Genomic DNA, 144,179 nt, shown 5'->3' with positions numbered 1-144,179 from the left:
GTAGTCAAATATTCATACTTAAGAGCAAAAAAGAAAACAACAGAATTGTACCTTTAATGTTGTATTACCAAGAATTCTAATGCCTAGGTGATCTAGTGACAACTTTATGTAGAAAATGGCAAAGATGTTGTTGCCAGGAAACAAGTACAACATACACAGCTTTCCCTTCTTATTTCCACCTTTAAAGCATAGCCACTGTCTCATGATTAACAACTAGAACATGAGCTTCTGGAGATCATTTTCTGAATGATGGGAATGTAAGGAAAAGGTCACCCTAGGACAATGTGAGTCCTTTTTAAAAGCACAGGCCTGATCCTTTGTTGGTGTAAATCAACATTCTGTTCCAGGAAAACCAATACAGATAAGTTGCTGACCTATTGGTTTCCTCTCAAGATTGTACAAAGAAAAATCTTTACCTGGGTGGTTAGAAGAAAAGCAAGGACATGTTTATGACATTGCAAAAGGTGCTATGGTGAGATAAGAACATTGCAATAAAAGAGGGCCATTGTATTGGTAATTTACTGAGCTCAGGAATTTACATTTTCTTTTGCATTCAAGGTAAATTCTTGCAGCTTGGTCAACTCTTCTTCCCAACAAGTTCCTGGAAATGAAAACACAAATGCTTAAGATATGTGACCATGTTTTCAAGCAGATCTTTGTTTTTCAGTTCTGTTCTTAACACACTGAAAGATGCAAATTGTTTAGCAGTCCTAGAATACTATTGAGAAGTTTTAGGGGATTACCTGTAACTTTGGTGCAGTTTTTCCCTGTTTATTTGACCAATGTGCTATGAAATAACTTATAGGAGGCACCTATTTTCCCCATTCTAAGGACAATTTTGTTCATGTGTGCAAGTATCTGTAGTAAACAGTAAACCAAACAACACTGGTTGTTGTTTTTTAAAATCATCAGTGCAAGAAATAATGGGGGTGGGCAGGGAATCTCTCTTTAGTTCTTTGAGGGGAAATCAGAGTTTGGGGAAGGTCTAATCCTAGGAATAGTGGTGCAAAAAATAAATAAATGTTGAGGTATGACTACAGTCTAGGGCGGTCTCAAAATCTCGTAATAAGTTCCTGAAATATTAAATGACCTATATGCCTACCTCAGTTTAGGGGAGGGACCAAGTGTGAGTGAGTGTGTGTTCATGAAGAAACAGCAAGTTTGCAGTTTGAAAGAGACAAATTCAGGAGCAGGGGGAGCTGCTGGTTGAAGGCACCTTGTTGTGGAAGGATAGGCTTCTATCCTTCTTTGCCTTGAAAATGATTGCAAAGTTGCAAAATGCAGAAATGGAACTGTGGATGCACATATGCAAAAGTGACATAGATTTCAAACTGGTGTGTAGGGGTGTCTTTGTGTTGTGTGGTTTTCCCAGGATCCAAGATTGCAATGTGAACTTGAAGCTCTGATGCTGACAGAAAATAAAAAGACTGACATTCCTAGAAAAAGTGGTGAGATGAAAAAATGTTGAGGTAGGAATACAGGTCATTGACCATACTAAAGTGATTGATTGATTGATTGATTTGAGGTAGGAGCTGAGGGGAATGTTACCTGGGCCTGTATCAAAAAGGAGTGGCTGTTAACAAGCTGTTTCAAGGTGAGGAAAATATTGGACACTAATGAGAAGGGATCGCATTGTGGTTCTAAAGTGGTTATGTCTCCTTCAAAATCCCCAGAACACTTGATTAGGAAAATGGGCCTCTGAGTACTAAAGAGTTTATGAAGCATTTCCAGCAAATTACAACAGAGTTCACCGAGAAGTTTGATAAAGCTTTTAAACCTCTTGAGGAAAAGATTACAGCATTAACCTCCACAGTAGATGAAATAGCTAAAACTGCTAACTCAACTATGAATCTTACAGCTAAACATTAATAACCATTTTTAAATATATATAAACCTTATACATGCTCAGGAAGCCCTTAAACTGGAACATCATGAGAACAATCACAAACAATCTTCCCCTTAGTGTGAGGGAAATGATGGAGTTGAATTGGAGGATTTGAAAGCATCTATTATTAACTAGATCAATCCTCTCCCTCCTGATTTTGAAATTTCCAAGACAGAATTAGAGCGATCCCCTTTGGACTTTACAGCCCTGGCCAAGAGATAAATCTCAAGCCAGAGATATTGTAATTTGTTTTCTTCAAAAGGAAGAATTGATGGGATAACTATGGTGAGTTAAAGACTTTTCACATAATGGCAAACAAATACAAATCCTGAAAGAGATTTCCTCAGATAAGCTCCAATGTCATAGGGAGCTGAGACAAGTTAACAGTGCCCTTCAAGAAAAAAAAGTAAAATACAATTTCCCTTTAGAATCATTTTGAAAAAGGACAATTTCTTTTACGTTGCTACAAATCTCCAAGAAGGGCTGCAAATGCTAATGGTTTGGAGTAAGGAAAGGTGGCATACAAGTATGCAGGCATGCATGTAACGTGTTTAACACATATAAAAGGAGCCCAACTGGATCCTCTAGTAATTTGTCCAATCCTTTTTTAAAGCCATGCGAGGTCGCACACTAGCAGTGCAACATGGCCACTGGTGGACCTTACAGAGAAACATTTCTCGCCTCTAGTAAGTAGAGAGCCCCTTTCATTTTCCAGTGTCATCTGCACTGCTGCAGTATGTAAAGTGACCCAGAACAAAATTTAAAAAGCTTTGAGATAATACCCACGGGGGGTTTCAGGAAAGGTGAAGAGCTATGAGGATAGGCAAGAGGATGGCTGAGTGGGACTTGACAGGCCTGATCACTTGTGTTGCACATTCCTAGAGTGTGAACACTCTTTTTAGCAAAAGGATTAGCTCCCTTGGGGGGGGGGATAACATCCTGTATTTTGACCATCAGTTACTGATCTCAGTTCACATAACTTTTTGAGCCAGTGGATGATGTGATATTTTTCTTTAACTTGAACTGATTTTTTCCCCTTGCAATGTTATAGGGTCAGAAAAGCCATGTGACATCTGGTCACTGCTCCCAAATGCACATTGAGTTCAGTCTGGATCAGGCAATGGTTACAAAGAGCTGTCCCAAGAAAAGCTTAGTGTGCAACAGGCAGCAGTGGTCTGATTTTACATGACCATATGAACACATGACTGCATAAAAAAAGACATTCCAGGCTGACCAAAAGCCACTGCCTACCATGGACTCAAAAGTTTCTGCGAGTCAGCCTGAGAATATGAATTCAGATGATTCTTGAGAACCACCTTGGTTTGTCATTCTTTCAACATGTACACATATTAAAAGTATCTTCTCCCCACCGTCTAGCTGCCTTTGAACTGAATTGACTTTGCTCCCAAGATAATGGATTGCAACTGGAAAAAGTGGTGCATCAAAAAGACTGCTCTCACAACAAAGCTACCTGTCATCTTCAATCTAATTATCACAGAGTAATGAGACAAGCCTAGTGAGCAAGAAGTCACGATTTTGAGAATTTAGCTAGAGGAAGCTGGGAAGACACAATTCCTCTGATCTCTTTAATCTTACAGCATGTGCATCACTGTGTGCTGCTTACCACACAAATAGCTAGCTCTCTGTTGAAACCTGTCCACCATTTTTTCTAAAAGAACTTTCTCAGAATGCTCTAGAATTTCTTTAGCATCTCAGTGAGGTCAGGGTTGAGCTTCCCTTTTTGTTACGAGGTGGCTGTAGGCGGTGGGGCTTTCCCTTTTTGCTACATTGCAGGGATGTTTTTGTCCAAACCATACCTGAGACTCTTACTTTGAAGTGAACATACACAGACTAAGGCTGGAATCCGAAGTCAGTTTACCTGGTCATAAGTCCATGAATTCACTAAGACTTAACTTCTGAGCCAAAAAGGTTGGGATTCTAGCCATTGCTCTTATTTTGTAACATTTCATTATTTCATTTCATAGCACTTAGGGGTTGCTGCTCTGGGAGGGAGGACAGGATATAAATTTATCAAATAAATGAAGTACCTAAGAATTTGAGGTGGTCACTTTCTTGAATACTCCTATAGGAGTTCTAGAGGGAAAGCCTAGATATATGGAAGTATCAATGGCACTTACTTTTGTGCAGACATAGAAATACAATGTAATTGTCCCCCCCTCAAAATTACAAGGGGTTTGCGCCTTGTTTCTGCTTGAGCATCAGGCAGTTGGAGTCTGTGTCCACCACCCACCCCTTAGCGCCCCTGAGAAGAAGAGGGACATCTGTCTTAAGAGCCAATCTGAAAATAAGGCATTAATTACTCATCAGATAGAGGAGACATTTCATGTGGGCTGCACAGGCAGAGGCTTACATTTTGGATAGTGGAGTTATCTGGGTTTAGAGACGGTTTGAATAGGAAATGATTCTATGGGATGTAACTCTAATTTGTGGAACACCTCAGTGATAAAACTCAAGTTCTTTAGTGACAGGCTCCTGCTTAAACACTTCATTTCTTAAGAAAATGCTATTTGGACCCTTTTATGCTGCTGTGTACTTTGATATAACCTAAAGCCACTCTGTAGATGGACAATATCTATTACTTAGCATTTGAGTTTTCATGAGAATCCATTACATATTCCTATTCAGAATCATCAGTAATTTACCTGCATTTTTCAACATGTAGGAATGCTTTAATGGGATATGCAGAGTATTAAATAAAAAAAATACAGGATAATAAGGAAAAAGAGCTATGGCATGCTTTCTGTTTTGATACAGCAAGACTACTTATTATATTAACTGGACTTATGCCTTAAGCAGAGGTGCTGCGGAGGGTGAGGAACAGTCCCTAGGAAGACATCTTATTATTGGGGGGCAGTGCTCTTTTGAGAAGTGCTATGCTTAAATCCACCCTCCAATTCCTCAAAAGTTTCCTCCTGCTTTGAAAGTGGTGTCCATTTTTCTACCTTGTTCTCTTTGCACTTTAGAACTCCTTTATAATTTTGGTGGGTGAAGGGTTTTGAGCTTAGCTTGTCACTGCAAGGTGACCGATCGTGGTGTGTGCTTTTTCCTTTCCAGTTAACATTTATCCAGCACTCCCTGTAGCTTCCCTGTCTGCTCAAGCTTCCAGATCTGAAAAAGCCCCATGGGAGCAGCTACCTCATGATGGTCTTTAATTGAAGCATGGGCATCTATGAAGGCTGTACAGTGCAGGCCGCTGGTGAGACGACTGGAAAGGGAGAACACTCACAAACACAAATACTGCATCCCACCCATGAGAATGTCACTATATCTTCTCTCTTCCCTTCATAATTTTCAAAAACAATTTCTTTTTTCATTGATTTGTGGAGAATGGTTTAAAAAAGAGATGTGGAAGAAAATTTTGAGAAGAACATGCCTGGTAGTTGTGGGTACTTTGCTCAGTAGTGAAGTTAACAATAACAATAGTGAGATTAATAGTAATAATACTGGTGCTGGTAATCATCATCATCATCATGAATTCTGCTCTATCGCCCAAAAAAGCTCAGGGCAAGGTTCAGGGCATTGTTTTATGTAAGCAATGAAATTAGTGATCTTTTGGAGAGCTCTAGAAAATTGCATCTGTGAACCTTTTTAATCTCAAGATGGAATATCGTTTTTCATTGAGTTGTAAAAACACAGCATCAGGAAGGTGTGATCCCAAGAGTATGGAAGAGCTACAGGTTTTGTTAAAAAATGTAAAGCAGTTGTAATATCCTTAAACAGTTAAGACTCAAATATAGTTTGTCTGATGATTATCTTTATAAATATTTATGAAACTGACATTTGGTTGCGTGGTCCCTAGTGAATAAAGGAAGGCTTCTGTTGCCTTTTCTTCCCGTTAGAATTTCTGCTATACACAAACAATTGTTATGAACTGCTCTCCAGGGCTCTATACCTCTATACAACAGTGAATGGTGGTGTGGTCATGCTGAGCTGACCATACTGAGAGCAGGAGGGGCCAGGTGGTGGCAAGGCTGGTGTGGTGCAAACAAGCTGGCGGAGCTGTCCTGGCACATTTGTGCTCCTGCAGGTGCATTTCTACTGCACTGAGCTCTCTGCCTGGTCCATTCCTCTCTCCATCCCAGCATGCAGCTGTGACTCAGTCAGAGAGAGATCAGGTGAGCGTGCAGCTCCATCACCCCATCTGCAACTGACTCCAAGGAGTCAAGGATGGTGAAGCTAAAACTAGCACAGCACCCTGCCAAGGGGAGGAAGGGGGCTGGGCTTTGTTGGTGCCAGCAGCAGCAGTGCTCGAGCGGCTGCCATTTTAAGCAGCCCCTCTCCAGAGCCCTTTTGCATGCTGCTCTATGTCCCGTTGCCACCGCCAGCCCCTGCTGCTTGCAAGACACAGGTAAGTTGCCACTGGGGCTTGTGGTACTCTTGCATCAGTTTCCCCTCCAAAAAAATATAGTCTGGCCCCCCACAAGGTCTGCGGGACAGTGGGCTGACCCCCTGCTGAAAACATTTGCTGACCCCTGCTCTAGGAATTAAGGGCCAGATTCAAATATGTTGTCCTGCTAGCAGAAGCTGGTGCAAGGACTCCTGCTAGTGCAGTGGGGCTTGCCCCTCCTCTCTCCCCTACCCTGTATGACGCTGAATTCCACCTTATATATTTTCCCTATTTAGAGTACAACACCTTTGTTAAAGCATCTACGTAAGTAGCAAATGCTCAATGTCTTTTTTTACCTCAATAGTAGAAACTTTAGGTATGGATAATCCTGTTTGAACCGTCCCTGCATTTATAATAGAAAACCTGTCCTTTTAATTAACAGTTGCTAACAACCTGAACACATTACTGCACAAGATCATAAAGGGTACTCATTCAGATAATGATGCTATGCTGTTTACAAATCACAAATCACCTCTTTGATTTATTGCACCATTATAATGGAACTGTTTCGGAAATGATGGAAGGAATGCACTGATGGAAGGATTTGTTTCACTGGAGAGTTGTTGAGTGGTTGCGTAATAAACAAAAAAACCTTAAACACATAAGAAACTAAATGCATACAGATGTATTGGACCATGTGCCCCCCTCCCCCAAAGTACACAGATACTCACTTGAGAGCATTTTCTGGAGCCAGTAATGAAGATCCTTAAACCCATTTATGGCAATTTAAGGGGAGAAAACAGGGATTAAGAAGTCTTGAACAACTTACTTATGCATTAGGCTGTTAAAAAGAATAGCTGCAATTACCATAGCTATTCATTTTAGCATTTACTAATTCACAAATTTTCTGGGGAATATGTCAATAGTAAGTCTTAATGAAACGTATAGCGATTGTTGGAAAATCACATAAGGCATTTGTAAAAGGCAGGAAAATGGGTCAAGGTCAGTTGCCAAAGGTATGAAGGCCATTATAAAGAAAGAATATGAAAACTAATCAGCTCCGAATTTTATTTCTTGTAATTCAGTTTGGTTCAATAAAATATATTACCTGTAACAATTCTGAGTCTCGGCAATAAATGTACAAGATTCTAAACTGGCAAAACCAACTTTAAGTGAGCTAAATCACAAGTTTTAATTATCTTCTTGCACTTTAGAATCTGTGTGTCTTTCCAGTTAGACATGGGAAAATGTTCTTTTCATTTTAGAATATAGGGCCTTGGTTTTTATTACAAGACTCAGGTTTCATTCTAAGCCTGAATTTAAAGAGAGGCCACCACTCACTCATTCGTTTTATTTTTTAAATAGGGCATATATGTTTTACACGGGGTTGAAAGTACTTCTTGTAGAGGTCACCTGAAATTTCAGGGCTTTCCATAGCCAACCGACACAGGCCCAATTTGCATATCCCAACCATGGCTTAGAATGAACAAGTGTGTAGTTTCTTAGAGTGAAGATTGGAGCTATTGCATTCCTCACGCAGTCCTGCTGCTGTCATGATATCCAGGGCAAAGCAGTGGCGTAGCGTGGGTTGTCAGCACCCGGGGCAAGGCAAGTAATTTGCGCCCCCTAACCCGTGGATTTGCGCCCCCTAACCCTAACCCCCAGATGTTGTGCCTGGTGCGGCCGGCCCCCTTGCACCCCCCACGCTACGCCACTGGGGCAAAGCAATGGTTTAGCAATACATTCAGACCTGAGATGGTTTGTTTGTTTCACTCTGTGAGTGTGTGCTAGCTCAGGCCAAGGCTCCATCTGGTCCAGCATTCTGTTCTCACAGTGGCCAACCAGTTGCCTACATGCAGCCTGCAAACAGGACCTGAGTGTACAGCCACTCTCCCCACTTTTGATTCCCAGCACCTTGTTTGCGACAAGCGCCTCATCCGTGTGTTGCTGCAACAAGTGACACTACTGCTTCCTGCAAAAAGTACAACCTGTAAATAACACATGGTGCATTTCAAGATATCCTGCCAATATTTGGCTGGAAAAAACCTACATCTCTGAAGCTGCTATTGTAGCCTCCCCAAAAGGGTCTATTATTCTGAGTTACCAGACAGCAATATGATAATCTTCTGACACTTTGGGGACTGGGAGTTTGCAAATTGTCTTGTTGACTTGAAAATGCACTGATATATCATTTCACTACTCGCAGCAAGACAGCTAAGTGTGTTGCATGAGGGGAAGTTGGGGGTTATGGTGGTGTTCTGCTTATTATTATAATATGCCTCTTCCCCCCTCGCCCAGTGAAGTCTCTGTAGCTACAGGTTTCATATCTCTAGCTCAAACAATGTTTTGTAATAGTAATAAATAAATAAACATAATTCCCAGTCTTGTCCTCTATGGACGGTGTCACAGGCTCAAGTATTACAGTGTACAGCTGCTGTCAGAAGCTTTTCCTATGAGAAATGAAGAAAAAGAATGAAAAGCAGTTTATTTCCCCAATTTCATTTAGGATTTGAATGATTAAAAAACCCTAGGAAATACATTGCAATGAAGTAGTCCCCCCTCCCCTTTTTGTCTCACCGGACCTCATCATGCTACGAAATCAATTCTCCAGAACAAATATTAAATGTCAACATTGTTTCCATACTGCAAGGGTGGAAAGTAATAAAGGGATAATAGATGATGCATATAGGCGTTTTCCTTTCAGAAGAATGGATTTCTAGCATTCTTTCAGTACTAAGATATTTCCTGTATACTTCAATTCTTGTGAAAAAGTGAGCCCTTACATTAATGTGGAAATAGTTATTTGTGTTGAACATATTTGTACTGTCTGTTTCCTTGGAGACTATTATAATGGTTCCCAAAAAAATTCAAAACCTGATTCAGTAGCAGTTTGGTTTGCATTAAGGAATGAAACTTTTTGGAATCCTGGAAATAGATTTTTGTGCCAAATGGCCTTTGAGAATTAAAATGTGGTTGGTGTGGTAAATGAATATAAAAGAATCAGAGCAAACATAGTAGCAGACAAGACTCTGTTCTCTCAGGCCCTGTCTTAAATGACTTTTAAACACATTTCTGAAAATATAAGAAAAAACATTGAATGTTTGAAATGTATGATGACCTGGTTCAGATGCAAAATTAAATCAATGAGCACTCCTCACTCCAAAGTCCAGGGTTGCACCAGAGGAGGAAATTGGAAGCATCAGATTCTTGTTTTGCACTAACCACGGTTTGTCATGCAATTTTAACTGTGTTTTGTTGAAACTATGGCTTATTGAAACAAGTCAAGATCAAACCATAACTTCCAAAATTGATAAGTTTATTGAACTGTAATTCCTGATTCTGATGTAATAAGAAACTGCAATTTACAAGGAAGTGAATGCTTCCAACCTCCTTCTTTGGTATCTGTTGGAGGAAGAGGGGGAGGGGGGTATCAAAAATGGCTTGTTTCTGGAATGCTAAATTAATGTTTAGAATTACACCTGGACTGGACCTATATGAATGCTAAGTGTTCTTATTATATTCCAGTGGTCCACATTGCTATGCAGACACACTCAAGTTTTGCACTGGATATTGGTTTGTTGCAAGTAGCCCTATTAAACCTATAGACCTATAAATTTGCACTGAAGCAGTCTGTTCTCACGCAAAATGGGCCAGCTCAAGGCCTTCTTTCATTCCATTGCAGTGTGTCGGGGAATGGTCTGAATCAGAGGAGTGGGGAATGCATTCTCAGGCAGATCTGCTCCTTTCTGAAGAAAAGAAGGAGGGAGAAGATTCGCCTCCCCATGTTTCCAGTGGTTTCAGGAGCAGAGAGAGACACAGACACTGAGCAGCTTCGACAGGAGTAGCCTAGTTACAAGATAGTGGAAGGAGAAACAGAAGGGAGGGAACAGCCAGCAGAGACGTCATTAGAGTGTGGGGGACCCTCCCTCCCCAAGAACTAGGAGGTCCGTCCGTATTAGAGAACAAAGAACAGAGAGAAGGAGGGATTTTTGCTTGTAACCAGATGACTGAATAAAAAGAACCATAAAATATAAGCTGCTTGTTAATTCTTGTTTGTAAAGTTACCAAAGAGAGGGGAGGACTCTTCATGCAAGAGACACTGACATCAAATCTATGGGGAAGGTGGCTTACTGTTTCACTATATGTTGCCTCTTGTGGATTCCCAACATTTTCATAACAATTGAGTTCAATAATTCAAATAAGATCAAATCATTACAACATTGTTGTAAGAACAGTGAATTTTGTATGCTGAGTGCTTTAGCTACACAGACCTTTGGGTGGCAGTAGCATGGCATGGTGGGGGGCCATCCAGCCCTGGGTGCATTTTTTTTAGGGGGTGAGACCAGGCACCCCCACAACATGTTCCCTCATGAGAGCCTGGCTCTGGCATGCAAAGGAGCTGCAGAGACAGCTTCCTCATGCGACAGCCCAACGCTGCCAGCTGTAGTTCCACCCCTGGTTGAAGCCTGCCCAGGGGGCAGAAAGAGGCTGTGGCATGTGAGGAAGCTGCCAGATGGTGGCGTTGGCTTATGCTATGCCACTGAGTCTGGGGCTTGAAAAAAATGGAAAGTTCTAGAAAATATGAAAACACTTCACACACTTCCCATTCTGAAAACTGAGACAGAATATCTAAAATATGGGGAGAGGGAATGATAAAGAATAGTATTGTCTATATAGGCCTCTTTCTAGCTAGAAGGGTTTTCAATCCAGTCCCAACTCGCTTTTTAGCAGCTGTAATAGACTTGACATTATTCTTTGTAATGGCACGGGTGCTGATTAATACAGTTGAGATTCAAAGCAGTCTTCTTGCACTGCTTCAGGAATTCAGTTCTAATTCATTAATTTTCAAATAAAATTATTCGTACAGGTTTTTGTTTTGCCTCAAATAGGATAGCAAGAACGGTGCCTCTGGGGAGTGGAGGACAGCTTGTGATTGGCGTTGTGTGGTTTCCCCCTCAGATGCAGCAGTAACCAAATTGGGTTTACTATGAGCAACAGCTTTATTAAAGACAACTTTTCAAAAGCATCTGTGCTGAATGGAATGCTAGGTACAAAAGTATTTCTCTGCAGTATGGCTCCCTATTGATGTAATGTAGAGATGGGAAACCTCAGGACCAGGAGCCAAAGCTGCCCTGAGCCATTCAGTCTGACCCTCAGGATTCTCCCTTTGCCAGTGCTGCTTTGCACCTTCCTTGAATATTTTGGCCTGACCGGAATGAGCCCTTGAACCCTGATAATGCCTTTTGCTTGCTGGGATGGAGAATAGAGACGTATGTGTGAGTGTCTGTAGAAACTAGCCTACTATATGAAGGTAAAAATTACATCTGTTCCTCTGCCCACTGTTCCCACTGTCTTGCTCTGGCATGTGGGCTTCAGGAGGGAACTGGGCTGAGAAAGGGTTCCCCATCAACAGTTAAGGCATTGGCCAATTCCTGCTTATGCCCTACCTCTTTGGTGGGTTGAGACTTCATGCTCAGGGGTCCTGAGTAGTTAATTCTCTCACCTTGGTGAAGTTCTTCTTCTCCTCAAAGGGAGAAGGCCCATTCCTACTGATGGAAAGGGATAGCCCTGACTGTGCTTTTTGTCCCTGCAGCTCTCCCTTGGCTAAAGTGAATGGGGCAGAAATGAATACACTGGTACCTCAGGTTACATATGCTTCAGGTTAGATACGCTTCAGGTTACAGACTCCGCTAACCCAGAAATATTACCTTGGGTTAAGAACTTTGCTTCAGGATGAGAACAGAAATTGTGCTCCGGTGGTTTGGCAGCAGGAGGAGGCCCCATTAGCTAAAGTGGTGCTTCAGGTTAAGAACAGTTTCAGGTTAAGAACGGACCTCCGGAACGAATTAAGTACTTAACCCGAGGTACTACTGTACCTTATATCAGGGGTGGCCAACTTCAAAGACACTGCGATCTACTTACCATGTTCCTTCAGTTGTTCTGACAGTTACTGACCTCTCTCTCTCTCTCTCTCTCTCTCTCTCTCTCTCTCTCTCTCACACACACACACACACACATGTGGCTGCTTGCTCGACATGCAGCCTCCCATTTATTCTAATTTTTGTACCTCTTGGCACCCCAAAGTATCAAGATGGGAATAATTCAATCCTGCTCAATTTTCTCACACAGCTTGGACTTCATAGGGTGTCTGAAAAGGCACCAAATCCAATTTGTTTCTGACAAGATGCAGCCATTATTTATCTTAGTTAGCGCTAATGAATGAGAAGAATTGTTACAGGTGACATCTATTGGTGAATACACAAAGGCAACAGGTTACATGATACAGTGCATTATCTACTTTCACACGCAATAGACAAATGCCTATTTCTTTTCTCTGCTGGTTCACCTCCTGTATCTGTGAAATAGTTCCTTTGAGTTACCTTCTTGGCACCAAAGTTTGGAAAGGGCATCAGTTTTTTCCTTTGTTTAATATGATTTGAAACCAGTCTCATAGTGCTTTTTTTTTTGGCTATATGTTTCATTCCTTTCCTTTATTGAAAGTAAAAAATGCATTTCCATTTATGTTGTTCCTAACTGCATGATAGAAATAGCAAAAGCATAAATTAGACATTATACAAGCTGATCCTGTTATGGAGGAGCTCACAGCAATAACACCCAAGGAAGGTCTTGCTTCCCCCATAGCCACAGCCTTGGATTCCAACAGAAATCAGGCAAGACTCTGTCTCCCAGCTGCCCAATCTTCATCCTGCCAGTTTCTAGCTTCTAGATCAGATAACTCAACTTTCCACTCCGCCTTTGTCCAACTACCAGTGAGTTGAGGGAGGGGCCCCCAGACATTTGGCATCTGGCACAGAACTTCCTTTGTTACCTTAAAGGCCCATACTAAGAGGGCCATTACCTTTTTAGGAAGCTAGCCTGGCTATTCCAGGAATTTGAACCTTACTTAGATTTTAACACTTGCTGGATCCAGGAATTAGAAGGGTCTCAACACACAGCTTATGCCCACCAACCCATAAAACTAAAAAATACTTTTCATTTCTCTTAACAATATAGAAAAGTGGTGCCATAGCTTCTAATTCCCTACTAAGGAGGGCAGCACTGGGTGGTCCATTGCTGGTGCCAGACCAGGAAAGCTCCATAAAATTCTTCCATACAACACAGCTGTGTCATGCAGGGAGAAGGATGGTTGGAAAGGCTGATGTGGCAGTTGTCTCTGTGAGGATTGCAATGAAGTTAAACCTTTGAATAGGATTGATTGGATCTGCCTGAGCTATCATGTCTCAAACACAGCAGGATAATACACAGACAGTGAACCCCATGTGATTTGTGCTACCTTGCTAGATATCTTCACCATTACGCCACTCCTTCTGACAATGCATTTCAGGCAGATGAAAGAGATGCACTGTGTTTAAGTACAGCTGTTTTGCTTTGTTCAAAACTTTTGAGCATGTGCCAGGATCATGAGAATCTGATCAGTCCTCAAATTGCAGCGTTAAAAGCTGTTGTTGTCTGATTTTCCTCTCTCTCCCTCTATTTTTAAATCCCGCAGAGATAGAAAAACAATTAAAAGTAAGGCTAATGAAGGGCACTCCTTGCACTTCACTGTGGCCCCCTGAAACAGGAATTAAATTACACTGAATTTTCACTAGAGAATTGTATCCAACAGATTTTTGAGAACAAGAGAAGATTAATGCTCTTATCCTCAAAGCAGTAACTGCCTGGACGGTTTGATAATAAAAAAATGCAAGCACATTGTTATAAAGCGAATGAAAGCAGAGAAAATAATTGGCTCTAAGAGAACAACAAAACCAAACAAAGCTATCTGTATTTCACCTATTGTGTAATCCTGTTGTTTATTTTGGAGTAAGGAATGGAGAAGCAGTTTTGGAACAGACATGCTGAGCTCAGACTAGCACTCTTTGGATTCAATCCTAAATGCATTTACTAGGAAGGAAGCTCCATTGACCACAGTGGGATTTACTTCTGAGTAAACATGCAGAGGATTGTGCTGCACAGCAACCATTACTCATTGTGGCTTCTAGTGTGCTGTTAGCTTAACCAATTTTATAAACGTCTAATCAGAAGTAAATTCAACTCAGTTCAATGGTATTTACTCCTGGGTAAGCTTGCATAGGATTGTAGCCTAATCCATATTGTTGTTTTTTTTTTTTAAAAAAAACATTTTAGATGGTTCTAGCTGTCCTTTCCAAACCCTTGTGTCATTCTTGCAGATAAAATTCAGCACAAACTCCTGTAGACATCATTTTTAATAAAGTTCAAGAGGTATATTAATCTTAGGTTCAAACATCTTGCTATATGGTATTCTATAATTCCTCTTCTCAGCTGTCCAGGGAGAGCTGCAGGTTTGAGAGGAAGAAGGGTGGTGGGTAAATCTTTTCACCCTTTGGTCATTATTTCAGTCCAGAAATGCTCCCCGGTTGCTTTTTCACCTGCAGGGGAAAAAAATATAGGTCCTTAGGGGGACATTCTGGACTAAAAAAAACAGCTGGGAGAGGAAACTCTCAAGCTCAAAAGGACTTGGGAGGTGATGGAATGATTATTTAGCCACCCTCTCAACATTTTTCTTCTCAGTCTCCTAGCCTGTCCAGGCTGCTTTTGATTTTTTGAAAACTGCTATCAATAAAATATGTTGCCCATATGTTCATAAAGCATATACAAAAATGGAATAAGGTACAAGAGTCTTTGAAGATGAGAGCATTTAGAGAAGTCAAAGCTCCCACTTCCCCCAAAACTGGCAGGGACTGCCCTCACGCTGTCACTGAATTCAGATGAGTTAGAGAGCAGAGCACAAGCTCTCACCCTCTGGAGTTGAGAGACAAAAGGGAAGCAAATGGCTTGTCAATTTAAAATTTCATTGATGAGGATTTATAATCTGCTTAATCATAAATACCTCGGTTTTACATAAAACCTCTTTTTAGCCTGGAGCCTAAAAGTGCCCCCCCCAAAAAAACATGCACCCTCAGACCCCATGCACCTGTACCCTGAGCCCAGCTCTGCCACAGGGTCATTTAAACTACAAGGCGGAAATGGTTGTGTATTCAACTGCACATCCTATTACAGACACACCATCTGGGACCCTAGCCATCATCTGACCCTACTAGGGCTTTTGAAGGCTCAGCTTAGCATTGGACTTTCTTGAATCAGCTCAGGATGTCCCTGGGAGCTCTCCAAGGTCCTGTAGTAACTGAATCTGAAAGCAGCAATTTCAGCCCACTTCTCCGCTCTCCAAAATCTTCTTTTCCACCGCATCCCACTGCCTGCTTCTGGTTGCTCTTAGCTCCAAGTCAATTGCCCCAGACACTGTTCAGCACTCTTCAGATGGTCAGCCTATCAAACACAGCAGTGACACCAGCAGTGGCTATGTGAGCTGGTTTTCCTCAGGATAAAACATAGCAAATTCTGTGTAACAACTGCAGACTTACTGCATTAACAACAGAGTTCTGAAAGTTCCCATATCTTGGCTTGGTATAATACTGTATCCTTTTCCTTTCCCTTTCTCCAGAAACCAATTTCTGCAGCTGGAGTAATGTTTCAGTAGCATCCAGAGCACCCCTATAATTTAAAACAATAAGAACAAAGGCAGTAGATCACATATTTTAGCATGTGTGGGAAGGCTCCCCAGTTCATTATGATTTATTGGTCTCTGAAGATCAAAGATCCAACATATTCTTGAGACTTCATACTGTGGCGAGTCTGCCCATCTTATAAAACTATTAATAATTTAATCTGTTCAGTTTCGGCTAATGTGCTTCTGAGTGATGTGCCAGCTGGGGAAAATGATACATTTATGAACTTTCTTAAACAATGCCATTGATCACATCTGGTGTCAGCTTCTTGAGAGGAGCTAATTCTTCAGCAATTTTGTCCCTGATTAGGTCTGCTCTCAGAAAATCTACTTACTGAATCTGGCACTGGGGGGAAACATTACATTACAAGACAGAAAGCTGGATTTCAAATTTGTTATTGGTTGAAGATGATCAAAAATCATAAATTGTTGAGTGGCATTAATTTGAAATCATCCAAAACTGGCACTGAAAAATTGACATAGATATCACAGATCTGGAATTCCTTGATATTCCTTGAGCTACTGTAACATATAACATAAAACAACTGTGTATCAGCATTTTTTATCTTTGTAGGAGCTGAAATATGAAATACAGCACAATGTGTGCTAATTTATAGGACAGTGTGTGGAGTGAGAGAATATCAAATGAGGTGGGTTTTCCCTTACAATATTAATATAGAAAAATGGATCTCTGAAGTTGCCTCATCTGTTAGGAAGCCCAGACTTTGAATCAGAAACCTGAGGTTGGCTCCTAAGCCTGGCAAGCTGTTAAGGCCCAAAAAGATTTTCAGATGGAGAACAGAAGTGAACTATGTAATATTGGCTCTTACTACCGGAAGGTAATAGGAAGCCGCTGTTGTCCAGGCCTAGTATGCAAACTGTGAGCCAAACCTTCTATCCTTGACCAATCAACAGAGCCTTTTAGGGCCCAGCCACTGACCTCAGAGACTTGGAGAACACACCATTCAGATCAGATTTGGTTATAGCCAGCACACGAATATAGGAAGATTATTACTTGAATCGTGCTTATATTCTGGATTCTTTTAGAGTGCAGTAAACTATAGCCTAGTACAGATGCAATGTTTCCATATTGCCAACCATGGATTGGTGACTAGAAGGGCTCACACACTCCTTCCTCACTCCCTCTTCATCTCTCATTATAGGCACTGTCCTTCTCTTTCAGAGTAGGAAAGAGCTATAGTTATTGTTATACCTGTTCCGATATTTTTGCTAACCATAGTTAGCACAGTCTGCCAACCTGCTTCTGACCATGATAGCAAACTGTGGTTTGGCATTCACTTTGGTTTACAATAGTATAATAAAATAAGATTGGCACAGATGTAAATATAACCACAGATATCTTCAAAACTGAAAGGGAGGAGTAGATGCCTTTATGTGATGATGGGGGAAAAGGAAGAGCACACTGGTGCTTCTGCTTGTCAAACCAGCGTTTGGTGGTGGGGCAGTGTTATGTAAGCATTGGAACAATGTGAAGAATCAGTACTACAATCAGTACTATTGTAAAGGTTGTTGTAAATTCCAGCAACTGTTCATTTTCCCATTAAATACAGCATGAATATTCAACTGTTGGAATGTTAACAGATTCTAAGATATCTATGTATATATTTTCCATGGATTATACCTCCCTCTTTAGTTCATTTTTAATGTTTGTGCTGCATTTTACTGCGCTTCAGAAAAGAAACATAAATATAAAAATCCATAGCAAATAACTGGAAATAACTGGAAATTGCAGAGTATGGAAAAAATGAAGGATAAAGTGCGAGACTGGTTACATTACGCTCAGATTAAAGAAGTTTTTTAAAATGACAAAAAGCTAGGGTTCCAGGTGGAGAAATCGAAGTTGGAAACTGAACTGTTAGAACCTAAGACTAAGGTACTTTCAAGAATGTATAACTTGCTGTTGAAATGGAACACACAAGACGAAATGGTTAAATCGGCTATGATAAAATGGGCACAGGACATTGGGCATAACATTATGTTTGAGGATTGGGAAAGGTTGTGGACCACTGGGCTAAACTTTACTGCATGTAATGCTTTGAAAGAAAATATAATGAAAATGATATACAGATGGTACATGACCCCAGTTAAGCTTGCCAAAATATACCACTCGTCTGACAATAAATGTTGGAAATGTAAAGAAAATGAAGGAACATTCTTTCACCTCTGGTGGACTTGCCCTAAAGTGAAGGCCTTCTGGGAAATGATATATAATGAACTGAAAAAGGTATTTAAGTATACTTTCACTAAGAAACCAGAGGCCTTCCTTCTGGGTATTGTCGGCCAGAAGGTGTCAAAGAAGGACAGAACTTTCTTTATGTATGCAACAACGGCAGCAAGGATACTCATCGCAAAGAACTGGAAAACTCAAGATCTACCCACGCTGGAAGAATGGCAGATGCAGCTGATGGACTATATGCAGCTGGCGGAAATGACTGGCAGAATTCGAGACCTGGGAGAAGAAAGGATTGAAGAAGACTGGAAGAAATTTAAGATTTATTTACAAAATTATTGTAATTTGATGGAATGCTAAGAAGGATGCTTGATTATAAACAATTGGCCATCACTAAATTAGATGAGTATTAATAGACTATATTGTAATGATTGGTTATAAGATTACAAATAAGATGGTAATTTGCTTGAAAAATTTTATGAACAATGTAAGTGCGAGCGGATGACGCGAGGAAGTCCAAAGATGTTATGAAATTTTGTAAAGACACAAACAATGCTGTTTTTCATTTTTGTATCTCTTTTATTAAAAAAAACCTAATAAAAATTTTGAAAAAGAAAAGAAAAGAAAAGGAAGAGCACACTGGTGCTTCTGCTTGTCAAACCAGCGTTTGGTGGTGGGGCAGTGTTATGTATGCATTGGAACAATGTGAAGAATCAGTACTACAATCAGTACTATTGTAAAGGTTGTTGTAAATTCCAGCAACTGTTCATTTTCCCATTAAATACAGCATGAATATTCAACTGTTGGAATGTTAACAGATTCTAAGATATCTATGTATATATTTTCCATGGATTATACCTCCCTCTTTAGTTCATTTTTAATGTTTGTGCTGCATTTTACTGCGCTTCAGAAAAGAAACATAAATATAAAAATCCATAGCAAATGAAAACCTTTTTCATTTCAAGCGCCATTCCCTCCCTCCCTCCCTCTCTTCTACCATATCTATATGGGCTGCATTAAATTAGTCTTGTTGTTGTTTAGTCGTGTCCGACTCTTAGTGACCCCATGGACAAGAGCACGCCAGGCAATTCTGACTTCCACTGCCTCCCGCAGTTTGGTCAAACTCCTGCTGGTAGCTTCGCGAACACTATCCAACCATCTCGTCCTCTCTCGTCCCCTTCTCCTTGTGCCCTCCATCTTTCCCAACATCAGGGTCTTTTCTAGGGAGTCTTCTCTTCGCATGAGGTGGCCAAAGTATTGGAGCCTCAGCTTCAGGATCTGTCCTTCCAGTGAGCACTCAGGGCTGATTTCCTTCAGAATGGAGAGGTTTGATCTTCTTGCAGTCCATGGGACTCTCGAGAGTCTCCTCCAGCACCAAATTAGTCTTAGGGACACATATAACCCATGTGGCCACAGGATGCCCATCCCAGATGGGAAGGGCCTCTCCCCCCAGCTTGCTATTCCTTCAAAACCTCAGTTGATAAAGATTGATATCTATGGCTCTTTTCAATCTCTTTGCCTAACTTTGGTACGTTAGATTTATTTCAGAGGTTAAATGCATTATCATCCTTGTTAGGGGCCTCTGGCTGGGCTTTTGTGAATTAAAATGGATTAGAATGGATGGGGAATACGAGGACATATTTCAAGTTCACCAGCTCCTTGTTGATGTAAAAAAGCACGACTGTATTATTTAGAGAGCAACCTAGCTCATGGAAATGTGAGCTTCTCTTTATAAATATTAATCCACAAATGCATCCTTCTTGTCAGAGAGGGGTTGTGATCAAATCAAACCCCGAAGCTAAAACCGTAGAACAAGATTGTGGTAAAGGATGTCTCCAAGATGTCAAGAAACATCCAGGGCACTATTAAAGAAAAGGTGAATTTGAAAACATTGAGACTATGCTAAGAGGGGAAATAATTCATGAAAGAAGTAGAGAGGGAAGCTGAAGTTCAAGTTGCACTAGTTTTAAAAGTCCTGGGGGTGATAGAGTCCCCATTAAAACCCTTGGCAAGGATACAAGCTGCTTGCTGTGTTGGGTTGTGATGGTGGTGGAATATACGGAGAAAAATCACACCAAACCAGGCTAATGAGTAAACGTTGAATGTTTCTTGAGAAAAGCAGAGGCCAACTTCCCACAAGCAGAGCAGATTCCGAGGGGGATAGACCAGGAATGACCCTTGAATTAATGATAACAGTAGTAGTAGAAATGAAAAGTCAGGGACAACTAATCAAGGGCTCAGTAAAGCCTCAGATCACATCTCTCATCTTAGAAGGCACCTCTGAGTTTTACCATTACTGGAACAGCATAGGAATGGAGCTTATTTGGAGCAAGCATGCGAACGAAGATGGGCTGAAAATGCTTTGGGGACTCTAAAACGAAGAAATCAATTGACAGGCCAGAGTGAAGCGAAGTTGCTGTAGAACCAACTTAATTCTCACTATTGGAGAAACTCCTTCCTGAGACCGAGAGAGAATCAATTCCACAGCCACGCTGTGGTAGATTGGTCCTATTTCAAAGTAATCCAAATAATAATTGTGCCCTAGAGGCAACCTTGTAAAGATCCAGTGCCCCTTCTCCATATACAAACACTCCATTTTCCTTGCCCAGCCACATAGTGAAAGGATTTCTGATTTCCCATACCAATAGCAAATAGGAACAGCATCTGTGTCTGCATAATACTTGGTGGCATTATTGGACTCCAATGTTTTGCCATCTCAGTTGTCAATTACTTATAGCAGTTATCTCAGGAGTTGGTTAAGACTTCATAGGACAGGAATGGAGAACCTGTGACCCATCCAATGTTGCTGGACTCCAGCTCACTTCCACTCCAGTCAACATAGTCAATGATCAGTTGACTATGGGAGTTGAGTCCACCAACATCTGGAAGGCCACAGGTTCTCATCCTTGAGATAGGGCTTCTAAGTGCTCCTCAGATGTTATTTGGGAGGGTTGCTGCACTTTTGTTGGGGTTTATTGGGGATGTGTTTTTTGATATTGAGCTTCAGACCATATTTTGCACTCTCCCCTTTCACCTTCATTAAAAGGTTCTTTCCTCATCACTTTCTGCCATCAAGGTTGTGTCATCTGCATATCTGAGGTTGTTGATATTTCTTCTGGCAATCTTAATTCCGGCTTGGGATTCATCCAGTCCAGCCTTTCGCATAATGAATTATGCATAGAAGTTTACTTCCAGGTAAATGTGTATAGGATTGCAGCTCCCACTGAACTCAGTGATACCTATTTCTAAGTAGACTTGCAATAAAAAGCCCTCTCACTGGCATGCCTAGGATTGTAGAGGAATAACTTCTATCACCAGTATTTTTCCTACTGTTTGTCTTTGAGCATTAATAGAGATACATTTCTGGAGAAAGTAATTTTAACCCTTCCCCCACTGCCTTGACTGAAAAGCTAGTGCTAGGTTTGCAATTCATTGAACTGATCCAAAATAAATGAATGCAATTAATTCCACCTCCATCAAGGAATTGCACTAATTATACTAATTAGCGTAATCCATTCTACTTTCACAGATATAAAAGAAGGAAGTCCCTGAAATGTTGGTCATATTGTTACCTTAAGAGCAAGAAAGATGATTTTGGAGAAAAGAATACGACTAAATAAACAAAGGCAGGAAGGAAGTTAGCAAAAATCTGAAACAAATACAGTACTGGATCTTTCAAACTATTTCTCCTGGCTGGAAACACAAAGAGCAGGTTTTCCCCACTCCCAGGACTCGAAAACTTCACAACGAAAATGAGGAGGAGTAAATGATAAACCGAAAAAGCAATACTATCTATTATTCAGAAATAAGCAGTACATTCCTTGCCAGCTTTGTTCCTGGCACCAGAGTGGAATAATGCTTCACACACACCCTGGGTTCCACAAAAGCAGCTAGACCTCATCCTGGTCTGTCCTAATAAAATGCTACATTTATTTTGTGCAGAATGTGTAACTATGGGATTTCATAGGAGGTTGCTTTAAAGGAGTATATCAGGGCTGTTGCTTTTTAATGCCAGTGGTGTGTTTTTCAAATAAAATAATAACCATGCTGAATCAATATTTCATGTAACTTTTTAAAATACCCATAGTGAGATCCGCATATGAAATCCTGAAATGCATTTCAAACCTGTTCATATTTACCAAACATCCTTTCCAACATTCCTTTCCTCCTGCACATATGTGAATGAGATATGCCAACAGGGCAACAACAGAAACAAACAAAGAAAAATATTGTGGGCATAGGGCTCTCTGTTTATTTATTAATCTGAGTACAAATCCTGCCTTTCTCATTATGCTCAAGGTGGCTAACCTAAGCAAAGAAGCAGCAAATAAAAATTACAGAAACATAGAACTGCATTTCAATAGGAGAGTGAAACACATAGCAAGCTGCCATATACTGGGTTTGACCATTGATCCATCTAGCTCAGCATTGTCTACTTTGACTGGCAGTGGCTCCCCAGGGTTTCAGCCAGGGGTCTCCCATAGCCTTACCAGGGATTGGACCTGGGATCTTCTGCATGCAAAGCAGAAGCTGTGCTATAGAGCTACTTGCCCATCCCTCATGCTTAACTATCTCCCATTGAAATAATGGGTACCACCAAGATGCTTACTTCTGGCTGTATTGTGTGTGGATAGATAGATAGATTACATATCTGGTTCAGTATACACTGAGCAATTATCGATGGTCAGATCTAATGGGGAGGAAATGGGAGCCACCTTGAGAATTCTTTTGGATTCTTTTTACAGCTTGTATTTTCTCCTTTACATCCCAAATAATCAAAATTTATTAATTTCTAGGTTTTAGGAGGGTCCCCTCAAATCCATAACGATATATACCAATGCATTTAAGGTTTTGGTTTTTGTAATTGCAATACAGAAAATAGCATTGGGCATTCTGGCCAGATATCCAGAAACTGAATTTCTTCCTTTTAGAGTATTGAAATGTATTTGTATGAACAGCATCTCAGAAGAATTCACAGCAGAGCTGCCATAATGTGCCCTGCAATAATGGCCTGGAAGAGCTCAAATGGCCAGAATTTTCAATCTGCTGTTTCCTGTTTGGCCTTTTAGGACTTCTATTGATGCAGCGAATGACAGTTGTGACAGGATGGCATCTTTGATTGCATAGCCATTTGTCTTCTAGGTCTTAGAGTGATTTCACAAAGGATCTGAAGTGGCTGTCAAATGCTCCTGCCAATCTGATGTGGCTTGGATGGCTGACCTGGAGATTAAAGAAAACATCTAGGATTCTTCTTTCTCTCTTGACTATAATTCACTTATCTTGACAACCCAGCCAGCTTTCCATTTTTCTGCCTTCCAGCCTTCTTATGACCTCCTTACTCTCTCTTTTGCCTTGTCTAGCCTTCCTTTTAAACTCTCCTTTTTTCATGGTTTCCTGTCTCTCTGAAGGGCATGTATATTTCAAATAATGTGCCCATCTTCAACTAAATGCACACAACAGTCTCCATTTGTGTCTGTTCTGAGGCGGCCGCTTTCTCTTGCTAACTATGGGCAATTTCTCTCCTGTGGACCATCAAACATGTTCTATAAAACCTGTGGATTTTTTTTCAAGGAAACTTGTGTGAAATACTGATACAGAGCTTCAAATGTCAACAAATAGGCTAAAGCTGTATGTGAATTCCTGCAACATTTGGAGTTGGGGGTTGCATGTGGAATTTAAAGATGGATTGCCAGCTATTGGTACTAAGTGCAAATGTTTTTGGTTAAATTCTCTGATTATACATTTCAGAGAAAAAAGCTTCTCTCCTTCACAATTTGTTAGTGTGGGATGTAACTTCTCAGTCCTTTTTTTAAAAAAACCCTAATTCAGTTATGTGTGCATACACAACAGTAGTTTATGGTGTACTTGCAAATGAGGAGTATCTTCCTAGCTTTGCTTTGGGGCTCTGCAGGCACAATTTTGAGACCCAGCAATGGTGCCTCTTAAGGCTTAACAGTAGTGGCTGGTGGGTCAGCAAAGGTGGGGCTGTGCAGATTCCCAACATTGTACACAACTGCCACTTACTGACAGGAGGAGGGGGAGGCAGCCTGGAGCTCACCACAGTGTGGCCAATCTGATGCCTCAGACATTGTGCCTGCACTGTGCTGACCTCCCTGTTACCTCCATGTTACCTTGCCCCTTGCCCTCTCAGTAACCAGCAGTGGTGCCCAACACTGGGAATCCAGGTTAGTAACACATCCCTTCCTGTGCTGCCCCACTGGAAGTGCCCTCCTCAAGCAAGATGCCTTCTGATGGATCTCCTTGAGCATCTGTGGTCCCTGAGTCTGGGCCATTCAATTTCCCCACAATCCTAGAGTGATGCAATGTTAGGAGCATTGCGAGAAATTAAATTTTTTTTTGCCTGGCTTTTCAGGTTCTGACTAAACCTGTAGCTGTGGTACCTGGGCAGTTCATCAAAGGGCAGCACAGTCAAGGAAATGCAAATGCACTAAACCTGGCAGCTGTCTAACAGTTGTGGGGGTTGATTTCTGGCTTGATCTTAGGCATGTGAGCCTTGGGGTGAAGCTTTGAACATACAATCAGTGCATTTGCCCAATTGGGGTGCACATGAATAGCTCCAGGCTTCCCAGACAGTATCCATTTATTTTAAAGTATTCCTTATTTAGCAGGGGATGCATGGACCTAATCCAGCAATTTTCTTTTTGCTGGATTGGAACAGTTCCCTTCAAAGTCATTCTGCTGAAATCAATAGGTCTTTGCCCAAGCAAATGTGTTTAGGATTAGGGTGTAAATTGGTAGCTGCTCAAATATTTTTATAGTAACATGGATGCTTACAACTTGCAAATATGTGGCTTGAATTTTACAAGCCATGCAGTGTAAATTTAAGCTCAGTCATTCGGCAGAAGAAAGGAAGATAGGAGAAGCTCTTGAAAATGCTGTTACATACCTGCTTCGATTCTACTATATAGGGTACTGTATAGTGGTGGTGGGGGGACACATGCTGGTTATTTGAAACATGTTACTGGGTTGTGTGTTTGACAAGACAATATACTGCTATATATTTGCTGCTAATGGCCTACTCTGCTGAGCCAGCAGCTCATAGCAACAGGTGCAAAGGTCCTCCTGCTGAAACGAGATGAATCTGAGAGCCCTAATGTGCAAGCTAGAAAAAGCTCTGGATCATGCAGGGCTCAACACTCCTCTGCAACAGCTGCTGCATCGTACTGGCTAGAGAGGAACCAGAGGAAGGCACATTTCCATGTGCCAAATAAGGGTTGTGTACTGTTACATGGGTCATGTAATCCTGAGATTATGGTTCTGGGTTACATTCAAAATGCTTGCACTAAAAGCCCCATACAGTCTGGGACCAAGATACCATAAGAGCTGCCTCCTTCCAAGCCCTAAGATTGGCACCAGAGATTGCACTTTGTGCCCTATCACCATTAGATGTAAAGCGGCTGGGCCACAAGAGAATAGTAGTGTCTAGGACCACAGCTGAACACAGTTAAAGCAATATTATACTACTTCAAGCAGTCATGGCTTTCCCCAAAGAATTTGTTAAGTGTGTTGAGAGTTTTTTGGATACCCCCTCACTGAGCTCCCCCCCCCCCGAACTTCATTGTGTAGAAGGAATGATTGTTCAGCCATTCTGGGAACTGCAGCTCTGTCCCTTCAATGGACTTACAGCATATGCTCAATTGCTCTTATGCAAACCCGGCATTTTTGGACCCACAATAAACAGTGAAAACCGTAGCTCTCCTTGGCCATAGTGAACCCAATGCAATAGTTGCCTAGCAACTATTAAGGCATCTTGTAACAGCAGCAAGTGTCCCTTAAGAGCCATACCATTGACTCCACTATAACATGCTGTGCAATTTAGAAGAAAACATGCTATAGAATCACTTGTCTAAACTTTGAAATGGACCTCTCAAGGAAAGCATGGAGTATCGCGAGGGAGGAATTTGATTTTTCTCATCATCCTCTCCTTCAGTGTTTTAGCTGGACTAAATGAAGCAATGTGGCAGTTCCCAGCTCTTTCCACCAGTGCAAAATATGGTGCTCAAAAAATGGGTGCTGATTGCGGATGCTTAAGTGGAATAGAATGCCAATCCTCCCATTTTAAATAAGCTGATTGGTTTCATTGAAGTTGCTTCCTGGATGCATTAGAGGAAGGTGTAAGAAGCAGTCACTAATCAAGACTTTGTTTCTAGTGTGAGAGGTGATGAAACTCAAGCATATTTTGCAGGCAGTTGCAACTTCTAATCTGGATGCTATTTCCCCATGTGTGAGGACTTAGGGCTAAGGGAAAGACATTCTCCATTTGCCCAGAGACACTTTTTATGTGTACGTTGCTGGAGTCTAGCAGATTCCAGGGCTCCTTAAATTCTGATTTCACTTACGTGAAAGACAGTATTTTCCAATATCCCCAGAGTTACAGAGAGGTTTTCCCCCTAAAGTATTACTTTTATTTTGAATCCCAGCTGTGATCTCTAACTGTGGAAATAAGGCTTCTGCAGGATAACATTGATTTACTGCCACATTTCAATAAATGTTATCCTACATCAGTGTGCTTTTATTTGTTTTAATTTGCAGCGACTGTTGGGTCTTCATTTGCTGCTTGTCTTAAAGAATCCTTGCAGTCATTTTGTTATCAAACAAACTTCACAGACTTTCCAAGTTACTTTACTAGTATCTGCACCTTTCACATTTCTCTGTATCTTCCTCTTTCCAGCCATCTGTCTTGTGCCCATGAGAGATAATATGGTCTCATGCTTGCCATCCATTATGGATAACTTTGAGCTCTTGAATATGTATTTTCTGCTTGTTTTTTATTGAGTAGAAGGGTTTTTTTTTAAAGGAAATTTAATAGGTGTGTGTGTGTGTGTGTACACACACACACACATATATATGTGTCAGAGCTGCCCCAAGGTCCCAGCTCACAGAGGACCAACGCCAGGTCGTTGTTATATACAAAAGTCTTTATTGAAGTTCAGTCTCTATTTCAAAGCTGTGGCGCGCAGCTCTACATCTTAAACCCTAGACCGCCGAAGCTCCGTCTGAATCTCCTCCCCTCTGACACCAGTTTAAGACTCTAGCCCTGCTCCACCTCTTCCTCTGCTCTCTCCTCCTCTGGGTCCTCCTGTCCACTGGGGCATTCCCCTTTCTGGACTCTTCTGACGCTGAGTCCCCTGACTCCTCCCCCTGCCTCCGGCGGGCTTTAGGACCTGGTTCCCAATCCGGGTTCTCTGCTGTCCTGCGCGCCTGTACATTTGAACTTGGCGCTCGCGCCAACCCAGTGACCTTCCTCCTGACAGTTACACTGCTTCTGTCACTGCTTCCTTCTTCCGGGAGGCTAGCTGGACCTGACCTCCCCTCCGTTCCCTGACTCTCCGATGGAGGCGTGGTCAGCCCTGACTCATCTTCTCTCCCTGCTGGGGGAGACACTGGCCCCGATACCTGGGACTCTTCCCCCCCACTACGCTCTGGTGGGGAAGTTGGTCCTGATCTCCAACTGCTGCTCTGGGAGTCCCCGCTGGCCCCTTGCTTCTGGAGTGTACCCCTTGGGACCCCCCTTGCCCTGGCCACCGGCGCCCCCTTCTGTGAATCTTCTGATTCGCTGGAGAGGCTCATGGAATCTCTCGGGCCAGTGTCATCTTCTCCTACGCTGCCCTCAGATTCTTCCCCTTCGCTCTCCATTTCCTCTCTTCCCTGTGCCTCTGCTCCTGAGCCTCTGACAATATGTATCTGACATGATTGTGCAGTGCAGTCTGGTTCACATAGTTATTTTTAATACATCACTTGGAATTCCATAGTAGAGATACAACTTTTCATTTAATGCTAGTGGCTTTTTTTGGAGAGGTAGGATTGCATGAGCCAGGAATTCAGCCTTGGAGGCTGCACTGTAAGAAAGGGTAACTATCTGCCTTGTATCCTTTTATGCTCCTTATAGGACTAGCCCTCCCAAACAGGCAGGTATCAACTTGATTCTATCCCTATTTACTCACAGATACATCTCTTGGGTTTCAATGGGAGGTATTCTGAAGTATCCTTAGGCTCCCACCCTAGGGTAAATATTGACAACTAGGGCCTTGTAACATCTGCACACTTCCTGTGAAAACACTTGTATGCAAGCCCAAAACAAGAAAAAAGTAGTGAACGATGAGGGAGTAGCAATTGCCAAGAAACGCAACACAGAAACATGCCAACAAGGACAACCTACTGGTGTGGATGAGAAACCCCGGAACACTTATGAAAATCCAACACTTAAAAATGTAGGTAGCAGATAGACAGATGATCCGTAGCCACTGAAATTCATTGATCCTCCATGAATTTGTCTAATCTCCCTGCAACTGCATAGATCATTTCCCTAGCATGCTATACCGGATAGTAGGGATTGTTTCGCAAATGCTCCCACGGTTAAGGATGAAAAGAAATCCTCTGACCCGCAGTGCTGTGACCTTTTTAAAAACCATTTCTCTCTCTTTCTCTTTGCTCTCTACTCCTTTTTTTATAAGTCCAGTTCCAGCTTCAGTAGCACAGAGCCCAATACCATATGCCGTCTTTAAGATTTTAACTCCAGTAGTTTAAAGCCTCTTTCCATTTTGTTCTTTAATTGCTAACATCAGTCATGGTGCTCTGGAATACTGACAGCTAGGTGATGTTAGGGCAGCCGGTACTATCCTGTACTATCATGAAATGATGGTTGTGACCAAACTTCTATTCAGTTGGTGGGGGTCCTCTTTTCATGAAGGGAATGCTGCAAATTCACATGACCTATGCAGGCACACGGTTCCCTTCAAATGACTGCAGTTTTATGCACCTTGGTATTCTTTTGATGCTTCCTTGTACAGTGGTACCTCGGGTTACATACGCTTCAGGTTACATACGCTTCAGGTTACATACTCTGCTAACCCAGAAATAGTGCTTCAGGTTAAGAACTTTGCTTCAGGATGAGAACAGAAATCGTGCTCCGGTGGCGCGGCAGCAGCAAGAGGCCCCATTAGCTAAAGTGGTGCTTCAGGTTAAGAACAGTTTCAGGTTAAGTATGGACCTCCGGAACGAATTAAGTACTTAACCCGAGGTACCACTGTATTGCCATTGGGCATTTCTGTGTAGCATTTTTCACTGGTGATTTTATCTCTCAGTTCTGAGCCTTATTTGTTGAGTTATGGCACAGATGACTGAGCTAGAACTCATGACTCACCTACCTGAAAGCACAAGTATGCACTATATGGCTCTCAGAGTCAGACAAGAATGAATCAACCAAGTTCACAACTACTGTACCCATGAACTGAGGAGCTATACTGAGTTCCTGATACTGAACCTAAGGCTAGTGATCAGCAGCTCGCAGGACCTGAGCTTAACTCTTCACAGATACTTTTCTCTAAACCTAATTCACCTGAAGATCCAAATACCTCCTACTCTACCCTGTCTGTTCAACAGTGCAGGAAATGTGCTAGACAGCAGAAAGAAGGAGGAATGCTCCCTTTCAGGCAGATGATATTTCTCGATCCCCTTAAGCACTTGCCTTTCCCCCCATAATTGAGAGACCAGATGAGTGCAACATCAATTTCTAGCAAAAGTGAGAAGCTCTCAACAGACGCTACAAAACAGAAAAGGAAATATAGGGGAAGGAGGAAATCTGCTGCCTAACTACCATTAAGGGTTAAAAGTCCTTTTCAAGGACAATTCAATTTTTTTCAAGTTTATCCCAAAATAGTGTTGTATTTTGCTATCTCCTACGCTGATGATTTCCTCAATCAGCAACTTGCCTTCCATTTAAGGCTATTGCATATGACAAAATGTGCCCTGGGAAACCCTGGGATGAGCTGCTGTGAGTTCAATTTTATGATGCTTGACAGAACCGTAAAAGTGCCATAAAGCTGATAAACAAGAATGCTGGTGGTCCCCCCCCCTTGTTTTGCAGGAAAGCTTCATTGCTGCTACACAATAAAAATGCTTATTGTGCTCTGAACATATAATACAAAACAAATGACAAATGAACAAAAAAGCACAACCAGGTTCCACTGAAGGAACTTATCTCGACAGCAAGAACATAATGGTGTTACTAAAGCATTATAACTGTGTGCCTTTTTTTTGCGCTCATCAGCCAAAACCCTTCTCGTCGTAACTTCCTGCAGACCATGATAAGCCTGTCCATATGCACCAAAAGATAATGGCTCATATTCCCAAGCCATATGGGCAACAGGTCAGTGGGGATAGCAGTAAAGTCCAAATGCAACCACGTTGCACTGGCGTACCCAAATACCTCCAATTGTGGAATGAGGGATGTTAGTTTGTTTTAAAAAAGATTCAGTGCTATCTTGAGCTACAGAATGATTCAATACATGCAGATCTGTCTACACTGTCATTCCTCATGAGTAAACAGGACAATGACAGGCATAATAGTGATTGAGCAGTCCATAAAAATGGCCTCTTGGACAGATCAAGGGAGCACTGGTGGCAAAAATGATAGATTTTTCCTGGGACTCTTCTCAGCCTCCAAGTCTACCAGGTGCTGTTGGAAATATGTAAGCTTACCATCTAGAGAAAACCCTACAACTCATATAATGGTTTCATTTCATTCTCAGAATGAGCCTCACTGAACCTGATTAGCTACTACAACCGTTACATTTGAGGGATCCCCATTTTTTCATAGAATCATAGAGTTGGAAGGGACCAAGAGGGTCATCTGGTCCAACCCCCTGAAATAAAGGAATCTCAGCACACGGTCCCCCATCCAATCTGAAACCATGTCAGATTCTGTCTAGCTTTGCAAATGTGCTAAACTGCTCTTCTACAAGGGAAGGAGAAATTATCCAACAGCTTTTCAGAGGTGGAGCCCATTATCAATGGCAGTAGCACAATTTCTTTCTCCAATGCTCCCCATTTGTTGTGTTTTTAGAAATATATACGAATCTGGTCACCATTTTGTAGCCTCCACAATTTTGCAGACCCAGCATCACTCAGAGACATTGTGGAGGTTGGAGGAATGGTGGTTAAAAAACACACACATGACAAAGGTGGACAATAGTCAGAGAAAATTCTGTGATGTGATCTTCTTGGTGGGGCAGGAGATGAGAAATAGAAAAACCTCAGACTTTTTTTCCAGCAAAGAGGTATTCTGAGAGACTTTAGCCTAGCTCTAATTTGCTACTTATTTAGATTCATGGATAAAAATCCACATATCTCCTTTAGCCACAGCTTCAGGTCCGAAGCTATAGGTAGTGAAGAAGGTAGCATCTCATTTATTATCGTGGACTGCCTGCCTCTGTTGGACAATCTGCACTAGCTTTTACTGTAGCTCTTTTTTTAAAAAAAATGTGGCAGAATGAGAAAAGAGGAATAGAATTGTGAACTTGAATTTCATTGAACTGCAGGCTTGGCTTTATCCATTCCAAGCAGACATGTTTTCCTAGCAAGAACTGATTAGCTTCCGTGTTTTTCTTACAGCAGAATAATCCTGAGGCCCAAGATTAATGGGTCGCTTTCCTTTTCTTAAATTGTTTTCAGATGTACGGTTCCAATTGGCAAAGAGATAGCTATGCAGATTGACTGTGTTGAACGTTTCTGCTGAGCTGAGTTCTTAACAAGACCTGAAAGCATGAAGAATGTCCTGTCTGTCGCTATTAGAGCTTTGTGAAGTTCCTACATTTGGAAAGTATGTTGTCCAATTTGGTGCTCTGAGGCGGGAGAGGAACTGTCTCCATGTTGTTGTGTGGTTGTGCATGCAACTTTCACAGTAACATCTCTGAGGTTCTTCTGCCCTTCTCAAAGGAGGAAATTGCAGGCACCCTAAAAATAATGGACTGAAAAATGGAATAAAGCATCCAGGAAATTGGAGAAGAGATTTTGGCACTGCCATTCCTACTCTTGACTTGGACGAATTTGCCACAACCCTGCTCCCCTATGAAGAAGCATTGAATGGCTTGTCTTTCCTGAATTTTCTTTGGGTCCCGATGAACCGAATTCTGATCAAACCTTCTTCAAAGTCAATCTTTTTTCTTGACAGCACTGCAAAGTTTACAACCCTGCTGGAGACTTAATCATGAATCTTAATCAAGATCTGCTATTTATGTGCCATGACAGTGCCACAAAGAAACAATAGGTTGTCTCTTGGGGGATTCATTATTATCTCCATCATTCATGTAAACAAGTTCAACTTTTTTTTTTTTAATATTAACCACCTTTATAATGGCATGAATGGTGTATCACAGCAAACATATTGGGATATTTAATGACATAAAGCTTGTGATGGGCTTGAAAAACTGCTGATGGAAAAATGCTACGAAGGTGTTCATTATTCTCTTGCAAGAGCTGATTTGGATGTGCTGTGTTTGTGTAACTTGCAGAAAGGTGAATGATTCATTCTTTGAAAGCCCTGCCTATATGGGATGTCTGAGCTGTTGTTTATAGCAGCCTCACACTTTACAATGCAAATGTGTGTCTTGCAGCAATATTTTATACAGCTAACATACATATTGAGTTCCTTTCCATTAGAGGGAGCACCCCTTCATGAGTGCTCCCAGTGGCGGAAGTGGCAGAAGAGACTTTCACCAATTCCTCATTTCCCTGCAGCCCTTTGTACGCTGAAAACCTTACCATACAATTGGGGGGGCTCTGGATTATTGTGGGGAGCTGCAAAGGGGACACAGGCTGCACAAGGGAGAAGGGGACAGGAAGCTTTCTTTCCATGAATTTCCTTACTTGGGGTCACTAATTTTGGGCGGAACATTTGCAAATGAAAGAAACTGCTGTGGCACCACATATGCATAGCATACGCCTCAGCGTATCCCGTTGTTTGCAAAATAATAATAATAATAATAATAATAATAATAATAATAATAATAATTATTCTTATTTATACCCCGCCCATCTGACTGGGTTTGGCCAGCCACTCTGGGTGGCTTCCAACAAAATATTAAAAACATGATAAAAAATAAACATTCTAAACTTCCCTAAACAGGGCTGCCTTCAGATGTCTTCTAAAAGTCAGATAGTGTTTATTTCCTTGGCATCTGGTGGGAGGGCATTCCACAGGGGGGTGCCACTACCGAGAAGGCCCTCTGCCTGGTTCCCTGTGAGGGAACCACCAGAACTCCCTCAGTGCTGTACCTCAGCATCCGGGCTGGATGATGGGGGTGGAGACGCTCCTTCAGGTATACTGGGCTGAGGCCACTTAGAGCTTTAAAGGTCAGCCCCAACACGTTGAGTTGTGCTCGGAAATGTACTGGAAGCTTCTTTAAAGCCTGTTTTAGAAAGTGGGGGGGAGAGTCTGGTGGGCCCCAGGGAAGACCTTTGTAGGCACATGTGTGCCTGTGGGTGCCACACTGTTGACCCCTGCCTCAAATTTACTTAGGATCCAAACCTTATGTGCCATTCGAAAACAATTAGAACATTACCACTCAAAAGCACAAGGAACATTGCTAGGAAACCGTGAGTGAGGAATATTTCTAGAGTGGTGTGCTTATAGCTTCCGAAACTGCCGGATGTGCATTTTGTAGTTCTTGCCAGTGTATGGAAGGCAAGAAAATCTTTAAGTTTTGACAGGAAATGCTGTGATGTGTTACCATACAAAGCAAAGCAAGCTTTTCGTATCCCTAGCAATTCCTCAATATAATAGTAATAATAATGACATCAAAACAATTTAGTATTGTGGATTCAGTGCATTGCTGAAAAGTGAAGGTATGTAGCTCACTTCAGATGCAGGCAGCCTTCCAAGATAAAAAGTGTAAGCTATTAGCACATTTTAAAGGGAGTAATTAACTCTTCTCTTCTGCCCCTCCAGGTCAAGAGGTATACTGTGAAGAGTCCATTAGAAACACATAGTGGTGTGAGTGTGGTTTCTCTTTTCCTCCAAAGAGGCCATAAAACATTAGAGTCTACACCAAGGTTTCTCATAGCTGAAACCCATGAAGGTTATGAGGCTAGTCAGTTTTGACTAGAAATGTTTGAACCACAGAAAATCATCAGCCTCCTTATTACTGATTTATTCAGTGATAGTCAATGTTAGTCATACCAACATGGAAATCAATCATCAAGTTGAGGTAAATGGGTCTACTCTGAGTTCATATATTTTAATAGGTCTACTCTGATTATGACTAAGTAGACAATTGTCCATTGTGTCCATTGACAGGCAACTCTTGCCCATCTTTGCTGATATTCACAAACTACTACTTCTTCTTCTTCTTCTTCTTCTTCTTCTTCTTCTTCTTCTTCTTCTTCTTCTTCTTCTTCTTCTTCTTCTTTATAGCTCACCTTTAACTCAAGATGGCATACATGGGTCTACCCTTATCATTGAGAATCCAGCCTCCCATCCCTTTCTGAATAGCAGAATTTTACTTTTAAAAAAGAGCTTCATGCATGCATTGTAGCCCCTATTATTATTATTGATTGCCTGCCCTTACCCTATGGTCCCACAACTTAAAATGCAACATTAAAAGCAGTTTAAAAATCTACAGTTATGCACAATGCAGTCACAAAAATCTTATGGATCCTAATCATACACATCTCAGATGTCAAAGTCCAGGTTAAAGAGGTGCATTTGCTGAAAAATGATCTTGCCAGATGTACCTCTGCTGGGAAGAGAAGGATAATTATTATTATTAACCATATAACATTATGAAATAATGGAGCAAATTAAAATACTGTACAGAAACAGCCCAGTCAAACAGACAAAAAGATTAACCTGCTCTCAATCAGCTCTCACTTTATGTTTCCCCAAGCTTTTAGGAACAGCTGATGTTATGATTCTATGATTGCTACAGTATGCCGGGTGATGTTTTCTGTTCCTGTTCTCTCTCTCTCTCTCTCTCTCTCTCTCTCTCTCTCTCTCTCTCTCTTTCTCCCCCGCCCTTTCACACTCAAGCAACAGAGACAGACATGCCTCAACTTATCTCTCTGCCTCAGATATGTGTCTGAGGCTGCCTTTGCTATATATTTCTACCCAAGAACATTTACCTGCATATTCTTATTGTTGTATGAAAGTAGTGCATGATTGTGACATCGGATTTAAGTAAGTAAATCATTTTAAAACTTACTTCAGATTGTGGTCTGTTTCATTGCATGAGGGTTGAAAGTGGGTCAGCTGCCTCAAACATATTAAAAGCTTTTATGACCTGTTCCTATGCTTCATTAATCATCTAGCCTGAGTACAGTGGTACCTCGGGTTACATACACCTCAGGTTACATACGCTTCAGGTTACACACTCCACTAACCTAGAAATAGTGCTTCAGGTTAAGAACTTTGCTTCAGGATAAGAACAGAAATCGGGCTCTGGCAGTGCGGCGGCAGCAGGAGGCCCCATTAGCTAAAGTGGTGCTTCAGGTTAAGAACAGTTTCAGGTTAAGTGCGGCCCTCTGGAATGAATTAAGTACTTAACCCGAGGTACCACTGTATAGTGCCTGCTGTGGCCTGTTCCTGAGCTCATATCTCTTTTCTGTCTGAAGATTGATCTCTTCCTTACTCTCAAGTAAAAGCCAATGTGATTGTGATCTGGGCAAGATCCAAGATAATAACACCCATGACTTAAAAAATTCTAGAGATTCAACCTGGGCAACATTAATAAACAGGAAAAATAAGCACAGAGAAATGACAAAAATTATGTCAGAACACTAAATATTTCTTACCACATTCCTTTCATGGTGGGAAAATCTCCATGCAAAGGTTTTACTGGCACCATCTCCTTCATGCTATTAAGGTCTGGGAAGACAGATATAATATGCATTTCAGAATAAACAGAAAAACCAGGCAGATGGAAGAACAGTGAAGCTTTATGACTTATCTAGGGATCCTCTAGTGTGCCAATCAAGTCCATTTCAAAAAGAATACTTTATAGCCACTGCAAATCTGAAGTATAGTATTGTTCCACCCTAAGGTGAGGTTAACTTTGATGATCACATAAAGTTTTCCTATCCCCTCTCAACTGTAAACTGGAGCTTGGTTAGAAATTCTCCTTAGATTAAATTAAGACCTAACACATTTCTTTAGTGGGTGAGGGGCATATATACTCAAATCTTGGGAAATCCTGGCCTATTTTTGGACTTTATTATAATAAAAAATATATTGTTCTCTTTTATTCAGGAAGACTATGCTCTGACAGCTATGGAGCTATTCATCTCAAAAATACCTTCTAATCATCCTTAATTCATCTGATAGTTCTGGGTACCCTTAATATTTATTATGTGGGGCAGAGAATTAATTAGAAATTAGAACATAGGAATCCCCCCATCGTGATTTTAATTTAATTGATACCATCTGCATTAAATGATATCCTTACTGAGCTCCTCCATCACACTGATTCCCTTCATATATTCATGAAATACTTAGGCTTTGATCCAAAATAACTCTCTGTAGTACAGTATTATTCTATGTTGATATTAATTATGGCACAAGGTGCTTTCTCTATGAAATCATGTTTGGGTAGTTGCAAAAATCGGCCTAGAGATTTTAAAATTATTATTATTATTATTATTATTATTATTATTACTTTAAGATCTTGTTCATGTATTAGATTTATTGACTTCTTTTCTTGATGTTGCAGGAAGTCACTTCTGCATGTGGAGAACTTACATAGATAGATGCTTGAAGCCTAGCAACCCCTGAGGGATAGCTCAGTTGGTAGAGCATGAGACTCTTAATCTCAGGTTTGTAGGTTCAAGCCCCATGTTGGGTGAAAGATTCCTGCATTGCAGGGACTTGGACTACATGACTCTTGTGCACCTTCCAATTCTATGATTCTATTGGGCATGGAGTGTTAATTTTGGAATACACCCCAGCTGTTATTCTTCCAGTGTTCCCACAATGCTTTTTTTATACCCTAATGCTCTGCTTAGGGAAGGGCTATTGCTTGGGGGCAGAGCTCATGCTTTGCATGCAGAAGACACCAGGTTCAATCTTCAGCATCTCCAGGCATGGCTTGAAAAGACTTATGCCTGAAATCCTGGAGAATTGTTGCCAATTGACTTCGTTAAGCTATTTTGCATCAGAATTTTGCATTATTGTATAATTTTGCTTACATAAATGCAAGGACGGGTCTCTGTTGGAAAAAGTCAGGTGAAGGGCAATCAGATTTATTGAACACTTACAGAATAGGCTAAAAAGATTAACAACCTGATCCTAAAAGTGGGACTTATATCAAGCCAGATTTTAGACCCCATCTTGTGCCTTTCCACTCCTGCCACAAGGACAGAATTAACTCCAGTGCAGATAGTTAGAATAGTAGATTCAGGAGAGTCTGGGTAAAATGTAATCTACGTTGACCTCATTATCTTATGACTGCAAATTTGGTGTGGCAGAAAGCTGTCATGGAGACAAATTTTGCTGTGTTGCAAAATTGCATTGTGTGATAGCTCATATCAGCAGGTGTATCTCCAGAGCTCCCCATGCCCCAAAGGCCTGCTTTTAACAGCCGGTGATGCAAAGAAACCAAGCAGATATACGTAGTTTCTCTTTTCACAGTGATGCAAGAAACTTCTCTGTGACGTTCACCTTGCAAAGGCTCAGAGAAACCTTTTTAGGCAGTGGTGGAGGGACCAGAGCAAGCTCTGATATATTCACCCTATCTGCATAGTTCTGTACACGTCTTTAGCTATATGGGTCATCCACATCATTTAACCAGCACTGCTGGAAAGAGGCATGGGCAAAGTATTCTATTTGATCTCTGACACAGGTGTCCCTTTGCTTCCAGTGAGGATGGGGCAGCTGATTATTGTTGAAATTACATAACATGAGATCAGTTTGGAGCATTGGTGTGGTATAGACTGGAAGCTCATAGGTCAGGCTTTTATAAAAAGAAAAGTAGATGTATTTTCCTCTTAGTATGCAAGTATATATATATTTTTTTGTATATTTAAGGAGTCCCCAGAGTATGTGAAAACCACCACCTTTGGTGATTCTGTTTATCTCCCATACTGATTGCACTCAATCACTTCAGTTTGCTATTAAGAGGAATGATGAACTTGAAACCCAGGACTGATTTGTTATACCTTGGAAGCCAGGACTCAAGCAGTTTTCTTGCTTAATAAAGAACCTTCACTGTACCATAGATTGCAGGAAATTAACAATACATTTATGCTTGCATGAACACTCTCACACACAGCTGTGAATCATGTTGCCTTTTTATCTTCTTCACAGTTGCAATTTTGTGGGAAATTGCGCAGGAAACAGCACAAAAGAAGAAAAATATTAAAGGAGATCATTTAACTAGTACACTAAAGGAGCCCTGTGTATGTTTTCTCAGGAAACATACAAAGAAGTAATTATCCAACCTTACGAGTCATTGCCCTAAAGGTCCTTATAGAAATCATTTTTTTGTTCTTTATTGATGATGATTTGTGCTCATGATGCTGTCAGGGTGGTTATATGCAATTCCAGTTTCTTTTCTTTTTTGTACCTGCTAAGGTTTAAGAATGGATCTACTGCTGTGTTTCCAGTTGGGACATGTCTCATAGCTTCCTGCAAAAAATCCTGTAACTTTTCCTACTACAAATGTTCTGTTGCTGTTGTTGTTTTGTATCACTTCTATTGCATTATAGCATAAGAGTGTCGTTTTAGGCAGCAATGATGCAGCGACCCTCTGGAAGCATAACAGAACAATTAATTGATGTGTAGATGTTCAGAATAAATCCATCACTAGCATGATAGATCATTATTGCATCAGTATCACATTGCAGAATACATTCACAATAAATCACCAGTCTGGAGAGGCCCTAAGATAAGAACTCAAATGTTTCAGTATGGTGGGCCCTATATTCAGGGAAAGCAGTGATGGAACTTTCTTTTTAAAATTCTCAAGAAACACAAAGGTAATAATGACATTCTTTCACTGAAGAGACACATTATTAACAGAGAGCTGACCTAGTTTTATATCACTGGGAACATCTGGCAAGTGCAAGAAAACTACTTTAGATGGGATGCTTCTCAAGTGATGATTTGGTGTGAAAGAAAAAGGGATGGCATAATTCTTCTCCCCTTTTTCTGAGACAGGGAAGTACTGAGGAGCCGCTTCTGTCCTATTTGGGTAACATTCAATAACAGATCTCTTTCATAGCATTCCAGGCCTTTCTGTTGCATTTATGCACACTTTTTACAAAAAGGACAGATGTTTATGTAAAATTCACACTTTGCAGTGCACTCACCAGCAAAATACAGTACATATTATATATGCATCTTTTACAGAAAATATGTGTAAAATATATGGTATTAAATAAGTCCTGGATTTTTGTGTTTCAAGAGGTTAACACAATTACAATTTGTAACATAACACCCACGCTAACACCCATAACACCCATGTAACAACTGGCTCTTCTAAACATCTTTGAAGAAGATAATAAAGGATTATGCTGTAAGGAGTTGATTATCTGTATACTAAATGTGGCCAGAGCCACTTATAGCCTGGTTTTTTGGAGGGACCTAACCAGAACACACACTTCTTGCTGGTACATGAAGACATGGGAATCAGCCCTGCTAGAAAAATTGACAAATAAACGGAGAAACTCTAGAGGTCAAAAAAGTAAAGGCAAATTTCTTTCTGTCTGGTATGACTTTATTGTTTACATTAATTATGCAGAACATCACCAATCTCCTGCCCCCCACCCCTGGCCTATAAATGTCTGTGGATAATACAATAAAGCAGGAATACGTGCAGAGCTTCACAAAATAAGGTTTGCTGGAAATGCAGCTCATTCCTCTGGAAAATAAGGAATATCCATGTCAATGGTGTTTTTATTTTTATAACTTATTATAATCCGTCTTATTTCAACAGTCTGGAATGTATGGCCCCTGCTTCAACATTTCATACTTGTTTTCTGCAATGATTTTGTTCTGTGCTTAATTTTGCATTTTAATAATAGTTTTTTTAAAAAACAACAACAGCAGCAGCAGTCTCACATCTTCTCTTCTTTCTTAGTAATGATTAGAAACAGAATGTGGCATGTATTTTCCCCACAAGCAGTAGCCGGAGATGTGGAGCAGGAGTGGGGGAAAATTTGCAGCACGTAATACATCATCTCATGTTCTGCAAGCTGGTGTCATCCAGATGTTTTGGACCAGAACCTCCATCAGCCTCAGGCAGTGCAGCTGGGACTGATGTGAGCCGCCAGACAAAACACCTGGAAGACACGAGGTTGGAGAAGGCTGCCTTATGGCATTGAAATAATGCACCCCAAGTCAAATGTAATCCAAAACATCCGGAGGGCACTAAAGGCTCACTCACAATTTCTCTTGTCTGGGATTTCTTCCATTTGGTCCATGACTTCTAGCCACATGTCCAAGCTGTTTTTCTTTTGTTCCACCACTTTCCCCAGGAAAACCCTGTTTCCCACTGAATTGGAACAAACGTCAGTCTGCAGGAAGCTTGATTGACATTTGCTTTGATTCAGCAATAAACAGCAGGTTTTCCCAGTGAAACCAGTGGGACAAGAGAAAAACCTCTTGGACCCATGCCCACAAGTCATGGACCAAACAGAAATGTGGATGAACCCATAGCTGGGTAAAGCTCCTGTACACTTTTCTCAGTCTGGTATGTTATAAGACTTTGAATGATCATTTATCTCATGGAAGAAATGAACAAAAGCTTGTATAAGAATTCCACTCATTTTGGGCAAGCAAACAATGATAATTTTCCCTCTTCAAAATGATTTGCTATAACCATTAGTAAGATTTAAAAAGGAAAACGATACTTTATGACTGTTCAAACCTCGAACACATAAGCTGCTACATAACCATCACAGGCAGTTTTATTACTCCTGATTGCCAGAATTAGCTGATGTTGTAAGAACACCGCAAAGCAGTAAATTCACAAAGGTGTCTTGTTTTGCTAGTGCATGGAATTCTTTAGAATAACAATGACAACATTAAAATCTGGTAGAAGTCTGCACAATCGGGTGTACATTAGTCACCTAATTACAGTTGTGTTGTGGAGGACACACAATGCATTTTAAGATGCACTGGGTGCACTTTTATTTCAGCTATTCGTTTTACAGGATGTGAAGGGTAGGTAAAATGAATATTATGTTGCTCATTTACATGGTCACATATATTGCTGCACTTCTAATGAAGGCACAGATTGGCACAAATGTGTTTCTGGTAATACATGGATCTGTTCTCTTCATTACCCCTCTTGCTAAAGTATCTGAACGCTTTCCAGATCTGCGATAATGGAATGCTTTTGCACAGGCCCATCTGATTAATTCATCCTTTCTGCTCAATGGCAGAAATCAATACATTTTCAAACTGGCAATGCTGATTCCACTAGAGAGAATTTCAGAATTTTCTGTCCACAACTAATTGTGTGAGGCATTTTCAAAGTTTTCTGCTTCCTTTGCTCCTTGAAAGATTGCAATCTGCAATGATCTGGTACGGGGCAGGACAAAGAAACATCGTATCTTTATCTGCTTAAGATAATGATCAACTTCAGGGTCCACATCAATGGGAATGTGCATGTTTTGCATGCATAATGTAATGGGCTCAATCTCTGGCATCAAGTTGGCAGGAAAAAGACCTCCTTTTGAAAACCTGGAGGTGTGGTGTCAGACAATGCTGGACTTGGTACTAGGCAGCTCTCTGACATAATGGGATGATGTCATCTGGAAGCAATGCCTCACCTGTCATGGCAAACCAAGTGAGGGGGGAAAAAGTATCTGCTTGATCACTTGACTGTAATAACCATATTCCTAGGGGCTACAACTTGAAATTTTAAAAATAGCCATCCTCCAAATTAAATACTAAAATAAAGCTTTCCTCAGCACCACCTGTAAAAGTGGCCATAAACAGATGTCCAATTATTCTGTAAGTTTGCAAACCATATTCTGCTTGTAGGAGCACATTTTTGGGGTGCGGTAGAATAGCACACTGGCAGGTGCTGTCTCCCCCCCCCCCCCAGTTCTCTACCTGAAGTTCTTCTTAACTGTCTATTCGCTGCAGGTGGAATGACAGAATACTGTGATTTATTCTGGGAAATTCCTGGCTCAGTGCTTCTGATGTCCCTTGGTGTGGATGCTTTGAGCCCAAGCACCTAATTCTGTATCCATGTTGACTGTTCTACATCCCACATTGCACCTGACAGTTATATATCTAACTGGGGTGTGTGTGTGTGAGAATGAGAACTGGACCTGTGCTACTAAACTTTTATAATATTTCTAGTTCCCTCCACACACATAGTCAAAAGAAAAGAAAAGTTGGTGTAGCTGGATGGAGTTACGGATAATCTTAAGGAGCAGGTGTTCTGCTTCCATTCAGGTAAAAGAAAGATTTTATGTCAATCCTGGAGTGTAGAGGAAAGCTCCAGGCATTGCCAGAGGAGAGACATAAAATGTCAATTCAAACTCCATCACAGCATTATGATAAATAGGAACCCTCTGGGTAAGGTTGTCTGGCACCAGAGCAGCACTCAAATCTTGGCTTTCCTGATGGAACAATGATTTAGTTAAAATGGCCTATTAGGTTATTCAAGTCCCCTTCTCTTTTCCCCCATGAAGCTGTCAAGTTGAGATGGGGGGGAAAACAAAAAAGAAGACGACTTGAGTCTTCTCCATCCCCTCCTACTGCCGTGAATTTAGGAGAGGATGAGCAAAAGCAATCCATTTCTAGAGTCTTAAATGGGTTTCCCCGCCAGAATGTAGACATTTTGATGTGTGACAAAAATTCTCTCTGGAATTTCTCTTATTGTAATATATTTTCTCTTCTCCATTCCACCAATGATCCCCCTCCTTTTAGTCCTATTGTGAAATACTTGTCAAAATCATCCTGCTTAACAATATTAATTAGACTATCAGCCATATTGATTGCTACATTAGGGTTATAAACCAGGATTTAAAGCAAATTGCTGAACACATACACCATGGACAATATTACTGCCCCTGGTATATACCCCTTGCCACCCAGTATGTATATCCATCTTGTGTTACTACACATTGCAGTGTGATTTTAGGACACAAGGGGGCTCCCATCACATATATTCAAAGCCTCATAAATTTCCCGTCCGTTAGCTGACATAATTTCTTTAAATGAACAGTGCTAAAGCAACACTGATACTTTAATGAACAGAATAGCTGTCCAATTAGCCACAGACACCAGACAATTGCAGTTGGTTATACAAGAACCCAGCAGAAGTGTGAAGCGTGGTTTTTTGTTTTTTTTTTTGGAAGGTTAAGATTTGCTGCATAAAGTAATTAAGATGTGGATGATTACATCAAAGTGACTGAAGTCTGCAAGTCCTTTGAGTCTTTCTTTCCTATTGAAAGACCCTGTCCTGTGGAATGACTTTCATGTGGCACTGATACTCTCCTCTGCCTCACTTGCCACAGAAGAACTTCTCTTGCTAAGAGACAAGGTCACATTTCTGCCTCTGAATCAGTGTGCCTGAATCAGTTTTCCCTGTTCTGCCAAGAACTCAACATACACAGAGCCTATGGCTTGAGTGCATTACAGGACTCATTCAGACGTCTTGTGTATGAAGCTTTCCTCTTGATTTGCTTGCACAAAAGCTTACACAGAAGTTAGACCATGTCCAAGTTCTTTCTGATGTGAATGTACTTACTGATTTGTTAGTTATGCAACAATAACGGGCATGCTTGATCCTGATTTGCTTGTGGGATGTTCACACATCTTCCTTTTAATTATTTGTTCATACAACACTTTCCCCTGTCACTTTTCTAACTGCACTTTTTATTTTTTATTATTTTTGCATGTGCTTTTAAAAAAGTGAACTTCTTGCGCTAGGGAGACAGAGCACTTTAATCGTGCAAACTTCAATTGTGCAAACCTAAATTTCCAGTATGTTATTGAATCCCTCCCACAAAATAGTGACAGTCTGGAGGAGAAGGAGGCACCCACGCTTGTGACAGCAAAGGTTAGTGGCCGTGCTGATATGTGGGTGAGATTGGTTCAAAGTGCTCTCATCAGTCCAGATATCTGCTTGTGACAACTAGAATCTGGTATTTAGGTGTCGTGAACTGGTAGGGCAACAGGGAGGAGGAAGAGGGTCTTGACGAGGCGTGTAGCCAGGACTGGGACACATTGAGACGAGCAGGAGATGGGGAAGTAAATACTCAGAGGGTGATGGAGGATGGCATGGGGATGGAGGTCAAGGCACAGGAACACAGGAACCAGAGCAGCAGGATCCATTACCAGAGCCAGAGGGAGCCCTATCATGAACCTGGCAGACTCTGAGGTGCAGGAAGCAGCAGGAAGGACACATTAGGAAGCAGATGTAAGCAAGGGCCCACAGCCCAGCTCCCTAGCTGGCCAGGTGGGGCTCGCTAGCTCTGGGAGGAGGTGTGTGATTCCTCAGCTGGAGTGGGCTTGGAGCATATGAGGGTCACATGACTCATCAAACCCAGGTCCTACAAACAGCAGACAAAGTATAAAAGGACAGCAGAGATGAAGTGCTGGGTCTGCTCACCTGCCCATGTTGAGGGACTTTGGCTTGGATGCTCCTGGACCTCTAAGGGGCTGTGCTTGGGGTTTGACTCCGGACTGTATCCTGACTGCTGGACTTCAGACTTGGCCTACTTGGAATGACCCTGGACTGTGTTTTCTAACCTTGGACTCCTAGACTTTGGACTTGACATACTGACTTGCTGCCAGGTAGGCCAGGGGTTCAGGACATTAGCTGAACTGACTTTTCCAAAACATATCTTTGCTATTTGGATCAGGAGATGAACTTCTTCAGGTCTGTTTTTATATATATCAAAAATCCAAACAATGAGCTTGCACTGTGCATCTATGTGAGTAATTGAGTTGAATAAATTAGATCTTTCCATTCTGTGGACTCATAAAAATCCCTCCCATATTTCAACAGAATTATGCGTAATAATGGCTGTAGTGAAGGTGATCATAGTTTTTAAGAGACTGAGATTTTATTTTATTTTAAAAATCCAAAACCAGCAACACTGGAGAGCCGAGCAGAGTGTCTGAGGATGAAGTGGGCAACATACCAGTCTATTTCATATCTCCTATGACAGTATGCGCCAAAAATGGCTCATCAATTGGGGCAGAGGTGCTATCCTAGGTTCACAGCAGGTGTGTCAATATTACCTTACAAAGAGGGAGGGGGATGATTGAGGAGTATGGTGTGGTGCAAATGCAATGGCAGAGCCATTTCAGTAGTCCTGCTGGTGCATTTGCACCGTGCTGATCTCTCCACCACCTCATCCATCAGCCTCTCCCTTCCAGTCAGCCACTTCTGGCAACATGTACAGAAAAGAGCCTTTCAAACAGTTAGAATATAGGCAGTACTAAAGAGCTCCCAGAGCTTCCAGGGAAGAGGAATGGCCTGTTGCTCTGGGAACGGTAGCTCTGGGAGGGGAAGAGAGGTATTCTAACAATTCTCAGCACTCTTATCAAACTGAACTTCCCAGGATTCTTTTGTGGAAGCCATTGATATTTAAAGTACTGCTTTAAACAGAGCTGTTGCTGTGCTCTCTCTGATGCCCGACACTGTTTCATGGCGTGCCAGTTACTCTCAGTGCTGTTTTTTTGGGGGGACACAGGGGTACACATACCCCTAAACATTTTGTGAATCTACGTTTGGCGTCATTGAGGGGTGGTATTTCAATATGAGTAGGAAAATGAGAGCGCCCTTGAACATTTTTTTTTTAAGAAGAAAAGCACTGGTTATGCCCCCCTGCCTGCACTGTTTCTGCCATTTTATTGCCCTTGTTTATAACAGCCAGGGTTTTTCTGAAGCAATCATTTGTGCATATGTGCAGATTTTAAGATGATGTCCAGAATTGTATCGTGCTAAGCTAAACTGAAGGGACGCAGGTGGCGCTGTGGGTTAAAGCCTCAGCACCTAGGACTTGCCGATCGAAAGGTCGGCGGTTCGAATCCCTGCGGCGGGGTGTGCTCCCGCTGCTCGGTCCCAGCGCCTGCCAACCTAGCAGTTCGAAAGCACCTCCGGGTGCAAGTAGATAAATAGGGACCGCTTACCAGCGGGAAGGTAAACGGCGTTTCCGTGTGCGGCTCTGGCTCGCCAGATGCAGCTTTGTCACGCTGGCCACGTGACCCGGAAGTGTCTCCGGACAGCGCTGGCCCCTGGCCTCTTGAGTGAGATGGGCGCACAACCCCAGAGTCTGTCAAGACTGGCCCGTACGGGCAGGGGTACCTTTACCTTTACCTTAAGCTAAACTGAAGTCTGCAACTGTGTGGCACCGGCAAAATGTAATCATATGAGATTTGGCAGGAATAAAAGTACCTGCTTGCTGGTAAATTAACTTGCTCAGCATAGTCTGAGAGAGTAAAGCTGAGTTGCCTGTAAATTGGGAGAGGGAAAATGTAACTATTCAAGAGGTCCAGAGCTACAGATGGGATTGATCCTCTGAGAACTCTGTTCATGAAAAAGAACATTATTGAAAATGCCCAGCTGTGGTTGCATAAACACAGAATCATAGAGCTGTAGAGTTAGAAGGGACTCCAGGGTCATCTAGTCCAACCACCTCTAAGTGTCTCAGTCTACATGCTTCTTCTCCTTCCCATTTTATCATCACAACAACACTGTGAAGCAGGTTAGTTTGAAAGCCAGTGGGTGGTCAAAGGTTGCCAGTGAGCTCCATGGCTGAGTAGGGATTTGAACCCTGCTCTCCTGAGTGCTGGTCTTAATTACTGCCCCACACTGGGACCATAAATATACAGTGGTACCTTGGGTTCATTTCTTAATTCATTCCGGAGGTCCGTTCTTAACCTGAAACTGTTCTTAAGCTTAAGCACCACTTTAGCTAATGGGGCCTCCCGTTGCCGCTGTGCTGCTGGAGCACGATTTCTGTTCTCATCCTGAAGCAAAGTTCTTAACCCGAGGTAATATTTCTGGGTTAGTGGAGTCTGTAACCTGAAGCAAATGTAACCTGAAGCGTATGTAACCCGAGGTACCACTGTATAGCCATTGGCTCTGGAGGGAGTTTTGTCAGGCTATCTTCTTAGAGGAGAAAGACAGACTGCTTTCCTCTTGTGTTTTCCCTCACACCACAGCTGATGCAGCCAGGTAGAACAGTGTGGGGATGGCAGAAGTCCCTAAGCCACAGAAAGAATACACTTGCTGCATTCATTGATGTTGAAGAAACGAAGCTGTGTGACAGCATATACGATATTCAAAATGCCATTCCCCTTCTTTGGTCCCAAGGGACAAACTTTCTTTTTTATGACTCTAGTTTCTATGGTGGCAATTTCAGAAGTTATGCTAGGAAGACTTGTGTCATCCTGTCTCAAAGGAATAAAGTGATGCAGCAGCCAAGTTCTTCTGTTGCCTTATATTTCCCTTCTGTGTATCATCAAAAGTCTGACCAAAGCCTTGCAAAGTGAATAAGCAGCTTTCTCCTGTAAAGCTCCAGTGCCTGCCGAACTCTCTTCTCTTTCTCTCAGATATCATGGCAAACACATTGTTTTATGAAGTGGAGTCTTGGGCCAGTCCTGCATTTCAATCCCAGCTTGTGAATGTTCATAGCATCACCAGTCCTCTTCAAACCTCCAGAAAACTCAGCCTTATTCTGAGCCTACAATAGCTTCCTACATTTCTCTCATTCCCTCTATCTGTGGCTCAATTCAGACATCACGCGAAACCATGTGCTAACCAGAGCTGAGAACACACACCATGGTTTGGGCTTCCAGATGTACAGCAGACAAACCATGGCTTAGAGTAGAGATGGGTAATCTGCGGCCCTTCAGATGTTGGCTGAGACTGAAGCATGGCCCAAAAGGAGCAAGAGCAGCATTCAGTCTATGTGGATGGCAGAGCAGTTGCAAAGGTAGGAGGACGCCACTGTGAGCCGCCATCTTGTATTGCATTTGTCTCTGCCCTTGGCCTTAGAACCTGATTTCAGAACAAGACACAATCATGGAGATGTAGAGTAACAAATGTGCATTGAGTGATATCGTGGAGCTTCCATTGAGGGGCATAGGACATGCCTGAGATCAGAGCAGAACAATATTGATAGAGTACAGTATATATCTTAATTATTTTCCTCTATCCTTGGATCAATTTTGCTCTCTTGAATACTCCAAAGTAAATTTAACCAGCTGCTAGCACAGCAAACCCCACCTAGTATTAGAAAATCAATCTTCAATCTTTATGCTACATAAATAACCAGGAGCAATAAATGTTTAGTGATCAGGCATCAGCAAGCCAATGATGATAGCAGGGGAAAAACTTTGCTTCATTTTTATGAATTTATTATGATGACTATTACAGCAGGTAATGGGACATATAAGCAATCTCAGGAGGAAAAAATCTTGTTTTCACTGCGCAGGATAGCAAGTACCTAATGAATTTAAATTAAGAAGGCAGCTTCTAGCCAAATTAAATGATGTGTTCAATATGGAAAATGAAAAGGAATATTTTTCTGCTGCCTGAATCCCATATACTTAGGGCTAGACCCACAGTTTAGCACTATAATAGATCAAGGGAGAGAAAGTGTTCTTTGGTTTGTTACTACGGAAATAATTGCCTCTTAATTTTGATTTCTTTCTGTCTGCCATTCTAAAAAAAATATAACAGATGAAAAGTTTTACAACATGAATAATCTCTGAGCTGATAAGAATATTCAGTGTTTTTAGCTTTTTAGACTTTTTTTTAAAAGTTTTCATAATTTAGATTTCAGTTTTTTAAATATTCAAAGTGCTTTAGATTTAATCCTCAGCACACCTTCTACGAAGTCCCATTGGACTCAGTGGGACTTAGCATGATGCCATTGTTTCTGTTTAACATTTACTTAATGTCATTTGTGAGCTAGATTCCAAGTAGAATGTAGAAAATGATGATGCCCAAAGAGAGATTTAAGTCTACACCCCCAACATTTGTCTGACAGTTCGATGCATGGGGATGACAGACTGACTTTTTTGAAAAATGCCACCTCTATACTATTTTCGCACATATGTGAGCTGTGTCATTTCTGTGCAATGGGTCACAAATATAGACTGGCTTTTTTAAAAACAACAAAAAACCACTGGAAATGAGCCTGAAAATTTTAATAAAGCAGTATCCATGTGTGTAAATTACTCCTAAGCAGGAATATTGCAAGTGAGACTATCCACTGAAAAAGCCTGATGATATAAAGGCCAGTAATATTGATTCAGTGGCATAAACATCCCAGATAATGAATCAAAGATAAGTCAAATAAATATCTCTATCCAGATTCACATTTGGTGCTTTACAAGTGCACAGAAGAGGCCATTTCATAACCCAGAGGAAGGGAACCTGAGGATCTCCAGATGTTGTTGGACTACAACTCCCATCACCCAAACCATATGCCATGCTAGATGGGGCTGATGGAAGCTGGATTTCAACAATCAGGAGGGCCACAGATCCCTGTTGCAGCCTGCCAGGGTTTTGAATGTTTATTCAGAAGTTCGTGGTGGCTGGGCTAGGCCTGTCATTAAACAGAGTGAGGCGGCTGCTTGGTGGAGAGAGGTGGCGAGGTGTTGGGAGAACAGATCAGTCCTGGCCCCTACAGGCTGCCCTACACATCCTTATCTAGGGAAGAATAAATCTGTTGATTTTGATTTTTCTCAAATTCACAATTTTAAGTTCAGTTCTCAATGTGTATCAAAGTGTTATATATGACTTCTCAAAACCACATTCTCCTACAATACACATTTTGTAATCTATTTTCACTAGTATACAAGTAATTTTTTTGCAAGTATTTTCCCCCAATATACTGAGTTTTGTAAATTATGTTATGCAGACTTTCCTCAGCCATATGCATTTTTGCCTGGCTGAATTACTGTGTCACAAAACTTAGAGAAATCATAATTTCAGAGGGTAGCTGATAGTTTGCATTTTGTTTTGGGGTGTGTGAATTGGGTAATTTCTCATTAAAATGCCAGCAGAACAAATATCTCTCCTCACCCCATCCATCGAGGGTGCTGTCTTCTCATCCATGTTGAAAGAAGATTCAGTCTCTGGTGTAACCACTTTCTGTACTGTACTGGAAGCACCACCTTGATTCCAGCAGCAAAATGTATTGGACTGGCGCTGGATAGTACTGTATTCAATTTATGGTGGGTCCTTTGTGAAATTCACCAGCTCTGACCACTGACTCCTCCCAGTTTAGCTTAACCTTGCCACTTCTAGCCTTCTGAAAACAATAGCTAAGGGAAATGGCATCTGAGGTTAATGGGTCAGAGCCTTTCTTCTCGCTCATAATTTGGGTAGTGGTTTAGATGGGTGTTGGCTCTGAGAGTGCAAATAGTGCAGAATGCAGTGAGCTTGTATAGTCTGGTCACAGGTACTGGCTATGGAGAGAAATTTAATAGTGACATACCAGGTAAACAGACTGTTCACCATTCTGAATTCTCCCCGTATCATCAAACAGAATACCTGGCTGTAGAGATTTAACAGATAACTCTTGGAGAATCTCTGATCTGATACTTAAATGCTTCATGAGAATGACAGCAGGCATATTATGCCTGACATTTCCATTTACATCTACTACCTGGGGGAAGAGAGAAATCAGCCATTTGGCTTTTGTTATGAAGGGGGGAAAAATACATATATTACTATTGAATCTTGGGGATTATTTTAGCCTGTAGGGGATCAGATAAAAAAACACTTCTAACATTTGTTGCTTGCCTAAGCAACCGCTAAGATTCAGCAGCGGCATTCCTTTGCTGGCAACTATATAGACACCTTTTTAGTAATTAAGGCAAAGATCACACAACACAAGCAGAAGCCAAAAATATTACAGAAGGCATGGAATACTCCTAGATACAGAATTATTTATTGCTTTATATGTGTTCAGTTAATGCTGGAATATGTGGCATGCCTAGTTATCCCTGCATCCACAAGTTGGAATACTTGTATTACTCGTCTCAAGCAGAAGATCTAAAACTTCCACCTGCAGATGACTTGAAAATGACTAGAGTCTCAGCAGACCACTTCATATATATATATTTCCCCTTCAGCAATGGCATTTTCATCAAAAGCAGTGCTGTGTTATGAATATCACATGCCCTAGGCTAGGCTGCTTAGAAAGTTCCCTTTAGCCGGAACATTTCGAGGGGGAAATTAGTAGACTGCAGTGATGCCATATTATGAGAAATCACAGGGCCTGTTTCACCAATCTGGCCCTGTAAAAATGGGCTTGATCTCTCTTGTTAGACAAAATAAATCAAGTGTGCCACCAACTAGACATTCTCAGTTGCTCCATAACCTTTCCACAGCTCACCTGATTGGAGATCACAGCCCAGAGCCTGTGCACCTCTAGTCCACAGGCACCCAGTGAATAAATCTAGAAAGATCCATTGCACTGCTGTGCAGGACCCACAGTTATTTTGTTGACTACTGTTTTCATGAAATCTTCATCAGTAAAGAAAAAAATAGAAGCTATGATAAAGGAATCAAACTAAAAACTGAGATTATACGCCTTACTGAATATGTTGTAGCTATTTCAGTTGATTTCAGGTAGACTATTTTATGCTTCAGCAGCAAACCTTTAACGAGACAACAGCTGGCTTTAAACACCGGAGGATGTTACATGCATACATGGTATATCAACTATGCCCCAAGAAATCAGAGCCTCCTTAATCCCCCCCCTTTTTAGTATACTGTGATTATAACCTTTCATCCACATCTGAGTATAATTACATGCCCAATTGGAAGTGTGTTTGTCTAGCAGGCCTGAGATTAGGATCTCTAAAGGAACACCTTTTGCTTGTTCAAACCCAGAACCCCCCCCCTAAATAAATTCACACATCACTCAAATTTTGGTTTGGGTTTTTGGCAGAATTTAGGCCACAACTTTATTGTTTACAGAAAGTGACTGGTTGCATAGGCTCTGGTTCGACTAGCTCCCTGCCATGCAGGTAGCGCTGACCCAGGGCACCAGGATAGGTCAGCCAAGGGTGAACACCTGGATAAGCAGAAAGCCGGGAACGGGCTAACTCCGCCACCCAAATGTCCACCTGGACTCACACATGGGCACAACCCCCTCTCAGGGGTTGACCAAACCATTGAGACCCTGGATTCCTTTAATGGAATACCCTCACATAGGGATGGCGAGAGCGTTCTTCCATCCATATCACCTGAACCAGAGCCTATCCGCAACCTTACAAATTGTGACGATTTGCTACGCGGCAGGCGAAACCCAAATGGCAACAGCCAATCAGCCAAGTGGAGAAAATTCCTGCCGTGCCCCTGTCCCAACAACAGACAACACACGACGGCATAGCAAGGTCAAACGCAGAGCCCTAAAAGTAGGGAGAAGTGGGCGGGTGTTCCGAATGCACATGCTGAAAGAGGAAGCTCTGGTTCACGTGCATGGGCATAAATAAGTCCCTCAAACCATTTGGACTGTGTTCCATTGGCCAGATTACACCCAGCTTTGAGGGACCTACCAATCGGGTGTTGTGGTTGACCAATTGTACCCACCCACAAGACAGGGTGTCAGTTTACCAGGTCTCACCACAATACGTGCCCTCTTTAAGGGAGGACCCAATTTCCCCTCCCCTAGAAATCTGCCCATTGACCAGGGGTGATGCATCCAATTTTGTTGCATGAAGCAAAATAGGAAGGTGCCACCTGCCATCACTGCCCCACGGCTGAAGCCTCCCCCTTACCTAGATTGTGTGGCTGCAGCCGCAAAGCGGCAATAGTTAGCTCCAGCACATCTCACGGAGCCTACAAGTTCTCATGATATTTTGGTGAGCTCCTGCAAGATTTCACTGGTAGCCACTATCACCGCCGCTTTTCCGCAAGTGGGGTGGTCTACAGGGCCATCACCTCTTTGGGTTCTGCTGGCCAAGGCGGCTGCTTCAGCCTGCCTCATGGTCAGCCTGGCCCTGCCATTGATTGAAATGCTGCCCCGTTCTCAGAAGTTAAACAGGTGGCCGTTTTGTTTGTGGCAGCCTGGCTTTGGGACACTCTCCTCACAAGAAGGCTCACCTACCACCTGTAACTGCTCTGCTCTTTTACCTGCTAGGGCAGCAGTGGGCAATGTGTGACCCTCCAGGTATGGTTGGACTCCAACTACCATGAGCTCCAGGCAGCATGGCCAGTGGCTGGGGATGATGGGAGACCCAGTCCAACAACATATGGTGAGCCACAGGCTCCTTATGCCTTTGCCGGGTGGATATTCCTTAGTCGAAGAGAGTCTTAGCAATGTTCATTGGCATTTTATGGTTGATTTATCATTTTATATGTTTAATGTGAGCTACCTTGGACAATTAATCAGAAAGACAGGATGTAAATGTGTTCATTAAATAAAATATATAAAACCTCTGCTGGTTTCAGTGTGGGATATTGGGTGTTGTAAATGTGTATGAGGGGGACAGAGGGAGTGCCATGCTTGAAGTTTTTCTTGGGAATTTAGCAGGATTATTCTCTCTTCCAAGGTGCCTTTATTTTGCGACTTTTAATATTCCAGTATTATTATCTACACATGTTTTATCTTCATGCAGTACATTAGAATCAAGATGTTGGGTGATGGGGTGAAGAAGGATTTTAGATATTTTAAGGAGAAAAGCAATTCAAGCACAATCATGTCCAGGCATTTGTGGTCAAGACACTGCTTCTCGCAGTCAGCAGCCAAATTAAATGTAGCATTTGTTACATGAATTAATGTGCATGTTTTCCCCAATGTAAATAGCTAATATGGGAGTGGAGAGGGGCACTAAGCAGGAGTTTTACTGTGGCAGGCAGGACAGGTTAACCTAAGGTTGCCAGACATCCCCATTTCCCAGGGACAGTTCCCAGATTTACAAATCAGTCCCCTGACAAAATACTATCACTCCCATTGAAGTTGAAAAGTGTCCCCGATTCATTGAAAAAAATATCTGGTAACCTTAGGGTTAACCCTTTCCTCCCAACTCTCTGATCCCAATGAAAATTGTGCTCACTTTCCAGCCCAAGAGCTGCTATTTGCCCTGGAACCAAATATTCTGTTGGCTATCTTTTAGAAAACCAGTGAAGAGCTTGAGGGCTATAGTTGAAAACTGCATGCAAAAGCTCACACAAAATGCTACTTACTTGGTGTGAGGGTCCTGATTCTCATATTCCCAATTCAGCCCTTGTCGAAAGTTGTTGACCAGGGGATGAAAACCTACTATATAGTGAGACTATGGTGACCTAGGTTCAAATCTCAATTCACCCATGAAGCTTGCAGAGCACATCGGGACAGCCATTCTTTCACACGCAAGCCTACCTCACAGGGTTGTTGTGAGAACAAAAATGGAAGGAGAGGGTTGAAGCATGATTATGAAGCTAATAAATAAATGCTGATTGGGGATTTTTTTTTGGGGGGGGGTACTTCTTCTGAAAGATTTTTGCCTTATTTAAATCTCTTCCTGGCGGGGCTTCTGTGTCAGGGGAACAGAAAGCAAACCATTCATCCAAGAAAGCTTTCCTGATGCCTGCCTGCTGAAAGCTTTACCTGCTCCATCTCTGCCTGTGATGCTGCGCTACGCAGGCTTGACAGGAGCGTTAGCCCTTATTCCACCACCTTGCAACCCCGTAAACATAACGGGTGATTTTTCACGCCGTACTACACACTGAATGAGCGTTGGCATTTCGCTCCTTGGTAACGCGTCTCTCTGGGCGAAAATGGGCAACTCCGGATGCTGATCAAGAGAGCCAAGGAGATCCTGCCAGAGGGGAATCTCCCGAGCTGGTGGGCGGGAGGCGGAGAGGCAGGAGAGCGTCGGACCACTAGAGGCAGGCAACAGATAGTTTTCCTCGACGGGGAGGAGCATGGAAACCCCCCAGGATCCCTTCAGCCCAGACTGCTCTCGGAAGCGAAAGGCGTCTCTCCTGCCAGGCGTGCTTGGAGCGAGACTGCGAGAGGAAAGGGAGTCCCGGACAGAAGGCGAAGAGCAGCAGCGTCGGGTGGGCAGCGCGGGAGAGTCAGCAGCAGCTCCAAGAGGCCAGCGCGCCGTCGCCGCAGTCGCGGCTGCCGTCTAGGGCGCAGGCTGCACTCCCGGGCACTTGGCTGGCGCTTGGCATGGACTCGGAGCGCTGGACTCGGCTGGCCACGGACGGCTCTCTCTCGGGCTCCGGAGAGACGCCGCGCTTGGGCTGAGGTTCTCACTTCCCTGTTGCCTCTTTCCATGGGATTAAAACCAAGGTGGTGAAGCAGCCGCCGGCCGAGTGGATCGGACCTCTCACCTGCCTCCACACCACCATCACCCCCCCCCCAAAGCCCGTCTTCTCTTTGGACCGAGCCATGTGGGACCTCGCTCTGGAGGTTGGGATACGGGTCCTTCTCTTCGGCGTCTTCATGTAAGTAGCCCAGGAAGTTTCCTCTAGGCGGCGCTTGCCTCGCTAGCGCGCACCAACCGAGTATTATTATTTATTTATTTATTTATTTATTTATTTATTTATTTATTTATTTTTAAAAGCTCCGTTGCCAGAGCCGGGGAGAGTTGGAGGGGAGGGGATAGACTAGATGGCCTTTGGGTGCTGCCAACCTGGGAGAACTGTGGCTGCAGGAGGGAGAGGCTCCAGCTGCGCGCTCTACCTGTCAAGGTGGGCAGGGAGAACCTGCGGTACTGAAAGCTTCCCAAAATGAACTTGCCTCCCCTTAAAGCCTTACTCTAACCAAAGGGTACCCTCTCTTTTAACTTAAAAGTCTTTCTCTATACCCCCCCCCGCTCAATATGCGAAGTCTGCTTGTGGTCACACGGTAGGAAAAGAAATGCACTCTGCACGCGCTCAGACACCTTTCTCTATCACACCTCTGCGTGCTCCAGAGTTAAGTCCTGTCACTGGAAACAGGCAGCCCTGGCACAAACGAATCCTGCCGCAAAGAACGTGTTTTTCGCTCCGAAAGCTGCCTGAGGGGAGGGGTGTCAAAATGCTCCCAACAGTAAAACATTGACACAGCCGGCCATTGGTTGGTGCGGTTTATTCCACAGGGGGGAAAGAAATAAAACATTTTCTTCTTCTCATGAAAATTAATAATTCTGAAGAATTTGTAAAACAGCACCATCTAGATAATGGAACATGATTGCAACGTGTGGCTGCAAAGTGTCCCTCTGTATAAGTTCTGTTCATTATCTGCTGGAAATGGTTTAGAAGGGGAGGAGGGGATCAACACCAGGAGAAATCCCTTTTTTGTTCCTCAATATTTGTGCCTTTCTCTGCTTCACTTACAGTGCAATCCGGTGCCTGTCTCCCCAAAAGTAAGCCCCATGACTAGCACTGTGTTTGTTCTATGGCTTGTTTAAATTTTGCTCCGTTAAAAATAAATAAATCATTGTTAGTGACTCACTTTAGTATCCTATCCATACTTTCAATTCTCCCTCAACCTGCTTCAACTTTTCTGTTCCTTCTCTTCTCCTCATTATAACTTTCGGTTGCGATCCTATGCCCACTTACAAGGGAGTAAGCCCTACTGAACCCAGTGGCACTAACTTCCGAGTTAACATAGGAAGCTAGCTTATACTGAGTCAGACCATTGGTCCATCTAGTTCAGTACTGCCTTCACTGACTGGCAGTAGCTCTCCAGGGCTTTTACCAGCCCTCCCTGGAGATGCCCACAATTAGACATAGGACCTTCTGCATGCTCTAACCCTAAGCTGCAGCCCTTTCCCAACATGCTGTAAGGTGGTAGCCCCATGGCTGCTTACCCCAGAATATGTCCCATTGACGTCAGTGAGACTTACTTTTTGAGTAGTCATGCATAGGCTTGTAGTGTAAAAAAAAAAAAAAAGGTACAGAAAGTGATAAATAGCACCAAGGTTGCTAGCAGAGTTGTTTGTTTCAATTCCTTACTCCACCAAGGATAGAAAAAACATGCTTCCTTTGACCAGTTGAACAACATCAAGGGATCTTGACCTGAGAGCCCAGGTGCTGCAGTGAGGCTTGGTTTATATGCTGTGTTCTCTCCTCCTTGCCTGTGCCAGGAATCTGCTGAATAGGTTCCTCCTGCCTTTTGCTGGAAGCTGACAAGAGGGAGAAAGATGACTGTGATTTGGGACAAAAGAAAACAGGTTTTTGTCCTGCTGCCTCCACAGCCTCCCTGCACCACTGCTGCTTCTTAATTGGCTGGGACGCTTATGTTAGTGTTGCATGTTTGATAATTGTAAAGGATCTTGGACACTTGTGCTGAGTAATTTCCACCAAGTGTTTGGCTTTTGTAGTGCATGCTGCAGCTTGGAAGTAGTAGAAAACAGTTGCTGATTCTCATCTTCTTTTTTTTAAAAAAGAAAGTGAATCAGCTGTATTTGGTGCCTTGTTTTGTCTCTTTTTTTTCCTTGCAGGGTGGAGGAGGACATGTTATGTAACATAACTTAAAAATGGTGCAGGGTCTATTTTGCTCAAAGGGACTCTGGAGCTAAAAAAGGAATCTTGTGTGCATTTATGAATGATTTGTCACATTTCTTGTTTTTAAACAAAAACTCACCCTTCTGTACCCCACCTTTCTTAAAAGAGGCAAACCACCTTTCTCTAGCGGGAAAAAAATTATGTAGCAGATATTCCCCCCCCCCCCATAGGGAACACACTTGGCTTTCACTTTACAGCTTTGAAATGCCACACAGCAGTTGGTAACCCTTATGATCATATTTGGGATGTTCCTTTCTATTGAAACCTGCAGCATGGACTAAGGATTTGAAGGGCACGTATTCAGCACAAAGTAAAAGAGCAATGCAGATCTGTTTAAATAACTTCTCACAAGTGTTTCATTCGGCAAGGCTACCTTAAGGAGCTTCCAAAGTAACATTAAGGGCTTGCTCCAATGACTGGATGTGAGATTTTTCCGTATTCCCTCCTTTGCCTGTTAATACCAGCCTTCACCCTCCAGATACACTGATCAGAAAAGCTTACGGTACAATTTTGTTTGGATCAACTTTTTATTAAGTTAGCGCATGCTGAAAGTGTTCACTTTTATGCTGCTAAGCCTGGAAGGATTTGCAGTGCACATTTTGTGATTTCTGTTCTCTATGTCAGTAGAATATTTGTTTGACTATAGAGAAAGCAAAGGGAGTGGTGTTGGCCCATAATAAAAATCCACATTAGGGTTTTTTATTAGGCCAATCAATACATTACAAAATAGTGTGCATGCTTTCAGTTAAATATTCAGAATAATCCTGCCTGGTTGCTGAGCGCAGGAGCCAAAACTGATGAGAGGGAAGAGAAAGACTCCCTTTCTATGGGATCTCCCCTTCTTTTTTTAAAAAAAGATCTCCCTCTGGTACCACTAAAAATGACAGGTAGGACAGGTAGGGTGTTAAAAAGGTTGCAGTTTGAAATGCCCCGTAAGAAAACCCAATGCTGGGAAATCTTCACAGAATTGTACTGTAGGCTATGAGAGGAAAAGAAAACATTAATGTTCCAGCTTGGATTGGCTACCACATCAGATGGTTGTGTGCAGAGACATGTAAATAGTGTAGTAAGACACCAAGTGCGGGGTTTAACTAGGGTCACTTTCATTTGCTACATTGTAGGATCTGAATGGGTGGAAAACATATGTGGGGATAAACTTCAATCCTTCTAACAGGGAAATAAAGCAGATATAACTGGATGAAACTCTCCTGCCAAGGAAAGAAGTAGTGAAATTTATCCCCTATCCCCCCAGGCAACACCTTTCAAGTGAGGAGGAAGGTCTTCCTGTCTCCTCTCTCCCTGGTGCCTTGTAGCTCTGAGTGGGTGATACAGGTTACATATGATACATATGGTGCTTCTGGGTCTCACAGCCCTGAGTGCAAGCCTCAGGAATCACCGTTCACCTGCAAAAATGTCTCAGGGTGCCTACCTGTTCCTGCACATACCTGCCAAGCCATCAAATACAACCAACCTATTTAACTTGGGACTCTCACTAACGGTCAGTCTTCAGAGTAGAAAAAAACAAAAGCCATTCTTCCAGCCCAGTAAAAACGCGGGACAAAAAGATTCCCATTCAACTCTTTTACACCAGCCAATTCTAAAATCCCAAGTGTTGTGGTTTGTGGATTGGGCTGGCAGTTGAAAACCCCTGACTGTGTTGACTGGGGCTGATGGGAGATGGAGTTCAACAGCAGGCAAAGGTTTGTTGGCTACCCACAGAGAATATGCTTCTGTTAACATTGAAGGTGAGACTAGAGTTACTTAAGAAGAATGGAAGGTGGCAAAATTCTTACTCGGGGAGCAAGACTGTTGCTGCATTAAAGTGAACAACTTGGGGGGGGTATACTTTCTGAGATGTTTCATGCATTTCCAGTTCTGTTGGTCTTGAGTTTAGATAGAAGGCTTGTAGTTATTCTCAGTTCTTTAAAAAAACATGAGCTGGTTAACATGCTGTGTAAGACAAAAGTTTACCCTGTACTGGCAAATGTAGAGATTACCATCTTTTGCTCAGCTTGATTGCTTTTTAATTAACATTGATGATCATGTCATCTGATGTTTCCAGAACTGGCTGAAAATGTTGGTACAACAACTTTCAATAGCTAGAAGATACTACTTTGTTGCACATCAATGGCTGATAGCTTCTGAACTAGGAGATTCCCCGTCATGGTTGGCTGTGGGCTGGAGGGTTGTGGTCTATTCAGTGAAAATTTTGCAGTTGCCAAAAAGAAGGAGCCTTCAATGGGGGCTTCTCCAGGTTGAATCTGTTTGTTTCTTAGAGAGCTGAGGCTTGTCCATAGGGAAGTTGCCTGATATTGAGCTAGAACATTGGTCTATTGTCTACACCAGGAGTTGGGAACATCAGGCCCAGGGCTGAATGTGGTGCTCCAAGCTTCTCTGTCTGGTAGGACAGGCCATTCACTCCACCAGCCTTACCCCATGCTCTACTTCCCTGCTTTTGATTGGCTGAACTAGCATAGTCCTTGTATTGTGATGATGCCTCTTGCTTACTGAATGGAGAGGTGCGTGTGAACACGTTTGTAGAAACATCTGACTTTTGCATGGCTGGAATGTAGCCTCCTATACATATCTGTTGCTCTACTCACTTTTGCTGTTGGCCCCACCCTCAGGAGGCTCTCTTTGAGGTGATACAGCCCCTGAGCCAAAAACATTTCTCCATCCCTGGACTGCACGGAATGGCAGGAACTCTCCACCATTTCACATTGAAGTCTTAGTTGCACTCCTACCTGGAGATACCAGAATTTGAATCTGCTACCTTTTACATCCAAAGCATGTAATATTATCAAGGAGCTTCCTCCTTTGAACTGATTTTCCACCTGTTCCATTATGTTATGTTCATAAACCTTCTACCCCGACTGTGGAACTCTCCCCTCTGAGATTCAGCAGGTGCCTATAGTTGTTTCATTCAGACACAGCTTAAAACTTGGCTCTTCACTCTGGCTTTTGTAAGTTATTAATACCCAGCTGGAACTGCAGTTTTATTTTTCCATTTCTGTGATTAATTGTTCAGTGTATTGTATTCTGCTCATAATTGTTATGGTCTTGTATTTTTTATTTAAATAGATCTTGTTGTTTACTTGCCCAGATATCTCCAGATGGAGAGTGGACTATAAATATTTTAAACAAATACATTTGTCAATTGACAGCACAAAAATGCCACCACTCTCTTGACAAGGAAACATTCCCATTGAATAGATGAAAATAATGATGAGGGAATTTAAGTGCCTGGTGTATCTGTTGCTGGAGCTTGGTAGCACAGAAAAATGCAATGCCACTCCCTTCTACCACATATTGGCAAAAGTCATTGGGATTTGTATTGTTGCTGATAGATTGTTAGCTGAATGAGGTTTCAAAAGTACATTGGCCCCCTTCTATGCATATATATATATATATAGAGAGAGAGAGAGAGAGAGATGAATAATGCTTGATAAATGTGACATCTTCATGTTAAAGCAGTTAGTCTGTTGCTCCATAAATGTTGTCCCACATAAATTGGTAAGGCTGATAAAATACAGAACAGCACCAGAATTCATACTTGGATGCCCTCATTATGGAAACGACACATCACTAGGCATGGAGTCAGGCAACATGATTTTAATGATAATTACAATAGATGTTGTGGAAGCTTGGTTGTTAGCTGATTTGTGATAAAAGAGTCAAATAAAGATGGAATTGTATTTGTCAGGAGTACTTTCAGTGGGACTCCTGCTGGCAAGTGATAAGATTTCCATGTGTGCTAACCACCATGGGAACTACTCACAGATTTATGCTAGTATGATGCATTTTGCTATAATCCTCTGTTATGTTTTATGTGTTTAGTAGAAAGGGCTGGGGTGAGCTAGTGTAGCAGAATGGCTATGAAACTGAACTGCGACCAGAAATTAAGTCCTGGTGGAACAGACATCTCACCTCTGCCAGAAATTAATTACCGGGGCACAAGAAAGTCCTGGTAATTCCCTTCCCTAGAAGCAAGAGGGTGATCCTACTGATTACAGGAACACATTTTAGATCACTGAAATAATGCATTCATGTCATGACAAAGCATGGTTTGTTGCAGGGATAGACTATTGCAGGACTGCAGAAGCTGGGGCCCACCCAGCACTGTTGGAACTCCAGTTCTATGAAATCCTCATCACTGTAGTGGTAACTTTAAAGACAACCCCATTTCTCTTAATTTTCCTTATCTTCCCCCATAGGTCTGATGTGCTACCTGAAAAAGTGAACCATGAACCACAGTTCTAATTCCCCCCCCCCCCCAGGCTGCAGGAACTGAAACTGCACTTTCCTCAGGAGAAGGGGGAGAGTTGGTGAAAGCTCTTTTTGTTCTTTGTGATGATGTCGCAGAGTTGCTGGTTCATCTGGGGCAAATGCTGTCAGGTTTGCATTCTGTATTCATGGGGATAAACTCCACTCTTCCTTGAATACTAAAGTTGGATGAAAGTGGAGAAAGAAAAATAGAATTTTTATCAAGCCAGGTTATCAAATTCATTGCTGGATCAAAAGATTGATTTTAATGAGAAGGGATTTGCAAATTATTACTGGTTTTCTAAGGTATCTATTACTCCAAATACATTTCCAGAGTCTGGCATTTTAAACCACATAAGAGAGACATCCTGTGTTCATTAGTTTTAACTTTAATGAATGAAAAATAAGTACAGGTAGAAAAGTTAACTCGTCCCACCAGATCATCTTTAACAGGAATTCAGTTGATTGTCAGATAACAGTAAAAGAGCTATCTGTTTTGCATATATAGTATCCTGGCCGTGTTCTTTAACTGTGATAGCAAACACGAGTGCTGTAATGGGCTATTTTCTTTGTGTTGTGCATAAAATTCTCCCAATAGTCTGCCTTTCCTTGCAATACAGCCAAGAATGGTGCTGTCCAGTAGGACAGTGATGATGCCCCATTTCAGGACAATGGACAGTACCTATATTTATAGTACAGTGGTACCTCGGGTTACATACGCTTCAGGTTACATACGCTTCAGGTTACAGACTCCGCTAACCCAGAAATAGTGCTTCAGGTTAAGAACTTTGCTTCAGGATAAGAACAGAAATTGGGCTCCGGTGGTGCGGCAGCAGGCCCCATTAGCTAAAGTGGTGCTTCAGGTTAAGAACAGTTTCAGGTTAAGTACGGACCTCCGGAACAAATTAAGTACTTAACCCGAGGTACCACTGTACTTCCACTTCTCCAGAGCACCAACAGTGGTGCAGTGCAAGGGTGATGTGCACAGCACATAACAACCATGAATGCCTGTGCACACTCATGGGACTAGCTTTCTTTTTCTCATCATGCCTCTCTTTTGTGAGCATCCAGGCACTCAAGATTCAGACTAGTTTTTGTGTGTGAATGACCCTGGCTGGACTTGACTAGCAATCTCCAGCTATTTCAAAGTGATGAAAACTCTTGGGCCTAAGTTATCGCAGAGCACTGGGGTGTGACATGTATTTGAGTTAGAGTGGGAGTATGGCATTCATAAAAGTAATAAAACTGCAAGCAATTGTTTGAGATGGCATCAGCTGTACTTGATGAATGAGTAATTAATAACCTAATTAAAATTTGAGTAAGTGAATACTCCTTTGCATTTAGAAATATCAAATGGTGAAGGTTACCTCATCCTCCAGGGTGTTCTGCTACTGAAGTTAGATAGCTTAAGTAGCCTAATGATGGTTCAAATCAGGGGTGAGATAAGTGTATGCTTTTGAAGGCAGAATGAAGTGAAGGCTTTTGAAGGCAGAATGTTTGACCTAGCAGGTCTATTCAGACATGATTCAGAGTCGTAGTTAGACATTTCTGTGCCCAGTAAAGAGTTGAATATCTATCTGCATCCCCGCTTTACTCTTTTGAGTAATGGTGTTTTTCCCCACAGGCAGACACAAGAGATAAAGTAGATTGCTTTGCAATCCTGGTTCCCTTTCCTGCCTTTTCTTGGAGAGAAAAAGCCTGCCAGATCCTCCTGTTCTCTGTCCATCTCTGTCTACAGCAGGGTTGGGGCAACCTTTTTGGTATCAAGGTGTGCATTCCATTCTGGATAACCTTTTGGACTGCATGCCTGAGGTAGGCAGGGCCAGAACCAAAGGCAGGTGGAGAAACAAGTGTACATTTTGTACAGTAGGTTAATTTCTACACACACTTGCACACACCTTTCTATTCTTTCTGACCTACTGTAGCCACCTGTTTGCATGTAGCATGCTGGATACTGTAGGATGAAATATAGGGTTGAATATCCAGACTTTGGACAGGGGGCTGGGATGAATCACACCACCAAAATGACAACTTAGATATGGTGTTATGGTGTTAAAATGAATGACAATGAGGATGGGAGATGGATAATAGAAGTCAAGGGGAGATTCCATGATCTAGAACCTGCTTAAACAAAGGTTCAATTTTAACGTGGAACCTCAGGGCAGATGTGGGCAGAGGAACACAGACCACTAATTCTACACAGTTTAGTACTGCTGAAAGTGTACAAAGCAGATCGCTACTTGTGGAGACCATAATGCCTGAATAAGGCTTGCAGTGATGCTAAATCAAAATGTTCCTTTTGAAAAGTGTCACATTTTTTTGCTGTTAGACTAGACACAGCACAAAGTCAGAGTGAAGTTTATGGCTTCTTCATAGTTCCTGTAGTATTTAAAGGACCACCTTACTTTTTATATCCCTGCACTACATTTATGGTCCATCACTGAGGCATGATTGACTGCTCTTGTAATGTCATGTTATCACTAACTAGAAATGTGCATGCAGAGTTGTGGCTACTGAGATTATGGAACTCTGTGTCCACTGGGATCAGGCTGGCACTATCTGCAATGTGTTTTAGGCATTAGCTAAGTGTTAATAAAAATGGCTAAATAATAAAATGTTATTGTTCCAGCAAGTCTTTGAAGGTGTCTCATATTGTATTTCTGTGAACTCATTGATATATACTGTATTTTATTATGTTCTCTGCATTGATTTGTGTGCTTGGTTTCTACATTTTGTATCTTGTATACCTGATACCATATAAATATATTTATCTGGATTACAAGTTACAAATTGGAACAAAGTGTCTGCTCATTAAACACTTGAAGTAGATTTGGGTGTATTTTTTTTTTTTTTAAGTACCATGGCTGCTTATAAGATGCATGGACTTTAGAAATACATCAGTGACAAGGTGGGGTATGGTTGTCATTAGGTAGGAATAATTTTATTTGCTTAGCTAAAAGCCATAACAAAACAGAATGCAAAAAATAAACAACAGAATTTTTTTTATAGTTGAGTCACAAATTTAGCTCTTGATTTCCTGGCTGCCAGCCTAAATAAAGGAACTTGCAAAGTATCATAGTTTTCATTATCAAACTGCAAAAAAGCCTACATACCATGCATGCCTTTGCATGGTCGCAATTAGCTTTTTAGTGAGATGCCATTCATAAAAAGAATGCTATTTTGTGACTTTTCAGATTTGGCTACTGCAGCCATGACTGGGATCTAGTGTTGATTAAGGTGACATTGCCTAACATTAAAAATTGTTTCACGTGTTGATTAAGAACAACATCTTTTCAGGGCCATTTTATCATAGCTTGAGATCTTCACTGATTGTGAGGTAATTCACAGTAGAAATGTCATTCAGGGTAATTGGATTGTGCTTTAGAAGCAATATCTTGTTAACAGCATCCCTTGGAGACATGTGTTTATCTGTGGGGCGATATGGATGTAATCTGTATAGACATGTACATTATTATTATTGAATAGTTATTATATTAAATCTGTGTAATACTACATTAGTTAAGACTTAATCAGCTATTGGTAACCCAGACCTGTCCTTTGTGGGTGGCATAACAAATACATTAACTCATGACTATAGATAGAATCCTACATTTCAGTCCCCATGAGAAACAAGGATAGGAACATGTTTTCTTCTCTCCCACCTCTGCTGTAAGGTAAAGGTAAAGGTACCCCTGCCCGTACGGGCCAGTCTTGACAGACTCTGGGGTTGTGCGCCCATCTCACTCAAGAGGCCAGGGGCCAGCGCTGTCCGGAGACACTTCCGGGTCACGTGGCCAGCGTGACATCGCTGCTCTGGCGAGCCAGAGCCGCACACGGAAACGCCGTTTACCTTCCCGCTGGTAAGCGGTCCCTATTTATCTACTTGCACCCGGAGGTGCTTTCGAACTGCTAGGTTGGCAGGCGCTGGGACTGAGCAGCGGGAGCGCACCCCGCCGCAGGGATTCGAACCGCCGACCTTTCGATCGGCAAGTCCTAGGCGCTGAGGCTTTAACCCACAGCGCCACCTGCGTCCCTGTATGATGATGCAAAAGTCCATCAAATTGGTCCTGTCTCTCACCTTATTTATATTTAATCTCAATGTCCTCAATGCGGGTGTTTTCTGCGGGGTGTGTGTGTGACGGTGGTTCTCATTTACTATTGCAAGTCTCCTCAACATGGAGCGTGTCATTTTTATGTACTTCAAGGTACCAGCAAACAACTGGTGATTTATAATAAGTAGCATTAGTACTAGGTAAGCAGAAAGGATTAAAGCTTTTATACTGGCACGGAATTGTGGTGGTGAGTAGAAAATAGACCATCCAACAGCGCAAGCAATTGATCTTCAGAAGATTATGTATTTAATGCAGACAGAGTAATTTTGTCTCATGCTCTCGCTGATATGACTTGATGGACAGTGAATTGGGGTTCCTCTGCAGAAAGATTTTTGGTGCCTGAGATACAACTTTTTCTTGAAACAGTCTCCTTGAGAAACCAGAACAATTTTATATGATTTCCAGATGTCTGTACACCTGTCTTTTGACCAGTGTGGACTGTCAGAGAGATGGCAAGGAAGGGAAGGGGCAACAGCAGTTTGGTGACAGCCCTCCCAAATGAAATACCCACTTAAGAAGAGCAGGAAGGACAAACATATCTTAAGGGTTGTTTTTATCCCAGGAGTCAGAAATTGATTTTCTCTGTCTGCCCTCCCTGTATTTACACGCTTGGAAATTCTGAGATTACAATGGAAAGATGGCTTATGTTTAAAACTACAGACATTGTCAACATTTGGTGGGCATCCTGCTAATGACAAATTAATGTTCCTGACTGTTCTCTTATCTGTTCTGAACTCTGCTATCTGCAGAGTAACTAAACTGCTGAACCATGTGTTACATTTGTCCTGTGGTTGTCTTTGTGGGGAATGAATCATAGAATTGTAGAATTGGAAGGGATCCTCAAGGCTTATCTAGTCCAACCTCTGCAGTGCAGGAATCTCAGCTAAATCATGACTAACCAATGACCATCCAATCTCTACTGTCATGTTATGGTTGAGTCACTTGGTGGCCCTGGACTTAGAGTGGAGCTGAGTGCTCTCTACAGCTCTTCTGTTCCTGTTTTCAGAGGTGATGAAATTCTTTTCCAGCTTCCTGTCAAGAGAAGCTTAAGGACATGTGTGGCTGCCTCATGTGGTAAACCACTGAAATGCATTAAGAAACCTTCTTAACTGCCCCCCACTTCGCTGGCTGATCATTGTTTTTTCCTTGCAGGAAAAGGTATAAAAGTCTTACTTGAGCAGCAAACTCTTCCTAAGCCCCGGCGTATCTCTGCCTAAGCCCTGGCATATTGGGAAGCCAATTTCTGATCTTTCCTGGAATCATAGCTGTCAACTGTCCCTTATTTGGCGGGAAACTCCCTTATCCCAGCGTTGTTTCCTGCTGCTGTCCCGGATTGATGATGTTCCATAAATTTCTCGGGTTTCAAAAGAAGCAGCTCCTCTCCCTCCCTGCCTGCTGGCAAGGGAGGAGGGAAGCTCCAACTGTGTTGCTTGGCTGCGTTGCTCACCCAATAAAGAATCTAAGAACGATTGGGGGGGTGGAGCTTTCATGCCTTGTGCCGATCAAATAGGCCGCGTTACCTGGAGACTCGCCTTTGCTCAGTGCTTCCCAGCGGAGAGGTGACAGTGGTTTTCCTTGCTGCATCCCCTTTACCGGGTTGCTGCGCTGTGGGAACCACTGTTTGAGGCTTTGTTTGGCTGCTGGTTGACTAAAATCCCTTATTTTGGCTGCTGATCCCTTATTTTCAAATCTGTAAGTTGACAGCTATGCCTTGAATCCTGACTTGCCTGCATGTTCTCCATTGGATCCTAATTATACTTTGGTTCTGCTTCCTGGTTTGATCTTTGATTGCTCTTTGATCCAGAGTCCTGGCTCCCAACTCCGGACTTGCTCCAGACTACTTCTCATGTCCCAGCCCTTCCCTGCTGGTCTGGCTGCATCTCCTGGTGGGCTTCCTGCCTTCCACCTCACCAGCTGTATTGGGTACCAGTCACTGCTGCTTCGGCACTTTCCACTTCATTGTCAATAAGTCACCATCAATTTCATCTTCCTTGTTGTCATTTTTCAGTAACCCTTCAACAACAAAGCTGCCAAGGGCTCTTGTTGAGACAAGACTGTGAAACGGATTCTGCAAATAAATTGGGTATTATCATTTTATGTCTCCATCTTTTCTATTCCCTGTGAATGTCTGGATGTTCAGTTATAATGTGAGTGTGCTACATCGTTGCACCCAGTCAAAAAAGTGGCCAGTTTCCTTTTGAACCTGTTGATTGAATTTTGGTTACAATCGATTTCCATTGCAATTTTGTATTGTGGGGAGGCTATAGTGCCATCAAGTGCATGTTTTTCACTTGCAATGAGAAATGTAATTCATTCTGTTGCAAAACAACATCATCGACCTTTTCTACTGTGGTAGATAAATAAGGAGGACTTGGCTCTGAGACTGCTCCTTGGCACCGCTGCTGTCAGTTACTTTTTATTTTTGCAATCTCCATCTTGCAATTTCTAATAACTGAACAAAACTCTGAACTGTGAACTTGGACAAGACATGGTCTGCCAATTTCAGACCTGTAAAGAGATGGCTCCCTGCCGCCTTTCACAGCTGCAAAGGAAGAAAATGTTACCCTTACATATTCAGAAGCATGCTTTGAAGTGCATAAGCTGGAGGATCTGGATTTTAGTCAATAACAGTCACATGGCTGGTAATTTTGTTGGATGTTGTTCTCCTCTTGTCCTATCAAGAATGACATATCTGTGACACGAGGCACAACTCAGTGAACCACAAGTGCTTAAATTTAAGATGATGCAGTGGAGGAGCAAAGGAATGTGCAGATACAAGAAAAACACAGAGAAAGGGGTGATGAAACAAAAGCATCTGTACGAACCATCGAGCCATATTTATATGCCTTCCTGAAATCAGTGCTTTGACGACAAGATGTATGTAGCTGTATGAAGCCATCTTTGCAGTAGAAACTAATTTCCTATTGAGAGTGACTGCTTTGAAGCTGCTATTGTCTTCAGATTTGACTACCAAGAGTGAAGCTTATATTTCCCCTACATTAGGGCATTTCGATGAATTACCTTTGCCTTTCTGTAATTTAAACCACTAATATGAATGATGATTTTCATTTAGCTCTAAAGGCTATAAAACCACCTGCTTTGAATTAATCCACAAGGAGAACAATGGTTTTTTTGAAAACTCTCCTCTAGATCTTCAGCATTTTAATTCTAGGCATGGTTAAAAAAACAGAGCAGCTTGGGAGACTGTGATGAAGCTTTCAGTCCAGTCCTATGCATATTTAAGCAGAAGTTCCTTTGATTTACTCCACCAATGTATGATCTCTTCTCCAAAATAAGTCCCCCCACGTTTAATGGTGCCTACTCCCATGTAGTTGTGTTGCAGGATTCTACTGAAAAATATGGGAAAATTCCAGATATCCAGATACCCTTCTAGTAAATCTTTCTCTCCCCATTCCCACTGCCTCAGATCAGCACTGTGGGAGAGGATGTGTTTCTTGGAGAGTGTAATTTAATTGGCAGAAGGGTTCAGCAGCCCTAGATTTGTTGTCAGGCTGAGGTCTGGAGTATGTACAGCAAAAGTTAAGAACAGTGCGTATGCATGCGCAGAGTGTTTTCCTTCATCATCAAAACCGGCAGCCTGTCTCTGACACTTGGGATGAGAAAAGGAATCCAAGGCAGATTGAATTTTGTTAGCAAACCCACTAAAGAAAAATGCAAGGACTGGCCCAAGCAACAATAGAGGTGCCCCAAAATGATTGTCTGTCCTTCACTCACTCACTCACCCACCCATTGGGAGCCAGCGTGGTGTAGTGGTTAAGAGCAGTGGACTCATAATCTGGTGAACCGGGTTCGATTCCCTGCTCCTCCACATGCAGCTGCTGGGTGACCTTGGGCTAGTCACACTTCTTTGAAGTCTCTCAGCCCCACTCACCTCACAGAGTGTTTGTTGTGGGGGAGGAAGGGAAAGGAGAATGTTAGCCACTTTGAGACTCCTTAGGGTAGTGATAAAGCGGGATATCAAATCCAAACTCTTCTTCTTCTTCTTCTTGGGTTTGATCAAGGGAATTAAAGGAGCTCCAACCCATCTACTATCTCTGCCTCATTCACAGTTCATAGGCAGCCCTTCTGCTGTGCTCCTATATCCTAACCCAGGCTGTTCATAACTCCCACTAGACATGTGTTCAGCACATGTCTGTTGAGAAGGGGCCTCATCCCATTGTGCACCTGCAGGGGAGGTTCAAAAAGTATCTACATGGTGCTTAGAGAATAACTTGCACCTAAATATTAGTAAGACAAAGGAGGTGGTGTTGGACTTCTGGAGGAAGAGAGGGGAACCTGCCCCATTGTATATCGGGGGGGGGGGCAGTGTAGAGAGAGTATCCTCCTTTAAATTCCTGGTATTGGAAAATCAACATTACTCAGGTGGTAAGAAAGGCTCAAAAGAGACTCCATTTCCTCAGGGTTTTGCGAAAGAATAATGTTAAACAACAACTGATGAACTCCTTTTACCAGTCCACAATAGAAAGTGTCCTTTCATATTGTATCACAGTGTGGTATGCTAGCCTGACAGCCACAGACAGAAAGTCTCTACAGAGGGTGGTGAATACAACACATAATATCATGGGCTGTCCCTTGAGACAGCTAGATGACATCGCAAGGGATCGTTACCTCAGGAGAGAGAGAAAAATTATCAGGGATGACTCACACCCTGGCCATCACCTCTTTAATCTTCTACCCTCAGGCAGGAGATATAGAAATATAATCAGCCGTACCAACAGGCTAAAAAATAGCTTCTATCTGTGGGCTGTTAGGCTGTTGAACGGAAAATAACATCGCGAAATTGACTTGCGAGGTGGTGTGTTGTTCGCTAAGAGATTGAGTGGTGGTGGGGGGAGGGAGGCTTGTTTAATTTCATTGTACACAGGTTGTACAATGACAATCAAGGTATTATTATTATTATTATTATTATTATTATTATTATTATTAGCTCCTCCTTGGAAGAGAAGATCCTTTGCAAATCAGGATCTCCCCTTGCATGGGGCAGTACTCTGCAATGTGAGCCCCATTGTTCTTTCAGTAAATGAGTTCAGTTAAGCCCTTTCTAGTGAGGTGACAATCCAGTTCTCAACCACCAGCATCAGATGCTGGGCAAGCTGAGGGAGAACAATGTGGGCAGCAGGACACCTCAAGTGAAACGGCGCATTTGCTACAGAAGAACTGACGGGTAATCCTGACCCTGCTATGGTTGTCAAGCTCCAGTTTGCAAGCCGGGGATGTGCTCTGCCTCGTCTTCCAGGCTGGCTGACCTACTTGGAGGGTAAAAGCACTCAGGCTGCTGAGTTACCATCTGGATCGCTGAAGCTGCTTGCTTCCAAGAAGCCAAGCAGACTTGGTTACAACAGGGGAAAAGGAGTTATGATTTACTGTAATAATGCTTATTTGTGAATTATTTTGAAGTAAATGCATGGTTATCATACACTCCTGGTGTGTGAGTGGTCTGGTAGGCCACACAGTGATTGGTAAGGGCTCCAGTAGTGGAAAAAGAACAACTTTGCAGGGTATGAACCTGGTCCTGGTGTGGTCCATGTGTTACACATCTCTAGCCTTCAAAGTTTGTGCTCCTGCATCCCTGACTATTGATCATGCTGTTGGGAGTTGGAGTCCAACAACCTCTGTCCAATTCCCCATCCCTGCACAACTCTGACCTGCTCTTAAGATTAGGACAATTGTTTCACCTGTGTCTCCAATTCTACCATTGAAAGCCATTATTTCTTGCCTTGCTTCTGTTTTCATAGCACTGCTAAGGGGAAAGGGCAATAAAAATGAAAGCAAAGAGCTTGTTTGATCAGTTTTTCCCTTCACTGAACTGTATCTATCTTGGTTCAATGGTTCACTACTGTCACATCTGAAACAGTGATGCTTAACAGTTCTATAGAGCTTTTCACATCCTTAAGAGCTCATCAAACATTATCTAATTCATAAGAAGAGAAGCTAGTTTATTAAGCTCTCAGAAATCTTTGGACACAAGTAAAATTTGTGGGGCAAGGTTTCACATTGTGTTGGCCAGATTTCCCTTTTAAGTCAGTGGCCGGCAGAAGGTAGATCTGAATATGCCGGTAGATCCCTGGGTGATCGGTATTAGATCATTAAGGATTTCTGACTCTGATTTGTTTAACGATAGCAGCAACAAAATGACGTCCCCCAGTCCACCCTAAACTGTACTGCTGAAATGAAGAAAGCTTGAGGTCACCAGGAGTGGATTTTTTTATGTGAGCTCTGTTCAGTTCTGGTACTTCTCAGAACAAATTAAATTCTGAAGCCTTGGTCAGGTGGTCAGGCATTTTGTTGCTGGGTAGAGTAATTCCATAAGAGCAGGCTGTAGGGATGAGTGCGCTCACTCTTTCCCCTTGTTACCTTCTCTGATTGGGGGCGGGTGGGGTGTGATCGCATGAAGCGGGGAGACTTCTGTGTTCATGGATGCTTCCCACACATTTCAAAACCCTGGAAAATCAGGGTTCTGAAAGGCACAGAGTCCCTATGGATACAGAAGATGCCCTATTACAGGAGGCCCTCCCACTATTTGAATGTCAGGGGCCCAGAATGAATAATGTACTGAACAGGGTCAATGGCGGCTGCTACTTGTGACATCACAATGGTTTATTATTGAATAATTGGTCTTCATATGTTTTACTGAGTAGAGGTGGATATTCAGCTATTGCACGATTTATCCTTTCAATAAATGAAATTCAGTTCATCCCCATGGTTGGAATGAAGGGCTAAAACTTATTTAAGCTCCATGATCTGGTTTTAGATACTTACGGGATTGTGATGGTTTATTCCTATCTCCTGTGCCTCCAAGACTGTTTTTCATCCTCCATTATTAAAGCTGTAATGTGCATGTTTGCAATCCTAAACACAGTAGACAGTAAGCCACATTGAACACCGCAGGGCTTATTTCAAAATAAACATTTATAGGATAGTACATTGCTTTGCTTGACATCTTAAAGTCCCCATCCCCCACCATCACATGAATGTGTTTTATTAGACTATGAAGTGGGATTTATAAATTTGCCTTTCTTCTGGGGTTATTTTCCCAGTATTGAGACACACACACACACACACACACACACACACACACACACACACACTACTTTGAAGACAGAAAAGGTAATTTTTCTCTTTTCAGTGTTTTGTTTAAAGTATTTTGCAGTATTATGACACTTTTTCCTGAAGGGTTTTTAAATAAATAAATGCATTTCATTCATAGGTACAGAATCAACACACAATTAGTTTTAAATCACTGTTCTAACTCAGCTTGATCCAGAGTAGATCTTAGACAAACTCAGCAAGAGCAACAGTCATTTAAAAAATGTGCTGATTCTGTACCTATAAATGTTTTATTTTAATATTTAAAAAAACTGTCATGGAAAGCTGTGAGGACACACTGAACAGTTAGCTAAACAAGAAGTTTATCTCTCTTAATTGAGAACAGAATTTCAACACTTAGTGACACAGTATAGTACTATATGACACTAATTACAATTACAAGGACACTAACTGTAATGTTTCCTGGGACTCACCTACACAGCTGCAAGTAAAACATTTTAAATGTATTTTAAAGTGCAATATACAAATGGGACACTAGATGGCAACAGTGAGCTATGCAAAATTCCATGTATTTTTCGAAACCTTTTTTTTTATTTATTTATTTTTAAAAAAACATTTTCACAGCGTTTTTTATATGTGTGTAGATTCCACCCAGAGCCTTGCTAGAGAACTCTCTACAATACATCTTCAGAGAGTGGCAATACTTGTGATCTGATACTGGTTTTAACCCATATCTCTCTGTAAGCTGCTGTAAGAATAGGCTGGGAAAGTTGACTCCTCCTGGAAGGAGCTTACTGTGCTGTCTTAAAAAGCCTCATCAAGTCTATGTGCAGAATTCATGATATTGCAAGGAATGGAGATGTTATTGGGGTTCAGTTTGTGAGTCTGAAAAAGCAGAAGGGCTATATCATCAAACTAGGAGCCGGAGAAGGGGCCGAAAAGACCTCTAGTCTGGGCAAATGTGTAATTCCTTTCATCTGTATCTTCCTTAGAATATCTAGGTTTGGTGGCAGCAGTGCCAGCTCATGGGGGGTGAGCTGTCTTGGGCGGTGTGGCTGGCTGCTCCTCCTCCTCCTGCTACTGCTGTGGAAGGAGGCTGAGTGCGAGAGAGGATGAGCTGCTGGCCTTAGAAGCCACACCATGCTTGGCTCCCTGCTCAGCCTCATTCCAACGATGTGTGTGTGACGTCACACTCGTGCATCTCACGTGCAACATGACCTGTGACCCTGGGCCCCCCTCAATCTACGGCATAAGTTGGCACCTTTGTTTAGGGGTCTTGATGCTCAGTGAGATTTAGGCCATTAAATATAGGCAGAGTGAATATGAGCAAGAGATCTTGCACTGCAGAACAGCCGTAGCCTAGGGAAAGGTAAGCCTGCCCTGGTTTGGGAGCCATCTGCTAAGTGAGAAAGCAGGAAAAAAGCAGCTATAACCTCCCGTTGTGCTTAGAAGAGAACTTGATTTACAGAACACCTGGTGGCTTACTGAAAAGGCCTATTGGGTTCCACAGACACACGTAAAGCCTTTGTTTCCTCCCTATCTGCTTATCGTAGTACATTGTAACTCAATGGCAAGGATCCATTTCCTTGGAATATCTACATTCACACTCAACTTTCCAAATCCCTCAACAAACTTTGGTCGTTTGTAAATGTATAATTGATGTTCCTTTATCAGCAGAGTATCAGGATTGTATATTTCATGGCAGATACCCTAGCAAGACTAATGGGGATATCAAGATCAGCATAAAATTACAATAAATTGTGAATCACAAAATTATTGTATATAGATTGTGTGTGCACAAACTTTTAAAATTTGTTCATTCTCGAGGGCTTTCCACAGAAAGCTTCTGACTGTGGTGAGAATTAGAACTCATAGTTTTTGAACTGCTGCTGATTTTCCTTGACGTTAAAAGCAACAAGAAAGAATATATAGCGAATCTTTATCTTATCTGTATCATTGGACTAGGACAAAGACAAATCCTTCTCCACTGAAATTCCCTTTTAAAAGTAATTTATTATTTCTACTGATTTCCTTAAAGTATCTCCAGGGCGCAACCATGAATTTTTCATGTTTGAAACGATACAGAGTCCGGTTCCACAAAGAAGCAACGTTGTTAAACATTCTGAGGTCACTCCTACTTATTCATCTGGGATACCCAGGAGAGGATGTGCACGACAAATTAGTGTTTCATTGGGAAGCTGATTTTAATAAATAAATGCAAGCGAGACAGACTTTCTGATCACTAGTCCAAGTTTGTCAGAAAATACAGGTGTGTTCTAATAACTTTTTGTTTGCCAATTAGTAGCCCAGTGCAATTTGGTTTCTATAATATTTCCCCAGCATTTGACTCAATAGGGCACAGTGAGTGCTGATCCTTTACCTACTTCCACCAGTGATTTCTGTAAAATTAGTTCTTCCCTTCCTCCCGAAGGAGAGGAGATAAATAAATAGCGCATAGCTTGGTAACTGCTCCAGGCCTGTGGAGTCAGTTGGCCAGACTGACAGTATAAAAAAGCAATTTCCATTTGACAGAGGAGGAACACATTATTGAATGGAGGGGAGATGTTGTAAGGAGCTCATCCTACTCTTGAGTAGGACCCTGGCAGAGACACATGCCTGACTGGCATGTTATCTCCCTCCTGGTCGATCGTTTGGGAGCTTCAAAATCTTTCTTCAGCCCAAACATCATAGCGACCGATGCCAACAGACCTCGGCACACTTAGGGATCCGCAGAGTCTTTGCAGCTTGCGTAACAGACCTCAGCAACTCAGCATTTTGGCCAATCTACTTTATTTACATATAAACACACACGGAGCACTGCAACATGGCTCCCTCTCTCTCTAGAATCAGACAGCAAAGAGAAAGAACAAAGGACAATAGTCCCACTTCACAGAATACAGTAACACAAACATCCTGTCTCCATCACTTCCCACTCTGTGGAGTCAAAACATACACCGTCATGTGATAGACAACAATTCCATGACTGCAAGCATGGCGCAGGAATTCTAACAGATGTGACTGGCCAATGGGTGTGTTATGCATTTGATCCATGTCCATCAAAATTGGAGGTGAATTGTAGCCATTTATCTGCTCACCCAGGTAGGATAAGGGAGCCACAACTTTGGACCCTTTTATTCTCTTTGAGTTTTCTAAAATTTTATATATGTGTTTAAATAGACAAATATATATTTTGTTTCAATTACTGTATCCTTTGTTTTAACTTTTGCAAATGAGACACTATTTCTGGGAAGGGGAAACTACTTTGAGTGTTAGAAAAGAAGTGGATTCACTGTTCCAGTGCTGTTCCAGTGAATTAGAAGTGATAGCCTTAATTACAGTTGAGTTTGCTCCAACCCTTAAATTTAATATTTAAAACAACCCTTAAAACAGCAATTTAATATGAATTTTACTATCTAACAAGACCATTGATCCATAAAATGAAAGCAATAATCAATGTACTGTACTATAAAATAGATGTTTTTAAAAAAAAGTCCTTATCTGCACTGATGATAGTCATTGTTTGGATGGGAGGCTTTTATCCATTTCTGCAGTCACTCACTGATGCACTCAGTCAGTCAGTCAGTCAGTCAGTCAGTCAATCAATCAATAGCTGAACTGGTTTCCACACAGTCACAAAAACAAATTAAGTGAAAAAGCCTCAAAAACAAAAATGCAAAACAAATAGCAAAAACAAAAGCACCAAACTTAATCCATTCCAAAAGTCCATTCAACTTCTGAATTTTTGAAAACCAAGGCGCAGCTTCTGATTGGTGCAGGCACCCTGGAAACAATAGCTGACAACCACATCAGATGTTTGGCTTCTGAAAAACGTTTGAAAACTGGAACACTTACTTCCAGGTTTTTGGCATTTGGGAATCAAGGCGTTTGAGGACCAAGGTACCACTGTAGCCAATTCATATCTAATATGAACAGGAAACAACTAATTGAAGGGCCACAGGCTTCAAAGGCGCTCCTTTTCTAAGGTAAGAAGTTCAAGTGAAAAAATGAGGCATACTTTAAAATAAACTTACAGTATAAAATTGTGCAAGTCAATGCATGTTAAGTTCCAGAGATTTACTCCCAGAGAACTGTGTATAACCAGGCATGTGGGTAGCGCTGTAGTCTAAACCACTGAGCCTCTTGGGCTTGCATATCAGAAGGTTGGCGGTTTGAATACCCACAACGGGGTGAGCTCCCATTGCTCAGTCCCAGCTCCTGCCAACCTAGCAGTTCGAAAGCAAGCCAAAAAAAGTGCAAGTAGATAAATAGGTGGGAAGGTAAACAGCATTTCTGTGCACTGCTCTGGTTTCGGTGTTCCGTTGCCACATGACCCAGAAAAACTCACCTGTAAAGTGAGATGAGTGCCGCAACCCCAGAGTTGTTCGCGACTGGACTTAACTGTCAGGGGTCCTTTACCTTTACATTTTAAACTGTGTTTATTGCCATAGAACTTTTACTTGGACTCAGGTTCCCAATATTTCACCACTGGGCATGCCCCCCAGTCTTGGCATCCACTAAGGCCTTTGTTTGTTGGGGTGGGTGCCCATTTTTTGGAAGCGGGTATTGCCTGCTTTTTTGAGGTACTCTTGACCATTTCTTAGATTTCTGAATGTGCCCCTGTTCCCAGAAGATTTGGGGACTCCTGAACTTGAGGGTGGGTGTTTTCAGCTTCTTCTGAGAAAGATATCTTTGGTTACAGCTGCTGCACTCACTGTCTTTGCATAGCGATGTACTATTTTAGCATTGGGCTGTACCTGGAATGCACTTTTATGTTTTGAATCTCATTTGACTTGCCATTTAGTTTTGATTGGGCTTCCTGGATTCTTGACCCATGCTTTACTACCTTTGTCATCTAGACTGCCTCCTACTGCAAACTATATTATCTATTCCCAATAGTTGTCATTACTGCTGTCTTAATATTTGGTGTGGTTTTGGTTTTTTTAAAAAGCAATCCCTAATTACAGTGTGGCTACGAATAAAAATGAGATACTAGATCTGTTCATTTCTGAAACGAATTTTAAATTCTTTGCATGGTGTGTTTGCTGAATATTAAGAACCCTCTGTCCCTTAGGACAATCAAAGGCAATAGAGGCTCATGTTTGCTTTATAGACTGTTAATCAAAACTGAGAGTAAACACTGCATATTACTTTGTTCAGAAACCTATCATGCAGCATTTCCCCTTTACAACACAGAAGCCAAAATTTGATTTGCAATAGTGTTAACAGCCTGGTCAAACTATAAATCTTATGGTTTGCAATAAGCCTTTGTAGTGCATGAACACAACAAGTATACTTGATGAACATTTGTTGAAGTGTGTGGGAAATCAGGATAATTATTGATGCTTTCAATTATTTAGATAATTGCATTCTAGACTTCAGTGGTTTTTCAGAAGAACAAATACTGCTGTATGGGTAGGAAACCTGCGGCTCTCCAGCGTGGAACCTACACACATATAAAAAATGCTGTGGAAATATTAAAAAAAAAAAAACGTTTTGAAAAATACATTGAATTTGGCATAGCTGACTGTGGCCAACTAGTGTCACATTTGTATATTGCACTTTACAACACATTTAAAATGTTTTATTTGCAGCTTATATCTGGGTCCCAGGTCTTGTTTGACCTATCAGTACCAGCAAAAATAGCCAAAGGGTCAGGACAGGGAAGGTGTAAGTCACCAATTTTCCACCCCTGAAATAGAATGTGTTGCTGGAATTTAGTTTTTTTCTTCTCTCAGGTCTGGCAAGCATCTTTCTCTCCCCATGCTAAATCTATTGTCTTCACACCCTTCCGATATATATCAGGAGTGAGGAATCTCTGGCCCTCCAGATGTTGGACTTCAACTCGCAACAGGCCCAGCCAGCGTGGCCAGTGGTCAGAACCGATAGGAGCTGTAGCCACAGATTCCTCACCCCAGGAAAATATGAAGGCGGCAGGGTAGGCATGGACAAAGCAGTCTCTTCCTAAGCTATGCCACTTTTACACGTGCACACTCAGGTTTCTTCCCTCCAGTTTTCACATGCCCGGAGGAGAGTGAAACCTAATGGATGACTGCATTCCGATCCATGCATTAGGCCAGGAGATGTGGGTCAGGACAGCTTCTAGTGGAATTTGCAAAACATGAGCTCCTCAAACATCCTTTGGACAGGGATCCACAGCAATAATCGGTGTGATGTGTCTCCCATGCAGCTACCTTGGGAACTGTCCAAACACACTCTGACCTTATGGCCATTTATATGAACTGCCTCCTCTGTGTGGGGGCTATACATACAGAAACCATAATGTGTGCACTCACATAAGGATAGTCCTGCTGGATCAGGCCAGTGGCCCATCTAGTCCAGCATCCTTTTTCCACAGTGGCCAGCCAGAGGCCAGTGGGATCCACAAGCAGCACCCTGAGCTCAACATCACCTCCGCTGCTGCGTTTTCCAGCAACCAGCATTCAGACGCAGAGGAAGACTGAAGCCATAAGGGTTAGTAGTCATCGCAGTGGTTCGTTCAGCAATCATCCTATGGGCTTCTGAAGCTGGTCCATACTCTCTGCTCCATTGAATCTGTTACAGTCTTTATATATTCAGCAAAGAAGGCAGAATGTTGCCCTGTAGAAGTGGGGGACATTGTCAATGCCAGCTTAATATTTTGGTAATAGCATTCTGTTTATTTTATTGCACCCTTCAGACTAATGAATTGCAACTGTCCTGAAACCAGCCTCCCTGCTCTGGGGAGTCTTTGTGCTCAAATAAAAGCAGTTTATTTGAGCAGCACAACTGGTCAGCAACATTTTGTTCTGTTTAATAGAATTCCTCCAACTTCCATGTGGTAAACAGGATGACAGTGATAAACACCGGCATTTGTACTTATCTTGCCTCACCAATGCCCCTGACTATCAGCTTCTGGCCTCCTTTTGGGTTGGCTTTGCATCAAAGCGGCAGTAAGGAATTTCATATCATTTATTTGCAGAGGAACTAGAAATAGGTTCAAAAACCCTTTTTTAAAAGTGGTATTTAAATATGCATGAAGGTGACATAAAGTTTCTTTTGTGATGCAAAGGTTCCTTAACGTTTATGGTGGTTATTTGCAAGGCATGAAAGGTGAGGTTTAAGTAGTGAAATAAAAGGAGGGAATTGTTGATAGTGTATTTATTCAATTTATTGAAAAGCCTTTAAATGAACTGCTTAATACTTTTAAAAATCTCTAAGTAGATGTGGGTGGGGCTTTGGTCTAAACTACTGAGCTTCTTGGGCTTGCTGATCAGAATGGCAGCAGTTCGAATCCCCGCAATGGAGTGAGCTCTCTTTGCTCTGTCCTAGCTCCTGCCAACCTAGCAGTTCAAAAGCGTGCCAGTAGATAAATAGGTACCGCTGCAGCGGGAAGGTAAACAGCGTTTCCGTGCGCTCTGGCTTCCGTCACGGTGTTCCGTGCACCAGAAACAGTTTAGTCATGCTGGCCACATGACCCAGGAAGCTGTCTGTGGACAAATGCCGGCTCCCTTGGCCTGAAGTGAGATGAGCACCACACCCCATAGTTGCCTTTGACTGGACTTAACCGTCCAGGGATCTTTTACCTTTTCCTTTACCCCAGATTATATTAGGAAGTAATCTACAATACATGTATCATTATTATTTAGTAAGGAAGGCTTGCTCCACATCTTCCATGAGTGGAACCTCTATTCCTCCTTTTCCTATGTCAGGAATGGGGAAGCTGTGGTTTTCCTGGGGTATGTGGACTACAACTTGACAACTGGCCATGCTGAGAAGCACCCTTTGGTATGGATGGAGGAGCCATGGGCCTCCAGATACACTTGGACTCCAGTTCCCATCAACCTTGGCATTTGGCCAGGGCTGATAAGTCCAAGTGCATCTGGAAGCCCATCATATCTCCTTCATTCATACCAAAGGGTGTCTCTCAAAATGGAGTTCTTCTCTCTATGATGGAGTCCCTTGACTCTACTTCTACTTCCAAATTTGATATCTAGCCTCAATACCTGCAAACATGTTCATTCCCATCCTTTAGAGTCTCTCCTGTTAAGATCATCTCCCTCAGTTAGCCTTGCTGTACATCCTCCCACAGATGGCCTCACTTTGCAGGTGGCTGTGGAAGGAAGGAAGGTTTGAGAAACTTGTCCTCTAGAATGTTCTTAGGTTAAATTCGTGGTGATATCCTTGCTATATTTTGGAGGAAAACTCTCTGGAGGTTTATGTAAAAAGGTGCAGCCTCAGGCAGATGGAGACTGTGGCTGGGAGCAGTGTGTTAAGCAGCTAACATGAATATGCTGAAATAAATGCTAAAGCTACCTTCTGATTGTTAAATAATTGAAACATCAATTATATGGAAGAAATCAGATATCTGTCCTCACTGGTTCATCTAACAAACTTATCCAAGCCTGTCCCCTGACTATGGTCTGAGTATAAAACCTTTCACGCTGGGTCCTCCAGCAAAGCATAAAATAAAAAGCACAGAAACCCAAACCAACTTTTATAAAATGTGGCAATCTTGGCTTCCCATGGTTTTTCTGAAAACTCTGTTCTCTGGGAAAGTCTTATGAAAAAGCACTAAAAGTGAGCAAATATTGTTCCATTGGCTTATTGGCACCTGTATCATAGCTTTAGATTTGAAATGTTTGCTCATAGCCTTCAGCAAATACACATTTCTATGCCAAACTGTACAGAAAAGGGCAAAAAGAAAGAACACCAGGGTAAGTATTTTGTTTCTGATGACTGATATATAGCTGGAAGCCTACATATGGTATTCTGGATTGGAGATTCTGGATGAAATACAAAGATCTTCCTATTTTCACTGAAAAAAGAAAAAAGGCCAGACTTTCCTTTGTGAAAGTCTGGTGAAATATTTTCTGGTATGTCTTTGGGAGTAATCTCTTTTTGAACTTTCCTGAAGGAACTCTGGTGTGTGTGTGTGTGTGTGTGTGTGTGTGTGTGTGTGTGTGTGTTAATGAGGCAAGGCAAGAGACCCTTCAAGCTTATGAAAACTACTTTTTTTTTTTACTAGAATCCCAAGATCCACCAACTGGAGCCTGGTGCAAAAGAAATAAAACCTGCCCAACAACAAATATTCACCTATATAGTGGTACCTCAGGTTAAGTACTCAATTCGTTCCGGAGGTCTGTACTTAACCTGAAACTGTTCTTAACCTGAAGCACCACTTTAGCTAATGGGGCCTCCAGCTGCCGCTGTGCTGCCGGAGCACGATTTCTGTTCTCATCCTGAAGCAAAGTTCTTAACCCGAGGTACTATTTCTGGGTTAGCGGAGTCTGTAACCTGAAGCGTATGTAACCCAAGTTACCACTGTACAATCAGCAACTTAACACATACTCAAAGATGTGTCTCTTCACTGATCCTGCAGATGCAGTAGCAACTGACTTTGCCAAACCCATTCTTTGGGTTTCACGATTTGATGGCTGCTTTGGAAATGTCTTCTGGAAACTGCTGTCTGCACTCCTGACTCTTTCTTGCTTAGGCCTTGTTCACATTTCCACCAGTTTTGGCTTTGCCCTGCTGCTTGCCCCAGGAAAAACCCACCCTTTAGCACTAAATCAGAACAAAAGGCAATTTTGTGGAAAATGTGATCGCTGTTGGTTCTGATTCTGTGCTAAACGATGGTTTTTTCTGGAGGAAAATGACAGGGCAAATGGAGATGTGGTTAAGCCCAAAGTTCCAGCCACATCTACAAGGTTGCTACATCTTTAATATTGTGATATAGCTATTGCCATAGACTTTTGATCCCTGTGAAGTGTTTGGCAGAGGGTGTTTGCTGTACTAAGAGTTTCACTAAAGGACTTCCAGAGCTCGCCTACCCCTTCCAGTGACAAGAAAAAGTACAGTAAATGGCGCAATGAAAGCAAAATGTGAACATATTTGATTGATGCGAACAGTAACTTTGAACCAACTTCTTGGTTCAGAATTTGGCATTTGGTTCTGATGACATTTATTTTGCATGGAGTTCATGGGTGTGCATTGGGGATGACAGATGGAAATGTGCTCAATGAAATGGCTAATTATGCTGCATGTTCTGGAAAGAAGTTCTTGCTTAGAAAACCTACTGTTAGGATTAGCCTTTTCGGGTGATCCCCTGATCAAATTAATTTCTGAATGGATGTTACATAATCTGATGGTACAGATGTATAACATACACACACTGTGTGTGTGTGTGTATGTGTGTAGATTGTAAAATGGCCACTTCAGGAATTTCACACGAAGTTGCTGGTAGTGCTGAGCCATAGATACGACAGGTTTACTTATGATATTTCAGAAGAGGGGGAAAAGGTGATTGTGACTTCTTTTTCGTTAGAGAAAAAAACCCTTTGCTTACATTGGCAGCCAACAGCTTCCCGTTTGCTTGGATCCAAGCAAACATAATGGCTTGGATCCAAACATCCCCCTTCTGCTAGCAGAAAGCCTCTTCTGATCATGGAAGGGCTGTTTCTGACCAAGTGGAAGAGCATAATGGGAGAAAAGTAACCCTAAATCCAGAGAAATTATTATTCTGTTTGTATGAGCTCTTTCTCAAAACCTAATTTGTTTATTTTACTAATAATATTTATAGACTGCCTAATAGAAGAAATCCTAAATGGGTTTACTTAAAACAGAATAATTTCACACACACACACACACACACACACACACACACACACATTATAGCTTAAAATACAAAGAAATACATCAGTAAAAACAAAGAATCCATCAACAACATCAATAAAACAGAGGAGTGCAATGTACGTTATGTACAGGGAAATCCTGTATGTATAGATAGGTCTTTAGGAATTATTTGCACCTTCTGAACAGCCCTTTGCTGAGGAGGTGGGCAGGGATTGCAGGGTAGGTGATATTACTGAGAAGGCCCACTAATATATTGCATATGCTACAGCAGAGGTTCCAAAAATGAGGTCCATTGACCACCAGGGGCCCACAAGCTTCATTCAGGCCCCCAGTGATGACTTCAGTATCTAGCACAGTGCACTACAAATGCTAAAAAAGAGGCAAAAAAGTGGTCTGCCGAGACCTCCAATAATTGGTCTGTAGAGTTTAGGAGCCACTGTACTACTGAGTTCATATATGCACAAGTGTTGACAAACAGTATGAAATACATCTGGTCTTTTAATGGGGGGGGGGGGGGCGGTGCTGTTTTGTTTTTTGGATTTGCAGCCGAAGTTTCTTTTTCTGTTGTGACTCTAGTTGATTATTGTTCGCTTTCATCAGGTTAATTTGCCTGTTCCCTCCCTCCCCCGCATATGGCTGAAAGACATAATTTGAACGTTTTACATAGACGGAAGAGGAAATGTAGAAGGCAGCAATCTGACAGTATTTAAATGCAGTGGATTTGGTTGCTGTGACTACATTTACTTTTTCTTTATAAAACAAAAGGTAACGCAGGCCTGAAGAAACTGGTGAGCTGGCATGTCAAATGCAGCATGCATTCCAGCATGTCAGATGCATGACAATGCCTCACCCTTCGCTTTTGCATTCCCAGAAAGGTAGCAAACCCAGTATTTTGAATGAGTCTTTGGGTCACGTTGGCTTGCTGGGCCACAGGCTGTGCAGGCCAGCCTGCTCAAAAACGTTTCTGAACACATCTTTTAATAGGTTTTTCACCCATCCAATGCAAGACTGGGAGGTGGGAAGGAACGAAGAGATCACAGGTGGCGAATCTCAGCCCCAGAGGATGAACGTAGCTTTCCAGGGATTTATAGAATTCAGTCCAGGCTATACCACTCCAGGCTACAGTCCCCTTTGGCCCTGGAGCCTCCTCTAGTTATTTAACCTGACTAGACTGTGTCCCTGATCTGTGATAATGGCTCTTGATTGCTTGGATAGAGAATAAAGAATTGTGTCTGTTGGGCCACACCCACTGTTGCTGCGCCCGCCATTGGTTTGCAGATCTGAGATTCATGAGGGTGAAGGGCTGTGGCTGCGTGGCAGAGAATCCATTGCCAGCATCTCTAGATTGGCCAGAGCCTTGCCTAAAACCCTGCAGAGCCATTGCCAGTAAATGTAGACAATGACTGGGCTAGATGGATCAGTGGTCTGACTCAACCTAAGCCAGGCTCCTGTGTTTCTATGTGTGGCCATTTGTGGCAGCTTTGATAGATGTGTTCCTCTTGGGGGTCAGTTTACATATTATGGTTGCCCTGTGGAAGCTTTTCAGGTAGTTCCAAGTACAGTAGTACCTTGGTTCCCGAACACCTTGGGAGTCGAACATTCCGGCTCCCGAACGACCAAAAAACAGAAGTGAGTGTTCGGTTTTCAAACGTTCTTTTGTAAGCCGAACGTCTGATGGAGCTTTTGTGGCTTCCGATTGGCTGTAGGAGCTTCCTGCAGCCGATTGGAAGCCGCATTTTGGTTTCCAAATGTTTTGGAAGCCGAATGGACTTCCAAAACGGATTCCGTTCAACTTCTGAGGCACAACTGTACTCTTTAAGGCCAAACAAAGGGGAAACAAGTGGAGGAAAAGGTCCAAAATATTATATTGCTGCCCCACAAATTTTGGAAGCAAGAGATTTCTTCAATGGAACAATCCTCCTTAACAGTTTGGCAAAGGAGGAAGCTAGAGTACTATATTTTTGCAGGTTGCTGATGAGGAAGTTTGTTATTTTCCAGAGTGTGTTGGGCAACAATAAAATACTTCAGGCATTTTGTCTCTGACTCATTGCTCCAAATACTGTCACTGCTTTGTAAGTTTACCACATAACTTAGGTTTTTTTCTTCATGTTGCTGAAACCTTTTCATTTTGGACAACAGTGGTGTGGGGAAAACTCCAGCTTGTATGGTATAAGGAACTGGAGATATAAAGCAGTGAGTGGAGTACCATTCATGTAACATGGCTTCCCCTTCTTCTACTTTTCCGGCGAACTGTAAAAATCTGCTCTGGAGAATCCCATAACCCATTTTGAGGGTGTACAATGAGAGGTTGCTGGGGGTAGGAGGGGACATTCCATTGCACAAGTGCAACAGCTTCATTGGATACAACTCATAATATGTATTCTGTTTTCTTAGTCTGGTTTTATTTTGCTATGTCTTTGTTTGCATATTGTAATATAGAATTCACCCTGGACTCTAGAGATGGGTAAGGGTAAGAAGGGAGATAAACAAACATTTTCTGCCTTGTATTTGCTTGCGCTTGATTAAACAATGTCTCTCTTTCATTATGGCAAGCGGGAATCTCCCGTGATGTACTTTTTGAGGTCTCTTGCTCCAGGTACATGGTGAAACAATGTGTTCTTTTATTGTTTTGTTTAGTTTTACAGAATTTTTGGATCCATTCCAGAGAGTTATTCAGCCAGAAGAGATCTGGCTCTATAAAAACCCTTTGGTTGAATCTGACAACATACCTACACGCCTCATGTTTGTAAGTACTAGAGATTTAATGATTGTTTGATGGCTGTGTGAGGCTTGTTTGATGTCTGTGTGTTAGCTAAAGCGAAACTGGAAATGAGTGCATTTTTAACAGAACAGTTATGTTCATAGGCTGCAGTGAGAACATAAATGGAACATGATATTATTTGCATGTTGGGGTGAAGTACAGTATGACATTTCTTTAAGCCACCCTGTCACAAATTCTGATTGATTGATGTTCTCATTTTATAAAGTGTTGACTGCCAGTCAAATTAGGTTTGTTCAATTTATATATCACTCCCTCTCCAGAAGTTTCAAAACTGATTTACAGCCAAAGTGTGTGTGTGTGTGTGTGTGTTTTACAAGAGCATTATTTGAAATAGATTTAACCATACAATCATTGGTGCTGTTCAGATGCCCAGGAAATAGAAAAATGCCTGCTTGCAACCGAAATGGTTGGTGCCAGTCTGCTTTCCCTGTGTCAGGTAAACATGGATCCCAAAGCATTTTAAGTATTGATGTAATAGTGGTTGTAAATCAAAGCAGGCTTCTGGAACTCAAACGGTTGCTGCTAAACACCCATCTCTTGTTCAATATCCACCACATCTCCTCCCCAACTTGTCAGTTTCATCATTGCCATCTACGCTTCCTTGGAAGAGTGAGAGGAAAAAAGCATCCTTGCAACAGTTAGCCTGATGGTCTGTCTAGCCTACTGTTCTGATCTTTTCCCAGTGCAGATGGCAGTAGAGTAATTCTAACAGGGATTGGGCCAGAATGCTAGAAGGTTCCCTGCTTTTCTTCATGGACTCTGTGCCATCATGCTATCTGGCTTTCCAGGCGATATTACCAAGTCAGTTTGGTGTCTTAAGGCTGGAGGACCTTGCTGTGTACTGCAAATCTGTTTGCTGAGGGAGATGACAGCCCATATTGTATGCACCACATGCATTTGCCATGTGAGATGTGGGACTGCCATAAGTTCAGCGCCAGCCAGTAGGCCTGAAGTATATAATTGTTTTCAGCACCAGTGGATGTATTGAGAAGGCAGGCTAGCTTTTTTTTTTTTTTTTTTTTTGGTTCGACATTGCTCAGACAAGTTCTGCAACATGGATTCAGTCCTCTGGATTCCTATTGAAAAGGAACAGAAGTATTCTGTGCTCCTTAACCTTTCATGAGGTGCATGCATAGCTGAGGTTGCTGCAAAGGATATACATGCAGGGCCAGCCCTACCATTAGGCAGAGTGAGGTGATTACCTCAGGTAGAATATATGCCAGGGACAGCCCTATAGCCATTCATCCTGAATCACCACACATTCTGTTCTGTTAGAGATCAGAGCTGAGTGCACCATGTAGCACTCTCCTCACCCAAAACACACCATAGCCTGTATGGACAAGATCCTGTCACCAGCAATGAAGTAATATTGAACTGCTAGGCTCTGGCTCCAGAGCCTAGTACTAAAAGGGTATTGCAACTGATTCAGGAATTTGGTCGAGTGGCAGGATTTAAACTTAATAAACAAAAAACTAAGGTTTTGGGGAAAAAATGACTTCTTTAGAGTCAGAAAGGTTTCAAAAAGAGACAGGATTAAATGTGGTCAAAAAAGTCAAATATCTAGGGGTAAATATAACAGTGAAGAACAGAAATTTATTTAAAGATAATTATGAAAAATGTTGGTCTGAAATTAAAAAAGACCTAGATGTCTGGTCAAGATTGAAACTTTCCTTGTCAGGACGTATTGCTGCTGTCAAGATGAATGTATTGCCAAAGATGTTGTTTTTATTTCAAACTTTGCAAATAGTGGACAAAATGGAGTGTTTTGGGAGGTGGCAACGAGATATTTCTAAATTTGTCTGGCAGGGCAAAAAGCCCAGAATCAAGTTTAAGATATTAACTGATGCTAAAGAAAGAGGGGGCTTTGCCCTGCCAGACTTAAAGTTGTATTATGAATCAGCAGCCTTTTGCTGGTTGAAAGATTGGCTACTTCTTGAAAACACTGATGTTTTAGATTTGGAAGGATTTAATAATGCGTTTGGTTGGCATGCATATCTGTGGTATGACAAGGTTAAAATACATAAGGCTTTCAAGAACCATGTTGTCAGAAAAGCAGTGTTTAATGTCTGGTCAAAATATAAGGACTTATTGGAAAATAAAACCCCAAGGTGGCTATCGCCAATGGAGGCTAAGGCCCCGAAAAGACTCAATATGGAGGCCAAATGGCCGAAATATTGGGAAATAATAGAAAAAGATGGTGACAACTGGAGACTGCAGAGTATGGAGAAACTAAAGGGGAAAGTGCGAAATTGGTTACATTACGCTCAGATTAAAGAAGTTTTTAAGTCAGATAAAAAATTAGGATTCCAGGTGGAAAAATCAAAGTTAGAAACAGAACTGTTAGAACCCAGCTCTAAGACACTTTCAAGAATGTATAATTTGCTGCTAAAATGGAATACACAGGATGAAACGGTCAAATCAGCTATGATAAAATGGGCACAGGACATAAGGTACAACATCATGTTTGCTGACTGGGAAAAGTTATGGACCACCGGTATGAAATTTACGGCATGTAATACCCTGAAAGAAAACATTATGAAAATGATATACAGGTGGTACATGACCCCAGTCAGCAAACATGATCTTGCAAAGATATATCATTTGCCTGATAATAAATGTTGGAAGTGTAAAGAGGCTGAAGGAACATTCTTTCACCTCTGGTGGACGTGCCCTAGAGTGAAGGCTTTCTGGGAAATGATATATAATGAGCTGAAAAAGGTATTTAAGTACACCTTTCTTAAGAAACCAGAGGCCTTCCTCCTGGGCATTGTCGGCCAAAGTGTGCAAAAGAAGGATCAAACTTTTTTTATGTATGCCACAACAGCAGCAAGGATACTCATTGCTAAGGGCTGGAAAACTCAAGATTTGCCCACACTGGAAGAATGGCAGATGCAACTGATGGACTATATGGAACTGGATGAGATGACCGGCAGAATCCGAAACCAGGGAGAAGAATTGGAGGAGGAGAACTGGAAGAAGTTTAAAGACTATCTACAAAAGCATTGTAAACTGTATGAATGTTAAGAAAAATGTATGATCTGCAACATCAGGGCTCCAACAAATTAATAATCTATATGTGTAAAAGTTAATGTAATTGAAAAATAAGATAAATTGTGGATAAATGGTACTCTATAATTAACCTTTGACAAGAGAAATTTAAAAGATTAAATTTGAGATTTGAATATTGGGAAATTTTAATAGACAAATATTGAACTGCCAATCATGTTGTCTTCTGTACACAGAATGGCTGGCACTATCTTGTCCTTTACCTCAGATGGCCAAATGTTTGAGGTCAGCTCTGCATGCATATGTTTTTTTCATGGCACTTCTCTCTTTAACAAGCACAAGTTGTCAACTGGGAAAAGATTAGGCCTGTATTTGGGCCAAGCCCTCCTAATACATAGTGTGCCCCTCACTTCTGGCATGGGCCATAAGCATTTTGTAGTTGGGTGTCATAGATAGGTATGAATCTACTCTCTGATTGGAGAGGGAGGTAAAATCTTGCAAATTCTGTATACTGATGTGTTGTTCTGCACTTCAGGAGCAAAACATGGCTTCCTTTCATTTCATAGCAGTAAGGCTGCCCAGTTGTCCACTGACTTTTTTGTTTAAAAGGAAAGGGGGGGGGGATGTTTCAGTTCAGCAGTGACCTATTAAAAATATTATCCAGGAAAAATATTATCCAGGTGGCCCTAAATGAAAATCAATATTTTTCAGCACAGACATTAAATCTTATCTGATAGTGGGTTTTCCTGAAGTAATGAGAGGGCATGAAGTGCTTTTCTGGAAGGTTTGTACAGCTCTGTATCTTTCAGCTGCCAGGATAGATAATGAATGTGCTTGATTTTAAGAAGATCTTGCCCATGAAAGCAACCACTATCCAGGAAAATGTCACTGGCAGGACAGAAAACATTACCTGGAATTATATAGAGGAGATCTCATCTACGCTTATCTTATGGATTTTATTCTGAAGAGAGATAATAACTTGTAAAAGACAACCAATTAGCATTGGCTCTTGAAGTGGGGTGGGGAGTACAGAAGAATGTTTTAGAGTTGCACACCATAGCATTGTATTTATAATTACATTTTATGGGTGCGCATATACACAAAGTACTCTTATTCATTATGCTATTATGAGTTGGTTGCTGTCAGGGCTAGAACTGCCCTTGGAGTTAGAAGAAGAAGAGAAGAAGAGTTTGGATTTGATATCCCGCTTTATCACTACCCAAAGGAATCTCAAAGCGGCTAACATTCTCCTTTCCCTTCCTCCCCCACAACACACACTCTGTGAGGTGAGTGGGGCTGAGAGACTTCAGAGAAGTGTGACTAGCCCAAGGTCACCCAGCAGTTGCATGTGGAGGAGCAGGGAACCGAACCCGGTTCACCAGATTACAAGTCCACTGCTCTTAACCACTATACCACACTGGCTCTCCACATTAGGCGACCTTAGGTGGCTAATTTGTAAAGATGGGGCTTTGCTATAGCAGTTAATGAAGGGGACAAGCATGCAGGGATCTCTGTTGCTGGAAAATAGCATAGTTAAGACAAAGGACAGCAAATCTGATACTATGTAAGGAAAGGAAAGGAAGATATGTAGGGGAAAGATGGTACAGGTCACAAAAAGATTTAAGGTAGCTTACCATTGATTGCTTTAACTGATCTGATTTTTAATATTTCTATGCCCCTTTTTCATTCAGATGAGTCCCAAAGTGGCTTTGAAACAATAAATAATAATAACAAAATGGAACATCACAAATACAGCATAAAACATATAGAGTAACAGATCATCAGTGAAACAATTGCAATTTATAAAACTCTGTTAACAAAGCAACAACTAAGAAAAAAATAAGCTGAATGTCACAATCACAATTAAAGAAAAAGTCATGTCATACGATTAACGAGTCAACGAGTCAACACAGCATTTACAATCTATAGAACAGTATTAACAACATCAACAAAATAGCAACCAAAAGATAAACTAAGCACTGTTGAGTTCATACACCCACTGGAGGGGGAGGATTTTTGAGTGGGAAAACTTCAGGGGGAAGTATTGAACCTGCTGCTCTCAACAACTTGGCAGTGTTGCTCTACAACTACATTTCATTTTAAAAAAGGGGGGGGAGAGAACAGGGAGCTCTGATCATGTCCTGCATAAAGGGAAGCCCATCAAAATTATCAGGACCATTATGTGCTCCAGACAAATTGGCAGCCCATCCCCACATGGCTTCTTCTTTTCTTTAATGAAGGAAAAGCACCTGAACAGCCAACCACAGATCTACTGCAATAATGTGTAGTTCAGCCCTCAAGGCAGTTTAAAGAACAACAGAGAGAAATGTTCTGTGAATTCCCACATATATTAATAGGAACTCAGGAGAGGGCATTGTGTATGATTGCCGGTGGCTACGAGACCTGTTTTAACCTGCTTGGAATACCTTTTGAGCAGCTTTCTTTATTGCAAGGGCAGCTCCACACTTCACGTTACTGAGGTCATCTTCGCAAATCATGGTTGCTGCAGGAAATGCTGGTGTTACTAGTCTCATATGCATGCACATGTTGGTGGGTGCAGTAATCACATGATTAGCCTTGTATCTGTAGTGTTCTATTATTTATTATTATTTACTGGATTTATATACTGCCCTATACCTGGAGCGGTTCTACAGCCCAATGTGTTTCAAATCTGCTCTGTGTCATTCCAATTTGATTTGTTATTTGGGTCCCAGTCAGATTGGTTAAATACAAAGCTCTATTTTGGCCCTGTTGGCTATAATGTGGAATCTTAAAAAGGCTATAACTTTTCCCTCTTTACACATAAGTGGTTGACATTTGCTTGCAAAGGAACCCTTCCTGAGTGGATTGTGCCAGCCAAATTTCAAACAAATTTATCAAGGCATTTATGTGTTGGTGTTTTGTTTTGTATTTTAAAAAAAAGACTTAGCCTCTTCTATTTTCTGCCAGAATTGGATGCTCTCTGAAGGAATGAAGCCTGCCAAATTTCAGAAAAATATGTGGCAGCGATTTCCCTGCAAGGGCAGACTTTTACCATTTGAGGACGAGAAAATAGCAGACACATTCCCTCTCTCACATTGTTTTGGGCAATCATTTTGAAAACTGGGGACATGAGGGAACATTCATACATGGTGCCTGGGTACCAAAGCCACAAAAGTCTGGAGAAATAGGTCCACTGGCTATTGTGCTCAGTGATTTCACCTTTGCAGTAAAAAATCCCTGAAAAGTTAGGGTTTTTTTTCCTCATCACTCTTCCTGGAAGTACCCTCCATGAAGAAAAAACAAAGTGCTATGATTTTGTTTGTAAGGGGGGGGAAAAGAATGATTGGGGGAAAAGCAGGTCACCCCCATAGTTTAACCCAACCACTTTTGTTCTGCTTTCCCAGCCAAAATTATAAGGAGGAGGATCTGTGTGTTTCCTTCAGCATCCCTCCCCTAAATAACTTTGATTGGAGTTCACTGGGAGAATAATTCACTGTGATTAAAAGGTAGACCTGCTTGTCAAAACAAACGACCCAACTTTTTCTTTCTTGGCTGCTTGACATTTCCCTAGTCAGCTTCATTTCATTTCTCAGGAAAGCAAAGTAAGGCAGTGGGTAGGGAGCTGAGAGTTTGACTTTATGTACAAAAAGGGAGGAAAAGGCAGCAGAGTCTCAGAAGTTCGGGAACTCCCTGATCCACCTTGACATGACTTGTTAACATGGATCACCTCACGCTATTCATGTAAACACACAGAGCCGATGCCACGCCGCTAGTATACGCAGCTCAGAATCCAATCTCAATTATATACACAAACACAGGTTGCTTAAAGATTTATAGCATTAAAAAATATGATTTATAGCCATTGTGGAAAAGCTAACTCACCAAACACATTTATCCAAGGGATAATCAAAGACAGGCTCATTTGTCTGAATGTGGTACAATGCAATTCTTTATACAAATAAGAGACCAAAGAGGCAGAAGTTTCTTCCCCCTTAACAGCCTGCAAACATTTGGAATAATAATATTTTTTTTAAAGATGCACGCACATGCATCTATGAGGTTCTCATGTGTCATGTTGAATATGGTAACTGGATGGTAAACACAGGTGCAACCTTGCGATGTGTGGAGCCTACATAATTGCAGCAATGGAGAAGGCTTCCAGAACTTATGTATAAGGAAAGTCTTATACATGCTTATCTGGGAGTAAGTCCTATTAAATGCAATGAGACTTCCTTCAGAGGAAACATACATAGGATTTCACTGTAAGTCTTGTTCCAACTAATTGGGCCTTTTGAATTTAGACTTACATTTTATATCGTAATCCCATCTCAAGACAAAAATAATCCTTTCTGTGAGAGTGGTAGGAACAAGTTGAAATGATGAATGGTAGCAGTGTCCCAGCACTAATGAAGCTTATGAGGCTTGTGATAAGAGTGATGGAAGCTGTGGGCAGTGGCATATTTCACAGCAGACAAGGCCCCGTGAATTTCCACTTACCAGACCTCTGGACTGTAAATCAGCCCATTCCCTTATTTTTTGGAAGCAAGAACAGGAACACTGTCAATTCTTGGAGAATTGAGCCCAAGTAGAACCCCCCCCCCACACACACACATCATGCCATTGCACAGAAACATTGTGGCTGAAAAGCAAAAATCTCCAATCCCTTTGTTAACAAGGAACAGAACATAAGAATATAAGACGATCCTGCTGGATCAGGCCAGTGGCCTGCATCCTGTTCTCACAGTAGCCAACCAGATACTTGTGGGAAATGAGCAAGCAGGATTTGAATGCCAGAGCACTCTACCCTCCTGTGGTTTCTGGCAACTAGTCTATATGCTTCTTGAAACTCTCAAAGAGCACTTAATAGGTCAGTGAGAAAGGACTTGCGCTTGCAGAAACCATGCTGGCCCTGCTTCAGCAAGACTTGTTCTTCTTGAACATGCCTTGATAATTTTATCTTTTATAATGCTTTCTATCAGATTTCCCAGAAGAGAAGTTAAGTTAGCTGCTCTTAAGTTTCCCATATCTCCTTTGGATCCTCTTTTTATTAATTAGTGTTACATTGGCCAGTTCTCAGCTATACAGACTGATCTTGAGGACAGGTTACATATTTTCATTAGAAAACCAGCAATTTCAAATTTGAGTTTTTTAAGAATGGATGCCACCTGGATCTGGTGTTTGGTGATTTTTATCTTTTCTGTTAGGCTGAGAACATCATCTCTTGTCACCACCATTTCCCTCAGTTGCTCAGACTCCCTTCCTGCAAAAGTTAGTTCAGACACTGGGATCTGCACTATATCTTCCATTGTGAAGGCACATGCAAAGGATTCATTCAGCTTCTCCACAATCTCCTTATTCTCCTTTAGCATACCTTTGACTTCCTTTCCATTAGAGGATCCAGCCCCCTCCCTAGTCAGCCTTCTGCTATTAATGTATTTAAAGAATTGTTTTATTGTTGGTCTTTTAGCATCCCTTATAGTCTGCTTGCTTCCTCCCACAAAGTAATAACTACCTGACTCTGCCAGTTAATTACAGTGGCATCCTAGTGGTACCAGGGCCAACAACATGGTTGCTTTTAAAAACAACAACACTAGGTTGTATTTTTGTATATCACTACCTATTCAAAGCAATATGAACTGCCTTGACATCCTTGTGCCAAACTTTGCTTTGTCTATGGCAGCAAGGGATTCCTTGCTTCCTAGGAGAATGCAAAAATCATACAGGCTAGTTTACTGTTTAACTTTGCAACATTATTTTTATAGTATACTATCTATCTATCTATCGGAATAGATCCTGATGCTGCAAACATTTAGGTGCATTACATACCAGGCAATAAACCCACACATCAAGGATGCATGGAAGCTCATGCTCAGGCCTAAAGAGGCTGCTGATTTCCTTTCTGTCTGCAGTTCCTTATTCACACCAAATACCACTCTGTCCCATGCTTTCCAGCTTGTGTTGGGAGGAAACCAACCATGATCCTTGCCTTAGAGTTTATCCAAACCCAACAAACAACAAAATGTAGCCAATGTTTGTGCTTGGCTTACTGATTCTGGTTTGTTGGAGAGAAACAAATCATGTTCCCTGGGTTAGACATAATACTTAACCAGGGATCATGGCTTATTTCTCCCTGGTGTGATTGGGAAGTAGTGCAAGTACCCAGTTTGGTGTGCTCATGGAAACCATTAACCATGGTTTACCATGATGTACAAACTGGACTGTCATGTACACACAGAGATTCCACACATTTGGGACTTACAAACAGTGTAGCTATTTCTGGGAAACACTGCTGATCTACAATTTAGTAATCTGTCCTCTTTTAGTTCTTAGTTTCCATTTTAAAAGCTGACACATTTTAAGTAGGGCTCCAAGCGATTTATATATCAGTTAAGATTCAGAACTAAGCCTCTGATTTTTCAATATATTTTTTTAAGCATGTGTGCTATTTGGCTACAGATAGTGATCTTGCAGCTTTGCTCTAATCTAGGGAACTCGCCAGAGATAATTCAACCAGATCATCTAAATGAAGCTAACTGGAAATTATTAATTCCATGGGACTGATGGAGAGAAGATGCAATAACAAATGATGCCTTTTTATATCTCTCTCATAGGCCATTTCATTCCTGACACCTCTGGCTGTCATTTTTGTGGTGAAAATCATTCGACGGACAGACAAGACTGAAATTAAGGAAGCTTTTTTAGGTAAACTGAAAATCATATTCTTGCTTTTTTATTTGTTTTTTATCAGAAAGCTATTGCTCTCAGAAAATGTGGGAGGAACATTTTTATTTCTTTCAGGAAGCATGTGTCAGATGTTCTTATACCTTTAAAAGAAAAAGTAAAACAAAAACAACCAAGACTTCCTGAGCTTTGTTAGGCAAGAGCTTTTATTCCTCCTGAAACCTGTGTTCATTACAGCACCTTAAAGTCAGCAGAAATTACTGATAGAGCAGTAAAGAACAGGCAAAGGTGAGAGGAGTGGGCGAAAGCTATGTGGCAGTGGAAGGTTGTATTAAATAGTGTTTCTTTCTGTCCTTGGGGAGATGAGCAGCGGTGTGCATGTTTGAATTTCAGCTGCAGCTATTTGGAAGAAGCCTACATTTCTTCTTGTGGTAATTGATCTAAAGAGAAAGAGTGAGAGATTTCTAAACTTTCTAAGCGAGCCTCACACTAAAGCCTTATATTATCATTCAGACTGCCAGGCAGTTTTAGGCTAAGCCTGGCAACCTTTCCTAGGATCATATATGATAACCAGGCACAGAAAGGTTCAAGCCATGGCTTCAACCTTGAAGCTGCAGTGAAGACAAAAGAACCTGTAGTACACTCTCAAGTCTTTGTTTGCAGCCAACACTCTGTGCTTTTTGAACTGGGTGCCTATGTGACTTTTAGAAGACGTCTGAAGGCACCCTGTTTAGGGAAGTTTTAAATGTCTGATGTTTTACCATGCTTTTAATATTCTGTTGAGAGCCACCCAGAGTGGCATACAAATAATAATAATAATAATAATAATAATAATAATAATAATAATAATTTATTTCAGCAACCTCTGAAAGGCTTAAGGATCCCCACACCTGGTGTGTACACAAAAAATCCAGGAGTTCACTTAGAGTCCAAATCTTCCCATGTATCCCGAGTTTGAATTAATCTTGGGAATAAAATGGATCTTCCTTTGCAGGTGTCATTTAATTTCAAGGAAGAAAGGATTGTACTCTTTCTTTGAAGCCGAAGCAGCTATCATGCTAGTGGCATCACCTGTCAAAGTAGCCTGTGGACAATTGGGGACTGGAAAGATCTAGTCACCTCCCACTACACTCTATCAAACCAGTTCTATCCCTCCCTTCTGCCCCTTTCCACTCTTTTTTTGCCCAGACCACCAGAGTTACATGTCCCTTCCTATTACATTAGCCTTTTCAGTGGCTTTGCTTTTTAGCAAATCTTTATGGCCTCTCCAAATGCTACACAAGGAAAAAGACACATTTGCTTTGAGCAGTCACTGAGGACGTACTCTCATGCCACTATTTCAAAGTGCCTACTTGAGTCATTTGAAGTGTAAACATAAACAAGAACTGTGGGTGGAAGAGTTCCAATTCCACCACAAAACTATTGGCATCCCCTGCTCATTTACCGTTCATAGTTATTTTCTTCATATCAGCTGCAAAGCTGTTTCATGGAACTTGTTCCTTGGAATGGCACATATTTAATGTCAACTTTGACCCTTCCAGCACTGTAGCCTTCATTACATGAGTTGTCTACCTCTATTGCAAAAAAGGATACTTTCAATCACGAAAGTGTGAAGTGCCTTGCCACATTCTACACAAGAAACCTGTTTCTTAGGAGCTGTCCAGCACTTTTCTGATGGCGCATAAAGCGTGAAAGAATGCTTTTCATACGGCAACACCTTAATTTAATTCTGGCTCCTCAAACCAGAAGCATCTCAAGGTGATACCACAGACTTGTGCTGCGACATTCTTGCATTTCCAATGAATCCTTTGAGAGGCAAGTAACCCTTAAGAAATGATTGTTCATAAATTTTCAGGACAATTGAATGTCTTCAGATAATTGCTGGATGACCCTGTGCTAACTTGCTACCTAACAGTATTGCACAGTGCTATGACTCTGCAGAAAGGAACACTGAGTAACAAAGCCCTATAAGTTTGTTAGCAGAGGCCATGAAATGCTGTTCTTTAAATAGTATTGCATAAACAGGCCTTTTTATACTAGGCGAAATAACTTGTTGTTGAGCAAGAACTCCACTGGAATACCATGACAAGTGAGAAGCCACACATATTTTGCTCAAAGATGGGGAATACTAAGCTATTTGTGAGCTTTTCTCTCATACTAGCACTGGTTCTCTCATTCATGCCACTGGATATGCAAGATTCCAGGTGTAGTTACTTCAAAATATACCTAAGTCTCACTGTGTGGCCTTTTAAAATCATCACCTTGAATTAGAGAGCCATCATGAGATTTTAAAACAGGCACCCCCAAACTCGGCCCTCCAGATGTTTTGGGACTACAACTCCCATCATCCCTAGCTAATAGGACCAGTGGTCAGGGATGATGAGAATTGTAGTCCCAAAACATCTGGAGGGCCGAGTTTGGGGATGCCTGTTTTAAAACAAAACACCAGACCTCATGGAGCAAGTCTCACCTGAGTGATCTATCTCAAAATATTGCAGGATGCTTTTTAATCAAAGCCACAAGGCAGTTGCGGAGAAGCTTTCTTTCACTTTTAAGGATCTGTAGGTCTCAGCACTTGGCAGTTTTCTGTATAACTTTTCTGGATGCTAATGAACTGACCAACATCCCCTGCCTGTGCTTTTGGTTGGACAGAAGATTCTTAGATGCTCTTTTGCTATCGGTTGTTGCTTCTTTGATTGCTGGCTTGCTGGGACAAATATGCTTTCTCCTGCCCACTTTCCTCTTATCTCCTTGACTCAGTACAGGGCTGACCTTCCCAGTGTAACTTTGGAATCACAATCCAGCTTCCTAATTGGTTAGTAGTGTTACTTTATTTAGATATTTATAAACCATGTTTTTATAGGAAAGCTAGCAAGGTGATATGCAACCTGAAAACATGGCACAAGAACAGTAACATATTGATAAAAGCTTGTTGGAGAAACAATGAGACTTTTAAAGACCTGCTAAGCAGTACAGTGTTTAAAAGATGAGAAAGCATGGATGACTCCTGCCATACCTCTGTTGGTAAGGCATTTGACAGTTACACTAAAGGCTCAGTCCCTGTTAAAGGCTGACCAAACCTCAGGAGTGGGGGGGGGGACTACCCAACGTACCCCAGAAGAAGATCTCTTATTGAGGTAGAGCTTAAGAAATCAGGACCTTATGGGCTCCATCAGTGCTATATGTGTAACTGGAGCCCACCACAAAACCATCTATCTCACCAATAAACACAACCCCACGATGCAAGAAAACCAAGGAGAATTGGGTATTTGAGTTGTATCTGTAAGCCCTACTCAGAGGAGATCTACTAAAATTACTAACTTGCCCATTGATTTTAGTGTGGGTTCTCTGAGAATAGCCTGTATACAATATTTTAGATTGTATATTTTTAGATTGTAAACCACCCTGTGATTTTTGAAGGAAGGGTGACACACACACACACACACACACACACGTTTTGAATATTTACAAGCTATGAGTTAACCTTACTGAAGACTCTTATTTCAATCTATTTCTGAGTTCTCAACATATTGAACACTTAAAATGTATGGTTGGAATTCAACATCATGCTAAGGAGATTGTTCCCTCGGTGTAATCATTTCTGCTTGCCAGGAGGGATGATCTCCTCTCTCTATTCTGAGGGTTCTTCTGACCTTCTTGAACAGATTTGGGGAGGGAATGTGGACAGGAGAGGGGTGGAATATCCTGTTGCACTAGTGCAACAACTAACTTGAATCTGGCTCTATATGCTGTGGTTCTGGGTTATTATGTTCTTGTTTCATTTTGTTTTTTAGCTGTTTCCTTGGCTCTTGCTTTGAATGGAGTCTGCACAAACACTATTAAATTAATTGTGGGGAGGTAAGTCCTGGAATATTCCAACTGTTGACTTGAGCTTTGCTAACTGTCAAGTAACCATGAACGCTTTTGAATGGAAATGGTAATCAGGAAGTTTACATAAATAAAAGTTAGTACAAAGGTAGTGTAATGATTGCAGCACCTGTCCTTGTAGAATAGGAAACTGCTATATAAAGGATGGAGATACTAATGGCTTGTTCTAACAGTTCTGCTATTCTTTAGAAATATCTAGTATGTGTGGGCTCAGTAACACATCTGCAGGTATTAATCTTCTGTACCTGAAATCGTACATTGTGCATAAGCAGGAATAATGCAGTCCCCTTATGAAACAGTATTCATATCCAGTATTCCTTCTTCCAGTAACTACCTCCCACCAACCTTTTTTCATTAGGCCAGTGTGGAATCACAACAATTGTTTTAAATGCCCAATAGAATGAACAATATAAATGGAGTTATAGTTACAGGTAGGTAGCCGTGTTGGTCTGCTGTAGTTGAAACAAAATAAAAAAATCCTTCCAGTAGCACCTTGGAGACCAACTAAGTTTGTTATTGGTATGAGCTTTCATGTGCATGCACACTTCTTCAGAGGTGCAGGTACTCAGATAGAAGCTATAAAAAACAATCTGGCAGCCAGAGTTCCACCCCCCACCCCCGCATTTTATAGTCCTTGAAAATAAAATCTCATGAAAATAAGTTTCAGCAACAAGCTCATAACCACACTGAAAGATTATGGAAAGTTACTGTGGAATGGACTGGACATAGTTAGAAGAGCATTAGGCTTTTTTTTTTTTTTTTTGCAAAATAACTAGTAGCAAGAACATAAAAGGTCAAAGAGGAAGTGTCACTTAAATGAAGGTTAAGGGAATGTAATTTGAATAGTTAACAACTGCCTCACAGAGAATGTGCAGAGGGAATTGCGGCACATTGCTTGGTCAATATACAAAATTTTAAGCAGGGAAATATGCATTAATCAATTGAATTTTGTATATTCTCTTGTCATTATGCATAATCCCCAACAGGCCTTTTGGGATTATTGTTATGTATAATATCAGATAGAGGGCCTGATGTCAAGCTCTGTGCTTCTCCCAGTTATTTTTCATTCAACACTTGCTGCATCAATATATCGTAACTCAGCTTTGGGGAACCTTGGCTGTCTAGATCCACCTTCTCCAACCTGATGTGCCTCTAAACTTTTTTGGACCACAACTCCATCAGCATAGCCAGTGGTTAGGGATGGTGGGAGCTGTAGTCTAAAATATCTGGAGGACACCACTTGTAGAAAGCAGCTCTAGATAATGCTGGACTACAACTCCCAATAGGCCTCACCACTGACCAGGGCCATAGGTTCCTCATCTTTGTTTTAATGGAATCTTACTCTCTTCCTTCTCTCTGGTGTGTGAAAAGGGGGCATCACTTGGAAACCGTAGGCTTGGTTTGTTTTCCTTACATTAGCTTCTCAGGGTTACTCAGTTTGAATGGATCAGGGATGTGGTGGCCAGCGGGCTGGGAAGACCCATGACATTCACCCATGGTTTTGCATCAGTTTGTCAACATCATGAGCAATAGGAGGGTGTGGTGTTTTCTTCACCACTTCTCTGCCCATGAATTTTGATAATGTGCACTCCAGTGATTCATTAGGAGTTGGGCAGATAAAAGCTTAGCTTGCTGAAGATCTTTAATATTTATGAACAGTTGTCCCCTGCCTTAATGTTTCTTCATTCTTGTGTCTGTGTCTGTGAGATACATACTGTTTCTATAAATTGTTTACATATTCAGATTTCTCTGGTGTCTCTTATAAAATAGTGAATTTTGGGGGGAGGGATCCATAATAATTTTTAGGTTCACACCAGTCTGTCTCTCTCTTTTGGCTTTGTTTCATCAGCTGAAATCTCTGTCAGCCTTAAAAGAAAGACTTATAATAATCTGGAATTTAGTTGTGCTTTCTGCATGACATATAGGCCCATACCACAATTTTCTCCATTTCCCCCTCACACACAGTTCTGGGCTTTTCAGAGATGAAGAAACTGAGGCCCCCAGAGATGATGTTGGACTACAGCTTTCTCATTCCTGACTGCTGGTCATGCTGGATGAGGGTAATGAAAGCTGAAGTCTGGCAGTGTCTGTGTTGGTTTGGTAAAAGGGAAAATAGATATGATAGAATAAAAGGTGAATTCCCTGGATGCCTAGATCCAGGTTTGGGGCAAGTACTCTCTGGTGAGAGCCCCAGCAGAAATTTAAAATAACAAAACATGCAACAAAATAAAGTGTGGAAATATAAGACCTTTAAAATATCACATTGTAAATTGCTTCCAAAGTTCTCCACTTCCCTTAGTATAGAAAGAGACCACACGTTTGGTAAGTTAGAAATGGTTTACTTACAAACTCTTCAAAGGCCACATTCAGGTGCTACTCCAAACAGCAGCAAGAAAAGACAGGCAGCTTTACTTATGTTCCAAAAGTCGTAAATGCTTCTAAATCATTTGTATAAAAACACAAAGATGGTTTACTTAAGCCACACTGTCTAAACTTGGATGATCTAGTTTAGACTTCCTTACTGGTAGTGTTCACATGGTGGAAAGAGAGAGAACAAAGTGTTTAGTAGCTCTTCCTCCCAAGGTGAGAAGTTGTGACCTAGCAAAGCCTTGCAGGACAGCTTACTCTATGGTCTTAACCCCTTCATGCATTAATTAGAGTTAAGCTTGTCGGCTATATGAGGCTAGATAAATCCTACATTCTGGAGGACTACAGGTTCCCCTTCCCTGATATATATAGTAAATGTATTTTAAAACTGAACTATCCAGTTAATTTTCTAAAGAAACTGCTCTGCACTCTGAGGCTCATCTATTTCTTTACAAACACTATGTAGCAGGCTGTTAGAATTCCTAACAACTTTCATGGCCAGAGCACTCTAGATTAAATCACCAAGTAAATTGATTCCCTCCAGTACCCTTGCTCAACAGAACACAGGAGGAAATGAACTCCCTCAATGTAAACAGTCAGTTTAATGTAATTATCACTTTGAGGTTTTACTAATGGCTGCTCTTTCATTTCAAATGTCCATGGTGTTCCTTGCAGACCTCGTCCCGATTTCTTTTACCGCTGCTTTCCAGATGGAGACATGAAGTCTAACATGGACTGCACAGGTGATCCAGATGTGGTCTCCGAAGGCAGGAAAAGCTTTCCAAGTATCCATTCTTCCTGTAAGTTCATCCCAAAGTAGCTTCCCATTTTTGCTCACCTCTTTTTTTTTCTTTTTTGCCTTTATTCCTCCTGAGGGTTCAAGAGTGATTTGAGATGGAAGGAATGTCTAGGGCTGCAAGTTAAAAAGAAATGTTTTGGGTCTAAAGGACTAGCAAATGTTCTTCAGTACTGCATACTGGGATGGTGAGGGGTGGCAGCAAGGTCAGGAAAGTTTGAGTATGCTGGCAGGAGCACCAGATTGGCTCTGCCAATCTGAACTGTTGCAACCTTGCTACTATGCTGCCCCACCTGCTCACTATACTAGTATACAGCAGCAAAGCCTCTCCTTGGGAGGCCAGGTTCAGAACTCTGCCCTTCTCTACCAAGTGCTCCTGAGAATGGTCTGCCAGCTACTTCATCAGTCCCTGTTTTTCGGAAGGCCATGAGTTTTTCGAACCTTGATAGGCCATCATACATGGCTGGTGAGCTGTATTCAGTACGTTGCACCGCAAGTTGTTCAGACTTGGTTTACAAGATAAGTAACTGTATAAATTTAAATGAGGAAATAAATGATGTGTTGGAGCAAGTGCAGCCTTTGTGAGTGTCATCTCTCTTCGCGGTCTTTTGTTCAGCACCTGTCATTTCTGTTGGGATACTGTTATTGTGTTGTTGTTTTTTAAAGGAAGAAAGAAACCTACATAAAAAACTACTGCAGGTAGATGCACCAGTAACACACAACCAGCAAATTATGTACAGAAGAATGCAAAAGAACACTGTCATTGTGCACGCAGAGCTGTCAAGCATTCACAGAGAGTGGCAGCTACTCAAGTGCATTGCATTTGAATGAATAAGTAATCTGCTTTGCGAAAATTGCTGAAAGATTAGCAGTGTTGTTAGAGAAGTGGCTGTAGAATTATATGCATGTTTTTGATGGAGTTTGATCTGAGACGCCCCTTTCCAAAATACATAGGATCTCTTGAAGAAGCAGTTGTCAGTTACTGACCATGCATGTGCAAGGTTGACTTTGGACAAACCAGTATCTCCCTAATGGTTTTCACTAGGGCATGTCTGGGCCCTCCAGAGATGGATTAATGCTGAAGCAGGAAAATAGGGGGTGAGTCTGTGAATTTGTGAAACACATGAGAGCCAGGCAGGAGATGGAAGTGAGAGGGTTGGTCTTATTTGTAGCCAGTTAATTCAACAGAATGGCATTCTGCTAATATATGTTGTGTTGTCATAGGGAACCTCAGGCCTGGGTGCTGAAGGTGGCCTGCTAAATCTATCAATCCTTCATGATTCTTCCCAGGCCTTCCCCCTCCTCAGGCCACATTTCCCACTTGCCTGCTCCACACTCTTCTCAAATGCTTCCCCCCTGACTGGAAGGTGCTCTTTCACTCTTAATAATGCCTCTTGCTTGCCTTGATGGAGGATAGAGAGAGATGTGCATGTGCAGAACCTTCTGGCTTTTGCATGGTTGAAACATAGCCTACTATAGAAAAAAATAGTGTACTTTGGCCCTGTCCACTACTGGAATGTGGCACCCTTAAATTAAAGTTACCAGATTTTTTTCAATGAATCCGGGGACATTTTTCAACTTCAATGGATTTGGTATGGGGACTGATTTGTAAATCTGGGGACCGTCCCTGGGAAACAGGGACATCTGGTAACCTTACCTTAAATCTGTCAGTGAATGAATGTGGCCCTCAGATTGAAAATGGTTCCCCACTATTGTTGTAAACACCATTCAAGGTTAGTTCAACAAATTTTCACCAGCACCTGTTGCATTTGGAAATATTGCAAAAACAACAAGAACACAACCCTTCTTTTGCTGGTTTTCATTTTTTTTTTACAGTAGGGTTTTTTAAAAATGTAGCTGGCTCTCTCAGAAAAGAATGGCAGTTGCCATGATTAATGCATGATGACTCTCTTGAAAGAAGAATTAAAAGCAGTCTCCTATGATTAAATATAACCCCCCCCCCCAGCCCAGGTTTGTCTGAATATGGGAAATAAATTGTAGATGAAGCTAACATGTCACACACGATGAGTAAAGAAGATCAGTTGAAAACAGATGATCTTCTTAGTTCATAATATCAAATTCTTGCTATGTAAGGTTCCATTTTCTTGATGGTGTTCAGCAAGGATTGGATTGGCATGTTTGACATATTACATAACATTTCCCACCTTGGTCCTAGAGCCAGATCATGCATTACCTTATCCGGTTCTTTCGAATATTTAACAGCTGATGTGAGAAAGCTGCATAACGCCAGAAGAAGGAATCCAATGAGCATCTCAGCAAAAGGGAAGAGTCATGTCGTGAGATTAGAAATCCATTACCATGGAAGCCCAAGAAAATGCCTTCCAGGCTTTTTCTCTTCTAAATAAATGGATTGTGATTCTGGATGTAGTTGCAGGGGAGGAGGAAGAGCCAGGGGACAGGTTTTCACTTCAAAGTTGGCCTTGAGTTCTGCTCTTTGATCACATGCTAAGAAGAAAGTGCTGCATTTGGGTTCAGCATTATAGTGCCTGCAAAACCTGCTCACTCTTCCTGACGTGGAAGTCCTGGCCTCCACTCACATGAACTCCTTTGGAAGGGAGATACATTGCAATGTATCTCACTGCCTGTCTTTATGACATGCTTTTGGATAGTAACAGAATGTTGGCAAAGATTCTGTGATTTTCCTCTTCTCTTTTTAAGCCCTGGAGAGGGTCCTACTGAAAGCAAAACAAGACAAATCTCACATCTTAAAGAGGGAGGGAAAATTGCTGAATAGTTTGCTTTCACATAAATCTGCAGTCCATCCTCTTGTGTACATCTAGTCCTAGATCTGCCATACTTAAAAAAACCAAAACCCTCTGCTATCTTTCCACTTTATTAACGAGCAAGTGTGATAGCTGAACATCCAATATTCTTACCACAAATGATCAGTGGGTGGTAGGATCAAAACATGCTTTAAATCATACAATTTGCTTTTGACATCAGATGGGGGTGATTTCTTTGCAGGCTGATTATGACAGTGCTATAATGGGGACTGTTTGATATGTCAGCCTGTCCTTCTATTATTCTTATTCCAGGATGTATTGCTGAGTGTTTCTCTTTATATACCTCCTTTTTTGCTGGGAGAAGCTGGATGTTGCTCGGATGTATGTCAGCCTGTCCTTGTATTATTCTTATTCCAGGAAGTATTGCTGAGTGTTTATATAAAAGTAATAATAATAATAATTTCTTATTTATACCCCGCCCATCCTTTTTTGCTGGGAGAAGGCTGGATGTTCCTCAGATGTATAGGAAGACAATTAGCTGAGTAGGCCCTGAAATAAACTGATGAACAGGAGTTGACAAAAGTGTGTGGTTCATGAAGAAAGGCCTTATTTTGTGCTCTGTCAGTCTTTTTATAGATGCTGGTGTCTGTTCAGCTGGCTGCAAAACAAAATTAAATGAGAGAGCAGAGGAATACAAAAAGAGGCTCTCAGTCTTTCAAAACATACTGCTTGTTTACAGAGATGTTGATTGCCTATCAGTTTCTTAAGAGCAAAGGACTGAACATAGTGATTAAGAACATGAGCCTTGCATGCCCCTATTCAAATGTCAAAACAGCCATGGAGTTATTGCGTGACAAGCCACTTATTTCTCAGTCTCTTCTCCCCTATCTTCAAAATGGGGTTAATATTAATAATACTGATTTCCCTTACAGAGCCATAAAGATCGTTCTCAGCATGCATGTACAGTGGTACCTCGGGTTACATACGCTTCAGGTTACAGACTCCACTAACCCAGAAATAGTGCTTCAGGTTAAGAACTTTGCTTCAGGATAAGAACAGAAATCGGGCTCCGGCAGCACAGCGGCAGCAGGAGGCCCCATTAGCTAAAGTAGTGCTTCAGGTTAAGAACAGTTTCAGGTTAAGAACGGACCTCCGGAACCAATTAAGTATTTAACCTGAGGTACTACTGTAATGTGCTTGAGTCCTACAAAGTCCTACAAAGTCCTACACAAATGCCAAGTACCATTAGTAAATCAATTCCATGTCAGCCCTAAAAATGATGCACAAGGAAAGGTCCACACAAGCCCATGGCTTTATCTGTTGGTTTTTGTCACAGGCAGGAGCTTTTGGTCTGGCTCACTTCTAGAAATTGACAGATAGGTGGCGAAGAAAGGAATTTGAGAGTTGGCTCACTGAAAAAATCCAAACCAAAGTTATTCCCAAAGCAGCCAGGAATAGTGCAAAAGAAGAAAGCCATAAAAAACTTGCAAAAGGATTTAGCAAAGCTAAACAAATCCTTTTTGAGCATCATTCTCCATCAGGGCCAATCATAATTAAATGACACAAACATTATCAGATAAATCTCGAAGGTACCTATGACTTCATTATCTTGTAAAAACAAAATATATTATTGTTAGATTTTTATCTTGCACTTTCTCCAAGGAGCTCAGAAAATACTATATTTTGTTCTCTCCCCTTCGGTTTCAATGATGGCCCAATGCCTATGGAATTCCCTTCCTAGATCATGTTGTATGTCCTCTATTTTGAAGGTTTTTAAATGGGATTTGAATACTTTTTTTTAATCCCAAATTCCTTTTGATAGATACTTTTCTGGTACTGGTCTTTTTACCTGCTATTCTTGCAGCCTGGGTCTGCACTTGCATTCTCCCCCCATTTGAAAGAGAGGGGGGACATTTTTAAAGCAGGAAGAATAAGAAGGAAACAACTGGAAAGGAATGAGCTCTGATGGGTAGATGGATGCGGTTGCTTCAGGAAGCACTAGGGGAGGACATACAGCCCCTAGGCTAAGGGCTACTCACCTGTGTTCTCTAGAGACCAGTATATGTGTTTTAATTGAGAAAGATAGAAAAGTTGGCAACCATTCCACATACTTTAACAGAATAATCAAATGATACTTCTTGATTGGACTTGTGGCAAGTTCAAGTAATATCCATGCCAAGTCAAGAATATACTTTCATAAGGGAGGTATGTGGCTTGAGTCCTGTAGGGTAATTCATCAGCAAATTAATAACGTGTCACTCTTCGAATATTTGTTGGAGAATTTCCGCTGGACAAGCGTCTCTTGTTAAGTGTAATTTTGGCTTTAAACAATGTCACAGAGTGCGAGTGCATGGGAAATAAACTCTTGCGAGGCCATCATTTGCATGCAGTGAAGCAAATCCAGGCTGACCAGATGTCCAGCGATAAAAGGTTGGAAATTAAATCTGGGAGGTGCTTTTAAAAAATAGCTCCACTCTTTGTTACTGTAAATAGCCCTCTGTTTCTGAGCAATTGAGGAATGATTTCTCAGTGCATCATTTCTGAATGCCTTCTGCCCCTTGCAGTGAATACTTGATTTCAGGCAGCAGCTGCTACTTGTGAGGGTTGGGAAGTTACATTCATTCTTGAACGGAGGAGATGAATGGCTTGAGTGTGACCTAAATCAACACTTGGATTATTTTAGCCTGGAAGTCTGAACATAGCTGCTTATGTACAAGGATCAGTGTTATTAATACAAAGTATTCTGAAAAGCATGTCTTCTAGGACAATTATTAATGTTAAACTTATAAAGTGTAGTTTGTTATGAAAGGTCTAGCTAAAAACCTTTATAATTATGTGTACAGTGTTATAAAAAAAATGAACCATTTCTCAAATACTTTTTTGTGAACATGCAGTATGCATGGGATATATGGGGGATTCCCAGATTGCTTGCACACATACACACACAGCTGTTGAATTTAAAAGGAAGTAATTAAAGCCCTGCTAAATCAGAGCAAAGGTCCACCTAGTCTTGTATCACAAGGAGGGCACAAAAGCAGCAACCCACCCCAGTAAGATTAGGAGGAATGTGTATTGCCATTAGAAGTTGGAAAACAATCTGCTGGGCATTATATACACAGCCTCCTGCTGAATTAGCATACCAATTTTCTAACAGTATGAGAACCTGACAAGTCTCTTTTTCAAAGTTATTATCCGAGTTTTTAATTAACTTCCATCTGTTTAAAAATGGTTGTAGTAATTGGAGCTTTTCTGGTGCCTCCTGTCTAGCTTTTCATTGCAATGAATCAATTTTGTTTTAAAAATATGGGGGTGTTTCCCTCATGGGTTCAACATTCTGCATGCAATGTATATACTTTACCATGGTTTCTTTCATATACCGGTAGCTGGGATTCTGCAATCCAGGCAGGGTGGAGTGCAGTATTTTAACCTAGGCATTAAGTATTTCCTGTCCATCATACATGTCCTGAAAAAAGGTATCTGCCTTTCTACCAGACAATTCCTGAATTCCCTGTTTTTTAACACCCAGTTACAATTTCAGCCCTAATGTTGGCACTCTGTTGAACTTCTCTTTGCTTTTGGAGACTTTGAATTACTTTGTAAATGAAAAATAACATTGTGAGAAATTTTTACATACCCTAATATTGATGAATAAAGGGACTACTGTGTATGCTGCACTCCTGCCAATAATTGTGTGGCCTCTGATGAGATCATTTAATTCAGGCATCCCCAAACTCGGCCCTCCAGATGTTTTGGGACTGCAATTCTGATCATCCCTGACCACTGGTCCTGTTAGCTAGGGATGATGAGAGCTGTAGTCCCAAAACATCTGGAGGGCCGAGTTTGGGGATGCCAGATTTAATTTATTCCCCTTACCCCTGTAAGTTGTTTAATTTTCTTAGATATATTTCAGTTAGTAAAGATTCACGTATGTGATATGTTGACTTTTGGGTAGGCTTTTTGAAGCCAAAAGCCTTCATTGACTTAAAAACAACAACACTCACTTGAGATCTGAATATTTAGGACATTATTTGGGGTATTATCTCTGCTCATTGTTTATTTCTTCCACTATAAGTTTTAGCCCTTTACACTAAATCTTTCTGTTTATTTTCATCTAACCATTATGTGTGTTCTATTGACTGAATAATAGTTGTTGCAATTACTGTTGACTACAGCAGATCAGAGTCTTTCATTATGAGAAACCGTAAGATAAAGTATGTAATCAGTGTATTTGGCTGTAACTTCTATTACAGTAATTATCGTGTCCTTTGCTTGTGGAAGTGGCTGCACTCTGACTTCCGTTTTTTTAAGGTAGAATTTATTTATTTATTATTTTTTTAAAAGAATTATGTCCCTATAAAGGAAAAGCTGTTTCCCTTTTCCAGGTTCACTAATACACATAATAGTATGAAACTGAAAGTTAATGCACTAATAAGGGGTGCTGTTTCTGTTGATGCTCTCTGGTCAAAAAGCATGATCTTTTATATTACTTTATATTTTTATTGCCAAGAATGATAAAACAGCAAGCATTAACCGAAACCACTAGAAAACCTTTGCTAGTGTTTTTAAAAGCCAATATAAAGTTTATTGATCGCCCCGCCCCACCTACTCCTGCGAGAAGACTGGAGCCACATGGAATTTCCTCACCTGGGATTCTGCTAAGATGAGAAGATGCAAAGATTCCTCCCGTGCCAATGGAGGCAACTGAGTATCAGAAAACATTTGCATGGAGAGGCAGAGTCCCCCCAACCCCAGGTGACTCCCGAGTGGAATAATGACTCAAGACAACATGTTATGGGATTAAAATTGGCCACAACTTTCTTAAGTTTCTGATGTAGGGAGACCTTGGCTCAGGCATTGGGCATATATCCTTCCCAGTCCCCAGCTGGGGATCTGGGGGCCATCAGGGTTATCCAGAATGTGTGGGGATTGGGCTGGCTCTGGAGAACATATGCTCAAACAGAGAGCCTGCCTCCCGTTTTGCCGCCGTCTCAGGGGAGAGCAATGACAACCTCTCAGCCTACGGGCAATACCTCCCCTCAAGACCCCTTTAATAGGGAATCCTGGGATCACTGCCGCAAGGGGGGCGTGGATCACCGCTTCACACACCGCCCCCCCCCATTTAGGGAAGATAGACTAAAGGATTCCGCCCAAGGCCTGAAACCGCCAAAGTTGTGATGTTTTGCTACGGGAAAGGCAAGACCTGCCATTGCAGAAAAATTAATTTCCGGCCCTTCAACAGCAACCATGACATAGCAGCGCCCGCATACCTGTGGAGAAGAGGTTAACCTGCACAAGAAGGTTTAACTGAGGGAGGGCAGGGTGGGAGAAGCTCTGGAGCCAACTGACGCTTCTCAGGTGAGATTCACCTTCTGTTGTGTGGGCAGGGCACCCACCCCCACCTGGCCAATCCCTTGGCAACACCTCCCCAGGTGGGATTGGGCAATTGGCTGAGGTAGGCGGAGAACTCCAGGTATCCAGTCTGGGGAGGGTGAAGTTAGCCCATACTATTGGGATCTGGGGGACTGCACACGACCATGTGAAAGGTGCCCCCCATTTGATGTGGGGAGCGGTCATTGGAATACCTGGAGTTTAGGTACCGCATGGTCCAGGGGCTACATATCCTGCAGGGATGGAGCACAAAGGGTATGCAACTCCTGACTGTGGTCCATTGCACAGGACAAGGATTTGGCTTCCCATCCTTATGTGGGGATGGGGAAGGTATGCCCATGAGCAGTAGCTGTGTGTATCATATCTAACAAGCCTGTGTCCACCCCAGCAGTTTAATCAGTGAGCTAATTGGAAGATACCTAATATGTAAACAAGGAATTCTGAGGGGGTGTTGAAAGCTGCAGGCTGTCAGCTAGCATGACCCCTCACTCATAAGTCCCTGAATAACAATTGCATTCCTTAATAGACGATGGGGCATTGACTGGAGATGAGTAGAAATCCAGTGAAGGAATCTTGGGGTAGCTGCCATAGCTAGGGAAGGTATAGAAAGTGGTATAATATTGCTTAAAAAAATTAAAATAAATTGAGTGCAAGGACATAGGATCACACTGACACTACGCTACATTACAGATCTAAAATATAGAAGAAGCATGTTGGATATTTCCATGATCAGTGGACTGTAGAAGAGCACTTCAGTGTGTAACTGATTGGACACAGATATATTGGTTGAGGCTGATGTCCAGCTCCCCCTTGCATAGAAATTATAGCCTTTTCTTATGGACTCTCAAATGTAGGAATGTGTTATGCCTGTGCCAACTTATAGCCTATGAAATGGCTGCAAGTTGCATCACATTAGTAAACAAGGGCAATTGTCCAGAGTTCTTTAGCTGGATGAGCTGTTTGTGAAATAGTCTCTCTCTCTCTCTCTCTCTCTCTCTCTCTCTCTCTCTCTCTCTCTAATATTATTTGCTTCACAAAATGCAGATTGATCTCATTGTGTTCTGCCCAAGATTATAGCCTTCTGATGTTTTTGCTATTCTTCCGGTAACTTTTTTTTATTGCTTTAAATTGGGACTGGACGACGTAATAAAGGATAAAGCTATCAGTGGCTACCAGCCACAATAGCAACATTCTACCTCCACAGTCCCAGGTAATAATTCTTCTGAATACCAGTTGCTGGAACCTGCAGAAGGAGAGAGTGCTCTTGTGCTTGGGTCCTGTTTGCAGGTTTCTCACAAACATCTGGATGGCCAATATGAGATGCTGGACTATATGGGCCATTGGCCTGATCCAGTAGACTTTTCTTACAACCTTATCTTCTTAAATTCAACAATAGTTTCATTTTAAGCTATGGTAACCTCAGGGCTGTTCCTCTTGCAACATCTTTGTGCAGATACCAACCATTCCCAATATGTTTACAGTATTCAAAAGCACTCACTGTGTAAGAATTATGAAGCAGTTGGTCCTTGACAATAACTCCACATTTTTTAGGAGCAACTGCCAATATCTGGTTGGGTGAACACACCTCTAAGAAAAAAATTGCTTGCAGGATTTTATACATAATAAAATCACTTTAAAGAAGATTTTATGTTTAGGTGGGAACTTCCTAATTTGGTCAATTTTGTGGTGCAAAAGAAAAAAGGCTTTAGCATTATCCAGGCAACACTCCAAAAAGCAGACACGACTTAATATACATTTCTTAACCCAGCTGGTTGCATTCATGATTTTGCTTTATCTCTTGTTTAATTAGGCAGCCAGTTAGTGGTGTGAAATGGATGGTTCTAATTTGAAGGTGCCATTGAGGCATAAGCTAAATTATATAGGGCAAATCTTACATAAGAAATAAAAGGTGAAAACCACACACTCCTTAATCTTGCAATTGATAGCTTGATTTTGATGGACACACTAGAATTGAACTGAGTTGAAATTGAATTAGTGCTGCACTTGGCCATTGGGTTGTACTGGTTGTACTAGCAACTAGGATATTGGAGATACAGGTTCAAATGCCAACCTGGCCATAAATCCTGCTATAGGTCACCTTGGACTAGTTGCTGTCTGTCAGCCTAACATACCTCGCAAAGCTGTCAGGGTATAATGGAGGGAGGATAAAATGGGATGATTCATACATGTTTCCATGTAATATCTGACTTTGAACTTAACCCCTGCATTAGCGGTTGTGTGAGATAGAAAAGTTCTATTTGTGGTTTACCTGTGATGAGACATCTGCACAGTCAAGTATGTGAAGTGATGATATGCACGTTTGAAGCATTCCTCAGTTTAGAAGCACATCCTCTATGGTGTGTGGGTGGGTGGGTGGGTGTATTTGCATTTCTGCTGCTGAAGTTGAAGGGTTGCATTCAATTTACACTAAGTAGACCCATTGAAATCAATGAATTTAAGTGATTCATAGCTACCTTGCTAATTGAATTTATTTCTGAATATATGGATTTACTTCTGCACCACAGATGACTAAAGAGTTCATTGATTCCAGTGGATGTACTCTGAGTATGATTTAGTAAGATGCATTCCAAAGGAAATAAGATTAATGTAGAAAAATATGCAATCTGGCAGATTATTTTCATCAAAAATCTCTTCACATAAACTAACTGGGACATGAATGAATTATGGAAGACAATAGTCTTGTTTTTCCTGAAGCTATTCATTAGCTTAAAGAAACTCAAACTGTGTGTGGTGTAGTGGAGACATAATTTAGTTTCAATAGCCTACTTTTGTACAGTAAGAGAATTTATATCATGCATGATTTCTGCACATGCCATTATAGTTGGGTATGAGAATCTGAGCTATTAATTATCTTCAGTCAGTAATTTCATGGAGTATAACCATATTTCCTTCAGCACTGATTGAACAGTTTAAGTAATAGATGAGCTACAAGCTCCAGGTCTTTGGCCATAATTGCAACCACTTTCCTATTTTCAAGATAAATCTGTTAATTAACAACTGTGTAGGAATGTCTCTCTGAAATATTTTACCCTCTGAAGAAGCCATAGCAATAAAGGGAAGGGTTCAGTTGAGGAGAATGAAGACCTCCTGTAGACCTCCTAATTTTAGTTTGGGGACGTTTAGTGTGATTTGTTATCCTCATTCTCTTATATTTGTTTAGAATAGTTTGGACCCTGGAAGGTTTTCTTTCTCTTAAATGTCTCCCAACATAACAACATTTGAGTTAAGGACATCTGCCCCCATCCAGTGCTTCCTTGTTAGCGTGGAAACTTCAATATATACATGCAATGCTCCCTTCTGTAAGGGCAATTCCATAAACCTCACGAGTGGGGTGAGCCCTATTCAGGGCACCCAGAAGCATGCAGTGACAAGCGTATGATGGATGTGCACATTTGCCCCATCCCTGCTGTTGTGGATTGCACTGGCTTCTTCCTTACACTTTGGGGGGAATATCTGCAGTACAGATGAAGGAGGAATATATTTTTAAGGGATTCACACCTGAAATTTGGCAATTCTGACCCATTTCAGTTCTGCTTGCATTGGTCTGCCCCGTTTCGAACACCCTCTTATGTCTGAGACACTCACATATTGTTGTTTTCCTTTTAAAGCCTGGCAAATTATGCAACGTTATATGCAGCGTTATATGCATACTGACAAAAGTAAATAGCAGTAGAAACAAAGACAACAGACAAAACCAATCTTAAGAAGAAAACCACTAGACAGGTCAACCACAAAAGAATTCTCTATCTAGCTGGTCAAATTCTGCTGTGTAAATCTGCAAAGGACTAAGGACAATCAATAGCTTTTCAGAGAGTAGCTTGGGACAGGGAAAAGCTTGCGGCCAAATTATACAAGATGTTTTTCTTTCAGCTGGGGTTTTTCTTTTTGTTGTTATACAAAATGCAGAGTTACAGAGGCTGCAGCCCTAAACTGAGAGGGAAAAAGCTATCCAAATATGGGTACCCAGATTATTATTATGTTCTCTGTGGCAAAAAGTAGCCAGGAGTGGAAAGGGTTAAGAAGCCACTCTCCTTCACGAGTTTTTCACTGTAAAGTGTAGTTCCTATGACTTCATTTTTTATTTTTTATTTGTAAAAGGAAAAATAAAGTAAGGGAACAAATTTCACATGTCTAAGCACCCTGTTTAGCTTAGTCTGCATTTGTAGTCCTAAAATTCTGAGCACCCAGAGCACTGGAACATACAACAGAAATCTATTTTTTCCTGTTGTTACACAGTCCTCTGCAAATTTGGAACTAGTAGCTTTGGGGCTTGGGCTATGAGTAGGGCTGCTTTTACATTCCAGTTCTGTGTTGTTAAATCCCAAATGTTTAAAATCCCCTGAGCCAATAAAATGAAATCCTTGATAGAGGCCTAGAAATAATGAGAACTGCTATCATATTTTCATACTTATCCCCAAAGACTCAAGAGCTGTAAATTTACTATTTCAAATCGACCATTGGGATTCTTTTGGTGCTTAATAAAATCCAATTGCCAACACAAAACACCTTGGGGAGAAGTGGGCCATGAAGAATCATTTGAGTTGCATGATGCTGTATATTATAACCAAACAGTTTACTTGCTTACTTTGATGAAAATGACATTGATTTTTCAGTCCACACACCACACAAGTATGAGCCGAGCATTTTCGTCACAGTCTAGAGAACTGCACTCTGAGTGTAGTTTTAAATCTTTCCACCCTCCTCACTTAGAACAGCAAGCCACTTTTGAAACACAGAAGTGCTTCAGATAACATTTCCACTGGTGTTCAAACTGGGCAGGGAAGGCCAGTTGGGCATGGAATGAACAGGTAGTCTCAGATTATAGGTTCCTCCTGTTTATTGAGCATCCATCTTGGATTAGGTTGCACAAAGGCGGATAGATTATACAGCATTCATTTTGATTTGTTTGCAGGAAATTTATATGACAATGAGCATTCAGACAACCTCTCTCCCAGTTTCCTTGTAGTCTTTTCGTATGCCTTCCTTTTCATCACACATTCGTTCCGCACTTTTCAATGCACTTCCACATCACTTTCTTAACATCAAAAGTTCAATTTTCTAATGTACTTGTTGTGATAGGGTGACAGAGCACTTTAATCCATTTCAGCGGTGAAAACGTAAATTTAGTTTGTAGTGCAATCTTATGCGTGTTGACCCAGAAGTTATGCCCACTTTGTTTGATGGAATTTACTCCTGTTCACTGAAGTCCTCTATGTGGTTAGACTTAATTACCATTTGGGTTCCATGGGACTTAATCCCAATTAAGTGAGTATAGGGTTGCAGCCTAAGTGTGTACAAAAATCTGTTTAAGATTGCAACCTCAAGTATTTTCCTTCTAGAATAGATACAACCAGGGCTTTTCTTTCAGCCAGAAATCACCAGAACTCAATTCTGGCACCTCTCAGGTGGGCACCATTGCCATTCTAAGAAAAATAGCACTGGATATGGGATCCTCCTTAATGAGGGTCCTGGTTGTGCGTGGGCACCTAAGCCACCCCACTGGGAGAGTTGTTGCCAGGCATGGCCCAAGCCTTAACCGTTGGGCCCCGAGATCGCGCCAGGCTGTTTGGGCCAATCGGGGCAATTGGCGCGATTCCTGGGGCCTATAAAAGCAGCAGCGCAGTGTAACTGGGGGAACTTGCATCGCGCTGCCGAACACCCACCCTCCCTCCCTAATTTTAGGTGCTGCTGCTCTGGCCTTGCTTTGGATTGGGTCGCCTGCTTTGGAGCAGGGGCTGGGTAGGAATTATTCCATTTGGCAGATTGGGTGTAGCCACTTGGTTTTTGCCTACTCCCTTAGCAATCGTCACAACTTTGTAAGGTTTGGCGGTTAGGCATTGGCTTATTGAAGTGTGTGGGAGAGGAGGTGTGGCCATCACCTGCCCCTCCATGAATAAGGGTATTCCGGTAAAGGAATCTGGGGGTCCTGGATCTCGTCCGAAGTCCACTTGAGGGGCTAGGGCCATGCCAGGACCACAGGAACCCCAGGGTGAGCTTCGTTGGTCTTCATTGATGTTGCTCCCTCGTTTGGTGTTTACCCTTTCAGACTTCCATACAGAGAGGCAGGAGTCAGTTATTTTCTGTAGCCAATGCCTAAGCCAACACCGTTCACTTTGCTGTAATCAATAAAGTTGTGGCCTAAATTTTGCCCAATAACTTAAACTAAAATTACATGTCAGTGTGAAGTTATTTTCAGGGGAAGGGCTTGGGGGCCTCGGGGTGCAAACATTATTAGTTAATTAGCTAAGTTCCTGCCCCAGTTTCAGCTACCTACCATTGGTCATGGTTGAAGCTTCAGAGGAGAAACAAAACTCCTGTTTAAAGTTTAATGTTTATTAGCTTTTTATTATTCAAGAAACTTTTAAATAAATAAAAAATGTGCAGCCTCAAATATTATATAGGAACCTGATGAAGTAAATCTTATGAGGAAAATTAATCACCGGTCTGGCTTCTGGGAAGAAAGGCAAAGAAACTGAAAGGAACCAAATGATTAAGCTAAAAATAGCAGACAAGAAAGCAGGATTGAGAAGAATCATAGCAGCTTGTGACTAAACGCCAAATTAAATATCGTTCTATGAGAGAAAGCAAAAAAGAAGTCCCATTGTTGGCTGAAGTAATACTATTATAAATGTGATGCTATGACCCAGTTCAGTTTGAACAATATTTGCTACATTTTCCCCAAAGGTAATTCCACACACCTTTGTCTCATACATACTTGGGAGATGAAAAAGCTTGCTATAGGTAATTGGAGACTGGGCAGATTCCAATAAAACACAAATCCCAAGAGACTGGTAAAAAATGTCCACTTGTGCTCTCCTTTGACTTTAATAAACAGTACTTTACCTCTTACAGAGGTACAATACATCAAAAGGATAAATGTGCTTAGTAGAAAGGCAAACTTTCTGCATGGGTTTAGTTATTTTGAGTGTTCCTCACATAAAAATCCAAATCCAGCTATAACTCTGTAACAAATGCCTCAGCAAAAGGTGTTTTTGGTTTGTTTCTTGGTTTTTTGGTTTGCTTGCTTTCCAGCCTGCCTGACTTCACATACCTACATACCCTAGAGGGCAGGCTCTAAGTCTGAGAGTGGTCCTGGGCAAAATGCCCCCTGGTGAGCCTCATAGGATAAGAAAAAACCTTCAAGGGGCAGCTGGGAGGTGCCACTTCAGTTGGCCATGTTCATGCCAAAAGTTGCATGCCAAAAGTTAGTGTCACCCCAGGGCATTGTGGGAAATTTAAATGGATACTCACAGACCTGGCTGCCGAATGTGGAAAGTTCTAGAGAAGTGTTAACACTGTTGGGGTGTTGGAGCTCAGTCTCCCATATTTTATAGGGAGATTATATGACTGGCCTGCCTTGCAAGGATGCTGTGAGGAACACATACTGTTATCTAGCATTGGTATATTACCGGTATGTATCATTGTAAAATCCTATTGCCAATGTCTGCTATATTGTTTGTTTATTACGTTTTGTCTCATATTCATAATATTCATATACCTTCTTTTGAAAGGTTCACTGCCTTCTTTCTCTGCTACTCTGTATATTAAAAAATGTGAGAACATACCGTTCTGTCCTGGTTTATTATCTCATTTGTTCACAAAGGTATTGTTCCTGTGCCAATAAGTCCAGTATCTTGAAATGTACATCTATCAACTGTTCTTTTGGTTGCACAGTCAGATTGTAATTTCAGCTTCCATCTGATGCCATGCATTTTCCTTAAGGAGAGAGACATATACAGTTGCAGGAACAGTGTGAAGCTTGCAGTGTAAAACCCCTTCTAGAATTGTAGCAAGTTGTTGTGCCATTCCAATGATGAATGTTATCTGTTTGCATTTGGAAAATAGATGGTAATCATGGCAAGTATCAGGCTCTATAAACAAAAGCGCTGGATCATTTGTCTCTTGCTGTTGCTCGGGCAGCTTTGTAGATTGGTGTTTTGCCAATTTTGTAATTTTCTGCCATTTAGAAATTGTGATAATTTTCTTCTTTAGTGCAAAGTAATATAAGCTCATCGGATGCAGCTCATATTTCAGCAGACATTGCAATGTTATAGGAGGTTGCAGGGGGTTGGGCTACATGACCCTTAAGGTCCCTTCCAACTCTACAATTCTATGACCTAGCATTGTCAAGGTATGGTATGTCAGCCCACTGCAGGAGACAAGCAAGAAATGCACAGGGTACCAGGGCTGTATTATAGGTGTAGCTCTGTTCCCCTGGGACATTCTGTTCCCAATTTCTAAGGGAATACTGATGGGTTGCTAAGGGTAGCCAACCACCCCTGAAAGTCTCAACTGTTCCTCACCATCATCACACACATTTTTTTCCAGGGATTGAAAAGGGCAGATGGGGCGGGGATGGGTATCAGTTATTACAGCACTTCCGAGTACTCGGAACACAGCTGCATTGGCAGCAGATCCAAAAGGTTACATGTTACGCATAGTAACACATTGCAAAGACTTCTAAGTCAAGCTTTCCAAAGTCAAGTATCAGTACTAGAAGATTAGCACCCGACTACAGAAGTCAGCTTTAAAATGATAGCCATGTAATTGGGGCCTTCAGATGTTTGGCCATATATTTTTGTTCTCCTATTTCTGTTTGTTTGTTTGTTTGTTTGTTTTGTTTGTCGACTGGCTGGCTGGCTGGCTGTTTTGGTAGCATTTAATGGCTGGGGAATGCGCTGGTGTTGAGAAGCATTCATCGAATTACCCTACATAAAGTAGGAGAAGTTCATTATGATAACTATATTGTAATCACCAACTGACATGCAGAAACATGTTGTCAGGTATGCGTGGGTTCAAATGTGTGTCATGCTTATGGGCCACAGAACTAACATAGTGTACATTTTGGGTGCATGCAATTGACGTGCAACCGCATATGTGTGGGTCGTTTTGAATCTGGAAGAGAACAGAATGAGGATGGAATGGGATCTGCAAATCAGGGGTTGCCTGTATTTTGTGAAATCTGGAGCCAATCCATGTTGTCTAGATGGCTGCTCTCCTTCCAGTCTCTGAAGTGAGACCGTAAGGGTGCAATTAAAGAAGTCAGTTTTGCACAGCCATGAAGTGTCTTTCAAGGTCCTTACCTGTGCCACTGTTATGCTGCCCTTTCTGGTTCTGGGCTTCAGGTGCAGATGAAGGGAAGATTGGGGCAGTTAGAGCTTTTGCCCTCATCAGACTCTTCCTGTTTTTGTCTGTTAAAATGTGAACAAAAATCTGTCTGTCCAGGAGCTTCCTCTGCAAAATTCTTGTGCATCTGTTTCTGCAAATAAATAAATAAAAACCTGGCACACTTCTGGTGCTTTATAAATAATAAATATTCACCCTGAATTATTTTCTTCCAGAATTCTCTCATAGAGAGAGCGAGAGAGGATGCATTCACATCTTACAGTGCCTGTGGGAGAGGGAAACGATCACTGCTTTACTTTCTTCTTTGCTTAAGCTTCCCAGTCTTTCCCCTGTTCTGTGGCCTCTGTGATCTAAAAAAGTAACATGTTAAAGGGAAGAGCCAGCTCAAATCTGAGTTAAGACTCTTCGGAGACATATCTGTCTCACAACGAAATCAACACATGAATATTTACCATCTGCTGCCTCAAGCTAAGACATTCTGTGACAACTGTATACAGAAAGAGCTAATTTGTCATACATGTTGCTTTGCAGTATAAAAATCAGAATACGATTTTTGTTTCATTTTATACAAAAAAAATGCTGCATGCACATATTAGTTGTATTTGGGTTGTATCTAAGCCCTATTCAGAGTACATCCACTGAAATTAATAAACCCAAGTTAGTCATGCTCATTTACTTTAGTAGGGCTACTCTGAGCAGGACTAGCACAGAATACCACCCATTGAGGTTTAATTCATCAGTCTAACAAGCTTGTGCTTTGCACATTCTAGATATGAAAAGTGCAAATCAATCAATGAAAATTCACTCCAAGTTTGCATGCAACAATCATACCAAACCAATTTCTAAGTGAAGAAGATGAGGCTTGCCATCACTTCTTGCACACCTTGGGGTTTATTGGGTATTTATTAGGTGTTCCTTAATTAGACAATCAGTCATGATGTCCAAGCTTCCCTGAAAATCAGGGCTTTTTTGCCATGACTGATCTTCCCCTGTAAATGAACAACCACAGAGGAGTTTGGCTGTAACGCTTTATTACATGGATGAAGTTTTAGTCCCAACAACCCTGCCTAGATTAGAGTGTGCCCTAGGCTGTACCTCAGAATGCTCACCCATGTTCAGGGGTTTATTTAAAGATAGATCCATGTCGAGAGGGTTCCAAGCAGATGGGAGTCCTTTCCAAACCATAATGCTAGACAATTGTTCCACAAGGCATGAACCTGTTGCCCGCTTTCCACCACTGCAACCAAATAGGCTGGGATGACTGATGAACACTTGAGCTTTAGGTTCAGCCTTTTGCAATTTTTACAGATCCATGTGCACTCTGAACGTTTTTAACTACTGCTTCTGTCAGCCCCAGCCAGCAGTACCAATGGTCAGGGATGTTGTTGGCTGTTGTCCAAAACATGTGGAGAACACCAGGTTGGGAAGGCTGCTTAAAGGTAAAGGTAAATGGACCCCTGACCATTAGGTCCAGTCGTGACCTGGGGTTGCAGCGCTCATCTCGCTTTATTGGCCGAGGGAGCCGGCTTACAGCTTCCGGGTCATGTAGCCAGCATGACTAAGCCACTTCTGGCAAACCAGAGCAGTGCACGGAAATGCTGTTTACCTTCCTGCTGGAGTGGTACCTATTTATCTACTTGCACTTGATGTGCTTTCGAACTGCTAGGTTGGCAGGAGCAGGGACCGAGCAACAGGAGCTCACCCTGTCGCGGGGATTTGAACTGCTGACCTTCTGATCGGCAAGCCCTAGGCTCTGGGGTTTAGACCACAGCGCCACCCGCGTCCCGGAAGGCTGCTTAGGTATGTCTTAATGTGGACATCCAATGAATTTAACCCCTTGTGGGCATCCAGCAAAGCTGAATGTTGGAAGATTCAGGACCGATAAAAGCTTTTCACTCCATGCATATGGAACTTCTACTGAAGGCAGTGGTGGCAACCAACCTACAGTATATGGCTTTAAAAGAGGAATAGACACATTCATGGAGGAAAGAGTCATAGCCATGATGGCTGTGTTCTGCCTCCACAGTTGGAGGCAGCAATGTTTCTGAATACGAGTTGCTGGAAACCAGAAGACGGGGATTGCTGTTGTGCTCAAATTTTGCTTGCTGGTTTCCCACAGGCATCTGGTTGGCCACTGTGAGAACAGAATACTAGATTAGATGGACCATTGGCCCGATTCAGCAGGCTTTCTTATGTTCTTATTTTTTAAAAAAGTCTATTGAATCATTTTACATGATTTAAATATTTATAATTCATATTATATTCAAATATTTTATGGTTTCTGTTTCATCTTGCTGTCTTCTATGGGCTTCAGCAGCCTAGAGGAAAGCCAGTCCGTTATCATCTTTGCCAGGCACCACAGAAGAACAGTGTTTATGGAATGATCTGCCCCAGTTGCTTTGTTACCTCTATCTCTGCAGCATTTACTTATAGCTTCAAAAGGCCTAGAGAAAGTAAACCCTGTAATATTTCCAGTGTTTGTCAGGGTTGGCATTGCTGCTGACATACTGCAGAGTCCTAAGCGGAGAGAGCAGTGAACTCCCCCAGTGAATTTCTGCCCCTTAAATTATTACAAAGCAGACGATAAATACTGTTTTGTATTACTTCACCGTGGGAACCTGCATGAAATGAATGTGCACTGCTTCACCTCTGCCTATGGTGGGTTGTTGGAATGTTTCTCAGCATTGAAAAGATAGGGGAACTCTTGGAGGAGAAAAAATGCTTTGGCCCTCCCTCATGTGGAGATCATGCAATGAGCCTGTACTTCTGTGGGGTTTTTTCTTTTTCCTTTTCTTTTTTTTAAGAAGGAGCTATTGATGAGTTTGCAGACAAAAGGAAATGGAGACCATTGGCTTGCAGGTTATTTTCCCATCCATGCAACATGAACCCTCTTCAAATGACAATTACACATAGTGCGATAGACTTAAGTGTTCACTACAGCATGTAAAACACAATTGTGTTTACTCAGAAGTAAGTCCCACTTGGTACAAGGGTTCTTATTTTCCTATTAACACCAAACCCAAGATCCACCAAAATGAATGGACTTGGAATAGGTGTATTCCTAGTATCAAGGTTTGAAAACAGTGAGCTTATGTTAATGGTAGATTTATCAAAGCCTGACAAACTTTCTGATGATTGTTTGCCATTTGTTTCCTCCTGTTTTCACTGGAGTTGTAGTATGGCAAATCATTACATGGACTGTATCAGAATATTAATTCTTCACAACTAGGGGGAAAGGCAGTTGATAATGGAGCAAAAATAGAATGTAAAACTTGTTTAAAGTACTGCTTGTTTAAAGTACTTGTTTAAAGTACTGCATACTATAATATGACGTTTTCCAGCTTTATTTGTTAGCTTGTATAGGTGTATTAGAATTGTGTGTGTGTTTGTGTCTGCATGGTTGGATGGAGGTGATGAATTTATACTTTGCATTTTAAAAATATATACTTTGCTTGAGTATCTCCTTGGTTCATAGGATTACTGAATGTGCTTTCTTCATGACCTATCCTCAGATGATTTTTCATTTTCCTTAATCATTGTGGAAAGAAAGAAATTGCTGAGAAAATAAGATAATAGATAATTTTGAACAGACTGTACATAACCTATCTCAATTCAACCACATCAAATCCCCCAATATTTACCTTTGCCTTCCCCTTCCTTTTCACTCTACTGAGTGCTACATTTCCATGCCTAAGCTGCCTTCTCCTTGTCCTTCATGAAACCAATCAAATAGTGGTTTGATTCTCACATAATTGCAAGCTATGGTTTTGCTATTTCCCACATCTGGGCTTATACGCTCCCTCTCTTTGCATATTCTAGTTCCTTCCCATACTTCCTAGTTTTCAGAAACCATAGTTTCACTGGTTCAAATGTAATGGCAGAGCATAGATTTCCTCAACCAAGGAAGTGAGGGAGCAAATCAAGAGTGCATGATGTGGAGAGGACGAGGAAAACATGCCTGTCTAATATTCTGGTGGTACCACCAGTCAAACCATACTTGCCATTACATATGAACTTAGTTAGCATCCTTACGGGCCTTTTACCATTTTCACAAAAGCATTTTTTTGTGCCATCAGGTTTAACCCACTCTGTAGGAGTTTCTGTGCCTGCAAATTTAATAGGCTTCTGCCCAAAGGGGAAAAAAATTATATTCATTTTTAGATTTCCCCTAAGAATGAATGTGAAACACAGAGCTTTGATTTACTCAGAGTGAACTGGAACTCAAATCACAGATCAAAGTGAACCAAGGACAGACTGAGAAAACTATGGGACTGTTTTAACAACACAATTATGGATACAAAGTTAATCATGGGGTACATGCAGGGTCCTAGTAGAAAAATGCCGTACCACCTATCCATCTTGAAAATGCAGATCAGTTGTGCTATTGAGAATCAGCTGTACTATTGAGCCAGGTACCTGGCAGCAGTATGTTGCATATGAGAGAGAGGCTGGCTTCTGTATGCCATGACTCATCCTCTGGATCCTTTTGCAACTGTGCCGGTGTGCCATAAGCCCCTATTACATTGTGGCCACAGGCTGATCACCTCACAATGTATAGAGTGTAGTAAAACAAAGTATAGTATTGGAAGAAGCAAAGCTAATTTGTGGCAGAGGAAACAGCATCCCCAAGTCCTTAGGACATAATGTTACCACTCCTATTTATTTTACTAATTACACCCTCACCTTATCAAACTGGGAATTAGTCTACAGACAATGCACAGCTATTCCACAATTTCAAAATCTATATGCATCTCAAGACTGGAGAGCTTTCAAACTGCTGATAATTACATTTCTTTTCTTTTCTGCTAACATTTTGTGCACTGGTTGTTGGATAAATAACCCAATTTTGGATGATTGCACAGCTGGGAAAATCAATCTTAACAATAAATATTTCACTAGAAAGGCTAGGGCTGGCAAAAATTGTATTTGGTTTCATAGCCACACAACACAGCAGGGTTCCCTCGGTTAGTCATCTTGCACAAGAGTAGCAGCTCCACGTGACAGGAAAGATTTGATGGTACTCAGGACTGTGTCAATATTTGTCCTCATCCCCTTCACCTTAAAGGAATCTTAACAATTTAAGGCAGAGTTTGCTAGATATCCACCTTCTGGTTCAATCCTATCATGTTCTTTCTATTATTTACCAGTTTTCACACTACCAAAAGATAATACTTAATAAAGGGAGGAGGAAAGAGCTATATTGATTGTAACAGCTAGATTAGACTCCATTTCATAGGTGGACAACATCACAAGTGCTTTCCCTCTAACATACCAGCATCAAATGGCATTAAAATATTACAACTATTCAAAACACAATGTGGGGACACTGAAATGTCGTAAAGAGCCCTGAAATGTCATTCCCAGCAAACTAAATTCAGCCACTTTCCCCACAAATTCAACACTGAACTATTTGTTATACCATTCATACAAAAAAACCCAATGCTTAGTCTAGGAGGTGTGAATTAGGTCAGTTCTCTTAAATGAAAACCAAACAAATTAAAAAAACACACCACAACTCCATTTCTAAACAATTCTTAGTTATAGGAACAAATTCTACTTCACATCTGACATTAACAGCTCCACATAGTCTGTTTGATTCAGTCGTAATACATTTCAGTCTGATTTGTTTCACAGCCTTTTGCCCCTTACTCCCAATTACATTTGTTCTCTTCTCAATGGAGGAAAAAGCATTAAAGCCTGCCTCTTTCCCCACCAAAATAAGGCCTGGAAACCCTGTGGATGTGATAATTTGTGCCTTCTTCATGTTGCCTTTGTGTGGTTAAAAGGAAAAAATAATATCGCATACTCTGGGAACCCTCCTGAGACTATCCGTTCTGCAAAAGCGAAGCATCAAGGAAGCTGCCTATTATCTCTGGTTTCTGTGAGGCTGGAGGAAAACTCATAATGATTCTAGCTATATCTATCATCTATCATCTATCATCTATCATCTATCTCTATCTATCTATCATCTATCTATCTATCCATTCAATCAATCAATCAATCAATCAATCATCTATCTATCAATCATCTATCATCTATCTTTATCTATATCTATATCTATATCTATCTATATCATCTATATCTATCATCTATCATCTATCTATCTATCTATCATCTATCATCTATCTATCTATCTATCATCTATCTATCTATCTATCATCTATCTATCTATCTATCATCTATCTATCATCTATCATCTATCTCTATCTATTTATCTGTCATATGTCTATCATCTTCAAGTGCCCATTTAGATTATTAAAATGACTTGTAAGCTATTTTACCATTTCCATCACTATTTTACAATACCCTTCCCTGAGACAGCTCTGTGGCAGGTACCCCAAATGTGACAGTCAGTCTCCGCACCCCTGCACAAGATTCCCATCTCCCCTTCTATATGAGATGGGATATCTTCTCACCGCTGGTACCCAATTGGAAGTAGTACTAAGATTTAGCCTAACAAAACATTAAGCCTTTTACATAAGACTATAAAAGTTAGTCGCCAGCAAAAATATTACTTATCATGCTTTGAACTCAACTGTGTGCCGGCAACCAAACCCTCTTATGAATAGAAACCATTCATATTTATTTATTGCATATAAAAATGTAAGAAGGCCTAATTATCTGTCCTACCCTGTATTCATTGCATGCAGCACTGTTTCCATTCTGCTGCAGTTCATCTTCCACCAAACACTACATTACTTGCCTGCCTGTCATCTGTGATGAAATTGCATAGCTTACAGATCCTTCAAGTGTCCCTATTTTCCAGGGATGTCCCTGATTTAGAGAAGCCATCTTGGTTTCTGATTTGATTCTAGAATGTCCCACTTTTCCTTAGAATGTCAATATTTTTATTGAATAAATGTTGGAGGGTATGGAGTTATCCGACCCCCAAGTCATCTGAAGGCAATCCTGTATTGGGAAGGGTTTTTTTTTAATATTAAATGTTTTATTATGCTTTTATATGTGTTTGAAGCTACCCAGAGTGGCTGGGGCAACCCAGGACTCAGCTGTACAGCTTTAAATAAAATGTTTTAAATGTGTTGTAAAGTGCAATATACAAATGTGACATTTGGCTATGCCAAATTCAATGCATTTTTCAAAACATTTCTTTAAAAAGCACAGCGGTTTTTTGTGTGTGTAGATTCCACCCCAGTAAGATGTTGTGGGGGTATAAATAGTAAAATTATCATTATGGATGGGACGTCCTTATTTTCATTGGAGAAATGTTGGAGGGTGTGAGCTTACATAATTTACGCAAGGAATGATGTAAATGACATGTTATGATGTCATTACATTATTCCACCCCATTCATTTTAATACCAGGGATACACATTGCAAATGTGGCTGGGGAGCTCTGGTTTTTTCTCTGACTACAAACCAGGATATCAAGCAACAATCAGAGCCCAGTTTGATATCCTGGTTTGTAGTCAGAGACTGAACCATAGTGAAGTGAAGGCCCAAGACTGGGGGTTGGTCATCAGGTGAGCTGCGCACAGGTGAGCTGCATGCAAGCTGCTGGCTAGCCCTGTGGAGCTTCCTTTTATTGAGACAAATATGCAAACCAGGCAAATACATTTTGGGCTGTGACCTTTACACATCTTCGGTCCCGAGATCGTGGGGTGGTACAAAGTTATTTTGGCACCTGTTTCCACAGCGTCATTTTCCCCTTGCACAGTGTATGACGAAGGAGACAAAAGGTCTCAGGGACAAAGGTTACAGACAGGACACCGCAGACTGCTGAGTCCGCAAAAGGTCAGACAGAGGGAACGATGTTCAGACAGCTGTGGCTTGTCTGGGGGGGGGGGAATGTGCCCTGCACCCCAGGGTCACGCGTGCAGGCAGACTGTGGCTGCCTGCTGGTGGGGAGTGTGCTCCCTCCGGACCCCACTGCCCACTCCGCGATATCCCTACACACAGTTTCTCAGTTCTGATGTAATCGGAAACTGTGGCTTATTTATTTATTTTGCATGAGAGAGTAGAGGGGAGGAGGAAGCACGGAAAGCAGAACAAGAGTGTGGGTTTAATATACTATGCTTTGTTAAACCAGGAGTGTTTTAGCTGGCAAATGACTGATTTTAGCTAGGCAAATGGCTGATTGTAATCCAGATCTTCCCTGCCCAACTCCGTTAAAGGTAAAGGGACCCCTGACCATTAGGTCGAGTCATGACCGACTCTGGGGTTGCAGCGCTCATCTTGCTTTATTGGCCAAGGGAGCCGGCGTACAGCTTCCAGTCATGTGGCCAGCATGACTAAGCCGCTTCTGGCGAACCAGAGCAGCACACGGAAATGCCATTTACCTTCCCGTCAGAGCGGTACCTATTTATCTACTTACACTTTGACGTGCTTTCGAACTGCTAGGTTGGCAGGAGCAAGGACCGAGCAACGGGAGCTCACCCCGTTGCGGGGATTCAAACTGCCAACCTTCTGATCAGCAAGTCCTAGGCTCTGTGGTTTAACCCACAGCACCAAATACAAAGGAATTAGTAACCAATAGGATAACATTTGCTTCCTTCTCCATTTGCTTCCATTCACTTAAACTTTCCCTAAATTGCCAGTAGCCAAGAATGGGCATTGTACTCCTACAAAGGCATAATTATTGAGTACTGGAGTTTTGTTAACCCTCTTATCTTGCATGCATTGCTTCTGAAAACAAAGGACAAAATGGCATTTGCTTTTGAAGCTTTTGACACATTTCATCACTCAAAACAAATGCATTTTTAATCACAGATTCAAATCGATGGCAAGTTCAGTTGGGAGGCTGATTGAGAGAGGTGTTTTATCTTTACTATAAAACTATAAAACTGTAAGGAGCTGCCGTCCCGATGGAAATTGCAGCTGCTGATTCTTTTTCTGTGTAGAAATTGACCTTCATTGATGCTAAATGAAAGAAGACATTACACCAAAGAAGTGTTATGCCACAGAAAAGATTCACCCACTTTTCTGACCCCTTTGGAAGTGTTCACGTGAAACAATCTCATGAGAATAGGCTTGCATGATGAAGTTTATGCTTCTGGTTACTTTTAGCACTGTGCATTTCCCACAGATCTTTTCAGAGGTGGGGCAAACCCCTAACAAGAGGGGTTTTCAGTAATTGCTCTAACTTAAATTGTTGTTTTGAAAACTGACAGCTTGTGCTCGAGGGACAATCTATTCACCAGTCCTCCCTCTAGGTTTTATCTTAGAATTCCTATATGCCTTCATGCAAATAGCTGTTGATGTGGTCTATGCATTTTGCTACTTCCACTAACTGCCTTCCTTGCACCACATTGGGCTGCTGGTGCATCTTTGCAAGACTTTTCTGAAATCATCATGAGAGAATTTGGTATCTGGGCTCCCTCGTTGTTGTTTTTGTTTCAAAGAGGTAATGTATTGGTGTGATTAAAGGCAAAAAGCAGCTCTTTAGTAATTGTGCACAAACACTTGCAGGCTTCAAATTAGAGTATGCTTAAAAGAAACCAACTATTATAATTTCAGCTAAAATTCATCTGTAGTGCACTGAAGTAATTATAGATATTTTTTTCATTTTGTATGGGAAGGTACATACAGTGAGGCAAGTGGAGGCCTGTGGCAAGTTTATAGAAATCAAATGTGTAAATTATTATATTTGAACTTGAATTAAATGGGGATTTTTCTTTAAGTGCTTTGCGAGCAATAACAGTAGCTATTCCATTTAAATTATCTCACATGCTCTATGTGTAAACACAACTCCCACTTACTTGGATAGCCAGAGAGCACCCTGTAAGCAATGCCTTTGAATCAAGTGAGAAATTGCATTTATTTTTCATATTTTGGTTCCCACTTTTGGCAATGGAACCCCTTAATTAGAGATGGGAATCCTCACCGGTTATCCCAGGACTCTTGGAATTACCTTTTAGAGACACACCAGAGCCAATCTGAATAACCTGAGGACAAGACATCACAAACCAGGCACAACAAAAGGATCTGCCCTTAAGACTGGTCTAGAAGCTGCTGTTGGTGCAGAATGGAGTGGCTAGGTTGCTAAGTGAAGTTACTTGCCATGATCCTGAGACACCGCTTTTAAAAGAACTGTGCTGGCTGCCAGTTTGCTGTCCACAGTCAGGTGTAAAGTGTTGGTAAAGGTAAAAGGTAAAGGTACCCCTGCCCGTATGGGCCAGTCTTGACAGACTCTGGGGTTGTGCGCCCATCTCACTTAAGAGGCTGGGGGCCAGCGCTGTCCGGAGACACTTCTGGGTCACGTGGCCAGCATGACATCGCTGCTCTGGTGAGCCAGAGCCGTACACGGAAACGCCGTTTACCTTCCCGCTGGTAAGCGGTCCCTATTTATCTACTTGCACCCGGAGGTGCTTTCGAACTTCTAGGTTGGCAGGCGCTGGGACTGAGCAGCGGGAGCGCACCCTGCCGCAGGGATTCGAACCACCGACCTTTCGATCAGCAAGTCCTAGGCGCTGAGGCTTTAACCCACAGCGCCACCTGCGTCCTGTAAAGTGTTGGTAAAGGTAAAGGTACCCCTGCCCGTACGGGCCAGTCTTGACAGACTCTGGGGTTGTGCGCCCATCTCACTCAAGAGGCCAGGGGCCAGCGCTGTCCGGAGACACTTCCGGGTCACGTGGCCAGCGTGACAAAGCTGCATCTGGCGAGCCAGAGCCGCACACGGAAACGCCGTTTACCTTCCCGCTGGTAAGCGGTCCCTATTTATCTACTTGCACCCGGAGGTGCTTTCGAACTGCTAGGTTGGCAGGCGCTGGGACCGAGCAGCGGGAGCGCACCCCGCCGCAGGGATTCGAACCGCCGACCTTTCGATCGGCAAGTCCTAGGCGCTGAGGCTTTAACCCACAACACCACCTGCGTCCCGTAAAGTGTTGGTACTGACCTATAAAGATTAAACCAGTTTATCTGAGGAAATGCCTTCTCCAGTAGTGGATACTAGGGTGGAGTGGAGTGTAGATGCCCACCTGACTTACCAGCAGCTGGAAGAGGAAAAGTGGCAAGGAGCTCTGCTGTGCAAATGCACCAGTGGAGCCAATAAGGTGCTAGCTCACCCCAACAAGAGTTGCCATCCCAGCCCACCATCGACTACTGACCCTCTTCCATATTGACCTGCTCTTTCACTAAGATCTTCTAATGAGGCCCTTGGAGGGTTGCCATGCGTCTGGAATTTCCCTGACAACCACAGAATACTGCAGTCGGAAACAGTATCTGGGCAGAAATCAGGGGAAATGTCCGGACATATGGCAACCCATGTTGGCAGTCTCGTTTTTGCCGATTTTCCTTAAAAACAGCTCCAAAACAACCTGCTGAGGTCCATCCTGATGAGATCCAGCTCACAGCAAGCAGAGGCAAGGCCTTTTTGTTTTGGTGGAGTCCAGTGTACAGTGGTACCTCAGGTTAAGTATTTAATTCGTTCCGGAGGTCTGTTCTTAACCTGAAACTGTTCTTAACCTGAAGCACCACTTTAGCTAATGGGGGCTCATGCTGCTGCTGTGCCGCCGCTGCCCAATTTCTGTTCTTATCCTGAAGCAAAGTTTTTAACCTGAGGTAATATTTATGGGTTAGCGGAGTCTGTAACCTGAAGCGTATGTAACCTGAAGCATATGTAACCCAAGGTACCACTGTATTGAACAACCTCCCCTCTGGAAGAAAGCAGGCACCAATGGTGCCTTGCTTTCAGAATCTGCTAAAAAAAATATTTATTCTCCCAGGCCTTCACTGGTCATTACTACCAGCTTACAGAGATTTGCATTGGTTTATAACTGATGCTGTATTGCTTGTTTTATTGTATTTTTATGTTTGTGTGGTGTTGTTTTTTTAAAAAAAGTAAGTGAACCACTTTGACATTTTTTAAAAAGAAAGATGGTAGGGACATCTTTAAAATAAATAAATAATGTCAGCATCGCATATTACCTAAAGCCAATTACGAGTGCATCTTGATATATATCAGCCATTTATGAATATTTATTTACATAATGTTTACCAGAGTAACATTATGTAAATATTCACAAATGATTGAAATGTGTCATGATGTATCATGGGGGGGGGGGGGGAGAGGTGAATTAAGCAATGCTGGTATTGATATGGAGGTGAATCTTTATTGCAATAAAACAGGAAGAAACTAGAATGTTACCTAGGGGTTGCTGTAGATAAAAAAGATGGAGAAAATGTAAGTCTCTAATAAGTCGTATGAGAGCAGATACAGAAAAATGCCGTTGAATACCAGTTGTTGGAAATCACAAGAGATCCTTAACGATGATGCACTGTCAGCTTAAGATCTCATCATTAGCTGTTGCTTCCCTGCAGCCAAAGGATTGGCTTTCTAGATGCACAACTCTCTAAGCAGCCTCTTTGTATCATTCTGCTAACTCTCATCTGCTACCTGGTTCTACATTTTCTTTTTCCTTTGGCAGTTGCATTTTCAGGCCTTGGTTTCACCACCTTCTACTTGGCTGGGAAGTTGCATTGCTTTACCGAGAAAGGCCGTGGGAAAAGCTGGCGGCTCTGTGCAGCGATTCTACCTCTGTATTGCGCCATGATGATCGCTCTGTCACGCATGTGCGATTACAAGCATCATTGGCAAGGTGAGCCATGGGAATCTCCCCCTTATGTCAGTTGTCCATGCTCTTTGTCTGCTATAGTGATTCTTATCCATGTACAGTAAGGGGAAAGACAGATCACTGCTCTGATTCAGTATCCACACATAGCCTTTTTTTGAAAAAAATAATAATAATACAATAAATCTTTTAAATGAAATACAGGGCAGAGGTAATTAGTTAAGGCTTTTTGACCCAGTTCATTTTTGTAATTGTAGGCTTGTAAGTGACATCTGCTCCAATTTCAGAGTTGCTCTTCCATGAATAATCCAGCAGAGGCTCTGGCTTGTGGAACGTTTTTACCAATTTCCTCTTCCCCATCCCACTTCTCTTGTGACTCTGGGGGGTCTCCCAACCCTCTGGAACAGATTTTCCAAGGAAAGAAGGGAATGTAGATTGGAAGGGAAATTGGTATTGATGGCATTGGGCATCCCATAAGCAGCAATTTACTCACAAGATCTCTGGCTACAAATTGGAATATAGATCTCTGCCTACAGGTCAGCAATTAGCTTAGCCAGTGCAAAACAGAACGGAGTTGGCAAGGGTCCAAGCTGTCACCCATTCCAACTTACAAATTTTCTGACCCCAGGGTATTCCTTTGGAAATATATTTTTTATTTACATAATAAAGTAGAAAGAAATGATGGTCCACTCTAACTGTTAGTTTACTGAGCCTACATGTGCCCATTTTTGTGTTATGTTTTACTATAGATAGGTACTGTATTGAGGTACAGGCATGCATGTGTTTGATTTACATCATCAAGTGTTAATATCCAAGCATCAGATGCTTAACTGTATTTTCAGGATGCTTCCTCTCCTGCAGAAAGCAGAATCACTGTAGTTTAGATCTGTAGTTAACTATATAGATAAATACTGTATTTGTAACATCATACTATAGATGATATAACATTAACACAGTGAATCCAAAATTTAGTGAATGTTTACATTCATATGAACATTAGCATCCCAGATGAATCTTCTGCCCAGAATCTTAGAAATAAACAGATGGCTGTTAATAGACTCCTAAATGTGATTTGTCAGCATACACTGGTGTTTTTTTCAAGAAGTGGGGGAATGTATAACTATTTTCAGACACACACAAAAACCATTTGCTATAGTCTTCATTTGTATCTGAATGTCTACGTTTGGGTGTTGCCTATTAATGCAATTTTTTGATAACCTATCTTAAACTTTGACTGTCTGGGAGTAGATTATCCTCTGTTTTTGACAAGGGATTGAATAATTTTATCATCTGGTGTTTTGATCCAGCTCTGAGTCATTGAAAATGAATCCTTTAATAGCTTTATGGTTGCATTTTAAGATAATATAGAAAAAGGAGAAGAAACCCAGTTTGTTTAAAGGTAGTCAGACAACAGTCCTGCAACTCCCTAATAAATGCACCAAAGGTTTAGAAAAAGACCCATTGAATACAGTGGGTCTTGCATCTGGATGAGCATGTAGAGGGTGTGTTGGAAGGCTCTTGGGGATAGTTCAGTGAAAACTATTTCAGAATTCTACTCACACAAGAAGTCTTCTCTTAACCCCATATCATGACCTGAGAGTGTGTTGTCAAATTCATAGATATTATGTTGTAGAATATGCTTTCCCCTGATCTGCTATGCAGGGCATGTGATGTGTTCAGAATGTGTATGTGTGTGTACCTGTGGGTATGCATATGTATATGTGTAAAAGGCAAAACTATTCCGAATGCTGCTGTAGAGGTAAGTCTAGAAGTATGTGCTTAAGAAATCTGCTGTGCCAAAAGCCAGAATTATTCATGGAATGAAATGTGTGCTGTGAGGCAGATAATTACAGGAGCGTTTTCTGTATGGTGGAAATACACTGTACCCAAGGGGATTACTGCTATGTCCATTACGGCTGTCTATGCTTGCCTTTGAAGTTTAAGGAGGTAGAACTGGGAAAACTCTGCTGGCTTTTTGATGGGAACCAAGGACTGTATTAACAACATGTTTTTCTGCAGGTGGCCTTAGCACTTACCTAAAAGGACCACGTCCAGAATGGGGAGACTTAAATGACTCAGTAAAATGCAGCTACAGGCTTTGTTGCTCAGTCATTGTCTCTTATGATGAGAGGAGACAGGCAATTGTGCTGAATTACTTGTGATAACAGCCTTTATTGCCCAGTGGGGAACAAACAGGGACGATCAGCATAACATATGGGACACAGGTACTGTATGTGAAAGGCAAATAGGACAGCCATGCACCTAAAAAGTCATATATAAGTTTGACCAAATTAATATGACGAGCCCCTTTCCACTCTAATGGCAAAGCATGGCATACTGGTGGAGCAATGGCAGATGCACTTGCTCCATTATGAATTCCAAGCAGGTCGGTAATTACTTTTAACAAGGTTTTCCACCCTCCTTTTCTTTCCTTTAAAAAAGACTCCAATTTATTTTCCCAACAAGGTACACAGAAATAATTATAATGGATAAAAGGCTACTGAGTGTCAAGCATTAAATCTGGGCTAACAGCCTATTCCTTGTGACATCCTTTGTGTATTTCCGTACTGGAGAGATAAAAAAATAAAGTAAAATAATTCTGAGGCAGTTCCAAAAAGTTCAAAGTCACAGGCCCTTCCATTTGAGGTGGGGGACTGGGGAAATGGCTTTCTAGTTTGCCAGCTGCTAATGGAAGCACCACAAAGAGGAAAGAGAAGAGTGGGGTTGCACTCAGGTTCTGCTTTCAGGCTTTTGTTTTTAACGTCTTATACAGAACTTAATTGACAAAAATCTCCAAGTGGGTTATATAAAAAATATAAAATATTAATTAACTACTCATAACATTATATGTTAAAAAAAAACAAATTGGCACAAAATTCATGTAAATATTTGCTCACGCTGGGAGAAGATTCTCACTCAAGAGGAATACCCACAGGTTTCCCTTGAAGTAACAGTGGAAACACACCTGTGCAAGATGAGGTATTTTCAAGCAAAATGGGGAAAGCACACTCATCAGGGTGTTCAAATTAAACTCCTGGCTTTCCATGGGTATCTGGTTGGCCACTGTGAGGGAATTGCTGGATTAGATCCAGCAGTTCTTACGTTCTTGGGTTTCTGATTATCCTACACATTAGTGTTAAGTTGATTGCCTGAATTAGTTGCTCTATATGTGTGTCCCCGAAAATGTCTCTTGTTTTATTAGTTGCACAGGTGAATGTGTGTGTGTGCAAGTGTAATTCTTCAAGTATCCTGGGGCTCACTGTTTCACATTCCTGTATGGTTGTCGTTGACAACCTTAGATGCATACAGCTTTCTTGAATACAAGATGATCTCCAATATTTGCTTGTGTTAAATTTGTTTTATCTTCTTTGGGACACCATTTATTTTCATGGGAGGGAAGAAAGAAGATTCTCTTGATAGACGATGGGGGAGAAGTACTGCATGCTAATTATAATGAGTGCAGAACGCAAATGGAGAAAAATAAATAGATCTTGGTTATTTAGTGACAGGGCACCATAAATTCTGTGTAGGAACTTTTAAAAGGCTGGGGGTAAAGACTATAAACATGAAGCCATGTATTTAAATAGATTTCTTTTGTATTTCCTTGTGGAAAGCAGTCATGCAATTAAGAAACAAGAACAAGCACTAATATCTTGGTTAAATGTCCTGGTTTTATTGTGTCAAAAATAATAAAAGTAGCAATAAGTAGCTGAAGCCCCCCCTCATTTGAGTGCACACATAGGTGCAAAGGAGTTTAATAAAGGTGGAACAAATAGGTGATAATGCCCAGAGAAAGGGTGTTAGTCATCAATATCAATTAACAAATATGTATTGTTCAGCATGGCATTTTGTTGTTTTGCACTAATTGCTTGATAGAACAAAGTATTAGTTTCCTCTAGTGGTTTCAAATAATGAACAAGTTTGAAGTTGGATGCCACCTTGTAAATCTATTCAAATTACAGTTGCTTGGAAATTGCTTGGGTTGGTCTTAAAAAGCACAAATTCCATTTACTTAACACCAATGTAATAGCAACAGCATAAACCAGTACAGTCGCACCTTGGTTTTCAAACAGCTTAGTTCCCGAACGTTTTGGCTCCCAAACGCTCCAAACCCGAAAGTGACTGTTCCGGTTTGTAAACTATTTTTGGAAACCAAATGTCTGGCAGGGTTTCTGCGGCTTCTGATTGGCTGCAGGAGCTTCCTACAGCCAATCAGAAACTGCGCTTTGGTTTCCAAATGTTTTGGAAGTAGAACGGACTTCCGGGACGGCTTCCAAGGTACGACTGTACTTATGTGATAACTGGGTTTGCTGCATGGAATGACTGTCATAGACCAGCTTTAATATGAAGTGTTTTCAAGTCATTATACTATCCACACGGCAATTGTAGTTGTTACTATTAAAGTGAATACGTGGAATTGTTAGCACCAGGACTAGTCATTAAAGATCATATGTTTAACTACGGTGGTGATTCTCACTTAACCTTTGCAAGCAATTTTCAGGGCGATAGCATTTCCAGATAATAGGCTTCCTACCAACATGATATAAACCCCAAATTAGTCTTCTGCTACTGCTAATAATCACATTGAAATTGTATATGAACCCTCTATGGGTTTCTCTTCAGCCTGTCTGTTGCCATCTGCCATGATGTGAACTTCAGCAGTGAGGAGTCTGCTGCACTTGTGTAAGCTCCTTACATGTTTTAGGACAGGGAAAGCTATTGTAGTGGTCTCCAGATGCTATGAACTACAACCCCCATAAGCCACAGCAAGCCTGGCCATCACTCAGGGATATTGGGAGTTGAAGCCCACAACATTGGGTTGGCTACTCCAGCTTTAGAACCCTTATTTAAATACATGTATTTGCAAAATAAAGCAAATTAGGGCTCTAATGTATGCGGGAAGCATACATGAGTGTAACAGGCTCTTGTAACAGTGTAAGTTACACTGTTACACTGAATGTAACTGTGCAGAAGGTTGCCTTTTTATATGCAGAGGACAGCGCTGGAGGGCATTGGGGGCAGGGAGGCAGTTACCAGTGGCGTACCGTGGGGGGTGCAGGGGGGGCTGGCCGCACCAGGCGCAACATCAGGGGGTTAGGGTTAGGGGGCGCAAATCCATGGGTTAGGGGGTACAAATTACTTGCCTTGCCCCGGGTGCTGACAACCCACGCTACGCCACTGGCAGTTACCTCAGCTTCCTCCTCTTTGCAATATCAATCTTGTAGGGAAAGAAACATCTGAAGACAGATTCTCTGTGTACAGTTTCTTCTGCTGATTATCAAAAGTTGACCAACGAAACTAAAGTGTAAGAATTTCGCAGCTAAAGTATTCCAGGTCCCTTTTAATACAGAACATGTTGGTTAACCAAAATCAAGCACGTGTGATTCCTACCTTTTTTAATTTTGCTGTGTGCGTTGCTTGTTTCAGTTGACTTACTGAATATAACAAGATGATCAAAACAAAAACCCTAGGTAATAATTAACATTAAAGCCAGAAAAGTCTCATCCAAATCGGGGGGGGGGGGGAGGAAGCTGACACTTGTGTTTTACTAGACCCCCAAACTCCAACAGGAGCAAGGCATTAATCAAACAATTAATTTTAATGTGCGGACATGTTGCCTCTGAGCAGAGCATAGGATTTTGTTTTGAGGACCAGAACCAGGTGAGCTTCTACATTTTTTAAAATCAGTCTCTGGTCATTCCAAGCTGATTTCATTTCAGCAGTCCAGTTTAAGAAGACAAGCTATTTTGTCATGACGATTGTTCAGTGCCCACTGGTGTGGTGGGGCAGAGCCACCAAGCCACCCTCCCCACACTAACTGCACTATCCCCCTATGTGAATGGGGTGGGAAGGCCATAGTGTGTTCATGCTGTATCTAATTTGGGGGCTCTCTCTCTTTCCTGTAGTTCTAATAGTAATACATGGCTTCTTAGCAAATATTGTTTTCCTTTCCCTCCCACATCTAGATGCCTTTGTCGGAGGGGTCATCGGCCTCATGTTTGCTTACATTTGCTACAGACAACACTACCCTCCGTTGGGTAACCTGTCTTGTCACAAGCCTTACGTCAGTCTGCTTGCTCAGACCGTGCTGAAGAAAGAAGAGGCGCCCACAGTGGATAATGCAACCAGCCTGCCTCTGGAAGGGATAACAGAAGGTCCAGTATGACTAATACACATGCAGGATGAACTTCTAGCCCTTTCATACATTCCGCCAATCCAAACTGGTCTCTCTGCATAACAAATGTCTCTTAAACAGCTGTGATTCTGCCATACCCCTCCCTTACTTTTCCATATCCTTTTCTTTCCCCTCACACACCTCTGTCCTGTGTATCCCACACCCTCTGTTCCATGCAAAAGCAATGATTGTTTAAGGGGACGAATACAGAACTAAGATCCGTGAGACGCCGCTCATGATTACTAATCTCTATTTACATGGCACTTCCAGCGTGCAGAGTGCTAGCTTATTCATACTTACCAACAGCCATCTGAGGCAGGTCATTATTATTCCCATTTTATAGATGGGTGGCAGAGGCTGGAAGAGAATGTCTTGCTCAAGGCCACCCAGTGAACCTGTGGCTGAGCTAGAACACGGATCAGGACCAACTCTTACTCGGATGGACCATATCGACTGCAAAGGGATTAAATATCTTCTGCTAAGAAGTTAAAGGCATTCTGAACTGTGATTGACACCACACCTTCTTTTCCGAAGGCATTCAGCATGTATCAAAAAGGTTTATTTCTTTTATGTCTCATAACTCTGTATGCGGTTACAAGAGCATTCTGCGTGTCTCCCAGTTGTCTAACACGTAGCAGTGCAAGTATCTTTGTGCTGTCCATCAAGTCTGGCAGCGTTCTTCTGTGCTGACTATAATGAAATGATGGTTTTAAATATACAAAAGAGCAGGAGCTGGAGGAGGCCAAGATTGCAGGCATCAGTCATTCCTGAGCAAGATGTCCACAGCACAGTTATGCAAAGACCTTGGAACTCTCAGCTGGCAATAACGTATATTGATAGGATCACTTGGACACTCTTAATATTAACACATTAGCGGAACGGTTTTTTCCTTTCCCTTGAGAGCATAATTTACATTCAAACTGAATAATTCATTGCCAAACAGCAAGTTGTAGTCCTTTTTTTAAAGAAACGAAACAAAAAAAACCTAACACGAAAAATATCCTGAATTGTGAAGGTGAAAAAAACAACACATTTTTGTGAATATGTGAGCTAGAGTCACATTAGTCTAATGGGTTTTTCTTTGTTTGTTTATTTTCTGGGGATTTTAATAGTTTGCCATTCATGGCAATCTGTTTTTGGGAAGATTGACTCTCCCTGCCCCCACCAACGCTATATTAACTTGTGTTATCTTCTGCATCTGCAATTCTGAATCTAGCACTTTCCCAAGTACCTTGTTTGCATAGCTGTCACGCTTCCCTTTTTTAAAGGGAAATTCCCTTATTCCGAATAGGATTCCTCGCAAGAAAAGGGAAAAGTTGATAGCTATGCTTGTTTGGGAGGCTGCTGTTATATTACTACAAGTGCATGCATGGGAGGGTGTGTGTGTGGCAGCACTCAGTGGCATATATGTTAACAATCGTAAACCTCATTTCAGAAGTCTGTGGCAAAAAGCGAGGACTCCCAGCCTAGCATGCTGCTTTGGTGAACTCCATAGCGACCCTTCACTCGTGTGCAGCCTTTCGCTTATGCAAGGTTGTTGGCAGTGTTCAAAGTATGAACTAGCCCACTGTATTTTGATAAGTACCTCAGGTTGTACCTCAGATTCGTGAACCTGCTGTGATATTTGACAGGGGTGCACAAGACTGCATCTACTGACAAAAAGGTTTATATCCTGTTCATTATTCCATCAGCCCCTCTTCAGATTTCAGATATCTCAGCAAAAACTCACAAAGTCATTGGCTACTGTTTGGTGTGGTGAATAACAAGTGGGCAGGATGACTCAAGGGAGATTTTTCTTTCTCCGGTCCCTCATTGCACACTGCGCACCCAGTGTTGGGAGCAATGCTCACAGCCTCAGGACATGAATACAACCATGTGGTCCAGGTTGCTGCCTTGTGCATCTTTTCCCCAGTCTAGTTAGGGATGCATCGGTGAAGGTCTCTGCCACCCTTATAGGAGTAGAGCAATATGTGGCGTATCCACATTCATTAATCTTTCCCTCCTTTATTTCTTCTTCTTCCATTAATTCTTTGTGCTAGTGTCATACTGCAGTGAAGTCATGTTCCTTTTGATGACAGAAAGAAAAACATGCCGTTGAATTCTTTATAAAAGCGTATTAGGGAAGAAGATGTTTTATGTAATAATCTGACAATGGGATTTTTTGGTTTGATCAGCTAGCTGGAATAACGGAGGCTGCTTTGATCAATGCTACCCATTATGGTGCTTTCAACTGGAAGGGATTGCTACCATAGCTATATTTACACCTAATGTGTGCCTGATGGACTAGGCTTTGGCCTAGTCTGTAATTTAACAAGTTCACATCCCCCTATAAAAACTGAGCATTTTCTTTGCCAATTTTTTCATATTTTGCAGGGGGGCAGGGGTTACCTGAAGGAAGTGATTGTTGGTTGACACCTATGATGTTTTGGGTCAGAGGTGAGAACAGATAACCCCCCTTTTTAAAATAGATCCATTGCACAGAGTCAAATAAAAAAATACCCAAAATGAGGATTGTATATACTGAAAATATACAATAAATTAGAATCACATTCTTTTAAAAGCCCTATAGAATTTAATAGGAAGAGACATTTGTGTTCCTGTGTGTGTGTTTTATGTAAATATATTGGGATGTAAAATATACTGTGGAGATATGGATCTTACACCTCTGTATGTATGAGAGAAAAGGAAATTATGAATGGGTGGAAAGTCAGAATAGTATCAGGATTCACTTTTCCTGAATATGCAATGACATAACTTTTGCCTACCTTATAGGGTTTGGGAAGTTTTGCAGTATTTCCCCCAATGATCAGATACTTACATATACTCTGAATCACGTGTCTTTACTGTCTTACTAGTGAAATTTTCACAATGGTCCTAGATCTATATTTTTGAGAGAGAAAAATTCTTACAGAATGAATTCTGTTATAGAGGTGCTCTAATTTTTTTATTCAGACATCTGTCTATGCATGAAACAAACTGTTCAAAACCTTAATATGTTATATGTGCCAACTATGGTTGGAGGAGGGACTGTGGGAATGTCCTGAAGAACACCCAAAGCCTTTGTCATGGGAACCGGCCTTTAAGCAGGAGGTGTTGCTGAACTTGCCCTGGGCTTAAAAAGCTTTCCTGGAGGTTTAGCTGCTCCTGTGCCTTCAGGTGTCCTGGTGAGACTAGCAGATCAGGCACAAGGTATCTCTCCAAAGGTCTGTTTTCCCTGCTTCATTTTCTTTGAGGCTGACCCCAATCTGCTATTGTACTACTCATACATGCCCTCCACCAATGTCACTATATTTGGGATAAAAACTGAAAGCTGCTGCACTGGCACATCTCAAGTTTCTGAACCAGGTGGAGCTTTGGAGGCTACCAAGTCAAGTTGACTGTATGGGAAACTTCAGGCCCAGGAGGCAATCTAGGCCTCTCTGTCTGTGGCCCTTGAGACCCCCTCTAGGCCATACATCCCCAAAGCCGAACCAGGCATGTTCCTTGAGTGTTTTGACTTGGCTGAAATATGTCATTGAGCTCTGGTATTGTGTCTTGATGGAGGATCGAGAGAGGTGTGTTAGTGTGAAGAAGCTAGCATACTGTATGAAGGTCAAATTCATGCTTGTTCCTTTTGCCACTTTTGCCTCTGGGCACTGATATGTGGCCCCCAGAAAGTTGCCCAGGTCGGTGAATGTGGCCCTCAAGCTCTGGCTTAATCCATATGTTTTTTTTGAAAAAACTTCTCATGGTGGCCCAGTTTATAGGAACAAACTGAACATGGTGTCCATTTCAAAAGCAAGAAAGCAACCTCTTGTAGCGAGCCATTTGTGCACCACAATTCACTATGCAGAGCATTTGACTTCCACCGTACCATTCCAAGCTCTCTTCTGTGGCTTGCAGTGTCAATAGCAAAATTGGCCTGGTCACTATGTAGAGCAGCTTCACTCTGCTGATTTGAATGTAGCCACTGTTCCAGTATGCATTTGGATCTTGGCTTGATGTTAAGGTATCATCAATCATTCTTAATTTTCCCCATAAATGTTCCCTCTTCCATAACAAAGCTGCCTTCCTAGTTTCCTCTCACAACAAGACTGAATGTTTCTAAGTGATGCATTAAATGCATTTTGTTCTGCCTAATTCTTAAAAATGAATGAAATACATGGGCTCTCCTCCAGAATGCTGTATGAACTCACCATGTCTTGGAAGAAGACATTCCTTCCTCCTCCAGCCATTTCCACCCATTTCCTTAAGATATAATTAGAAGACTTGCCAACCATTAAATGAATCCCGGCTAACCAGATTATAGAATGTGGCATTCAGTGCCACAAAAATATATCTATACTGCTAGATAAATAGTTGGGAGAGAGTTTGCAATGCGGCAAAAGAATGAAGTGTATTTAATGGAGGTAATTACACTGAGGGCCATAAAAGAATCCATGTAAAAGCTTTTGATTTTAATGTAATTAAAATTTACTGAGGATGTAATGATGTAAACCTTACGGAAATATCCAGAAGAGCTGCAGTTACTAGTGCAAGATGGTGAGGAAAAGGCATTTTTGTGGATCAGTGTCTTTTTAATTTTGTGCTTTTAATGTGAAGGAAATGTAAATGCTGTAATGCACCAATAAAAATGAACATGAATGTGGGAACTTTGTACATTGTGATGCTGTAATTTTTATTTTGTTGGCAAGAGACTTGGCTTTCTAAGCCCTACTGACTTCTGAATGTTGATAATGTTGTCAAGTAGCTGTCATCAAGCTGGTATTGGGAAGTACCCATGGCTGTCTCACAAAGGAAATGCCGTCTGTAATATTCCTTGAATCCCTAAATGATCTTATTTCTTTCCTTTTTATACAAGTCCTGCAATCCAATTTTCTGGTCATAGATTCAGCTTCATTCCTGTTTACCTCTCTACGTTCTGCCAAGAGAAACTGTGGTTTCTGTGATGCATGTGAGAGCGACTGATAGCATATGATGATATGATTCTGTGCATCCAAATGTTTGGCTTAGCAGAGATGGTATATTATGTCCTTTAACTGAAAGCAAGTAGCATCACATTCTTAGGGCCTAATCAACTCAGAGCAATAGATGCCTAGGTGACTTTGAATTATAGCTTCAGGGGAAAATGGAGAGAAAAGAAAGCCAGTAGGCTATAAACCAGGTTTTTAACACAGCTGCCTGGTTCAGTGGACACATTCAGGCTCTGGGTGTCTGTTTCTCTGGCAGTGAAACATGAATTATGATTCAGTCTTCTGCTTGTTTTTTTTTAAAGCAGAAGATGCTAAATTTTGGCTTCATTCATCCTAGCCCTGTTGCTGGTAAGTTTGTAGAACAGAAAACGCATAGATTAATTACAGGACAGTAGAGATTTGTCTCTAGTTTTGCATCTGTTTAATTTAGCACAAGAGATAGCCTATGTGGCTCCCTCCAGACATTGCAGACTCCTATCAGCCTCAGTCAGCATAACTAGTGGTTAGGGC

The 144,179-nt window shown here is 41.6% G+C and overlaps 1 protein-coding gene and 1 long non-coding RNA gene across 3 annotated transcripts; one reads left to right on the top strand and one right to left on the bottom strand.

The window, feature by feature from the left end:
- Positions 1 to 54,387: 54,387 nt before the first annotated feature.
- PLPP4 (phospholipid phosphatase 4) lies at positions 54,388 to 143,344 on the top strand. 2 transcript variants are annotated; one of them, XM_083741504.1, is made up of 8 exons: positions 54,388 to 55,134; positions 85,872 to 85,980; positions 95,616 to 95,706; positions 99,480 to 99,543; positions 102,616 to 102,740; positions 132,399 to 132,569; positions 138,509 to 138,697; positions 139,061 to 143,344. In XM_083741504.1, the coding sequence occupies exons 1-8, from the start codon at positions 55,079 to 55,081 to the stop codon at positions 139,108 to 139,110; spliced, it is 855 nt and encodes a 284-aa protein (XP_083597630.1). In that variant the 5' UTR covers positions 54,388 to 55,078; the 3' UTR covers positions 139,111 to 143,344. The 2 variants fall into 2 exon arrangements, with proteins under 2 accessions (XP_083597630.1, XP_083597631.1); XM_083741505.1 differs by having other exon boundaries at positions 138,509 to 143,344.
- On the bottom strand, positions 78,654 to 95,039 carry LOC310845835. The gene is made up of 3 exons (XR_014564990.1): positions 94,831 to 95,039; positions 80,606 to 80,712; positions 78,654 to 79,220 (listed from the first exon to the last, which is right to left on the bottom strand). It is a non-coding gene; the product is annotated as an uncharacterized lncRNA (long non-coding RNA).
- Positions 143,345 to 144,179: the final 835 nt, after the last annotated feature.

Source organism: Podarcis gaigeae, assembly GCF_964106915.1.
Source record: "Podarcis gaigeae genome assembly, chromosome: 5".
Taxonomy (NCBI): domain Eukaryota; kingdom Metazoa; phylum Chordata; class Lepidosauria; order Squamata; family Lacertidae; genus Podarcis; species Podarcis gaigeae.
The sequence above is the reverse complement of the archived record's forward strand: the minus strand, read 5'-3'. Positions and strand labels throughout refer to the sequence as shown.

What these genes read in the sequence shown, in the direction of transcription:
- PLPP4 (XM_083741504.1), top strand. Translation starts at nt 55,079, where the DNA reads ATGTGGGACCTCGCTCTGGAGGTTGGGATACGGGTCCTTCTCTTCGGC. An exon ending in ATTAAATTAATTGTGGGGAG is followed by an intron (nt 99,544 to 102,615) that starts GTAAGTCCTGGA and finishes TGTTCCTTGCAG; the next exon opens with ACCTCGTCCCGATTTCTTTT. An exon ending in TCCAAGTATCCATTCTTCCT is followed by an intron (nt 102,741 to 132,398) that starts GTAAGTTCATCC and finishes TTCCTTTGGCAG; the next exon opens with TTGCATTTTCAGGCCTTGGT.